This window comes from Lacerta agilis, chromosome 9, assembly GCF_009819535.1.
Source record: "Lacerta agilis isolate rLacAgi1 chromosome 9, rLacAgi1.pri, whole genome shotgun sequence".
NCBI lineage: Eukaryota > Metazoa > Chordata > Lepidosauria > Squamata > Lacertidae > Lacerta > Lacerta agilis.
This window is the reverse complement of record NC_046320.1, coordinates 37,854,119-37,998,297: the sequence shown is the minus strand read 5'-3', so window position 1 is coordinate 37,998,297 and position 144,179 is coordinate 37,854,119. Positions and strand designations below refer to the sequence as shown.

Here is a 144,179-nt window from a genome sequence, read left to right as displayed (position 1 = left end):
AGAGACAGAAACAGAAACGGATGAAATATTCCGCTGGGATTTAGAGTCTTTGGAAACCTTTCTGTTTAGATTTTTTTAAAAAAAAACAAACAAACAAACCCAGAAAAGTAAAATAATAAGTAAACACTAACATTGCAAGGAGACTTTTCTACTTCGATTTCCGGAAGAGAAAGGAAGAGGCCAGAGTTCATCAAGAGTGTCACACTGACACACACACACACACACACACAGATAGAGACTTTGACTGGAGAAGTAAATTGTCAAGTTGAGAAAGTTGGCAGCAGAAATAATTGGACTTGAAAGCTCAGACTTTTTGAGCAGGCATCAAAGACAGACTGATTGTGTGAAAGCAGATAAGAAATCTTTATAAAGGACCGAAGACGTATCAAGTAAGAGTTGTTTTTATTCTTAAAGACATTGTCTTTGTTCAGATGTAAGAGTATCCTTTGCAGCTATTTTTCAGGAAAAAATAATTAACCGATTAGAGAGACTGAAACTTTAATCTAGAGTTGAAACTTATACCATAAGAGAGGCGTCTCAAAAGTATTTTGATTTTTTTAAAGAATAAGATGGCAGGTTTTCTGCGATTACACTGCATATTATAAATATATATATATTTTTACTGTGGCTATTATCTGTTTCCTTCTCTTAAGTGACAGTGTGGAAGGAAAGCGCTGATCCTGCTGTGTTCACAGATCTTTTAAGAGCTATTATTAGATTACTGCCAAACAACCCCTTGTAAATTATTGATTTATCTCTCTAGTAACTTCATTTTGTGCTCATCCTAATTAATTGCACCTCTTTCATCAAAGTCTAGATAAAAAAAAGTTAAAAGGAAAAAAGTATGGTAGTGTAAATTCATTATTTTCCGTTGGTTGGTAGCGTTTACGAACTTTAAACTTTTTATTACTATTTAAAAAGGAGGAATCCTTTTGGCCATCTGTATATTTTCACCTGAATTGAAACTGTTTCTCCAGCAAATATTTGTAAGGCGTTCTCACTCTATAGTGGCTGTCCTGCGTTGTTTGTGTAGAATGACTCACTTGTCCAAGGAGGTATTTGTTGACTGCGTTACATATTTAATGGGGGGATTCCCCAGATCGTCCCCACCACACGCTGCTTAAAAAGACGCCCCTTGAGTAGGCGACAGGGTGGTGGGTTCTGTTGCTTTTAGATTTCCTTTCATCTAAGTAAGCTATCTGTTCTAGATTTCAACGCTATTTCTCGTCAGTGTTCGGGTCTCCTAGTTACCCTTTATTTCCTTTGATTGCTAGAGGGTGTTTTTCTCTCTCTTTTGCATTATTTTTGGAGGTTTTGTTTGTAGAAAAGCCAAAACGATATTAGGGAGAGAAAAGGAGAGCGGGAGAGATCGGGCGCGCAAGAGATAAAAGGGAGAATGCACTGTTTGTAAATTCACATTGTTCGGTACAACTCTTTTGAAACAAACCCTCCCCGAGGTACTTAGATTGTGGTACCGTTGTGTATTGTAAATAATTCATTCAGAATTGACGCACATACAGTTATATTCTTACAGATTCCGCTGCATTGCTGTTATGTTCGAAAGGCTCTTTGAAGTCCTACTTCTGTACATTATGACGATTTCTTTGGTTTTGTTAATAGAAAGTTTATTTATTATGGTAATGTATTGATTTATTTAAAATGTTGTTGAATTGTCTTTCATTAAAAAAAAAGATTTTAACGTTTTATTGACAAAAAAACTGTTTCCCGAGTTCCTTCCCCCCCTTTCCCCCCTCCTCATTTTAGATTGTGTTATTGAATTTGAACTCTTTCCAAAACGCTACAGAGACTTGTAGTTCGAACTCACTTCTTTGGAAACAGATTTCACTGGAATCAGTGGGACTTACTTTCAATTCATTGGGTTTAGGATCAGGTAGTCAAGGTATGAGTTATTTCTTTGAGTAGCCCTTACTATTGACCCAAAGTATTTCAAACTCCTGGCGTGTATTCAGACTAGGAGAGAACTGGATGATCCACAGATCTCTGTACTGGCATTTATTTTCTGGACCTTGCAAGGATTACGTTATTGCTTTCCTCCTGTGCATCTTATGTAAATCTATAGCATTTCCTTGATGGGCTTCTGTGTATTGTGGCTGTAGATAGCCAGATTGCAAAAACCCGGGGCATGGAAAATGACTATGGAGCTCAGGGACTTTGGAAGGGAGCTATTCAATTAGTCCGTCTTCGTAGATGGGCTCTGGGAATGATGACGAGGGCAGGTTGAGTCCCCAGAGCTCAGCGCCACCACCGCAGTGCCAAGCGCATAAGCAGCAAGATCAAGAGACAGACAGAACCGGGGAGGAGGAGAGGAGAGAGGGGGTGAAGAAGAAGAGAAAGGCTTGCCCGCTTATTTGTCCTCATTTCCTGTACTGCTTAAAGTGGTTCAAAGACATGGGGGGGGGGTGTCAGATGCAGCATCACAGGTAAATAAATCTAACCAATAGCAGAGTCAAGCTTCAAATGTAGGCTGCTGCAATCCTAAACAGACTTAATACGAAGTAGGCCTACTGAACACAGGCTACTTTCCGAATGAAAATGCACAGGGTTGGGCAGGTTAGGAGTGCAGAGGTTTCTACAAGATGTTTAGGTGGAGAACTTTTCATGTGCTCCTAACCTAGAACAAGACACACTTCTCTGGGAAGACCGAAAATCGCCCCAGGGAAAGATCTGAAAAAAGACAGCAGATTTTCTTTCCCTCACCCAACCACCCACAGACAAACCGCTACTGTAGCTCCCCTTGGGTTTGATAAGCCGCCACGAATTGCCCCGGATCAAGAGCTAAATTTAAATGATGCCATGCGATCAAAAGATCGCCCAGAAGGAGCTATATAAATACCCGACAGAACTATGCTGTCCTGGTAAAGAACTAGCAGCCCATAGAAAGCTTTGTATCTGGTGTGCTGTGTCTCCTTGGAATCAAACCGAGGTGTGCAAATTGGCAACCTTATTGCCTAAGGAGACACGTCTTTGATGTAGCGAGTTTGAATGGGGGCGGGAGGGGAGAGCTGTTTTCTGCTGGAATTTTAAGGCTCTGGTGAGCTTATCTACATCTCCCCTAAAATGGTGTTAGGGTGATAAAATGAAGTGTTCATGTCATTGCCATTCTGGAGCCCGGTCTGTGGCCTATGAGAGACTGGTCTGTCAGCAAATAAAGGTTCCAGTATTTTTTAAAAACCTTTTATTTATTTTTTACATACAAAAGTTAGCGAGTGGAAACAGCCTCACCACCCTTCCCTTTCCACACTTTCTTCCGCCCACCTTTGATTTTTCGGTGACAATGATGATATTGCCACTGCAGCCGATCTGCTCCCTGCCGCCAGTGCTTTCAGCACCAAGGACAGCTCCTCGGCGCTCTCTTGCTCTCAGTTCAATCTTGCCAGTTTGCCAGAGGCTGTCTCTTCCCTTTCACAGAGGGAGACAGCGAAGAAGAGAGAGGCAATGAGAGAGAGAGAAAGAGAGGGGGCGGCGGAGTGAGCTGGGAAGGAGGGGTGGGTGGAGGAAGGGAGATGAATGTGGCAGCTTTTTGCTACTGGGACTCAGCAAACTAAACGAAGTTTCATTTGATCTTAGAAAATACACTCACGTGCGAACCTACTGCAAATACGTTTAAGAAAACAAAATACCGAGAAAGGGGGAAAGATTTGCAACGGAGGCGCAAAATATTGGCAACGAAGCCACTTAATATTTTGAGCTGACACAAATCCATAGGCTTTGTACATAGGACAGAGAGAAGAATAGAGGACGCCACCCCCCACCGCCGACAGTACAAGAGTTGATATCTCGTTGCTGAAATGATGCATCATATTATAATGGTGTAATTTCACCATTAATCGATCAAATAAATCTTTCTCCGCGTTATGTTAATTCAGAGCCCTATGGTTCCAAGCACAAAGTATTTCTCTTTCATTTGTTTATTAGGTGTAATCAGGAAGGCATTGGAAGGAACTGTGTTTTCCTTGATCTCTTGTTTTTCTATGAATGCAGTTTCCTTCCCTGATAAACTGATACAGACAAAAACAACAGCCACCCTGATTTTGTAGGCTACAGTCTATTTCGATTTTCTAGAAAATATCGGCATCTGACGCTAAAAGGAAGAAGTTAGTAGGTTCTTTGTAACGCCGCCTTTTAAGATTCGCCTGTCGGTACCGAAATATTATTATTGATACACTTTGAACGGCTAAGAAGTGCTTCCTAGGAGCCTGATAGTCTTTCAATCAAAGCAGATGTCCCATATGCTGAGAGATATTTTTGACAACACTCAAAACGGCACAGCAGTTGCGGCTAGGGATAGTTGTTAAGACATGGAAATATGATCCTGGGGATGGAGTTGGCTGAGGTAGTGGACACAGAAAGTATAGATTGGAGTAGCGCGCACACACTTAAAAAAAAACAAAAACCAAACCAGTGCTTTGGACAAAGCGTTATGGAGTTTTCTCTTTATCGGCAGACAGCTCCTGTAATAGGATTCCATTTTTCTCCGTTTCCACATTAGGTCGATCAAAAAGGACACACACACACACACACACACTGTTGATGGGGGTGGGGATTGACAACAAAGAAGCAGAACTTCAGTGCGCATTCTCTCTGTCTTGAACTGAGTTTTACCTACACATTTCTGCTGCAGTTTATTATTTAAAACTGAAAGCTAAATCTGTGAGTTGATGTTGGTGATACTGACGATGAGCATTATGATTATTTTATTTTAATAAAAGTATCTCACGTCTTAATCTGGTGAGGATAGGAAAGGCAGCCTCAACATTAACTAGTAAATATTGTAGATTTTTTTTCAGGCATAGGGGAGCGTCAGCGTGTAACAAATGCATTTTGGCAAGAAAAGAATTCAGCAAAAGGCGCTGTCCAAAATATAGCTCTTTTAGTGATAATTTTTTGGTCCACAAGGGATGGATGAAATATTAGCAGACCCCCTTATTTTTCATTCTATGTGTAATGGGGGATCCTGTTCAGAAATCTTGCAACTCGGTTGAATCTGGAACTTGACCATAGCTTACAGTAAGGTAGAGCAAAGACGAGGAAGAAGAATGACGATTATACTGAAGAAGTGTGCATGCACACGAAAGCTCATACCAGGAACAAACTCAGTTGGTCTCTAAGGTGCTACTAGAAAGAATTTTCGATTTTGTTTTGACTATGGCAGACCAACACGGCTACCCACCTGTGACGATTATACTGTATAGCTCTGAAGACAGGACAAGCCCCGAAAAAGCACAAGCCCCAATGCCTAAGGACTGTAGAGGAGGGGGGTGGGTTGTCCAGAGTCCTGCGCAAGGCGAGACGAAGTCTTTGCACTTCCTCTTGGCCCTCTTAAATGAGCCATTCACTTAAAGGCTATTAATAAATTACACGGCGAATTATTAAATCCAGATAATTACAAGGAATAAGTAAGTAATCATTCGTTATCTCAGCTAATTACTGCGGGTCACAGTGAGTTGGAATGTGAAACTCTCCTCGGGAATTGAAATTAACTTCGCGCAGCGAGGCTTTGCTTGACATCCCTAGTCTGTAGGCGCGTGGCAGCTCCCCTGCGAGGCCGGCCTCGCTATTTAACTTGCAGGGAATGGAAATAAAATTAAGTGGCGATAATAGGAAGCTGCTTAGAAAGTCAAAACGCAGAGAGACAGAGACAGAGACAGAGAGATTGCCTCTTTTTTTTTAAAGCAATCTGGAAACATCAACCTTTCCAGTCCTATATTTTTATATCTATATTATATGCGAGCTAGGCCTGGAAGCCGAAAGTATCCTACGGTCACATCTTTAATCGCCTATTAAAGGCAGATGAAACCGAGGCGCCAAGATCGAGGGCGAAGGAGCATCCTCCCTCCTTTCATACTGCAAAAAAGGGGAAGGGCTCTTGAAACCAAGAGCGCTCAGGGAAGCAGCGTGCGCTTTGTTTTGAAGACAATAAAAGCCTTCATCTCGTAACTGCGAGAACCTAATGAGGGAGCAGTGTCGCCTCTTCTGTGGATCTTTCGCCAAATCTCGCCCAGAGCTAATGTCAGGATTCCCCACCATCACCTTATTCAACACGACCCCCGCCCCCCCCCTTAAAGCGTAAGTGTATTTTTGTAACGAGCAAATCTACAGTCCGCACTACTGGGTGATCACCTCCGTTCCTTTCTCTACATCGAATGTTTTAGCGCGCACACACACACGCTGGGGATGGGAAGAGCATGCTTTTAATCACATATTGGAGAAGAAACAGGAGAAAAATCTGAGGCTTTTTATCAGTTGTAATTAGGTGGACAGTCTTCCTCCCCTTTCCTTGCTGGAGCCTGGGATGATAATTAAAATTTAATGAAGCCTGGGACTGGAGGGAGCCTCGTCTGGGGACTCTGGCATGGAATATTTTAACTGTACATTTACACCCAATGTCTGGTTTCAAAGACGTGACTGCTTTTAATCTCGAATTAGAAAAACCACAGACCTGAAATGAAACATTAGACGCTTTTTCGGCTTCTTTCCCTTTCCTAGAGTCCTGTCACCAAAGTGTTTCCCTTTTTTGTCCAGTTTCTCTCTCTCTCTCTCTCTCTCTCTCTCTCTCTCTCTCTCACACACACACACACACACACACACAACCCTACCTCGCGTCTCCAATTACACGTGCGTTAATAATACATGGCTTTGATAGGGAACGGGATTCTGGTGTTTTTGGATTTTCTCGCTCTCTTTTTCTAAATGGGGTTAATGCAATATTAATCGGTTGCGGCTGTTCTAAGAATGCGCAGGGTTTTTCAGGAACAAATCGATGAAGGCTGGGGATGGCAAGAGCAAAGGCAACCTCTCTCCTTGCGGTGTAATCTCGCTTTCAAACGCTCCCAAAGCTTTGGGTGAGTAAGATTGTCAGTTCTGTTTGTGTTCCTTTGACGAGACGCCTTTCCACGCAGGTAGAGCGAGCGAGCGAGGGAGGCGAGGCAGCGGCCTGGCCTGTAGCTCGAGCGCTGAGAGGCGGGTGGGTTGGAGGGAGAAGGAAAGAAGGAAGGAGGGGACGCCTCTCCAGGCTTTGCTCTGATGCTGAACATTAATCACAGCAAACCTCCCCCCCCCAACAGCAAAGTCCCCACCGCTGGGAGAACCGCAGCCCCAGGACTGGGTAGAAGGCAGACCCAAAGCCTGTATAGCTTAGCTAACTGTCTTGCCGCCTTCGCCGTACTCTTTCCAACAAATGCCTCTCCACAAGAGTTCCCAAATCCTTAAGTTCCCAAATCAGTCACTCAGAATTAAGGGCTGTTTTAAGCCATTGCCTCTTAATAATCGCGGCCATTTGAATTCTAAGTTGGTCTCGCCATTTCCCTTCCAAGGAAATGCCCTGGAGAGCTCAATACATATATTATGCTTTTTTTTTTAAAAAAAAAAAGGACATGAAACTTGCATATTCTTGGGCGAGAAAAAAACATGACTTAATTTGCGCCCTGGTCCCAGTCGAGGTTAAGAACGGTCAGTTTTAGGTCCAGATTTGTCAACATGCTTCCGGAATTAAACGTGGTCTGCATGGTATCATTTACTGCTGCTATATTCCGCCTTTCCTTTAAGGAAGTCAAGGCGGCGAAAGTGCCCCCCCCCGCATTTCCTCACAACAACCTTGTGAAGTAGGTTGGACTGGAAAGTAGTGGCCCAAGGTCGCTCAATGACTTCATGGCTAAGAGAGGGGTTTGAACTTGGGTCTCCAGTCCGACACTTCAACCACACCACCATATAAGCATTCTTCTGGACTTTCCCTTGTTGCTGCGAGGTCTATTGAAACACGACATTTTCGAATGTGTATAGAGCTAAGATACTCTCTTCTTATTAGTTAACAGACACCTATCCAAGCTTCAGAGCCCTCTGAGATTATTCACTGTGAGTAATTTAACTGCAGCTTTCTGATTTTACCGTCGTGTAGCATACGGATGTGAAACCAACAAAATAGTCCTGGAGAGAGGACGTGACTACACGGTGACATCGAAAAGACAACTGTCTGGTGAGTTCATGGGCAACTTGTGAGAGCTGGCTGAAGAGAAGAGAACACTCCGTTCCTTTTCCCAAACGACACACTCCAAAGTCAAATGGAAAAAGAACTGTCTATGTGTGCGTCTGAAAGAATCCTGTAGGATTTGCACCCCCCAACGGTTAGTTGCTCTCTGTTTCTTAAACTTTGGTTGGACACTGCCTCGGATCTTTCCCTAATGCAGCAAGTTAATCCCGCCCTGCTGCATTTATTCCTGCCCGACAGAGGCTGGCTTTAAATTAAACCAATGAGCCCCAGGCGGGAGCAAAACGGCGGAGGCGTAGCTGAGAAGAACCGATGCAGAACCGCAGCCGGGGACAGCGCCATCCACTTTAATGAGAAAAGGAACCGGGCCTTGGGCATTAATAAGACAGAGATCACTGGTCACTCATTCATTCAAAGCTTGCGAGCCCTTCGGGGCAGAGCCTTTTAGCTCCCTCTCCCTTCAAAATAAATACTGTTCAGCACTACCATTGTCACCCCTCCCCCCCCCACAACGGCTGACATAATACCATGTGGGGTTTGTAGCTCGGTCCTGCTTCAAGTATTGCAGTTGCCCTAGCTGTACAGACTCGGGCCGCTGTGATACTCGTGTCTGTGGATGGATGTGTGTTTGTGTGTGCGCGCAACACCTTGTGCACCAATTCAGGTGAGAGTGAGTCCCTCTCAATGCCATTTGCTAGAATTACCGGAGAGGGGAAAGTAAAGGCCTTGATGAAAACAACCCAGGCCTCCCTCCCAACCCCCATTTTTATCAAATCTTGTCCTCTTAGAAAACAAAAAAACCCCACACGTTCTTTAAGAGACGGTTCCTTTTCTGTTCTCCATGTTAAATTGAGCACTACTCAGGTCAAGTAAAAGGCTGCAGAAAGGTGAAAGAAAGATGAAAGACTGTAATAAAGGGCAACCTTCAAATTCCTTACTCAGGAGAGAGTCAATTTAAGTCAGTAGGCTTACTTCAGAAGTAAATGTTTTGAGGTTAAGGGCACCCTGGCGAACTTTATCAGTTCTCCTTCTGTGCTACAGAAATGTCTCAGATAGAAGGCAAACAAAACAGCAAATTTAGCAGTGAAGCTATTGCCTATTGACTAAAGCTCAATCAATGAAAGTATCCTATTTTGGGGGGATGGGACACACGTCGTCCCTCTTTGATTGCCCCCCCTGCACTTTTTTGTAAAACTTAAATACGTCATACCAATAAGTTACTTGGGAGTAATTACCCATCGCAGAGATCTTTAAGCAGCTCCTTAACAGAGCACTGCACCCCTACAGGAAGCAAGGTCAAATAATTGGCACCCGAGTCCCTTCTTCACCTTTAAAAAGGATGGTGGTTGCTCATTTCAACGCTCCTTCGCCTGCGTCATATCATGAATAGAAGGGCACTATTTAATGGTTAACTAAGACAGCAATCTTCTGTCTGTAAAAACAGGTCATTATGTTGACCAAAACGATGGAGAAGGATGAATTTCTTTTGGCCTTAACAGCAAATTAACTCTGCAATCCTAAAGACCTTTGCCCGGCGGTGGAGGGAAGCCTGCTAGACTCAGGATTCCACATAAGCATATCTATCTCGGGTTCCTTTCAACTTAGTGACCTGGGCTCCTCTAAGGCAGCCAGGGTTGGCTGTAAAAATCAATTTTCTGAGCTCCAATCTTGCTTCCCTCTTTAGCACAGATATTATTGGACCTTCGCTACCCCTGGGAAATGAGAAAAAGTGAAGGGTATATTGAGGATGTGCACAAAGCAAGTGGGCGCTATTCTGGGTTTTGATCTCCTTTTGCCTCCCCTTGCAGCTTGTGGCTTGGCTGACTTGCTGGAGCTATCTTCTTTGGAAGCACGTGGGTGCCCTGAAGCTGTTCCTCACTGTACTTCTCGGAACCTGCAGTAAGTTCACATCGTCTGCGCTAGTGGGAAATGACTGGTTTGAATGGACGCTGGGCTTGAGTGTCTGGTTCCTCCCAACTCCATGTTCCCATGGGTCTGATTCATGCCCCAGAGGAGATATTCAGCCTCGGAACACTGTCACAGAAACAGTGCAGGTAGGGAAACCTTTGGCCCTCCGGATGTTAGAACTATAACTCTCCTCAGCTCTAGCATGCAAGGCCAGGGATGATGGGAATCGCCGTTCAGCAACACCTGGATGACCACAGGTTCCTCACGCCTGCCTTAGTGCAACAAGCTAAAAAATAAAAATTGTGTGCTTAGAAATGAGAGCATTGTTCCACCTCTGGCTCCATTCCGGCTTCACAGAACCTTACCAGGCAGGCAACAGACTGTGGGAAGGCCAAATAGAATCGCGGATCTATAAGTACAATTGATTCTGAGCACACATTTCAGAGCCCCCTCCTCGCGCGCCTCCTCTGGGGTTGCCTTGACCAGGAGGAATCAATCATCAGTTAGAATTACCACCGAGTGGGGGAGTTGTTCGGTGTTTCGTTTCAGACAGAGGATAACAAAGCAAACGCCCCTGTCCGTTTTTTTCTGAGGCTCTAATAAAGGCAAAAGTGCAGGTCCCAACAGAAGGAACCCATCCAGCAAAAGTTAAGCGCTTTGTTTCAAATTATTAACGCGTCTACTCGGTAGTAAACAGGATTCAGTTCAATAGGGTAAATGGCCATGGGGATTGTCAACTGTTTAGGGGTGTTTCTAAATAAACAGAAATGCTAGCCTGCAGTGAAGGATCCGTCACTGAGCAAGAAGACATGAACAAGAGGCAAGTTGCACTGGCTAAACATTTACCTCTCCCTTCCGCTAACCTTTATTTCTATTTCAGCTCCATCTTCGATAACGTCTATATACCATCAGCCCCTTGAGCTCCTGCAAAGCTAGAGGGAACGTATTCCACTTATTAAAATGTAAATGGCAGCTCATGTGGAATGAGTGTTTGGTGGCCTTTTCAACAAGGAACTAAACGCAGACTCTGTGCATTATAGTTAAGAGGAAAAGAACACACATGGAAATTTTTCAAGAAGAAGCATCACGTGGACGACTAGTTTTGATTTTAAATAGAATTAGGGCAGGATCTAGAAGCCAGGGCTGAGCACTATTAAAACCCTGTGATTTAAATGGAAGATGGCTTAACACTCTCGGTGAAAATAGTAGGGAGTCCAAGGTATTCCGGCTTGGAAGTAGGGCGCACTGAGGGACACAGCCGCAAGTAAGTTTGCACTGAGAATCGCCTCTTTGACTTTGGCTAGAACTCATCCTAAGGGACCTAGGAAGGGAAGCTGCCTTAAACTGAGTCCGACCACCCGTCAATCTAGCTCAGTCCTACACTGACTGGCAGCAGTTATTCCTCGGTTTCAGGGAAGGGAGTCTCTCTCAGGCCTGCTCGGAGATGCCCAGGATTGAAACAGTAGCTCTTCCCACTGAGCTACGGCACTTCCCCAAAGTGAAGTGACTCCTCGCGAACTTTTTGCCCATTCTTTCCAATGGAATAAAGAAAGCCAGTCCGCACCACACTTCTTCTAGTTTGGAGATCGTCGTCCTACTCTTCTCTATACACTTCAGACTTGTTGCACTATCCAGAGCGGATGCGCGTCTTTCTCTGCAGCAATCTCAAACATTTGTGTTCAAGCAGCTCTTAATTAATCCATTGCTTAGACCTCGCCCCGCGCGGAGGACGTGCGTCTTTGGATGTGCATAATTCCACTGACTTCCCGGTGTGCTCCTCTTTCCTGCAGGCGCTGCATCGCTAATATTTGAGAGCAATACCGCATGGAGGAGAGTCGCGAGGTATCGGAGCCCCATTTCATTAATCCAGCGAGAGGAAGCGTGTATGCCCTCCGGAAGAGGGTAAGTTGGCGACAGCATCTCTCGACTCATTAGCGCATTCCTGTTAACTTAAAAGAAGTGGCAGGCGGAGAGAACTGTCTAATTGAGAAAGAGAGCAGCGTTGTATTTATTATTATTAATAATAATGATCATGATGATTAGGGATTTATTATTATAATTAGCAAGGGATCTTAATTACCGCCTTCTGACTGTGCTTTATAATGTTCCAAAAGCAGGGCGTATTCTGTGAAGGTGGCAGATGCTTGCTTTTCTGTATCGGGTATTTAAAATAGTTAATTGATCAGAGGCAAACTTTATGAAACCTTTGCAAAATGCAGCCTCTCTTCCATATTCAGGAAAAAATGGATTAATCTTCAGCAACATTTTGAACACGTTGGAGCCAAAGCTAACCGGCCTTTAGTTCTTTCCTACCATAAATGTTTTTTTTTTGTCAGTTCCATCTCCTAGGTATTGTTGTTGTTCAGTCGTTCAGTCATGTCCGACTCTTCGTGACCCCATGGACCAGAGCACGCCAGGCACGCCTATCCTTCACCTCCTAGGTATAGCAAGGCTCAGATTTACGAAATTTGCCAGATGCCCAGCGAGAGCCAACGTGTTACCCTTCAAGTGTTGCTGGACTACAACTGCCATCAACCCCAGTCGTCAAGGGTTGATGGGAGTTGTAGTCCTGAAATATCTGGCGGCCACAGGTTCCCCATTTTTGCAATCGTCTCTAGGACAGAACTGATCGATACAATTCCAAGAAAATAAATGTGAAGCAATGATCGCCAGAACCGAACCGAACAGCTCTGGAATTGCTGAATAGGACTTAAAAGGGAATACTGAAAAAGCGCAGAGTGCCTTTGTCTCTCCACCGAGAAAACCACAGGCCAAATCTTAAACCTCTGGAATTAGACATCAGGTTCCAAGGAAAGGCTTCCAGCTGGAACCAATTCATCCGTGGCGTGAACCAAACGCTAAGGTCACAGCTGTCGCCTGTTCTCCAAGCCTGTACAGTATAAAGAGCAGGTTGCAGTTCCATCACCTCTCTTTCGCACCAAACACTTTTTCCTGACAATAACTCTAGAGATTTGTTCGTCCCTTGGGAATGTGGACAGGAACCTCCTGCAGAAGCAAGTCCTTGGAAGAGCTTGAGGGCGTGGCTTCCGGTGTCCCAAGATTCCAGAAAAGTTACCTCCCATGCTTATCCTCTGACTGCACGCGGGATCCAGAGAAATCCTCCCACAGAGATCTACCGGCTTCTGCGTTGGGGGCTTGCATCGCATGGGAGTGAAGGATCAACGACGGGACGGGAGGCCACCGGGGCAGTCTTTCTCGTCACCCCCCCCAACAATCCCACCACCACTCTGGAAACCACTGGGTCCTTCCAGTTTTCTAAATCCTTTCAAGTAGGAAGAGTAGGGAATCGAGAGCTGTAGAGCTACACACGCCCCCCCCACAAGGCTCCCAAGGAAGGACTCTAGCAGCAGGTAGGTTGGCGAAATCCAAGGCGTCAAGCAGGGCTTTCCAAGGCTGGCAGAGCTGCGGGTCTTGCACAAAGAAGTTCAAAGCGGGCAGGAACTCTGCGCGTGTGTGGATGCTTCCTCAAAGGCCTCGTGCGAACTTCAGCTGCAGCGGGGGTGGGGGGGGGGAGAGCGAATTACTCCTCGTGACCACTGTTTGGAACGTGGCCGGCTTGCTCAATTTCTTAACTGGAATTAGTACGGGAGAAATAAGCCGAGGCTGCACATCAGAGCATTTCCTGCGGATCAAAGGTGACCTCCCTGAAGAATGATCTGGTCCTGCATGAACTCAGGATTCCAGCTCATTGTTACAGCCCAAGAGCTACTTCGCAGGACACCTTTCCCCTTCTGTACTTCACTGTGTACATCTTTCCTGCTGTCACGTATATTTGCTGCCTGGGCACGTGCGGCTAAGCTAAGGAACAAGAAGCCGACGGAGACTGACTGGCCTACAGGGGGCGCCCGACCTTACCGGCGGATACAAAGGCTCAGGAACCAGGTGCCACCTCTACTTGAGCCGTTTGCCCTCTATATAGAAACAGGACAGAAGTATGAGAATAGTTAGACCAACAACCTTCTTCCTAGGAACCGTTAGGGGATAGGCTAGGTATTCTTTTTTAAAGTCACGACTCCCCGCCCCACCCCCCTTAATAATATACAAGCACATGCTTCCCACCAATAACTACAGACTGGATGAGTTACAACCCCGGGGCAGACAGGTAATGACAAGGGCATTGTATAAAGAAAACTGGTAGGGAGAGGTTCAGTACTTTGTGACAAGGGATGAACTCTTTCTTCAGAAGCACCTGTTATCAAACACTTGAGTGTTACAAATCTCTTTTCTTAAAACGTGTTTCTCTTTTTTTTTCAACAAAACACATATACTAATTAAAATAAGATATATAAATATTCAACCATATAGAACAGGGATGAAGAATCTGTGTCCCTCCGGATGTTGCTGGGTTACATCTTCCATAATCTCTGACCAATGATCATGCTGGCTGGTGCTGATAGGAGTCCAACAGCATTTGGAGGGCCACAGAACTCCTGGTCTAGAAAACACAAAAGTTTCAGGAAATAATTCATTCAGCCTAAGGGAACAAACAAGTTAGGATAGGTAAATTGGAGGAGGGGTTCTCTAACACACCTGACTTCAATAGGGAACAAAGAGATTTCCAGAGATGTAAGGATCCCCAGGACTCATCCTTTGAACTATGGACCTGGTAGGAAGGGGGTCAAGAGAGCAAGCGGGCAGTTTTCTTTCCCAGATAAGCCATTCACAGTCAGCTGAGAGGAGGCCCAGCAACTCTGTGTGCCTCCTCAGTGAGTCCATATGACATGGCATGGAGCTAGTTAAAGAAAGCCCAGAGAGCACTGGGATTAGATGTGTTGCTATTACGATGGCATCTGTTCTGGTAGGTGAGGTACCTCAATGGGTAAGAATCGGACGTCTTTGCAGAATGGAGGGTAGGAGTGTGCACATCACATGAGTACTGACTCCAAACGGGCAGGTACTGTAGATCCCCATGCATATGTAGCTTTTCTCTTTTAAACCTTGATGTGTTCACAACCTTCGGTTGTGGTGGAGAACTTGCTGTGAGGCTGTGTGAGGAACATCAAGAATACAGGCAACATGCTTTCAGAAGAATTTAACAACAAAGCCTTGCAACACCTTAAAGACTAACAAATGTGTCATGGCATAAGCTTTAGGATTCTGTTCCAGGAAAGTTGTTCCCATAATAAACGTGTTCTTCTTTAAGGTTCTACAATGTGTTCGTCTTTAAGGCTCTTGATGCAGGACATCTCACCCTCTAGAAATTGGGACAACTTCCAAGTGTCTTTAAAAAAGTAGAAAGTGGTAGGGAACAGTCTCTGGATTTCTTTGGGTGCAGCTTGGGTGCTTTCCAGCTCTCTCCACCCAGAATAATAGAATCTTAAGATTGCAGAGTTGGGAGGGACCATAAGGGTCATCTAGTTCAATGCCCTGCAATGCCAGAATCTCCATGACAGGTGAACACCCCAACCTCTGCTTCTCCAAGGAAGAAGAGTGCACCATCTCTCCTGGGAGTCCGTTCCACTGTCCAACAGCTCTTACTGTCAGAAAGTTCTTCCTGATGTGAAGTTGGAATCTCCTTTTTCTTCACGTGAAGCCATTGGAAAGAAACCACAGATGATCAGCCACTACATTGTTGGTGCTAAGGGAATAAGAGTTGTATCAGCGGCAGAAGAGAAGACCATTTCCCAGCTTACACGTGCTTGCTTTTTCTGCACTTCCCGGCCTACCAAAGGGTGTTTTGCTCACCACAAACCTGCTACAATGCTTAAGTCAGAGAGCTGGTGACTTGCCCACCACCATGGCCACGGCAGGTTCTGGATTGAAGCTTCAACTTTCCCAGCAGTGAAGTGGCTTTGAAGGGAAGCTGGACAGCCAGCCAACCAGCCCGCCCAATGGGTGTAGGGATGTGCACGATGAGAGGCTGTGAATGGGGCTGGAGGCCAGAAGGGGCAGCGCTGGAGCCCCCGTTGCTGCCGGGGTGTTTCCCTCCCCTCCCGTGGAGCAGCTCCCTGTCCTCCCATCTGTCGCGGCTGCTCGGCCTCTGCCTGCTTGGCTCAGCCTCCGGCCGCCCTCATTGTCTCCGCGTCGCCCGGCACAATATTTACTGCTCCACCCCCCGCGTGACTTTTAGCTGGAAATGCCACGCGTTGTCTGCCCAGTTCGGTTGCGGCTCTATTAATCATCTCCACAAGGATTGCCAACAGGCAGGGCTCTCTTGGCTTTCCAGTTTATACAGAACAGGATCATTTACATAAAGTCCTTAAGGCAAATAACTGTTGGGGCTCTAATTTATATCTGATCGAAAATTAGCCGTCATTATGCGCTCCATTAGCTGCGTCTTTAATGTGCTTCTAAGCACCATTTGTCAAGCGGCTTGTTAATATCCTTCAAGTCTTTAAAGTTGAGAGCTCATTAAAGAGTGCGCTCTGTTATTGATGTAATTTAGATGAGTTTGGAAGAGCAAGTGCGCCATGCCTTGAATGGACAACCTACAAGAACAAGGGGGCGCGCGGGGGGAGAGCGAGGCTGACTTGGTTACAAAGGAGGCGAGAGGATTGCTGGAAGAAAAATAGAGAGAGAAGGAAAACTCCAGAGCCTCCGACTCTGAAAGCTGCGCAGCAGGAGAAGTCCTGGGGCCTGCGGTGTTTGCAGGACTAACCGGACCAACGATGAGGAGCTGAGACGCTCCAAAAAAGGTGCTGCGTAATATACTAGTCCTCATTGACTGTACAGCCTGCGCTCCTTCTGTGTCCCTTGTAGAAACTCCTTCCTGCTCCGTGTGTGTGTGTGTTAAAGAGAGATGTCTCAACCGATTCCTCTAGTGAAAATATCTTTAAAACCTAAAAAAACCCCGCTCACTCAAGACAACAAGGGTCTGCATTCGTTAGTTGCCCCTTAATTTTAATCTTTTGGACACTGTCCTTCCTTATTCATTTTCAGCGCGGTTAAAGGGTGAATCCCCCTCCCGGGTGTTGCTGTTTTTCAGTAGCCAACAATGGGTACATATTCCAGACTTAAAGAACGTGGACTAAAGTAGGCATGAGTTTTTGTGTAGGTGTCCCGGTGTGGAAAGTGGCGATTTTAATCCGGGCCTATGATTGTCACAAGATTAGTTATGTATAGAGCGCCGCCCTTGTGGACACAAAGTGACAGTGCCCCAAGGAGTCTAAAAATAAAATAAACATCTAAAATTCTGCGCAGGGGAAACGACAGAGGAAGTGGAGGCAGGCAGGGACAAGACAAGGAAGCAGTACAATAGGGCAGGCACTCCCGAACCCTTGTGGCGCGACCACCGCCCCGCCCCCCGCCGGTAAAATTGCGAATCATCGCCTTTGGAAATCTCCAAGGGTCTGCCTCGTCCGCCTTAGGGTCTTCCCAAGTGAGCAGGGAGGGAGGATTCACCACCATGAATTCACCCGGAGTTTCTTGTAGCTGCTTGTAGCGGGTGGGGGAAAGCCCATCTCCAGCGCAGCTGAACCTAATTTGACGGAGGTACAGTAAGCCCTCTTAATTATGTACATATTATTACATTATCTATCAACCATTCCATCAGAAGAGCATCAAGGGCAATAAATTACCCCTGTTATTTATCTAAAAAGCCATACGTTCTGTCATCTTTTTTTTCCTGCAGGATATTATGTTAGTGGAAGATAATAAAGGGAAGCCCATTAGCCCCGGCATTAAATTGTCGCTGAGTGCAACAAGCATTTCACTAGCTCAGATAAATAAGGGAAATCTGCATACAGCCTCCGGGGCCCCCTCCGTGGCTCGCCATTAACTACGCCAGCCCTTCCTTCAGTTCAGGGGGTAGGAAGGGTTGAGACGAGGCAAGGAAAAACGAGGGGTTTTTTTTGGGGGGGGGAGGAGATGAAGGTCCTAGATCTGCTTAGAAGACGAGGGATGAGAGACATTGTGGATTTGAAGAGGGAATCAAAGGATTACAGGTCTTAAAAAGGATGTCTTGCTTTCGACCGATTAATCGAAAATGTATCCACCCCCTTCAGAAAGGTTACATTCAAAAATTCAGTATCAGGGCAATACCTTTGTTAGGCCAAGCGAAATGTCACAAGGTGGTGTACAAAACAAAGCACGTGGGGACCAAATCTCACCAAGAAAGTGAGCAGATTTGCTAAACTGGAGCCCTGGGCTCGGTTAGGCTCTTCTCCAATCCCTTCGACGTGAACGCTCCCTGCGTCCCGATCCTATTGCCCGTTTACTGGGAAATTTATCGGGCCCCGTGTTCCATGAAGCGGAAGCCTAGACCGAACCCGCGGCAGCTTTGTATCCAACATCTCCCAATCCAAAGCAATTTAATCTCTCTCTCTCTCTCTCTCTCCCCCCCCCCCCCGTTTTAAAATGGGAGACTGATGGCGTCGTAAAGCGGTCTGAGGAAATCGATCCGCGCTCCCCGTTCCCTCTCTACCTCTTGGCACGTTGATGCCCCTGACTGATGAAATCACCACAATTAGCTCAGGCAGTTCGCTGTCTCCTCCTGGAAGGAAGAGCGAAGGCAAATCTGCTGGAGAGCAGAAAGACCCGACGACGAAGAGGAGCGAACTTTTCTCGTTCTGTATTTTGTCTCTCCTCTCCACCAGACAGCCAGGCTGGATCCATCCTGTATGGTGAACGTGTGATAAAATCCCCCCAGCGCCCCACCGGTATACTTTTATGTTACCATGCCGGGGCCGGACTCTGCTCTGTGGCGCCCGGGAGAGGGAGGCCCCCGCAGGAATGAGCCCCATTTAAGGACATCTCGAGGTCACCAAGGCGCGCGACTCCTCCCCCTCGCGGGGCCTCCGAGGCAGCGGGAATCCGCGGGCGCCGTTTTATTGTTGGTCGGCGCCTCCTTCTCGGCTGCCTTTTCCGGGATTCCTCCGGGCGAAAGTAATAAAGCGAGTAATTAGAATGCTAAAGACAGATGTAAATAACAGGAATGAGAGCGCGCTGACAGATGAGCGGCTGGGTCAAGGCGAGGCAGGCAGGGAGCCCGCGTGGTGGCAATGACACGGTGCCAGTGGCCCGAGGCGCCGAGGAGGGGGACAGCCGGCCGGCCGGGAGGGAGGCAGGCAGGGAGGGAGGCAGGCCAGCCAGGAGGGAGAGCGCGAGCAAGCGAGCGAGGCAGCCGGCCCATTGTTAGCAGGCAGGCGAGGCACGCTCCTGAAGCGGAGTTTGCCAAAGGCGTGCCCAGAGCAGCAAGGAGAAATGGGAAGGTGCTGCCCTGTGTGTCATCTGCATGCTGTCCCCCTCTTGCCACCTGCAGAGGTGCCCCTTGGCTTCCTTCGCCTGAGGTGGCTGCCTCAGTCTGTCTCATGCACAGGTCAGCCCTGGAAGCACCACCCTTTTTGGAGCAGTACAGCTGCCACTGCTCCAGCCCACCTTCCCCCAAAAGGCCAGAACTCAACCCATCAAGGATGGGCTTACACCCCAATACTAATCACTGATAGGTCTATATTCCAAGACCCAATCCCTGTGCCCCAAATGGCAGCTCTTAAAGACTGGTTGCGTCAGGGCAACTTCACACAACTGAACTGGAGGGTGCTGTATCTGAGCTGAGTGAATCCATGCGACGTTTTGACTTGTGCTGAAAACAATCGAAGCCCTTGGTATTTAGTAGAGGGGTGTGGAGAGGAGGTTTGAATCACAGAGCATCCATTAGTACCCTTTTGTCCTGCTTCTGACCTGCAAGAATTCCTCAGAAAAACTGAAGAGACTTGATTTGGTGCAGCAGCACTCAGAGATAAAGAGTGGGTAAAACTAGAAGAAAGGGTATCACCATATTATGGTACACCGGACAACAAAACTGGGTTAAAAGCAATTAATCAAATACAAAACAACTTCAACTGTTGCAAGTAACTCAGCCGCTTTAGTCCCAGTTTAAAGGTAACTTCAGAAGCCATAGGCAGGTATGCCAACAGGATTTTCATGGCCTGGTATGCTGTATATGGATTTGACCCTCAAATACACTTGCAAACGATGACATAACTTTGCATAAAATTTGCATATGCTTTGTGTCATATGGACCCAGGTTCACGAACCTTTTTGTTCACATGGGTCCATTTATGAACAAGAAAAATTTGCCACAGACACCATATCCAAGCACACACCACAACCTAGCTTACTGACTACAAAGTAATGTTTCTTCCAAGCCTAATTCCAAGGTGGGGGAGGAGAGGGGACCTTGCAGGCACCAGGAAGGGTCCCTGTGGCTCATATGCACCCATAGCAGGGCCGGATTTAGGTTTGATTTGGTGAGGCCCTAAGCTACTGAAGGTAATGGGGCCCTTTATATGTCCAGCTGTCCTTTGTCAACAACAAATTGTCTCTGTTTTTGTGCTGAATATATGCTATATGGTAATTTATGGACTTGGGAGAGACGCAGTGGCTTGGGCATGTGCAGGCTCTGTGCTCCCCAAACAGCCCGCTTGCTGCCTCCTCCCCCCCCCCCGCTGTAGGGCAGCTGAGTGGGAGGAGGCAGGCAGACTCTGGAGGCCCCACAGTGTGCCCCGTCCCTATGGGTGGCTCCCCCCGCCCCAGCGGCTTCCTCACTTGCTGTGTGAGTGGTAGAAGAGAGAGCACTGAGCACAGTAGCCAAATATCTCCATCGTCTCCTGTGCTACTGTTGCTTTCCTGCACCGAATACCGGTTGAAGTTTTAACAGTGACAAAACCTTCTAAGTTGGAACTATTCACTACTCTCAAACCTTAAAAAGTATTTGCAGCTGCAAAGCAGCAGTGGCACAGAAATGCTTTCAGGGCTTGCCACTCAACAATGCCTTCTTCTAGAACGACCACCTGTTCTATTGAGCACTTTTCCAAAGTGATATACATTGTTAGGTGGAGGACAGCCCTGAAGAGGTGCCACACACACACCATCTAGGCTTGCCACACATCAATAAAATTCCTGACATGTCCTGGTTTTTGGGTGGTAAAAATGGCGTTGGGGGGGAATCGGCAAAATGTCAGGGAAAACCTGGATGTATGGCAACGTGATGGGAAAAGCAGTGGAAACAGCTCTAAAAGCTTAAAATCACTATTTAAGGGGGAGTTTTCCCAAAACAATTTGGGTTTGTTCCCAGTGGCTGTCAGGAATTTTACTTTTTGAAATATGGCAATCCTACCATATCAGAGTGGCAAACGCTAAAGAAAGGCAAGAAGGAAGAGGTCAGTGAGTGACAGGGAAGGATCAACATTGCCCAAGGCATCAGTCTATCTTGACACTGGCATTGAGTAGATTGGCAATTGTTTCTGACTCCCACTTGTTTAACCTTCTGTAACAACTTAAAAGCTTTTCCTTACCCCCAATTAGGACATTTGAGAATCTCTGCAGTAGCACAGATGTGTATGCGAGTCACCGCTGTGTATGGGAGCTGTACATAACTGGATCTGCCTGTGCTCCCATTTTGCACCTGGCTCTGCCCCCACAGGCAGAATTTTGCCCGACTCAGAGTAGTGGATTGAGGGTTCTAATAAAAAAAGAGCCCAAAGGAGTTCATGCAAATCTGAAGTATGTATTTGCTAGAAGGCCGACACTGGATTTCATTGTACACCCCAGAATTATCTGTCAAAATGGATATGTTATTGCAAGACTTATTAACTATAAAATAATATTTATATTCACTTCAGTACTCTCAGACTTTCCATAATCCACACTACTGGGGTAAAGTTTCAGTTAATGATCAGTGGGCATGTATGTTTTCAATGGGATGTACTCCCAGGTAAATTTGCAGGATTGCAGTCTTTGTTCATAAAATAGTCTGACTGTTTTAACCTGGGGCCTTTTGCATTGAAAGTGTGTTCTCAGCCACTGACCTCGCCACTCCTAATAATGTTAAAATTTCTCACATCTCTAATTCAAAGGACCCGAAGTAGCAGAGAAAGACCCCTGCCAGAGATCTAGGGCAGCCACTGCCAGTGGTTGTGTGTGTGTGGGGTGGGGGATGTCACAGAGGCCAGTTGATCTCAGGTGGCAGGTTTTATGACTTGGCTTCTGTGTGTGCATTCTTCGCCCCACACTTTTAAGAACTTTTGAGTATAATTATTAACAAATAAAATGGAAACCAAAACACTATTGAAAATATTCTAACAGTTTGTATCTCCTCAAATCTCTGTTTTTTCCTTAAATGATACATCCAACCCCACTTATTTTCATGCATTTCTCCTTTAAAGTAAGTTTTTAATGTGTGTCTTGAGTGTTCAGTTGCTGGTGTACCCATTAATTTCTTTTCTTCCATTTCTTTGCTGAATACCCAGGTTATTTCTCTGAAGAAATGATGAGCATCACAAACAACCATCCACTGTCTTTTATCTGGCTGTTCAACGTTGATAACCTGGGTCAATGTGCAGTGAACCATTCTGAGCATCTCTTCATACTGCAGTGGAAATGGGGAGAATAATCACTACTCAGTGCTCAGAAGGCATAAGTATAGGCCAGGTGGCAGGTGTCTGAGTAATGACAACATATAGTCAACAAGATGGAGAACTTTGTATCATGCTACAGCAGGCACCAGGTGGACAGATTTGTGCTGACATTGCACAGATACCCAAGAAGCACTACAAGTGTTAAATTAATCCACGATTGTTCCAGTGGCTCATTGATGGGTTTGTTCCTTCCATGCAGATGACAGAATTGTAATCACACCTGTTGTCATGCTGGTTGGTGTTGTGGATTTCATAGCATAGCCATTCATTGGGACACAGCCAGCTTATGGTGTAGTGCAAATCACTGAGGGCAGCTGAGGTGACAGTGGAATAACTTTTAACTGGGTGCAGAGCTAGTGGAAACTGATTATATACTTGGTCACCCAAGGAGTACCAAGTAGCAGGCAATTTGTTTCCTATTCAAACAAGGTAGCCAATATATGTACTTCGTTAATCTGCTTCAGAGCATATTGACTGCCTCAAATTACATATTTAAGTATTTTAATGCTGTCAAAGACTTCTGTAGTGTCTACGCAAATGTTTTGGGAGTCATAGCTCAGGGGCAGGGTGTATGTTTTGTGTGCAGAAGGTCACTGGTTTAATCTCCAGTATCTTTAGGTAGGGTTGGGATTAATTTTCTTGTCTGAAACTTGGAGAGCCTCTGTAGTGAGCTACATGGAGCTACTGGTCTGATTCAGTATAAGGCAGCTTCTTATGCTCAAAACAAGACATGCACAGAGAGGAAGTTAGTCATCAGGGTGCTAGGATAGCCATAGCTATTAGAGACCAGTGTAAGTTTTAGAACCTTTTTTGCAATAAATTTTGAAATTAGAAGAATAGTCACCCCAAAGCAAAGCCTACTTTGGTTAACTGGCAACAAAGGAATCACATGAACCCAAGCCAAGGCTAAGAGTAAATAGATAAAGCTAACAGACTTGGCCTAGAGAAGTTACTTCATCACATATGAATGAACCATTCAGGTTCAAGTCAAAAAGAATACTGCTGAGAAACTGCCCACCACAGGATATGTTTTTCCACTTCACACAATCCTCTTTCCATTTGCTCTGGCACCAGCAAATAGGTCAACATGAGAGCAGGCTTCTACAGCAGTGGCTCCCTGTTTGTGGAATGCTCTCCCCTGGGAGATGCACTTGGTGCCAGTTAAAACCTTTTTTTTAACCTGGTAAGGGACGCAGGTGGCACTGTGGTCTAAACCACTGAGCCTAGGGCTTACTGATCAGAAGGTTGGTGGTTTGAATCCCCGCAACGGGGTGAGCTCCCATTGCTCGGTCCCAGCTCCTGCCAACCTAGCAGTTCGAAAGCACGTCAAAGTGCAAGTAGATAAATAGGTACCACTCCGGCAGGAAGGTAAATGGCATTTCCGTGTGCTGCTCTGGTTCGCCAGAAGTGGCTTAGTCATGCTGGCCACATGACCCGGAAGCTGTACACCGGCTCCCTCGGCCAGTAAAGCGAGATGAGTGCCGCAACCCCAGAGTCATTCGTGACTGGACCTAATGGTCAGAGGTCCCTTTACCTTTGTTCCTTAATTTGAAGGGTTTCACATAGTTGTGGGGCAGGTTCTGTAAGACCTGTCTTTTATTTGTATAGATGTGTGTGTGTAGGGGGGTTGTTTTGTTTTTATTTGTTTGTGTGTTGTAATTGGTTTCACTGTTCATGCTGTGTTGTGTAAGTCACTTTGGGTCACTTTTGTGAGTAAAATGACATCACAGTGGTAGTAGTAGTAGTAGTAAAAATAAAAATAATGGCATGAACAGGACACACAGTAAAGAAGAGTTTGTTTTTATGTTTAATATTGCACATTTCATTGTAAAAGCTCCGGTATTACTTTTAAGAAAGTTTGAATGGCCTGCTTCTATTTTTGAGAATGAATAAATTAAGTTGTGATTATTTAAAAAAAATGTTTGCAAGGTGAGAACTTGAAAAAAAGTGAAACATTTATTTCTTATTAAAGAAGGAATTGGAATATTCATTTTGGTTTAACAAGCCTTTCTGCCAAACTGTTAAACTTCTTGGGTTTCAGGATGGATTAAATTCTTTAACCTCAGCTACTGACTTCCCTCAATTCTAACTGCATCCATATTTCAGTTCATTTTTCAATTCCCTGCACTTCTGAGAGTTTGATGATGTGATTTGTAGCCTGGTGCGCTTGTTCTGCAGGACCCTGCCACTGGGTATATAGAGCTGTCCAGGGTACTGGATTGGAGAAATACAAGTAAAGCTATTTCTGACTTGGACCTGAATTTTTGGCGGTCTGTTACACAACATCTTAACAAGTGTCAGTTAAAGTTATGCACAGAGAGAAAAGAAGAGAGTCAAGTACAGTCAAAATTAATTACTTACTGTGGTAAAGAATAAATGTGTGCTTAACTGGCTCACTGAAATGAATGGGACTTGAGTGTGTTTTAACTTTGACTGGGTGGTCACAAAAACACAAAAAGGAGGGTGGGCAGATTCACAGGTATACAATGTACATAGTTTCAGTTTATTTTCCAACAATCAGTGCTTTGCTTTGACCTTTGTTTAGAGCCATGGGTTTCTTCTGTGGTGCACAGGAAGACTAGCCCAAATAATCAATATGATTTTAAAAAACTCTGTTGCATTTGAGTGCATAGCCCACCAAGGGCAGCTCACAATATCATAAAAATACATGAAGCAGTTCAACTTATTTTCTTCACTCGTTGAAGCTTTTTACTTGTTATGACAATATAAACCATTTATTTGGAGTATTTATATGATCTGGAAGATCTATGATCTAAGGCACAGCAACCTTTATAACTGAAGGTTCATTGTGGACTTTTGCTTCACCCGAGACACACTGGCTGCCTTCTCATATTGTATGTTGTTCACACAAGTAAGACAACCTTGGTGAATTGATGCAAGTGAGCCAAAGGAGGATTGCAAGTAGCCTTAGATGAGGCGTGGTTTGTGGATGCTGAGTACTGAGATTTTTGATATAAAATATATGGAACTGCTAAAAGCAGGGGTGCACAACCTGTAGCCCTCCAGATATTGTTGGACTACACCTCCCATCATCCCTGATCACTGGCTATGCTCGCTGGTGCTTTTGGGAGTTGTAGTCCAATAAACATCTGGAGGGCAACAGGTTGTGCACCCCTGGCTAAAAGTAATGGAGCACAAAGGGGTGAGAATTAGCATTACTTAACAATATTGCTAAGGGATATTAGCTAAGGGATATTGCTAAGTAGGGACCCAGGTGGTGCTGTGGGTTAAACCACAGAGTCTAGGGCTTGCTGATCAGAAGGTTGGTGGTTTGAATCCCTGCCACGGGGTGAGCTCCTGTTGCTCAGTCCCAGCTCCTGCCCACCTAGCAGTTTGAAAGCACGTCAAAAGTGCAAGCGGGAAGGTAAACGGTGTTTCCGTGCACTGCTCTGGTTCGCCAGAAGCGGCTTTGTCATGCTGGCCACATAACCTGGAAGCTGTCTGCAGACAAACGCTGGCTCCCTCGGCCTATAGAGCGAGAAGAGCGCCGCAACCCCAGAGTCGGACATGACTGGACCTGATGGTCAGGGGTCCCTTTACCTTTAACAATATTGCAGATCTATACTTGATTTGGTGCAGCTGGCACAAATCTGAATCCTTTCCAATGTATTGTTTATTCCAGGAATGGGGGAGCCTTTCTTTAATTCTGAGAACTGCATTCCCTCATGGGCAACCTTCCAGGGTCACCAGGCCAGATGTGAATGGAGCCAGGTACAAAAGTGGATGAGGCAAAAACTGGGCAGAGCAATGAATGGGACTCATATGTCTACAGAAGACTACATTCCAGCTACACAAAAGGCAGAGATTTCTATACCCACACCTTTCCATCTAGGCAAGCAGGAGGCATTATTACAATTCCAGCCAGACCAAAGTACTCGAGAAGGCTACAGAGCAGGACCAGTGAGGGTGTGGTCTAGGGAATGTCCTGAGGACTAGGAAGAGTGTTCTGGAGCACCCCACTTGTTCTCTGGGACTGAGGCTTCCCACCCCTGGCGTAATATCAAAGGCATCGCCAAACTGGCTAAACTAAAACCTCATCAGGGTCTCTTACTTCTTATGCAGTGTATTGTATACAAGAAATATACATAGGTTACTATGATCTGATGGTTTTTATTTTGAAGAAAGGATGAAAGAAGGAAAGGTAGCTTATTTAACTGATCTTTTGTTCATAAAACAATTATAGATCTATTTGAACAATGGAGAGTGCTGGGGCAAAGATAGATGTTTCTCTAGAGATTCTTTCATACCGCTTTCCTGTAAAACATCTTTGACTCAAAGCAGTCTTTGCTACAGCTGTTCTAATTCTGTCTTCTTAAATGCAACTCGCAGCCATTTGATGCTCTTTTTGATGAAATGGAATCGGCTGGATGAAGAGAGACACTAAACACGGGTAGTCAGGTTTTACACAGAGCAGTTGATATCTCATTTTTGTAATAAAAATTGCCATGGCTCCCAGGATTATTTCATATTCATAAGAAGCCACCTTGTCAAAACAAATAAATAAAAAGAAATCTTTTGACTTGATAAGGCTTTATGCTCATTTACACCATATTGTCAATAGGGCTCATATATGTGAAAAGTTAGTCACATTAAATGCTAAAGAAGGAAAGCTAATAAACACTTGAACTAAACTTGCTTTCATGTGTCATATTTATCTCAAAGCAAAGTGGTTGTGGCAACTTCTAGTTATTTGTTGTGTTTATTTAAGCATCATTTGATATCATGGTGGTTGTCTGTCATGAAGGTCAGAAGGAAGCTACAGGAGATGAAGGTCATGTGTAGGTTGCTCTCTCTCTCTATATATTTTAGTAAAAAGCATGTCCTCCTAGGACGGTACCCATTCCAGAATGCTAGGAAACAGCATGACCAAATCCACATCAAAAGAACTCCTCTCCATTTGCAAGCTAGCAAGTTGGGAAGAGAAGTTCTAGCCTAGCCTTGTCTGTAATCTGCTGGCTTTCTGCGTGGATAGTTTGTTTGTTTTTAATGGAGGCGAGAATTCAAATACCAGATTCCTTTACATGCTTTTATTAATTTTAACATTTCAAAACTTTATTTATCTGGCCTTATTTATCCTTTCACTTAAATTTAAAAACAGGTTCCAAAACATTTTGGACCACACATCCAGTTGGCAAATAATCCAATTTAATCTCTTCTTTCCATGAGCATCCACATGTGAGCTAGCCTTTCTTCCCAGCAGTCATATTTTCTCTTATGCAATTTATTTTCTACATTTATACCCCACCTTTCCTCCAAGGAGCTCAAGGTGGCATATATGGTTCTCTGCCTTCGCATTTTATCCTCACCAGCTTGTGAGGTAGGTAAAGCCAAGAGATTGTGACTGGCCCAAGGTCACTGAAGGAACTTCATGGCTGAGTGGTGATTTGAAGTCGGGTCCCTCCAGTCCTAGCCTGGCACTCTAACCACTCTGATCTGAGCCCCAGCTGCTTATCACCTAATTCTGTCATTTGATCTTCACAATAATGATTTTTAAAAAATTGTTGTATTATATAATTGTATTGTGATTTTAAATTGTACACTGCTCTGAGTGGTGCCTGTGTACTGGAAGGTTGGGGGAGAATCCCCCCCCCCAGATGTCATGGGCTGGTTGGACACAGAGGAATGGTGGGAGGAACCAGCTGGAGAACCAGCTCAGAGCCCGGGGAGTGGTAGTGGGACAATGGTGAGTGGTTAGAGGGAGAAGAGGAAGACTGGGAGGAGGAGGTGTCGGAAGCTGAAGAGGCTGAAATAAGTCCAGACCCAGAGGCAGAAGCTGAAGCAGGAGAGGGGGGTGAGGGAGGCCAAGAGGCAGAGACGAGTCAGGCTGGTGCAGAGTCATGGGTGACCCACTGAACACAATGACTTACTTCTGCCCCACCCTCATTTCTGCTTCTTGAAAGAGGGGATGTGTGCAAAAGTCTCCAGGTGGGTGGGTGAGATACAGATAAAAACATTCTTCTCTAGGCTTGCTATTAAGAAACTTGGTTCTTGGGTGGGTGGTGGGTGGGTGGGAAGGAATAACTGCCATTTACCCTTCTTTTCCCTGACAAGCATTTTAGAAGAATCCTTTATGTGATGGAAGAAAAGGCTGTAGAATCAACCAACTTCAATAAGTAATGTAAACAACAGTACTTAACTGGCCAGCTAAGGCTATTGCCATAACAAGGGAACAGGTATGGCTGGTTTCCCATTATATACCCTCAGATACATAGCATACATAAGGACGCAGGTGGCGCTGTGGGTTAAACCACTGAGCCTAGGACTTGCTGATCAGAAGGTCGGCAGTTTGAATCCCCGCAATGGGATGAGCTCCTGTTGCTCGGTCCCAGCTCCTGCCCAGCTAGCAGTTCGAAAGCACATCAAAGCGCAAGTAGATAAATAGGTACCGCTCCGGCGGGAAGGTAAACGGCGTTTCTGTGCGCTGCTCTGGCTCACCAGAAGCGGCTTAGTCATGCTGGCCTCATGACCTGGAAGCTGTATGCCAGCTCCCTCGGCCAGTAACGCAAGATGAGCTCCGCAACCCCAGAGTCGGACACGACTGGACTTAATGGTCAGGGGTCCCTTTACCTTACATAGCATCACAAGTTTGGAAGAGACCCATAAATATCACCCAGACTCACCCCCCAACCCATAAGAATGCTTTATCTCACTGAGGATACACTGCTACTCCATTTTGATTTGGTCTTTCATGTAAAAACAGTGGGGAATATCCAGCTAAGTCATACACAGAGTGCACAAATTGAAATTAATATGTAGACTTTGGCTTCCAAACAGGTCTTGCTTTTTTGCTCCCCTTCCAGACCCCTCAAGGTTCTCAGGAAGATGTTTGCTGTGGAACACTCAGCCTGACATTCTAAGCTATCCCAGCAAGCTTCCAACATAGCAAGGTTGGCATATTTATTAGTCCACCATTGCAATGTTTTGGAAGTATTTGTCACAGTTAGGGATCTATTTACTGTTATTATGGAAATCTGCACAGTTTACAGACAAATGCTTAAACTTTATATGGAACCACAAAGGTACCAATTTTCCCTTGATAAGAGTTTGTCATTTATATTAACATTACTGAAAAATATGCATGAGCAAGTGTGTTTTGTACTTACATCCCTCTCAGAGCATTTAGTGTGTGTTAGCTCAGAGTTCTCAAAGAACCGCAACCTGACAGGAGTCATTTTTGAAGTCATAAATCTTGGCTCTCTTCTGCTTAGATATTATCACCTCAGGCATTTCTTCAGCCATCACCACCAAATGTATTGTTGGGTTTTGTATACACTGGCAATGTTCTTTTCTCACAATGGATCGTGGGAGAAGCAAGGTAAAAGCAAGAGGACCAGTTCATCAAAACCTGTAATTTCCACAAAGCGCTTGAGCCATGGCAGCTGAGGTCCGCTGGGGATAGTGGGGTGGAGGGCAGGGCCCCCCAGGGCAGCTAACAGTAGTCAGAGACAGATTTAGGCCTTGAAACATTGGGACCACAACAAGGAATTCTGCTGCAGGCAGGAGTAACCAGATTTGGCAACTGACTGAAACTGGATGGGCATGCAACTGAGCAAGATCATCTCAACCAATAACCCAAGACATTCACAGGCTTCTCAGTCTATCAAGAGGTATCACACACAAACATATATTAAATTATGGCTGTTCATCTGTCCTGACAACACATTCCAACACCTATTTACTCAGAACTAAGCCACTGTGTTCAGGAGTCTTCCTTGCGTATGTGGCATATGCATAACTCACTCTTCCATTTACACAAACAGGTCTCAGAAGTGCTTTACTCTGGCTGTTTCATGCCCTTTGTAATGTATTTATATCCTGTACTTTTTCATTGAGAAGCATCAACAAATGAATTATCTCATATTCTGCTTGAGGATGTACTTGGAAGGACCAGCTTCCACACAAAGAGCAGAGTGCAGGGTCCAAGAGTTGGCCATTTTGTCTGTTTTATGGGTCTCATGCACATCAGAGTAAACATTGCTCTGCCTAAAGCTACTTCATATTCCTTGTCTCCCCTCTCTTTCTCAATAGAAGAGAATAGAAGAATACATACACATGCGCACACACACTTTTCTCTTTTTCATTCCTCCTTCTCCCTGCAAAGCAGCAAACAGGTACAAGAGGCTTTACTTATTATCTTTCAGAATGGAAGATCATTCTTTGCCTTAAGGGCATGCAATGCAGAAGCTCCTAAGACCAGGACAAAGCAAACTCAGGGAAAGAAGACAGGGAAGACAAAATGTATGGGAGGAGGACAGGACTGGTTTTGATGCCCCCTGTCCTGAACCCCTGACCTACCTGTCAGTATGCCAAGTCCAAAGTCCGAGGGTCAAGTCCAAAGGTCAGGAAATACTGTCCAGGGTCAATCCAAGTAGCCATGTCTGAAGTCCAGCAGTCAGGATACATTCCAGAGTCAAACCCAAAGCACAGTCCCATAGAAGTCCAGGTGCATCCAAGTCAAGGTCCAACATGGGCAGTTGAGCAAATAAAGCACCTCAGCTCTGCTTCCCTTTTGCCCTTTCCACACTGATTGCAGCACCTGCGCTTGATGAGGCATGGGACCCTCACCTGTTCCAAGCCACCTGAGGAATCACATCTCTCCTCCCAGAGCTAGCAAGCTCCAGCTGGCCAGCTAGGGAGCTGAGCTGTGGGCCCTTGCCTGCCTCAGCCTCCTTGAGCTTGCCATGTTTATGGAGACAGGGACCGCTCTGGCTCTGGCTCCTGCTCCTCTGGTTCCTGTGCACTGACCCCCATCCCTTTGCCACCCTCTGTCAGCCTGCGAGTACTTCCGTTCTCAACCCCTGCTTGCTCTGGTGTGTCCCAGTCCTGGCCACACTCCTCCTTGGGATCCTCCACTCTACTCCCTTCCCATCTTCCTGCAACTTCATGACATGCCCACCCACCCACTTAAGTTGCCTGATGCAGCTCAGCTCCACTCCCAGCTCTCAAGTAATTAGAGAATTGCTTTTTCTTCAGGGATTGACCGCTGTTTTTTAGTACCAGGTCTGACTTAAAAACACACACACTTAAACCAAAGATCATCACAGCCAACCACAAATGAACAATCACACCCTACACCAATCTCGACCTCTCTCACCGCCAAAGAAACACAAGCGAACGGAGAACCTACACAATCAACGCTGCCACCAAACCCTACATATATTAAGGAAAATAGAAACATCGCCACCCCACCTCACCCATCCCCCCAACCCACCCACCTCTTTCTCCCTTCTCTCCCTAATGTCTCAATAACCAAAACCGATTTGTAAAAATGTTACATGGAAAAAATATGAGAGAGACATTGCACACACTTTTGTAAATCAAGAAAATATTCAAAAATAATAATTTAAAAAAACCACACACACTTCCCCCTTCCCCTTCTGCAATGAAACACATGCATACGCAAAATCAGCACAGAGACGTTGAGTGTTTTCCTTATTGGGACAATTTTTTTTTTTTGAATAGAGCAGTTTTGCCAGAAAGCAGAGCCCCCCCATCAAGTTAAACAATAGAAATACTTAACTAACTGGCCAATAACATTGATTCTGCCCCCCCTAACAAAAATTCTGGCTATGCCCATGAAGCAGAGGTGGGGAACCTCAGGCCTGGGAGCCAAATGTGGTGTTCCAGGCCTCTCTACTTGTCTCTTAAGACTCTCTCCAAGACACACTCCTCTTCAGGCACCTGCCTCTCCCACCAGTCTTGCTCCACATCCTTCTTGAGTGTTATTTGCCTTGCTGGGATGTGATTGCCCTTGTTTCCCTGGGTGGAGGATATAGAGAGGGGTATGTCTACTATAGAAACGTAAATTTTACATGTATTTCTCCATCCACTTTTGCTTCTGGCCCTGCTCACCAGTGGCATACGGCCCCTGGAAGATTGTCCAGAAGGAAATGCGGCCCTCAGTCTGAAAAATAACAACACCTCTACCCCTGCCAGGAAGTCTTGCAGTGCAGAAGCTCCAAGGAATGGGCCTGACCAAATGGGGGCGCTCTGAGAAAGAACAGGAAAGAAGAAATCAGGGGATAGATAAGATGGAAAGGGGAGGGGCTTCTCTACTTCCTTACCAATGACTGATCACACTGCTCACTCATTGTCTTTTTTGCACTAGGTCTAAATTTAAAACAAAAGCACAAGGAAGGTGCTGCTTTGCAATCCCGTCTGTGTTTGGAAATATGCTTGTTCCTTCCCATCCTCCTCTTATGGGCCTGATTGGCTGTGGTCATTCTACAGCAATGTCCTACAGAGCAGCCAAATGATGTGTTTTGAGGTGTTCTCACAGTGCAAGATGGGACAAAAGGCAGAGCACTGAGTCTGGACACCCTGCAATGGAGGCAATTTCCATAAGGTTTCTAAAGTCTGCAGCCACCCATGAGCATGTCACAGACACAGGGAAGATTTGTGTGCAGCAAAGCTTTCTTCTGTGCTGCTGAAGCAGAATCCAGCAGATCATTGTGAACTTGTGAAGTTCACTTGGTAAGTTCCGAGGCAGCACCAGCTTAGGGAGAGAAGGGGGAAAGAGGTGGGTGGGTGGGGGGTGGGTGAGGTGGGGTGACAATGTTTCCTTAATATATGTAGGGTTTGGTGTCAGCGTTGATTGTGTAGGTTCTCCATTGTTCCCTTGTGTTTCTTTGGTAGTGAGAGAGGTTGGGATTGGCGTATGGTGTGATTGTTCATTTGTGGTTGGCTGTGATGATCTTTGGTTTAAGTGTGTGTGTTTTTAAGGCAGACCTGGTACTAAAAAACAGACAAAATGCAAACCAGTTACTTGACACATGTACACCTGAGAATATATTTAGTGTTCTTTACAGTATCTAGTTGGACAAATCCATCACATTCATTCATTTTGATGGAAATGAAGGCACCAAGCAGTTAATTGGGGGTCACCTTGTAGAATAAGGTGACAGTTAGGCAATGAATAAAAAGTAATTTTCTTTTGTAATTCTTTTAATGTGCTGCTGTATGTTGACAATTGTGGATATGAAAGATAACACACATTAAAACATGTATCTGATTATACTTGCCATGGACTCCCCTATTAATGTTCCAAAATGAAATGCAAACTTTCATTGTGCTTCTCCTAATAAGTATCTTCTTAAACTCATTTATCAGTTTCAGAAGCTCTCCCATAGCTCTGCAGAATGGAAAACAAAGTGAAATGAAGTTAATTGATGTTCACATTTAGCTCTATTCACATCCCCTTTAATTCCTATACTGGACCACCTATCCTTCTGCCATACAGACAAATATGTACAATATAAACAATGGAAGGCAAATCTCTGAATTCCAAAGGCTCAGTATCCAATATTTACAAATTACTAATAAGCCAGGTTATGGTTTCTCCCAGGGCCTTAGGATATCCTGGGAGGGTCAGATTGATGAACATAAACGGGATCAAATTTGGATAAATGCTTCACTAAAAACTAAATCATATAGGATTCAATAATCCACTCTAAAAAATACTTAGGTTGTATTGGACTCCAGAACATCTTTTCAAAATCAATAAAATATCTCTCCACTATGCTGACAAGGCTGTAATACTATTGGAACTTATATGCATATGTGGTGGGAATGTGAAGTTTTATATAGTTTTTGGATAAAGGATTTTACCACTACCTCTCAAATAATAGATAAATCACTAACACCAGATCCAGTCTTGGCCTTGCTTTCACAGAAAGCAATGCAAATTCCAGAGAATCTTATAAGACATTGGTCTTTCTTTTATGAGCAGCAGCCAGAATGTAAATAGCAAGTCAATGGAAATCTTGTTCATCTCCCATGGTTGATTATTGGTTTGGTAGAGTCTCGGATATAGCTCTCCCCGAGTGTATCACCTATCAAAGAAAAGTAACTAGGGGAGACTTGAAATCAGATCATTTTTATGCTATTTGGCCTAATTTCTGATATATGTCAATAAAACAGAGATGGAGCATAGATCCCCCAGAGGTTAAATTACATTTGTGGAGATGATATATTTTAGAAGATTAGGATAAAGTGATTTCTCAGTGCCTTGGACTGTGATTATAAAATAAACATTGCATGAATCTTTCCTTTCCTTCTCCCCACTTCTAGATTTCCTCCTGCCTCCTTTGTATCGGTATGTTTGATGTTATTTGTATTTTGTCTTTATTTTAAAAATTAATAAAGTTTCTTTAAAAAAGTTAACTGGTTAACGTTGGATTATAAATGCAGTTCTAATATAGCTTTATTCATTCCATTAGGAATAAAGTATCTGGATAGGATAAAACAAAAATGCATAATAAAAACATATCCATGATTGGGTTAAAACTATTTTTGCTGACATCCATATAAGATGTAGAATCTACAGCATATACAAATGTGAACAGAATGGATATCTGGCATATAGTTTAAAAAAATTACCAGACAATGTCTGAAGCAGGAGTAGATCCAATTACACGTTCAGCATTTTCTTCTGTCTTGTGATCTGAAACACACACCAGTACTTGAGATGCTTCACTTGCTACAGAGATTACAGGCAGAAGTTTCACTTGCTGGAGCAGAGTGGGGAGTGGCTCTGCTTGAGACCTCTCCTAGTCCCAGGTCATCACTGCTTTCTACACATGCTACAAAGCCCTACTCAGGCATTGTTTCCTTGCAGATAAACAGTCACAGGAAGGTCAGTGGGGGCACAATGCCCAGCCATGCCTCATGTTATCCCTGGCCCCCTTACAGCCTTCCATGAGGATGGGGGTCTGAAGCAGAACCGCCTCCTAGATGTGAAGGCTCCCCACATGAAACACATGGGCACAATCAGTGTTCTAAGTCGTGTGGGGAGCGTCCAAGAGTAGAGGAGGCTCCTTGCTTCACACCCTCACTCTCAAATCCATGGAGGGCTGTATAGGGGCCCGAGGTGATGCACTAAAGGGGATCAGGCTTGGCAGCACATCTCCACTCTTCCTCATGAAAGCCTATGCATTTGAGAAAACAGAAAGCAGTAAAAGCGCTATTGTGACCAGTGTAGCCAAGGGAAGTGGGGACCAATTATTGTGCAAACTCCCCCCCCCCCCGGTTCATCGGGTGTTTCTGCTGCCACATGCAGATTTAATCAGTGATTGTATTTAATCAGCATGCCAGCATCACTTACTCCCAGTGATACCTACCGTGCTAACATTGCATGCTCTGGCATCAACCACTTCATTTATACACAATGCCAAGCATGTGAAACATTGCACAGGGTAACGGTTCTTTCAAAACCACTCCCAGCACTGTTTTTAAACTAGGGATAACATTTCATGTGAACTGCAGGCATTGTGGTCAAATATTCTGTGCATTTTTTGACACTAGGGTGGTTCATTAGCTGTAAAAAAAGCTTTAGGCAGTTAACACATCTACATTTTCATCAGTTAATTGATTCATTTATCATTTAGATACCAACAGATCTGTCTACCATCAGACTTCCACTAAGGTGACTTTAAGACATATTGAAGGAAACACAATATAACACTCCATTTAATAAACAATAAGTTTCTCCTAAGAAGGAAAGTCCTCTTAGATATTTTCCTTTTAATTCCCTACTATAACAGCACACCAGAACTTTATTAAAGTGTCTTAAAAAATAAGTAGGCATTCAGCTTTGCCAATTAAATTTTGTGCTCACTGATTAAATTTGGTCCCTACAATTTAACCAACCAAAGTTTTACTTGATTAATCCACCAACTAAAGCTTGCAGCTCTGTTTCATAAACATGCTTTGGAATTTCCCTGTAGTTTCTTCCTAAAAGTAAGATGTCAGTAATGACAATAGCTTCTTAAAACACACACAGTGAACTGCCTTTCTCTGCTGAGCTATATCTGTGCTGTGGGCTCCATTTGGAATGTAGAACTGACTGGTCTTCTTTCATCTTAGACATAGAGTTACAGTCTACCAACCCAACCAACCTATATAATACATTTTATTTAGACATAAGAAAGAAAAAGAAGCAGATATTCCAGGCAAGAAGTCTTCTACCACAACTGCATGGTTCAGAAGAACCCAGAGTTATTGAGACGACAGCCTTCTTAACAGAGAAATTGAGATATAAAAAAATGTAATTCCAAATGGACCACATTGTAGAGTGCCAGAGTTTGATTAGTGTTACAACTTTGATCTATGTACCACAGGAAGAAGTCTGATAGGCATTGCCATGGGACCTTAATTTTAGGACTAATCGAAATGTTGGGTATTCATTGTACACTCACCATAAACTGAAACTTTCTGTGTATTGAAAACAACTCAGAGCTGACTTTCTGTAGCAGCCCATTTTGCTGAAACATCTGAAGCCCATGCAACATGGAATTATGTGTTCAAGTTATGCTAACCACAGTATTTAATAATAATAATAATAATAAATTCTTATTTATACCCCGCCCTTCCCAGCCAAAAACCTGCTCAGGGCGGCTAATATGTTATTAATGGAGATGCACATACTATACACTAGTGTCCCCCAATTTGGTGTCCTCCAGATGTTTCAGACTACAACTCCCATCAGCATCAGATGTTATGGCTAGTGGTCAGGGATGATGGGACTTGTAGTCTGAAACATCTGGAGGGCACCAGGTTTAAGAAGTCTGCTAGAGGCCCCATCTACATAATACCGGTATCTAGTTTTAGCAAGGACCTCAATAGCAGCCCAGCAATTAGCTTGGAAATTTATATACCCTTGGCTAATCGATATCAGTATTAGAGAAGCATTGAACCTTTTGTATGGGAAGGGAAGTTATGCACAACTTCAGAATTAATTGTGACACCTTCCAAAAAAGTACGGGCAGAGCTCCTTTGAAGCCTGTGGAGAAGCAGTAATTTAAAAAGCAAGGAAGAAGTAATGTATAAAGCAGCCTTCCTTTCCCCATTAGTTTTCCATTACCCCCTCATTTTTGTGAGTGACTTCTGGTGCATGCAGATAGAGTAAATAGGCAATAACAAATGATGGGAGTTAATGTTACAGAGCTGAACTGTTTACATAAACTTAAGCAACAGTATTCAGTCAAACTGCTCCTTCCTGTACAATGCTGTAAAAATATGACCCTTCCTCTCTGCCTCCTCAGTCAAAACTGCTTCAAGTTCCAGTTAACTCCCATTTCCCTGGCTTTCTGATGCCACTCCTTGGTCTTCTCACTAGCTTTGTTCAAAATTCAGTCACCTTTTGTTACTCAGGCCATGTGGTCTCTGTTAAACCCATTCCCTGTGACCCTGACAACTGGATCTAGCATGACTTCCTCATTCCTACCTTCAAAGTCCTCCCTTGCTTTACTCCAACTTCTTATTCTGAGATAGCTGTGTCTGGGACCGTCTCTTTTCCATCCAAAGGTTTCCTGCTCCCTGAAATGCCAGTGTTTTCACTCTTGCTACTCCCATTTGCTTGGAACTCCCCCACAGAAACCTAGGATTGTCACCTCTCTCTTTTCCTGAAAACCCCTCCTAAAAAAAATGTATTTTCTGTGAGGCCTTTGACACATCCTCATCTTCTACTGAAACAAAGCATACGAGTAATGGGCACATGTTCTCCCCTGTTTCAGCCTTCATCTCCTGTTTCCTCTCTTCTCGTTACCTATAAAGTGCCATGATACAATCATAGACTCACAGAAACAAACAGTTGGAACAGACTACAAGGCTCATCTAGTCCAACCCTCTGCAATGCAAATATTTTGCCCATCACGGGGCTTGAACCCACAACTCTGAGATTAAGAGCATTATGCTCTACCAACTGAACTATCCCGGTTAACAATAGTATCTCTTTGACTTTGTTGGTTTATTGCTAATTAATGGTTGATCATTATGTTGTTTTAAGACAGGGGTAGCCAACATGGTGTCCTCCAGAGGTTGCTGAACTACAATGCCTTCATGGGCCATGCTAGCAGGGGCTGATGGGGGTTGTGGTTCAACATCAGGAGGGCACCATGTTGGCTATCCCATGCTTTAAGATAAACAGCAGTTGAACACTGAACTATCACTTCTTTCCCTCCCCTGCTTCTTTGCCCACTGTTTTTTTCCCCCAGGTCCAATATTTCAATCCACTAGACAAATATAAAAACTGAAAATTCAAGATCTTTGGAAAATTTAACCCATTATGTATTTATGGTACTTTGGATATTCAAAAAATTATATGCACAAGTTTCTCACACTGAAGCAGTTTCAAAGGAAATTAAACCAATAACTGAGCCAATTTTTATTTTGCTTGTTATGCTATATTTTAAATATTTGAGTATAGCACACATAAAACAAAACTCAGGTAGTATTGCTTAGACTTGCAAGATTTTCATGTTCATTTTCTGTAATTCCATTTGTTGCCGTCTGCACTATATTATTTGTTGACGTGTGAGTTATCACTTCAATAAGTGTTAAGTGTAAACCATATACATGCTATTTCTATAGTAACATACATTTGATAAAATCTGACCAGGATCTGACAGGATATGCAGTCTCTTCGGTTTGGCATATTTCAAATGACAAGAAACAATTCCTTATTCTGCTCTGAAGTTTATTTGAATTTTCAAACAGTCATGCTTTCGCATATTAGCAAAACAGAATAAAAATCACTGTGGGAAATTGCCATAATTAGACATGGGTATAACCTCTGAAGTTCTCCTAGCAGAGTAGGGTTTTTGCACAGTTTCCACGTCTTTCCATGGAGATGGTGTAGGAAAATCTCATGGAATAATCTTAATATCTATTTTTAACCAGTATTAACAGCACAGTTACTAATTGCTGCTGATTTTAACTATTATCAGAAGTAAAGGTCTGGAAACAGTGGCGGTTCTATCTGGTAGTTTTATTAAGATCCAGATGAATGAATATGTAAAATTTGGCTACGCAAACCATTTTTATCTAGCACATTCCATTAAAAGAGAGAGAGAGAGAGTATGCAGTAAACTGCATATAAGGGTTGTGTCAAAGTTTACAGAATAGGACCCTTGGTAGCTAGAATAACATTTCCACAACAAATCAAAGGTATTGTTCTCAACTTACATGAATATACAGTAGCCATTACCTTAAATTTAAGCCTCACAATGAGTGTCAAAACCACTGTGGAGATATGAAAGCCATATTGTATCAGTGCAGTCTGCAGATATTTTTTTTCTTGCAGCTTTGCTGTGCTGAGATATATGTTGCACTTGAAAGCTAAAGGGATTACTTTTGAATAGTCATCACAAAGGTTGATTATATTCGTATATCATTTAGCTAGACCCTGCAGGCTATTATTCCATTAACTGTGCTTGTCCACTCCTGCCCTGTCAAAAAGTTGATCATGTAACGTGAAAAGGCCAGACAGTGTGTTAAACTATGAGAAGTGCTTCAGAAAAGCACAAGAATACTCTATTTAAAAATAATTATAACCCTATTCAGGTGGCAGTCCTAAGTGTCTTTATTTAGAGACAAGCTACACGGAGTGACCGGGTTTGAGAGTCTAGCAAAGATAAGTACCAGGCAAAGTATGAAAGAAGGATTACATGAGACCAGGGCTTTTTTAAAAGCCAGAATTCACCAGAACTCAGTTCCGGCACCTCTCAGGTGGGCACCATTGCCATTATAAGAGAACAAAGGAGTTGTTCATGGTGAGTTCAAAGGAGTTGTTCATGGTGAGGTGTCGAGGGTCTACAGAACTGCCAGATTTTTTAATCACCCTGTCAGCATTCCAGAATAGAACAATTTTAAGTCAGACCTTAGCTTGCCTTGGAGGCTTAGTTAGGGCAGCAGGGCAGATTCAGTTTTGCACCTCTCATTGGCTTTGTGTCTGCTGCCTAACACAAGCAGGTAGATTCAGCCTTTGAGCATCCTGTCCTTTCACCATTTCTCTTAATCCCTTGCCCCCTGCTCCATTCTTCATTGTTCCCAAAGGTCCTGCCTTGGAGTTCAAACCATGTTGAATGCCAGGCAGTGGAAGGTGGTGGCACTTTGACTTGGTAGGGCTGCAATTTTTAACTTTGCTGTTTTCCTCACAATAGGACTTGTACAGCAAAGCAAAACAAGCCTCTCCAAGTAGGAAACACTTCCTGCTGCTTCTCTTGATGGAGAGGTGTGGCCATCAAGGAAACAGCTCTGAGCATCCTCAAAATAGATATTTATGATTCAGATAGGTCTACCAGGTGTGCCCTTGCAATTCCCCTTAGTAAGGAAATGCCCTCGTTTGCCCTAATGGACCAGCCTTCTCTGATGCCTAGAACTTGTCCCATGCATAAAAATGTCTAGGCACAGCTCTGATGTGGATCAGTAAACTAGATCTTGTAGAGTTTAACAGACAAGCAGTCCTGTGTTTGGTGGGTACAGGGAACAAATAAGGAAACAGAACAAATGGAACGGAACAGTAATATTAAATAATAAAAATAAATACCAGAAGGAAGCCATGCTAAATTTGTTGCAGCAAAAAAACCATAGTGTATTGTGGGCACCTTGAAGACAAAGGCTTGGATCATATGAGAATCTAACAAGGAAGTTCATGGAAGCAAAATTTCCTCTCCCCCTGTGTCCAGCTGCTTCCCACCTCATAAACCTCTCAGGACAGTTGAACAATGTGAGATATGTGGGATGTAATCCACTGGGAGCAGTCAAGTACAACATTACAGTACCTGTTTTGTTAGAGTGGTCATACAGGAGATGTTGGTCCAGTCAGTAGAACTTCCTGTTACACCTGGCTGGAGCATCATTCCTTGTATGTGACTAGTAGGTGGGTGTGACCTTTCCAGACCTGGTAAAAGGCCAGGTCTAGCAGACACCTCCCTCTTTTCGATCTTCTTTTTTGTCCTGTGAACTTCCTGATTCACAGCCATCAGCTCCCCCAGGTTATCTCCCATATGGGGTAAACCTGTTTGTACAGGTTTGTAACTTTAAGCTTAAAGCCTGCCTTCAGGGATCACACTGTGCTCTGCCTGATTGTGAGTAAAACTACTTTTTGTTACTTATGAGTAAGACTGTGGTGTCTTTATTCTTTTAGGAACATATCTCAATCTGGGCAAGCCAGATTGAATTGTCTATTGTCTTAAGAGGCTCACACAAGTCTGCAACCAGTTTTCTGCTGCGTAAAGAGGGAATGCACTCTGCTATATAAAGAAACTTGCTAGTGCGAGTTAGGAAGGATATTAATAATCAATATATTCTCTCCTGCCACCCTCAACATTCCCACAGGGTGCTGCTGGAGGAGGGAAATCACCCCCACATCCTCCCCTATATGGTTCAGAAGGACCACATGATCCTCCAGAGAGGCTTTTTTTCACAACATAGGAGGATACAGAGTATAGGAGGGACAGGAAAACTTCCTTCCATGAACCTCCTTAAGCCTTTCAGATTTATTGCTGCATAAACATTTTTCACTAGGGCCTACTGTCCGATGAGAAATTTCTAAAATAACCAACTACCACAGAGAATGATTCTTATCACCACCAGGTAGGTTAGGAGTCATCTGCAAATGAATACAAAACATATCTCTCATCTTCCATTCACTTTTATATCACATTTTATATTACAAATTGTAATTTTTGTGCTGAACTTTCTTTGCGCTTAAAGTCGGTGCTGATTAGTTGGCACAGGAGAAGACAAAACAACTGCATTATCTTAGCTCACTTGCTGTTCAGATAGTTCAGCCCAATCTAGATAAAATAAACTACTAAATAGAAGACTCAGTGCTTCTTCCAGAAGACTTAAGGCAGAGAATCCTCTGCTTTTATTATTCAAAGTTGTTTAATGTAGATTGTAAAGATGTTTTATTTGGGTCTCTTTGAAGCAATGTATTATACAGAGCCATGAACGAGTCTTTATGAGCACAAGTGGGAGTCCTAAATGAACAGCGTTTGGAATGTTTGACTTTGAATAGGTAGGTTTATATGAGCAGAAGACTTGATTGTTGGGGCCCAGTTTATGAATTAGGAGGAGGATTTATTTTATACACCTTGAAATGGGAAGTCAAATCTTTTGGGATCCCGGTAAGTACAATTTTTGAGCCGAGATAGAAAACCTAATGGAAATCTCTTCTTCTGCCACTATTACTATTTATTGAAAACAGTTTCATTCAAACTTCTTCATGAAACTATTGCGGCTGTCAGGGGCAACTCGACTTGAAGTTTGAACATCTTTCTGGCTCTGAAAAGTAAAAAGGCCTCAAAGGCTCCAGAATAGTGTATTCTTTTTAATTTGCGTAATGTGGTAAAATGTGTGCATGGATTTGTAACTAAGGAAGGAAGATGTCTTCACAAAATTCAGTTTAGGGCAAATTAAAAGGCAAAGCTCCCAGATAATCAAGACTTTTATCTGTTGGGAATGACGCTTGCTTGGAAACGGCAAAGTTCAAGACCTCTGAGAATCTCCCAGGAGGCCCTCTCTGGCTGGCATGCCCCTTCAGTCCAGAGTGCCTATATCTGTGACCCTTCTCTTATGAGAAGAGCACACAAGTCTTCTAGCATCACGCAGCAAGAAGAAGGAAACATCCATAGATCTAAACTACATTTATTTACAGTCTATATACACAGAATCCATTTCCGCGTCTGTGTTCTCCAAGCTCTGGCAAAACAAGAAGCAAACTGCAACACAGCAGAAGTGAAACTAACTTACAATACAATAACACACTCAGAGGGAAGAGATAAGACAGTTTTCCATTCCCACACTCTCTCTCAGACACTCGTGTGATTTCTACTAATCACAATAGCAAACTGAAGAAGCAGAGGCTACACAAAATCCTGAGTTATGTTTCTTAAGCAAAGATATGGAATGTATTTGCACCTGATGAAGAACCATGGCACAATGATATCCCTTTTCCAAGCAGAAGGTGTAGATTCAATCCCCAGCATCTTTACGTAAGACTGGGAATGTCCCATCTGAAACCCTGGAGAGCTGCTGCCAGGATCTGGACGGGCCAATGGATTGGCTTGGTGGGAGGCAGCTTCCTCTGTTCCTATTACAATTATTTATATCCCACCTTTTAGAATGTGAATCCTTCCAAGGCAGCTTACAAATAACATCAATGCTCATTTTAAAACAAAACAAAACAAAACAGTATCAACATATAGCAAGTCATAAGACTTCTTCCTCAGGTTAGCTGGTTGTAGTTGACTCAGCAGTGGGAGAAGTACAGGCCAACTGGAACAGGCTGTGGTGACTTAGGTTTTTATATTTAAAAATCCATGACAAATTTATGAAGAATAAGACTACTAGGCATGCTGACCGTGCACCATCTCCATCTGTCAGGGACTGGGCAGAGGAGGAATGGTGGAGACCGCCTCCCCAGCCTGACCCTTCCATAGAAGAAGAAGACAGCTCAGAATTACAACAGGGGTTTGAGAGAGATCACAGCTCAGAGGAAGATGAGGGGGAAAGTTGGGAAATAATGGGAGAGGAGGAGGAGGCAGAGCCAAAGCAGCTGGCTGACACATTGACTAGAAAGCATTCCAGACCCACCATCTCCCAGAACCCAGCGAGCCTTAAAAATAAGAGAGCAAAGGGCTCAGAAGCAAAAGGCCCTCAGTGCCAGCCGTTGAAGGGATGACGAATGAAGAAGTGGGAGACAAGGGGAGAGGAGAATTACTCGGAGCAATGCCATTATTCTGAGAGGTCACATTCCCAAGCCTCTCTCTGTGAATACTGAATAAAAGCCAATGGTAAGGACTTTCCCTTGTCTTGTCCATTCCTGCCAACCTGCTGTGGGTGTTGGTTCCTCTGCTGCCTGGCACTATCTCTCATATCCCAAGTGCAGGCTTCCCATAGGAATTTGGTTAGCAACTGTGAGAACAGGAAGCTGGACAAGATGGGCCTTTCGTCTGATCCAGCAGGGCTCTTCCTAGGTTCCTGATCTGCATATTAGCAGTAGTGGTTCTTTTTGTGTTGTGCAGATCAACAGATTTGTCTTTTCTGGAAATGTTTAAGGTTTATTCATTACAGAGGCTCTTCTCACATCTGTCTGCCTCAGAAAGCCTGTGTCTTCCTTTTCTAATCAACAGTAACAAAATATTAGTAAGAATGGACAGTGTCAGTCTGAAGCTAGAAACCTTTGTTTTGGCAACTCTGGCAATATTTTGCCTAGCTGCTTACAGACCGTGTGCCATCAGAGTTATTTAGAGATCACACCAAGTTTCCTCCTTGAAACTGGCTTTTCAAGATCTTAGCAAGAGGTATTTTATGAGGGTACTGAAACTGAAGCCAGCAAAGCAGAGAAAATCCAGGAATGCATCTGCAACAAAATGGGATGCCAGGGAGATTTTCTGTAAGGATAGAGTTTTGCTTTAAAGCTTTTAAGGAGCATTAGCCTTGAGTGCATCCCTTCAGGGTAAGGAAGTGTGGGAAAAGCAGGTTGAAGATTCTGATGCTTTCAGAGTACAGGTAGAGTTCCTGTCATTGAACCTTACAGAAGAGCTGGTTGGTTTTCCTGCAGGTAAACTCTTCAGGGAGAAAAAAAAGTCACCCTTTGAAGCCATCCAGTTGTTCCAGTGGTATCTGTGCATCTTTGCACAGGGTAGAATCATTTTCCTAGTAGTGGCAATTAGCTTCGTCTCTTAATATGGACAGGGAATATAAATGAATGTGCAAGCATCCATTTAGGGAGAGGAAAGCAAAAGCATTCCCTGCAAAACCTTTTCTTCTTCTTCTTCTTCTTCTTCTTCTTCTTCTTCTTCTTCTTCTTCTTCTTCTTCTTCTTCTTCTTCTTCTTCTTCTTCGCTTATTCTGCAAGGAAAATAATGTTTGAGATTTGTGGAATCAACTAGTATGGAAATGGAGGGCATATCAAGATATAAATTGGTGGCCCAGAGCTAGTCACTGGGTTCATGACCGTATCCTTAACCCATAGTGCCATTTCAGAAACTCAGTGCACAAGGGGAGAGCAGGGTCATGTCCTGCAGCAATTGAAGTTTTTCTTTTTCTTTTCAGACTGTAGACTTCAGTTTTGTAGTTACTCATTTCTGTAGTTACCCATTCACCTAGGAGGAAATAACAAGTCCTTCTGCATTAACAGTTTGCCACCCTCTCATTTCAAGCTGTTTTGCAACTCCCAGCATATACAGGTGAGTTATATATTTCTATATTTATTTACAAGACTGCTTTAATTCTCCAGGTTTGTGCCACCAACCTATTGGTCTATTCGATTTGCAATACCCAGACAGATAATCAGTGCAATATTACACATCAGAGGTAGACCTGAATACGTTCAATGGGACCTACTTCCAAATATGTGTGTACAGGATTGCAGCCAAGGGGTCCTACATAATGTACTGTGGTATACAGTGGTACCTTGGTTCTCAAACATAATCCATTCCGGAAGTCTGTTCGACTTCCAAAATGTTCGAAAACCAAGGAGCAGCTTCCGATTGGCACAGGTCAATAGCCAATAGTGAAACAATAGCCAACAGCCGCATTGGATGTTCAGCTTCCAAAAAACATTCGAAAACTGGAACACTTCCAGGTTTTTGGCGTCTGGGAGCCAAAATGTTCGAGTACCAAGGTGTTTGAGAACCAAGGTTCCACTGTACAGTGGTACCTCGGGTTAAGAACTTAATTTGTTCCGGAGGTCCATTCTTAACCTGAAACCGTTCTAAACCTGAGATACCACTTTAGCTATTGGGGCCTCCTGCTGCTGTTGCGCCACCGCTGCGTGATTTCTGTTCTCATCCTGAAGCAAAGTTCTTAACCTGAGGTACTATTTCTGAATTAGCGGAGTCTGTAACCTGAAGCATCTGTAACCTGAAGCGTCTGTAACCCAAGGTACCACTGTATATGTAAACTGTAGATGCAGTCTCTTACACCTTCATGTCAGTAACCATTTAGGTCCACTCTAGCCCACAATCAAAAGTGTGACGTCTGCTGTGAATGGTGTTTCCCAAACCAGACTGCTTGCAGCTCATATATCCTAAAAGGCTGACAAATAAATTTAGTCCTGGACCTATATTCAAGGCACTTAATTACCAGTGACACCAGCTAAACAGGTTGTTTTTGCAAACAACACCTGCACACTTAATATGCAGAGTGCTTCACTGCTCACAGATGTCCCTTTGCACTAAGTTCTGGTACCTGTTCAAGCTCACAACCAGACTTATGAGCCCTGCATTGTCTATAACATTTTCTTATACAAAGGCTATGCTTGGTAGGCATAAAGGAATATTATCTATACGTCATGCAAAACAGCTACAAGATGATAGCAAGCTAGCAAGCTAGAAAAGGATCATATGACCAAAATCTGGTCTGGTGTAGCGAACTGCTTGCTACTGTTCAGTTTAATTCTTAATCTTTGCTTCTCTATTTAATTTCTGCCTACTTTAGAGACCTGCTGTAATGCAGCAGTTAAAAAAAAATCCACATGTACTCATGAGCCTCCCCAAAGACCACTAACTTGACACGTAGGCCATGACAGCTAAGCTTCGACTAGCAGGAAACCTAATCCAGGGTTTCCATCATGTCAGTTGTTGCCTTTATTTCATTACACTTTGACTCAGCTCCTAATGGATTCAGCTTCATAAAGTCTGTAAAAAGAGGAAAAGAAAGCAATTTATTCATGTTTCACGAGAGCTCACTGAAGACCAGAAATTTCTCTAAAAATGCAAATCATTTTTGTGCCACGTAAGTGGGACTGGGCAGCTAAAGCTCTTGGAGGAAGGCTCTTTCCCAGGGCTAATGTTTTTATACTCAGTGATAGAATAAATCGATTCCTTTATTATACCATCTCCTTCGCGCTCTTTATTTCCTAAAAGAACGTAATCCAAGGTACTAAAGAAACATTCTTCACCACTTGTTAATTTTGTTATTAATCCCCAATATCTCAAAAAATAAACACCACAAATACATGTAGGAAAAAAGATCAATATGGATCCCTGCAACATCAGGTTAGCAAAGGGAGATTTACTAGGAATCCAAGATGTAAAATACTGACATTCAAAACTAAGCCCTTACTTATGTAATAGGACTGTATATACAAGCACAACATAAACCAGGAAGAAACTATTACAGGAGAGACACGTTATACTTGTATTGCTTTAAAAACAACCTTTCAAGTTCTTATTTACGGAGAAAGTTGAAATATTTAATGTCGGCCTATGAAGCATGTCAAAAGACCAGTCACCCTTGCTAACATGCCAGAGATAGGCTTTTAATAATACATGTAATAAAAATTACACTTATCAAGTATAAAGGTCATAAAAATAAAGCAACATTCATAAAAGCCAGAAAATTATAAAGTATTGTTATTACTTGTCCCTACTGCTCAAGGGAGGGCCGCTTGAAATAAAATTCACATCTAACAGCAGTCATGACCAAAATAGCTTGGATATTAGTTCTTGCCTAGTTAACACTCTCTTCCCCAGTTAACACACACACACACACACCAGCAAACTCAGGACTTTATGTGAAGTCTGCAACTTGGTCCTCACGTCCTTCACTTTGGAGTCTTTCAGAATATAAATGGAGTCACATGGATTGTTATCCGAACCTTTCCTGCCTTAACTTTCAGCCCCAAAGGTTATCCTAAAGAGGTAGGTTTTGCAGTGTTTCCGGGAGGTGCTTAGGCTTGGACTTGGGAGAGTCTGTAGTGGGAGGGAGTACTGTAAGTGAGCAACCAGTATAAACGCCCTTTTTGTGTCATTGCTTTCTAAACGTAGAAAAATAAGAAGTGCCTTGTTGGATCAGACAAAGACTTTGTCATTTTACCAGAGGACAACCAGAGATGCAACAGTAGGAGGCAGCAATGCTTCTACCAGTTTCTGGAAACTACAGGAGGGGAGAGTGCTCTTGTGCTCTATTCCTGCTTGCTGGTTGACCACTGTGGGAAAAGGATGCTGGACTAGATGGGACCCTGGCCTGATCCAGCAGGCTCTTCTTAAGTTCTTGTGAGAAGCCCACAAGCAAGGCATGAGTTCAGTAGCACTATCCTGTTCATGAGCCCCAACAACTTCCTCAAAGGCATCCTGAGACATGTGTTTCTTTTTGGGAAGGAATGGATGTTGTAGAATCATCTCATTAAACACTGTACAGAGATTTGGTCAGACAGGTATGCTTTGTGCATGCTCACGCCATTTATTCCTGACACTCATCATTTCTAATGATGACTATACATTTTCCTTCTCAGTAAGCCAACTGACAAGAGACTTGTCTTTACACTTTTTTTTTTAAGAGTCAGCCAACCACAAGATCTAGAGATCTGTTCTGCAGTATGAGGCTACTGCTTGGAGTTTCACACTTCTATTGCTTTTCAAATTTCAAGTGTGTGGTCTCCAGAACTGAGAGGATTACAAAAAGAAGAAGAACAGAAAGAGGTAGAGAAAAATAATAATATTGTTTGTGGCTTTACAAGGGCCAGTCTGTCACCTTCAGAATTGTATGGAGTACTTCTCATTCCACCCTGAAGTTTTGATGTATAAAATATTTGTTTACGTAACACCTGCATTAGAGACCTGAATTTTAATTCTACATTTGTTTCAGCTTTAACCAGGACATGTGATTTATATTTTATCATCAACATATTACATCCAAGTTAAGTTCCGAATAATGTTCTGAGGAAATCCAAATGAAAAAGATTACTCAGGTATATTGCACTGACCTTATCTTTCAAATATCCATCACGTAATTTTAAAAACTGGTTACTATTTCAGAAGTTATTTTCCCATTGAACAAATATATGCAAGTTATCTTCCAAAGCAGACTTTGCTCACTGCATGCATAATCAGTGCTGAAATAAGAGCAGCATGGAGTGTTCATAGATTATATTATTTGAGCATGGGGGTGGGTCAAAGCTGCCTTGTATTCCTTTGGGCTGGATCTGGGGACTGGACTGCAGGAGATTTTAGTTGAGTATTACCCCTAAACAGGGTTTTAAAAAATATGTTCATGTCTGTTGCTCCCCTTTCACTTACTCTAACTTTGGTGTAGTGTAGTATACATAATTTAAATAACCAGGGAATGTCTCTGGGCTTGAAACCACCTGCTGGCTTATATTAGCTAATTAATGGTGATTTATCTGAGTTACTAATTTGAGTAGAGCTGACTGCCTTCAGGATTTTTTGTGAACGTTCTAAGGGTTTTGATTATAAATATGCTTACTTGATGGGCACTCTACTTTTAATACTTTAAAGAATATTTGCCTGCCAGTAGAAAAGGGTTTTTTCATGCTAGTACAAATAAATTACCTTGCATTGTTTTCTATTTCAAATAATATATTCACGTGGTTTGTTTATGTTGGTACACAATTTTATCTCTGTCTGGTTCCCTTTCATTCTCTTTCTCATATTAGGGATTATTTGCCTAACTTCCAAACAGTGACCGTTTGAAAAATAGCACTGATCTCATACCCAGAAAGCTTAATCATTTTCACAAAAACTAATATAGCAGATTCATTTTAGCCAAACTTCTTTATCATGCTGGCCTGATTCCCATGGCCTTAAAGTGTGGATTTAATGGTGGTACAATCTCTGAGGTAGAAATATAATAGAACCCTCTCAGCCTATTGGATCTATGCAATTTCTCTTTTTCTCTTCTAGTCTCAGTGTCTCTTAAGGCAATCTGCTCTGAAGACAGCAAAGAAGGCTAGCCTTTCCTTTAACTGTGTTCCCATTGCTACTTATACTAAACAAAGAATCAAATCCCTAGATAAGTTATCCAGTAGACATCTGTTAAATACACAATCCTAGAGGGGAGTTTACTCTATTAACAGGTTTATTCTTTTGCTCCACAGTTAAGAGAATCTATTTCTGTGTTTTACATTGGTTTCTAGTACTGCACTGCATTAGAGTACATTGCTCATGCATTGATTACAGAATGTATTGGGGATGCTTAAAATTCTGGTATATATTTATAGTCAATGCCAAGTACATTAACAACAATAACAATAGCATCCTATATATTCCTAGCGCTGTTTGCATCAACTCATCAATCAAACAAGTGTGTGGAAGGAAGGATACAGTAGTGAAGAGAAATAGGTAAATGTAAAGGTAAGGCTAGAAAATGCGGAAGATGAATGAATAGGGTAAAGCATGCATATGCCACTTCATCAATACAGCAAATAGAAAGGCTGTGGCATGGCTTTCCACAGACAAAGTAAGCAATGAATTGTGCTGCTATGTATTGCACCTCTTCCATATACCCTTCTGCCATTTCTACTGATTCTCATTTCCACTCTCTCGAGAATGTGGTTCTCTCTCAGGTGTTTGATTTTCTAAACCTTCCAATATTCTTTGATGTGGCACCCTCTGATCTTTGTTCATTACTGCTATAGATCCCTATCCGACCTCTCACCTATCACAGTTCCAAATTCACCTTCCTTCTCTATGGGCAGTAGATGCTGTGCCAGAAATGTTATTTACTCTTCCTGGATTAGTTCATTAATGAGCTCCAGCTATTTCAACAGATTTTTATTGCAACCATGCAACTTCCATACACACTTCAATAAGTCACATGCACAGATGTCAGAATTGTTTTACAATTCTTTAAAGTTATACAAGTGAAAAATACTTTGGCATTCTTTATTATTTGAACCAAGGTGTAACCAATGTAAGCAATCCCTGCTGCTCACCAACCAAAACTCAAACTCAAACAAAAACCTTATGGAACTAACTTCATACTGATCATCGAAATCCAACTTGAACAGAATTGGTTACAGAAACCCATACAAAAAGTCAATATTTTCAAGATTATTTCAAGAGGAGGCAAATTCCCAACACTGGAGACTGGAAGACTGGAAGCTCTGGCCCTCCAGTTATTGTTGGGCAACAACTTCCATAATTCCTCAGCACCAGCCATATTTGCTGGAACTGATGGAAGCTGAAGTCCAACAACATGTGGAGGGCCACAGGTTGCCCATTCCTGCCTTAAAGGGACATAAAACCAAGAAAAGCTCACAGCCTTCTGCACAAAAACTTCATTATTCCTAATATTCTCAATGGGACATATTGGGGAAAAAGTCTACCCAAGTATTAGGACAGTGTATCAGAGGCTACATTTGGGAGCAGCGTGTTTAGGTATTTGAGCAAGAAGATAGCCTCTACTGCAGCAGCACAATACAGATGTGAGAAATAGATTTTTGGTGCAATTTTCTGCACTCAAAAAACCTGGCACTTTACAGAGTTGTCATCCAAAAGGAAAGCTCACTGAACTTAGCTGACTACTCCCTGAAGACCAGTTTGCATTTTATTTTAAGTAAAGAGTGCTATAAAAATAAACTGCAGTTTTTTGGGGGGGGGGAGGGGGGCGTAATTCAAGAGATTTGCTGCTTCTACTATGGTACCATGTTGTCCTAAATTTTCTCACTGACACACTAGTGAAACTCTGCAAATAATGATGGTGAAAATGCTTATAACCCAGTCAATTCTGGTTTTCAATAATTGTAAGATTTATACCATCTGATAATTCTAGGAGCAAGCAGGATTCTATTTGGTAGGATATATGTACGCTACTAAATTCAGCTTGCATTCTGCCAGAATATACTGTATGTATCATTGGCTACAGCTGCAAAGCCTTGCTTCTCCCGTCTGAGGTGACTTCAAGTGACTAAGTCACCAATGGGGTGGAGAAATAAAAAATAAACCAAGTACTTTCACAACACACAACCACTTTTTAATGACGGGGGCCTCCTTTGAAAGTCTTGGACTTGGGAATTCAGGAGAACAACTGAGCCCTACCCACGCTGCCCCACCATCCACTAAGATAATGCAAAATAATCATTACAACAATAGTAAGAATTAATACAGTACAAACATACCAATTACAACCACAACTGAATAAAAATCAGCAAAAGCTTGGGAGAATGGAAAAGTACTTCCTTGATGCCTGAAAGACAGAAGCACAGGTGCTAGGTAAACCCCTCTGGGTAGGGTATACAGATGCTACCACAGGAAAGGTCCTATACCCTATTCTACTGACAAAATCTCTAAAGGTAATGCTGGTGGAAGTGGGTAAACTAGAGCAGGGCCTCTTGGTAACGTGTGTGTGTACACACACACAAAATACAACATTGTTGTAAATGACAAAAGGGACAAAAATATATCTGAAAATACCAGGTTGCATCTAATTAGGTTGCCCCATTTGCTCAAGGACCAATTAGGTTGCTCCATTTGCTTCCACAGTGGATCTCCCTCTCTCTCTCCCACCCTCTCTCTCTCCCACCCCCTCATGCTTTCTAAATATTTTCTGGGGATTTCTCAACCCTTACATAACACTGAGATAAGATGGTAACTGAACTGGATTGGTTAATAAGAATGGATGGATTTCCTCCCCCCCCTTTTTTTAACACTGGAGCTTAGATATCACTTGCCTGCCAATGTGAATGGCATTGTTGTCAACTACAACACCTTTTGGTGCATAATAATGATTTAAAAAAAATGTATTGTCAGTTTCGAGTGCCTTGGTTTCTCCTACACTGCTGGAGGAAATGACGGGATCTTTACAGAAATTTGAGCTTCCGGTAGCTGTTTATAAATGTTAATTGAAATGTTGTAAATTAGATATTCAGGATCTTTGAAATGTGCGGAATAGGGAACTACAGCGTTCCATTCCACTCAATCTATGGAAAAACACTTTAGCACCTGTATCTAGTGTTTCTTTAGGCTAGAGACTAAGCAAAAACAGATGTTCCATGCATATCAGGACTCTACAGTGCCTATTTATAAAGAAATTGTGTGGGTGGTTCTGATGGATGCTGGTGATGTAATGCTGACAATGCCTCTTCGAGGCATATGAAGTGGGAGTGTCCTATAGTGTCTTCTTTCTGATTAGAAGCTGTATTAGCTATGTTTTGGAAAAATCATTGATATTTGTGGATGTTCACACACTTTTAAATTATGGAGATGAACAGATGGGCAATGAAAGTGGATCCTGTGAGCCCTTATGTTTGAAAGAGACTTCAAAGCTGGAAGGATAAGCACCCAACAACAAGATCTTACTGCCCTTTCTACAATTAAACACCTATCTTATATTTGTCAGTCTCGTGCAGATATCTATTTGGACATCTGGACTACTTATATTAATATATACATTTAAGTCAGGATTGATGTGGGGTTTTTTTTGTTAATGTGAGCTGACATTGTTCTTTTCTCTTCTATTTTATTTGCATTAAATAAAAAAAGGAATATATCAAGGCAAAGTGCACAAACAAAACTAAGAAGGTTTTATAATTTGAAGCAACAAACTACTTTAAAAAAAGATTCCAGGATGTATTCTGTGTAGAATGCTGTACAAGCAAAATTCCCAACGTGTTATTACAAACTGTGAGTAGATTTCATAAAACAGCAATAGCAAAACAAAGGAAAAGATAACGTTGGTTGGCTTTTCCTCCAGCACATCCAAGGAAGCTAAGCTATGAAACTGTGATGGAAATATTAGAGCTGTTATGCCTAGGAAAAAAAATGCAATGATCATTTCATTCTTCCTGTCTTTTAATGCTCTAGGGTTTAGGAGACGAATAGGAGCAATAAGTTCACTTTGCAGAATTAATGCTGTAATTCTTTATCATAAGAGCAAAGCATTACCTCAATCTGATTTTTCTACAAAATGGTTCAAAGTATTTTTAATGATGGCCCTAATTTGTTAACACCTCCTAAATTATTAATCCCCCTTTATATTCAAGTAGTTATTGCATGTCATAACAATGTATCTATGCAGGGAAATTTAATAGTATTTTCTGCATATCAAGAAAAGGCTTGTTCTGCAAAATGCTATTAAAATTGATAATGAGCTAAATATTTGCCATAGCAAAAGCTGAAATTACTGTATCAATCAACCTGGGTGCTCTTATTCAATAAACAAAAATTATCACATTAACCTCCCCCTAGTTTTAAGTCACAAAATGCTTCCCCCCGCATGCACACCTAAGGCCTCAGATTGGTTTTCTCAGGCAGCTTCCTTTTGCTGTTTTCAACTGGAGAGAATAATACAAGCTTTTCATCACCTTCCAAATTAATCTGTACTATGAGATGTCCAGTGGTTCCCCCCCCCCCGCACTGAGTTATGATGCTGTTTCTAAGAAGCCACAGAGATAAGCAACACTCTTGTAGATAACCTTTTTACTTTCAATCCAGAGAACACAACCAAAAATAAAAGCATGTACCTGAAAAATGCCTCACTCTATAGCTTTTTTCTTGATCCCCCCCCAATAACCTGACAAAGTGCATTCCAGGACCAGAGCACAAAATACAGAACTATAATCCACGGTACAGACTCTAGGTTGAATCAATAGCTTTCTTCAGCTTCCAAAAGAAAAACAAATTGGAAGGAAATCACTCCACAACTTCATTCTCTTTGTAGAATACAAAGATTCTGAAATGGATTATTGCTGAAAATGAGTATTTTCATGGCAATATTTTGTTGCTGCATTAAACTGATTACCCATGCCTCAGAATGTGGCCAAAAGGAATCAAGATAAAGCCTCAAAGGAAGAAATGCAACTGAAAAAGGGTCAATGCATGATGATCTGCTCAGCCAAATATAGTGGTACCTCGGTTTACAAACTTAATCCGTTCTGGAAGTCCATTTTTAAACCAAAGCCATTCTTAAACCAAGGCGCGCTTCCCCTAATGAGGCCTCCCGCTGCCGGTGCCCTTTCACCGTTCAGATTCCGTTCTTAGACCGAGGTAAAGTTCGCTAACTGGAACACTACTACTTCCGGTTTTGCAGCGTTTGTATACCAAATCGTTCATAAACAGGGCTGTTCTTAAACCGAGGTACCACTGTAATTGTGTGAAACCTATCCTAAATTTACTGCTATATTATTAGCAAACTCTACCCGAAAACCAGATCAAGACTGCATGTGCACCATGTGTGTGTAGACATAACAAGCAATATAGTAACTCATACTGACAGAACTAAATCTAGACCTGGAGGGTGTGGAGCAGCTAGAGATATTTCAATAAAGTGTTTTAACTGACCCATTAGGCAAAGCAGGAAAGCCAGAATCCTAGCATTTATATCAGTTCTTGTTCATCCAAAGGTTGCCTGCCAACTGCAGGAGCCAATGTTTCCTTTTGCACCTCGCTCTGAGACTTCAAGTACAATCCCAGCAGGCAGCTCACCAGGTTAGATTCTGGAGCAGAAATAGGGACTGTGCAGGCCTCCAACATTCTTCAGCTCCAGACAGCATGGCTGAGACTCCAGGATGAGAGAACTGTAGTCCAGCAATGTCTGAGGAGCCAGAGGTTCCTCATCCATGTTCTGAAAGGTTTCCTGGTTCAAGTCACAGCTTTCCTGCCAAGCATATTCCTATATTTAGTTATAGCACAGAAATGTGAACCTGTGACATGACTTTGGGTGTAAGCCATTTCAAGCTCACTTTTATGAATTCGAGAGAGAGACGATTGAAGATCTACCTTGCAACTACCCTGATTATTATTATTGCAAATGAGGCGGTGTTGACGAGGCAAGTTTGAAAGAAGGCAGCTTGTCTAAAGCCACCCAGTGAGCTCATCAGAGAGACAAGAGTGGCGTTTGAAATATAGGAGAAAAGGATAGCGTCTTTTAATGAAACCCACAACTCCCAGTCTTTGATTCTTTCCAATTTTAGCCAACATACTCACCCTGGATTTTCATACCTGGTTATGACTCAGAATTGCCATGTATATTGTCTAACAAACTGACAGAAAATGAGTGTGTTAATGACAGTGCCACAAAGAGGATAGCTCAGTCAGTAGAGCATGAGACTCTTAATCTCAGGGTTGTTAGGCAAAAAATTCCTACATTGCAGGGGTTGGACTAGATGACCCTTGGGATCCCTTCCAACTCTACAATTCTATGATTTTATGCGCTTATCTTGGATATACAGAATATTTAACCATGTTTCAGTAGGATCAAGAGTCAGAGCTCAGTCTACTTAATAGAACAAAAACCATAGCAAGAATTTGTGCACACCCAGTGCTTTAAAAAGCTTGTGCTATAGGTTGGTACATTGGTAAGTATTTCATTTCATTTTTAAAGCAGCGGTTCTTGAGATAATGCTAAAGAGCACTTCAGTATTCGATAAACAAAAAAGAGCTGTCTGAAAAGCAGTAAATTTATTTAAAAGCACATCATATTATTTTAGACCAGGGGTTGCAAACCATGTTGGCTCCACAAGTGGCCAAACTTCCATGTGTATGCAGTTTTGACTGACACACATATTTTCCCAAGCGTTTCACTTTAATATAATGCATTTTAATTCATTGTCACCAATATATTCATTTATATGCACACTCTGCCCTAATATATGCATTTTTGTAAACACTGTTTGACTGGAGAACTGCATCACAAAATTCAGAGATGTACACATTACGAAATATGTTTTTGTTTCAGTTTTAGTATTGTTTTGGAAAGTGTGAAATAGGTAGGATCAGCTTTAAATGCAAACTGAATCAAATTTCTATCCTATCCCTAGTCTGGTCCAAGACAAGAAGTGGCATGCAATAAAGCTTGATGAAAAGGAATAATAGAAGAACATGGGAAAGAAGAGAGATACAGGCAGGTTATGAGATGCTTTCTATTTATAAACCTTCAATTCGTGGCTTTGAAAAAAGAGAGAGCTGTGTGTGTGTGAAAGAAAATGCCTAAGAAGTCGAAGCATAATACTTCCTTTGAAAAAGTTCCTTCCTTCCATACCGATGCATTCTGGAATTCTGGAATTCAAAGGGAGGGGAAATCACAGCTTATGGCCAAAAGGGTTTCCACAATATCTTCACACGTGTTTTGGCACAGAGACTTTCTAAATCTGTAAACTGCAGTACAATTCCCATTGCTCTGGCTTCCATAACCAAGTGCAGTGTGATCCTAAGGATGTTTTCGCAGAAGTTGTTGCTACTGAATTCAAGGTAGCTTTTGTATCTAATTACATGGGGTTGCAGTCCTAGTTGGATGCAAGCCCTCTAATATCACTTGAATTTACTTCCATGTAAGTTTACTTACTTTGTTCAGAGTCACTTCATCTGCATATATTGTAAGTGCTTCACAACAAAGCATGGCAAAAACAACAAAACAATAACACACATGCACACACACACACACACAATAAATCATTATCCATTAGAGCTCCACACAAAGAACAACTCAAGAAAAAGTTTTATGCATTTGGTAGGAGTTACACTGAAGGGTAGATTAAGAGGCTATTGGCTTGGATCCTAATTTCTTGTGAATGGAACTTGGCTTATGGAACACTCCTGCTGGTGAGAAAGGAGAGGGAGGCAATCCCCTCCCCGCCCTGCAGCCCCCTTATGCCCTCTAAAAAACAGCTCCAGAGGATTTCAGTAGCAGCATGGGAGGCAGGGCCGTCTTTAGCATGTGCGCTGCCGGGGTGCAAAGATCTGCCCAGCGCCCACAAATTTAGTTTAGCCCCCAAACAATATGTAACATGATATTTTGATGTAAGAGTTAATTTTGTGTGCATGGCACCATTGAGAATGACAAGCGCCGTCGTTGAGTCTGACAAGCGCCGCCATTGTTAATGACAAGTGCCGCCGCCAGCGCGTCTTTGGTAAATGAGCGCACAAAGTTGAAAGTCCTTTAGTGAAACAGTAGGTATACATTTCGGTAATACCTAGGTATATATGTATTTTGTTTTCTAGCTTGATCAAAATTATTTATTATTTCACAATAGGTAGATAGTTAAGAGCTTAGGCAGTTTCAGCAGTGGGTGCCCCCCAGAATTCGGCGCCCGGGTGCACTGCACCCCCTGCACCCCCAGTAAAGAGGGCCCTGATGGGAGGTAGCACTGGGAGCTGTTGGGGGGGGGGAATCATTGAAAATAGCTTTCCCCGCTGATCCCAGTATTAGCCTCCACTGGATCAGAGCTTCCTCCATTATTGTGGGGAGGTAAGGAGGAGAAGATGAATTCAGGATTACTTTCCCTCATATTCAAAGAAATGTGATACAAACAATTGCTACCAATTATGATTTTTTTTTAAAAAAATAGGAGCTGTAAGGACAACTAAGAATCCAACTCCATGTTATTATCACATCAACCTGATGGTTTAAAGTTTTTGTCACATGTTGACTACATAGTAGTCATCATTGGGACGAAAGGTCCATATGATGGGTTTGCCACTTCATGAATGGTTTTTTAATAGGTCCTCTGTTTCTACTTTGAATCACTTGCAAATAAAAGATCAATCTGCCATTAAATAATGCTTGAAACTGCAAAAGGCTTGCTGTTTATGTAAACTTATATCAATATATTTCTATCGAAAAGAGAAACGAGAAACAGAAAATAGAAATTGTCCCAGTCTTAAAATGCAAAAGTTAAAATATATTAATCACTGTCTTTTTTCATTTGCCCATTTCAGACATCTGTCAATAGGAAGATCTGATTTCTTTATCCAAGCTTCACAAATATAATATTAGTATCTTCAGAGAAAGATCTTGTCTGTGAGAGCTCCAATTTCATTGCCCCAACTCAATTACTGCATTCTTGAACTGAAATGTATTCATTTGTGGGCACTGAGGCAGCCAGTGGGAGGGTATTGATTGGAGTATAATGTCATGTGAAGCAGTAATGTCATGTGAAGAGTAAGATGAAAAAGTGTTTTCTGCTTAATGGGTTGGTATTAAGTAGGTGGGAACGGCTTCTAATTAGCCAACAATTGCTGTGTTTCCCAGTTTTCCTCCTTCCCCTCCTCCTGTCGGTCACCAGCTGCCAATCTCCCTCTCCCTTTTTGTGTGTGTGGAGTTCATTGCTCACTGCAGTGAAAGCCTTTGTTTAAAAAAAGAGGGCTCCCAGGGTCTCAGCTGCTGGGGTACAGCTTGCTGCCTGCGATGAGTAGCAACTGTCAGTTTATTTTATCTCAGCCTTTTCATCATTCTGCTGAAACTGGTCGAGTGAAACCACCTGAGAGACCTGAGGATTCAGTACCTACAAGTCATTAGCCAGGACTGCTCAGCCTCTCCCCACACAGCAAGTCAACTGAATACAGCCTAAAATACAGTCCACTTTAACCCCATGTTTTCCTATGGACATATGAGACTTCCACTTGTATCTTTTTGCCAAAGAGATAATTTCTTTAATGCTCCCATAATAAAATTAGTATGTAAAGTATTTTCTAACACTGCATGGTACCTCATAATACCAGGGCTCAATGCCTGAGGGTGTTAAACATAATGCAGTGGACATACGAGATTTATCCCAATCTCTTTCATCCGAAATGGTTTCCGGTGTCTAGATTATGTCCCAGAGCACACATTTCACCATCAATAATATCCCCATAATTCACTGTCCCATTTACCTAAATATTTTTTGTTCTACATTCTGTTTTCTTTTGGGGGGGGGTTTGAGGCACATGTAATTTAGAATGTAATTATAAATGGGATTTCCTGTGTATCAACATGCCTATTCAATTTCACAGTCACAGAGAGCAAAATCAAGCTTAATTTGTATCATATTTCTGTTTTCTTCCTTCTTTTGTATAAGTATCTTTTTATTTGTCATGATTATCATTTCATCAAATTAGGTATGCATTTACAGCAAATGTGTACTGTGCAAGCAATAAATGCATAATTTCCCTTTCTCAAACCTATGTTTCTGACTGTTGTTAAGAATCACAAATAGGAAAATTTAAAATTATCATCAGGAAAAAACCTTTGCAGTAGACGATGAACAACCTGTTGATTTGAGTACTAGTTTTGGTAACTCTATGGGGATTAGTTGCTTGGTGATTCCCATGTGCTGACAATATGACATTAATAGCTTTCCTGCCATATCCTCTGTGGTTTAACATAACAATATAGGTAAATAAAAGTATCTAGCCTGTTGCTTAGCCTGCGTTTTAAGATAAAATTAATCATAGTACCTGCAATTTTAAATGAATGCTACACATTGTAAGTATGCATTTTATTATAAAAGTCAATAAATTAGGGAACGGGGTGATTTTAAGACATCCCAGACATATTCTGGCCCAGGTGACTTTACTATTGAAAATAATAATATCCAAACAATTTACATTTGCTTAACAAGGCCTTTGGGGAGATCACACTTTAGATAACCAGCTCAGTTGTTTTGGTTCATCCAATATAATTTATATATAGTAAAAGAGGCATAAATAATATATATGTGTGTGTGTACATTGTGCATTCACTCCAACACAGTTATCATTAAATATTAAACATCACCCAGTATGCTCTGGGGCTGAAATACCAGGATGAAACCAGTACAAGGTTTGGATGTGGGCAGTAGCAGAATATTCATTATTTCATTCTTGTAAGGTGATAGTCAGCTTCTAGGAAAGCACAGTTGAAAATGCTGCCTTATTCAGAGTTCAGTTTGACCCTGGCTGATCTGACATCATTAGTTGTTGGCTATGGTTTCTTGTTCCAATACCTTCTAACCTGGAACTTTCCCCGAGTAAAAAGCAACAGAAATTAAAGAGCCAGGAAACTGGAAATGGTGGGTGCCAGTCACTTCCCTGTATTCAATTATCAGCTCAGTGTTTCTCAAGCCTGGGTCCCCAAGCTGTTGTTGGACTACAACTCCCATCATGTCTAGTCAGCAGCATCAGTGGTCAGGGATGATGGGAGTTGCACTTCAACAACAGCTAGAGACCCAAGATTGAAAAACACTGGTGTAAAAACTATGGACCAATATAGAGCCTACACACAAGACCAGCACACAGTGGGATCATGAGTGCATTTGTACAGTCGTACCTTGGTTCTCAAATGCCTTCATACTCGTACATTTTGGCTCCCGAATGCTGCAAACCCATAAATAAGTGTTCTGGTATGTGAATGTTTTTGGAAGCTGAACGTCCAACACAGCTTCCGCTTGACTGCAGGAAGCTCCTGCAGCCAATTGGAAGCTGTGCCTTGGTTTCGAACGGTTTTGGGAGTTGAACAGACTTCCAGAATGGATTATGTTCAAGTATCAAGGTACCACTGTACCATGTATTGGTGCCATCAGATATTCATTGTTGTATACAACATTTGAAATAATGACTACAGGCATGCTCAGAGGATGACCTCCAAACCATCCTAAATATCTTTGCAGAAGCTTATGAAAAGCTTGACTATCACTCAACATCCAAAAAAAACAAAGTGCTGCACCAAGTACAAATTAACCCCTCTACAGTGCTGCAAATCCAACTCAATGGTGTAATGTTGGAAAATGTCAATCACTTCTCCTACCTAGGCAGTTATCTTTCCACAAGGGCCAACATTGATGCTGAAATTCAGCACTGCCCGAGCTCTACGAGTGTGGCTTTCTTTCGATTGAAGTGCAGAGTGTTTGAGGACCGGGACATTTGCAAGGAAACAAAAATGCTTGTTTATAAAGCTATTGTACTACCAACCTTACTATATGCTTGTGAAACATGGATCACTTATAAACGCAATCTCCAACTCCTCAAAAGATTCCATCAACAGTGTCTCCAAAAATTTGTACACATCACTTGGGAAGACAGGTGAACTAATATCAGTGTACCGGAAGAAGCAAAGATCACCAGTGTTGAAGCAATGATTCTTCAACATTGACTTCGTTGGACTGGTCATGTTGTGTGGATGCCTGATGATCGTCTTCCAAAGCAACTACTCTAATCTGAACTTAAAAATGGAAAGCGTAATGCTGGTGGTCAACAAAAGAGGTTTAAAGACTGTCTCAAGGCAAATCTTTAAAAATGTAGTATAAACACTGACAACTGGGAAACACTGGCCTGCGAGCGCTCCAGTTGGAGAACAGCCTTTACCAAAGGTGTCATGGGCTTTGAAGACACTCAAACTCAGGACGCAAAGGAGAAATGTGCTATGAGGAAGGCACGCTTGGCAAATCCACACCATGATCAACTCCCGCCCTGAAACCAATCTCCCCACTGTGGAAGGACATGTGGATCCAGAATTGGCCCACACAGTCACTTACGGACTCATTGTTAAAACCGTGTTTATGGAAGACAATCTTACTCGGCTACGAGTGATCGCCAAAGAAGAAGAAGACAGGCTCAATGACTATAGACCTGATCAGTGTGGCTGTTAATTCTCCTTTCAGGAAATGACTTTACTCAACTCTACATGTGGCAACTCTAAGCAAATGTTACATCCAAGGTGTGGAAATATAGTGAGCCCAAAAGATGAACTAAGGGTCTCACTCATGTGGACAGAATCCCGCTAGTGTTCCATGCACAATTAGAACTACTTCAAAACTAGCCTATTTTTCTTATGAATTTTGTCAGATCTTACAATGTTGCCTTCAGTACTTTCAGCACAATCATTATGTCTATAAGGCATAATTTTGGGGGTAAATTTCAAGCTTTGTAATTTTATTTTTAGGATTTCATGGATACATTGGTTGCCAAAATACAGTTTAGTCTTCAGAGCAATAGGACATGTGAGCCAAGGGTGTCATTCAAAAACATCTGTAACAGGCACTCACTCCTATTTTTCTTTCTTGAGCAGAAGAAGCTAGGTGCTCTGTGTTTACTTACACATGTGTAGCATTGTCATTGCAACATTTTAATATTTTAGTCTGAACTTGTGCAATACAAACTTATTAAAGGGAAAATTGCCAACTCTTCTGGCAATTGCATAGCATTATGCAAACAGTCAGTCAGCATGAGTGAGACCCTTCAACTAATAATAATAATAATAATAATAATAATAATAATAATAATACTCCATGCCTCTTTCCCTGACTTGGGCTGGCAGCAGCTGCGGCATACAGATCAGCCCAAGTCCAAGTTGCTTGAACCACACCTCCCTCCCCCAGCCCCAACATTTCCTTTAAAATGTAAAAATCTGCACAGGTGGACATGTTATCCCCCCCCCCCAAAGGACATGTCTGGGTTCCCCCAGACATATGGCAACTCTACTTCAAGCATCTGCCTTCATTTAAACAGCCTTTTCATTTCAACTAGCCATCTTGGTATGATTGGGTAGAAGGTTGTTAATGTGATGCTGAATTTTGGTATTGTAGACAGTTGTAACTGTGAAGAATCTTACTACTGTGGCCTTTGTTCAACTAACAGTTGTGCTGTATTTTGGAACTTGCATGAAAGAAAAGCTTTCAAGTCCTTCCCCCTCTCAAAAAAACCCCCAAAAACCAACTAGCAGCAAATCAGTAATCAGAGAGAAGTTTAAAAATAATAATACTGATCTTCTAATTTCCTCTTTTTATGTGCTGTGCCTATAAGTTCAGAGGGCATCAAACTGTTCAAGAAATATACTAATGATCTACCATGTAAAGACAAAGTTATAAATGAAGTATAAAAAAGATGAAAGAAACTTTAAAAATGTATGCTGAACTAAAGAGACAAAGTATTTAATTGAAAAGTATAAAGTAAGTATAGGTGATGTTTTAATGCTCATATGGAAAATAGCGAAGGGGCAATAAATTGCAATTAGGACAAAAATGAGGGTAAATCTTAGCACTTTTTTGTATAATGGAATAATAAAAATGCCAGATATGCTGGGAACACTTAACTATACAACTGGTTATTAATTAAACAGAAGATGAAATAACAGAGTGCAAGAAATGAGTTTGAATTAAAATCATTCTTTATCCCCGTAACACTGCTGGAATACCAGGAATTTCTCCCCCACGCCAACAACTGCAAATCCCCTTCCTTTTCTGAATAAGTAAAATGCATTTTGGTCTGAAGCAGAAATTTCTTATTTGTTTTCTTGCTATTGGCATCCAAACTGATCTATTGGTATTTTCCTAACACTCCCTCTTCCTGTCTTGTAGGCTTGAATAGTTAATATGTCACCTCAGCAGCCCACATACTTCAGATTCTTTCTTCTTGGCTTCACTTTTAGTTGGCTGGCCTTTGCCTCAGTTTCTAAAGTTTCCATGGCTAGCACCTTAAGCCTCAGTTTCTCTTCCTATGGCCTCAGATGCCTAGTGAGCTGTCTCTGTTAAAGCTACAAAGCTTGTAGTGTTGTTTCTGCAATGTGAAGCTTACGACTCTCTTGGATTCCCATTTAAACGGAAAAGTTCCTCAGGGTTCATGGAGAACAGCTTTCAGTTTAGTTTCAAGCAATGAAACTACCTGCAAACGAGGTGCCCTTTCAGAAGGCATCACACCTCAAGGAAATCAGCTCCATCTACCAACTCCATCTGGTACGCAGGCTGAGACTCTACCTGCCCGCAGACTGTCTCACCAGAGTGGAGCATGCTCTGGTTATCTCTCACTTGGACTACTGCAAAGTGCTCTACGTGGGGCTACCTTTGAAGGTGACCTGGAAACTACAGCTAATCCAGAATGCGGAAGCTAGACTGGTGACTGGGAGCGGCCACCAAGACCACATAACCCCGGTTCTGAAAGACCTACATTGGCTTCCAGTATGTTTCTGAGCACAATTCAAAGTGTTGGTGCTGACCTTTAAAGCTCTAAATGGCCTCAGCCCAGTATACCTGAAGGAGCGTCTTCACCCCTATCGTTCTGCCCAGACACTGAGGTCCAGCACCAAAGGCCTTCTGTCAGTTCCCTCAATGCGAGAAGTGAATTTACAGGGAACCAGGGAAAGGGCCTTCTTGGTAGTGGCGCCCGCCCTGTGGAACACCCTCACATCAGATGTCAAAGAAATAAACAACTATCTGACTTTTAGAAGACATTTGAAGGCAGGCCTGTTTAGGGAAGTTTTTAATGTTTGATCTTTTATTGTGTTTTTAATATCCTGTTTGAAGCTGCCCAGAGTGGCTGGGGAAACCCAGCCAGATGGGCAGGGTATAAATAACAAATTATTATTATTATTATTATTATTATTATTATTATTATTATTATTATTATTATTATTAGTGGGATTTCTAATGGAAGTGATACTACGTGTTAGGGACAGACACCAGCCACAAGATGCAATTGGGACTCTGATTTGGTGCTTCAGGAAATAACTGACTCAGAAAAGTGACACAGGCTATCCAATTCGGCTTCTGAAGCCAAATCCTGATCAGAAAATAAGAACAGTTAGAACAGAGGGGGAAATCATTAAAAAGGATTAAGCATTGATAGAATTAAAATTTTACATGCACACACATATATTGTTACACGCTACCCCAATTTCCAAGCAGTGCAAAATTCCAGGGGTTCCAGGCACATAATCAGGTTCATGTTTCCTCAGAATGAGACAGCAAGACTATGGTGCCTTTATGATATATGGTTGTATATGTGTGTAAATAAACCATGGAGGGAATCACAGCAGGTGGGTCTTGCTTCTCCCAAAGCAGCAGCCTTGGATTCCAGCATGAATCAATCATGGTTCTATCTCCCAGCCTGCAGCCTTGCTTCTACCTTCTAGCTCTCATAACTCAACTCTTCTCTTTGTCTTTCTAAGGGGAGTTTTCTGGCACAGAGCCACTTCCTTTGTTATCTTAATGGCCCATATTTAGAGGGCCATTACCTCAACATAAATATTCTATTAAAAATTATAGACAAATAGGTCCAGGATTTTTGTGCTGAGAACTTAAAAAAATTAATTTTTGCAAAAAAGAATCTGCCTAACTTTATTATTTTTTGGAAGAATTTGATGAAATTATCAGGCATGGTGGATTGAGGAGATGATTTCTTCTTAGATAGATAGTTGCAGTATTTCCCTGCAATGGCTATCCTTACAATTTTGGGTAGTTAAAATGGATTTTAACAATCTTCCCTATTGTTTTATTGACTATTTGCATGAAAATAACATACATTGCAAAGGTACCCCTAGGTAAGAAGCATGCTAAATTACAGGTAAATAAGTTCACTTTTTGTGCTAGGCATCTTTAAATATGATTTCTTTTTTTGAAAAAGGATTTGCTTTCTTCCCTGCGGTTCTGTGGGCAATGGTTTTGTTATAAAAACAACAAGCATCCCTGGGAAAAGTAACCTGCAAAATTTCAGAAGAATGGTGCAAAGGCGTGTGTTTTGCTCACTTTCTGTGACTTTAGGTGTGAATTAAGTGGAAAGCTAATTTGAGAGGACTTGATGTGGGAACAGGTGGCAATGTGGCTGAAGGAGCTGAATATTCAGCATTTTCTGAGCAAGCACTACTAGCAGAACTAGAAAAGAGCACAGAACAAACATTAACAAGGGAATACATCACTTCAACATCCCTAGGAGAGATTGGATTGGAAAGCCTTCATAAAATAATTCCCTTCAAATTAGAAGCTAGACTTGTCAGTCACTAAAGGGCTCTCCCTCCTACTTTCCCTTACCCTGGTGTTTCTTTTATAGGGCAGGAGAGAAATGTTTGTTTCGGCAGACACATTCTCTACAGCCGTTTAAAACAGTCAGATCTCTGCAGCACCCCAAATCAGTCCAGTACAGCTTAGACAAACTGTGTCTGAAGCCTCCTGCTGTGGTTCACGATTCATCCAAATCTGATTCCTGCTTCTGCTGTGTATGCTTTTGAATGGAAAATGAAGCAGTGGCGGACCTTGGGGCCTCACATGTCAGCGGTGCTCTGTGCGATGCCCAAATTCACTGCTCCTATGGCTCTTGTGCTCTACTCTCAGTGCTGGCCTTTGCCTCAGTTGCGCTCCCCTAAATCTGCCTCTGAATGAACTGTTTAGATGCAGCATGTGAATAACTAAATATTTCTATACATTATCCTAAAAGGACACATTGGCCGCTACAGAGTCATCTATAATGATAGGGCCTTGCAGATTCCAGCCGACAAGGTAAAATAAGAGGGCAGACCCCTTTTTCATCCTTACGAGATGCCATGGAAATGACTTTGGTGAAGGCTACTATATGCACTCCCACACATATGCACACAAAGAGTTTTAGAGTTCTTTACCACTGCACGTTTTCCACTGTATATTTCCAGCACTTACATAAAAGTCATTCCATAGCCCTGCTTCCATATCAAAGAGATAAATATCTAAGGGTTCTACCCGACCTTCTGCAGTGGGAGTTGGGAATTGCTTCAAACTAGGCAGAGGAATTCCTGTGTCAGATTTCAGGCGATTTCATGCTCCCACCCCTGCTGCCTGCACAATCTGCAATGATTGGTAGGCCCTTACTACCCTCTGGAAAGGCTTTTTGGGGCAGAGGGAGCTGCAGGCAGATGAGGGAAAGGAAGAGAGACATTGCATAGGTTTGTCTTCTGCTCCTGCACTGCTGGTTACAACTGCTACAGTTTAACTGAGATTCACATGAGAAATAATACACTGCTGTTACATTCCTGTGAGAATGTGGCCTGGTTAATGTATCAAGGAAAGAAATTATTTTACCAATGTTTTCAAAGCTTGAAATGGTGATAATTTCAAAAACAATGTCAGTGAGCTCTTGCAAAGATAGCCATTGTACTTGATTGTCTGTGTTTGTATAGACCTATTTAATAATTTTTTTAAAAAAAATCTCATGCAAACTCAAGTCTTACCTCCACCCAGGGCAAAGTTAGTCCAATAGGATTAAACTCAGCAAGTAATTTAATAAAACTATACAAGAAAAATGACTTAACCATAAGGACAATGCAGCACTAATGCGTTTCATAACTAGTGTCTTACCAACTGGAAAAGGGTCAGTGAACATGTCACTTCGGTTCTCCTTCCAGGCCACCAGGTACTTGATGTTGGCGTAATCTGCAGCTTCTGTATGCCTGTTATATTTCAGCATCATGTTATGAGCTTTCCCAATGCCACAATATACCTTTGCCTCGTTCACTAGAGCCCAGTCCGAAAGAGTATTTGCTGTATCAAATGCCTGATCAAAATACTCGCAGGCCTTGGGGTAGTTACCCTAATAAAAGAAAAGACAGGTACATTCCAGTTTTCAAATACTTCAGCATTTCTAATTTTCCCCACTTGCAGCCTTTAAGAGGTTGCATACTGAACCAACAAAGTGGGTAATTGTCATAGATACCCTTGGATTTACAGCTTTACATTATTGACTCCATTTTGTACCATTTAAAATGGAAAGAACATTAAATAGCAGACCAATATTGGAAGTACTGTAACTAAAAGGATAATTATATCCCTGTAATGACCTTCCTCATCTGATGAAAAAGGGGGAGGGAAAATGCTATTGACTCTACTCTTTACCTTTTGCAAAAGCAGGAGTCCTATTCTCCCAATGCAAGCAAGGAACATGAAGGAGGCACTTAAATTTTTGGTTTGGATCATCATTGCTAAACCCTGAATTACTGCCACTGTCACTTTCCCCCATAATCTTACTCTCTACTGTCACTTTCCCCCATAATCTTACTCTCTCCCCCATAATCTTACTCTCTACAACCTTTAAGATCAGATGGGAAGGCTCCCTTAAACATACTCAATATATAGCAAATATGTACCAAGTCAGAATAATTAGAATATGGTTACCAGCTCCAAGTCATTGACATGCAATAGATTATAAGCCAAAACAAACAAACAAATAAAATGCCTGCAAATAAAAGTGTGCCATAAAGGTATACTTGAAATCTAGAAAGGCAATAATAATGAAGCAGTTCTCTTCTTCTGTACCACAGGCAGAATGGGCATGCTAAATGGATAAGCACCTCCATGTTAGGTGAAAAATAGTATAAACATTAAATAAGATACTCAGGTCCTTATTCAACCCTGAAATTCAACCCCACACAATTTGTTTAGAAAATAGCCTGAAGATATATGATACAGTATATATGCCGTTAGGTGTTGCTGAATTCACTTTATCAAGCATTTATCTGGGGTGTTGTGATGACAGTGCTAGACAAGGACTGGCGAGATCATGATTCACATCACTACACAGCTAAAAAGGTTACTAGGTGACCTTAGGCCACTCATACACTCTCTGCTTAGCTTACCTCACAGGGTGTGGGGTGAAATAAATATGTGTACTGCCCTGAGTTCCTTGGAGGAAGATTGAAACCAAAAGGAAGAGTGGAACAAATACAACTATTTTTGTGATAGCCTTCCACTTTTATTCTAAATTTATAAAAAGTAACATTAATATAGCACATGTCTATGCCACCCTTCAACCAAATAGTTCTCAAACACAGTTAATGTAGAGCAAAATACAAACAACAAAAGCTATTCCCAATAATTGGGCAATCCTCTAAAATGATGTGGGGTGTGCAGCTGGGGACTGCAGCAAGACTGGCAGAAACTAGGGACGATCCTATACATCCAGTCATTAATCTGTAACACATTCATAAAAGTTACTTTCTGCATATAGTGAAACATTAAAACACATGTGTGGAACTAATTCATAGTTATTACTAAATAGATATTCCAGGGACTATGGACTGTCTAGGCTTCTCCATGTTACTTGTTCATGTGAGAAACACATGCATAATGAAAAAAGTTAGTTGATAGGAATTAATGTTCTAACTCTCCTGTTTTTCTTTTTTTAAATTGTGCATGTCCAATTGGGCAGTTGGCCAGGGCTTTTTTTCAGCCAGAACTCACCGGAACTGAGTTCCAACACCTCTTTGGTGTGTTCCAGTACCTCTCTGTAGTGTACCGGCAGCTGTATAGCAGCATGGTGCCCAGAGCTGTGTGCCAGAGGCTTCAGGCTTCATGCCGCTCATGGCTTTATGTCTGTAGCGCGTCCGAGTTGATGTAATGCGGCTGCAGCAATGCTGGCTTGGGGCGATCAGGCAGAGAAGCGTTCCCCCCAAAAAACTGGTTCCCCCCCCAAGAATGCTCCACATCTTTGGCTCCCCCTAAAAACAAAAGCTCAACAACTTTGGGTTGTCCATCAAAAAAAGGTGGGAGTTAGACACCAAGGGGGTGGAAATAAAAGGCAGAACCTATAAATTAGGACTTTTTGCAGACGACCTAATGGTCACGACAACAGATCCCTTAAACACAGCATCCTCCCTAATCAGAGAACTCAACACATTTGCAATGGTGTCGGGCCTACAAGTAAATTTTGCAAAATCGGAAGCCATGTGCTTCAACACCACCCCTCAAACCCAAAGAGAACTTGCTAACACCACCAAGATAAAACTGTCACACCAAGTTCAGATATCTAGGGGTACAAATAACCAAAAACCTCAACAAATTATACCTCTACAACTACAAACCCCTATGGCAACAAATAAACAAAGACTTAAAGAGATGGAACAACATGAATTCCACCCTCTCAGACAAAATAGCCATGACCAAAATGATCACCCTTCCAAATCTGACCTACCTGTTCCAAACCCTCCCAATCTGGATTCCCCCAATCCAACTCCGTAAATGGCAGAGAAAACTACTCTCTTTTATTTTCTTACACAAAAAACCAAGAATAAGCACCAAATACCTGCACCTCCCCACCTCAGAAGGAGGATGGGGAATCCCCCACATAGAAGCATATTACAATGCCAACCAAATACGTCATATAATCCCATATATACTAGAACAGGGGTGGCCAACTTCCAAGAGATTGTGATCTACTCACAGAGTTAAAAACTGGCAGTGATCTACCCCCTTTTTTTGGGGGGGGGTTCATGTAAAAGTTGTTGAGTTTCTTTGGGGAAGAGGAAAGCGACATTGAGCTTTTCTTTTTAGGAAGGAAAGCCCTATTTTTGGTGGTTCAGGTCATTTTAGGGAGGGCAAAAATATTGAGCTTTTTTTAGGGGAGCCAAAGTTTTTTTAGCTTCTTTGGGGGCAGCCACTGATCTACCAGTGATCTACTGGTAGATAACGATCTACCTGTTGGACATGCCTGTACTAGAAGACGAAACAAGTCAATGGATACACCTAGAAAGGGACACAATCGAAAATATCTGCACCACAGCATACCCACTCCTCCCAAACAAACTAAGAAAAATCCCCACAACACTTAACAGATACACACAAACCATGTTCAAAGCATGGAAAACAGAAACAGGCAAATTATCCCCAACCCCATCCCCACTAATTCCCCTGGCCTACCACCCATTATTCCACCATGCAGCACAAAACCTCCAAATAAAAACCTGGCAAACCAAAGGCCTGTATCGCCTAACAGACTTTTATAAAAAATAACAAACCTTGGACAACACAGGAAATGCAAGACAAACTAGAAGACACCCAAATGCCCTGGTTAGCACAACATCAATTACATGCCCTCTTAAACAAACCAGCAGTAAAATCAGCAGCAACTAGACCCCTGACAGCCTTCGAAAACCTCATCCTAATGACAAAGGGATACGGCAGAGGAATGGTATCCGCAATATAGAAAATACTACTCAAAAATCCCACAAACCCCCTAGACACAATCAAAAAACAATGGGAGGAGGACATAGGATATGAAATCAACCCCACCCAATGGAGTAGAATGTGGTCTAAACCCCCCTTTAAATCCATATCAATGAAAAGAAAAGAACTTGCCCTGAAACTAACCCACAGGTGGTACCTAACATCAAGAAAATTAGTGCTAATACGCCCAGGAACCTCACCTAACTGCTGGAGAGGGTGCACCTCCATAGGCACTTACCTCCACATGTGGTGGGAGTGCCCCAAAATCCAACGATTCTGGACAACAATCATACGAGAAACAGGTAAGATAACCAAGCAAGTGCTCGAAACCACCCCAGAATTGGTCTCACTAAACATCTTCCAAGACAACAATGCCCACTTACAACACAAAGAACTTATAACCCACTTACTCTCAGCAGCCAGAAACATCATAACCAGACACTGGAGAGACCGGTCAGGAGTAAACATGGACCAATGGTACTAAATAGTATGGGAAACAGCCCTACTAGAAAAACTAACCAGTAAGCTGCAACTGACACGGAGACAAATAGAAGAAGACGCCTTCCTGTAGCCTTCACCCCAGTATGGTTCCCCTTCATCACACACACAGCCGAAAAAGACAATGACAAAAACCTACCGGCAGCATACAAATCAATATGGCTAACCTGACCAAAAACACCCACCCACCCCACTCACACAAGAAACCAAAGACCACCACAGCCAACCACAAATGAACAATCACACCCTACGCCAACCCCGACCTCTCTCACCACCAAAGGAGCACAAGTGAACAACAGAGAACCAGCACAAACGACGCTGACACCAAACCCTACATATATTAAGTAAAGTAGAAACATCCCCACCCCACCCCACCCATCTCCCCATCCCACCCACCTCTCTCCCCCTTTTCTCCCTAATGTCTCAAAAAACAAAACTGATGTGTATAAATGTTACATGGAAAAATACGAGAGACACATTGCATATACCTTTGTAAAACAAGAAAATCCTTAATAAAAAAACCCCAAACATACCAACAAGGCTACTGCTCTGGAAAAAAAAATGGTGGGAGTTCCTGCACCTCTTTTTCTAGAAAAAAGCACTGATGTTGGGGCAGATCTAAAGAATCTGAAATCTCAATGAAGGAGTTGAGTCAAATCAAACTTGAATGAAAAGCATTAGAACATGAGCTATTCTCTAAAAAACTCTTTTGAACAGGTATTAAAAAAATAACCTAAAGTGGGATTTCAGCTCCTGATTCAGAAAAAGGGCTTGATTAAACAAGCCAATGAACAGAAAATCTGACATTGTGTAGACTTTGGCACCAATCAAAGTGAATCATGAGCACCTAAGGTTTGCATCTGACACCGCCCAGTATTCCATATTTTACCCTCTTCAAAAGCTGGGAAGCAGTAAGCAGCACAGATGCCTGTCATTTTAAGGCTGTAGTTTACTGTAATAGCCTAGTGCAGAAATCAGCTTTCCTGCTCACTGAAGAATGGAATCACATTGGGGGAGTTTCAGTCACAGCTGAAGCTGCATCAGAATAGAACAATAAGATTAAATGTTTGACTAGCTAGCCACGGTTCAGATGTCCAACCAGTTTCTGAAAGATATGCACTGTTACCATACAACCAGGATAATGCCGTCTTTTGTTGGTATGCAGGCCAATACCTCTATACTATTCAATAAATTGCTAGATTGAAAAGGTTTGGATCTTAACTACCTAAGTCAACAGCAGCTCTTCCAAATGTGTACTGTGCATTTGCAGCTATGTTAGACTGTGCATTAAGTCATCATCTGAAAGTTAAAAATGCTAAAATCACTGGGAGGAATTCAACATCATGCTAAGGCGATCATTTCATCAGTGCAAATATTTTGGCATACCAGATGAAATGACCCTCAACCCCACCCTGAGATTTGTTGTGCAAGTAGAAATCCTTTTGCAGGGCTTCTGCTGACGGGACTCATTTGTTGAATCCCACCCATTTCATTTTAGGGATATCTAAAGCAAGTACTCCCAAGATTTGCTACTGTTGGGATACTGCACAAAAATAGCTAGGAAACATTATTTTCAGCAACGTTTCATTCTTTCATGCATGCATTAAAGTATTTATGACCCACACTTTCATACAAGCACATAAGACATTCCAAGTTATATTAAAGTCATCAAAAGCATCCATAACAAACATTAATAAAAATAAACAAACAAACCATGTCGCAACTGCACATATATACTTATATTTAATAATCAGATCATATGAATCCACTGGTGATTTTATCCTTAATCTATGATAGAACTTCTCAAACTAATACTTACTTTTTGGTTGTAAATATTTCCAAGGAATGTACATGCATCCACTAGACTTGGGCCAAGATTGACTTTGTTGGTAATAGCCATAAACTTTTCCATGTAGTTGATAGCTTCCTCCACTTCTCCCAGACTAAGAAACAAACCAACAAATAAACATTTAATGAGCAAATTCATCAAAGGAGCAAATTCATCATACCGTGACTGATTATAGTTGAAGCTTTGCTGAGCAATCAGTGCACTGAAATTTGTAAGGCAAAATTTTGTAGCTTGAAATTATTAGTGTTATTTGTGGAAGAGTTGTAGGCCACAGCAGCTACATCACAGTTTGAAGGCTGGAGCTCATAAACACCATGGCCTCCTTCAAGATGTAATTGCTGCTCTTTATCTGGGTAAGCCAAGGGTTGCTGGAGTCATACTACCTACCACATTTGCAGTAGATTGCAGGTGTTACCTCTAATTCCCAATTCAATATACACAACCTGAGGTCATTCCCAAACCTAAGCTGAATATTGGCAAATGTACATTGATAAGACATTTGCACATTTTTTAATAAAGCAAGCTATATTAACAACAAAGCATTTCCACACTGCCATTACAACACACAGCCAGATGCTAAAGTTTGTTTGTGGGTGAAACATCACACAGTTCCTCTTTCTGAGTCTGTGTCATAGCTGGTGACCTTAATATTAGCTGTGAACCTGAGTGTCTAATGTGGCAGTGCAGAAAACTAAATGTCATGCCACCAGTGAGCCAAAACCTCCAGTCCTAATATAGAAATGTGTAGAAACTAAAGTTTATAGGTAATGACAAAGGGAATTGTTCTCTTATTGTTTTAAAGAAGAAGTTTCAAGTTAATTTTATGAAGCAAAAGCCTGAGCTTTAAGAAATAAAAATATACCAACATAGTATGATATCTATGTACCAAAATATGAATGGTGGTGTTCTCTAACCTCACATAAAAACAGAAGACAATACCTAAAATAGTAACAATGTCATGATGCCTCCACATGATTAAGTGGATCTAACTAATGTAACAAACTGATAAAGTGCTTAACAGTGAAATCCTACATGTGTCTACTGAGACATAAGTCTAATTGAGTTTAGTCTTAGGACTACAGTCCAAAATTTCCATGAGGTTAAAAATAGTCTAACATTTAACATTTTATCATCCATAGAAAGTGTTTATTTTATTACAATCAGGAGAAGGCGGCAAGCAAACATTCCTGGAATGCAAAATGTATTGCAAACATTTGCCATATGTCAAAAGGTTTCTAAAGTTTAAAATCAGAGTCACATTTTGATGGCTATTTTTCTTTCAAAGGGGAGAGAATCAAACATTTCCACCCAGAAGAACTGAACTGATTTATATAAGTTAAAGGACAAGGTTAAAATGTTAGACAAATATTAATTCCAGTTTTTCTAGTTTTCTATATGCAGTGCACAGGTGCAACTCGAACAGCATATTATATGGTATAATCATTAAATTCATTCAACCAGACCTTAGAGAGTTAAAAACATATATTCTGAGGGAAAGTACTCCTTGGTCCAAAGAATGAGAATGAAACTGTGCAGAATATTTGTGTATCAAGGTGATTCCAGTTTCCAACTGGGAAAACAGGACTGTTAACACCCACATCCCCTGACAACTGTCCAATTATGTATATCACACTTGGCCTACTGTTTGCAGTAGAAGTAATCAATAAAGGATGTGGTTGAGTGAACATAGATTTTGGTTGAACCAATGCATGAAATCTTAATCATTTACTCAGAGTGAAGAAATCAAATAGAGCAGAGATGAAACAGCCACTGAGGGTTTTGTTGATTGTGCCACCACGTTTGTGGGTTAGAAGCTGAAAGTAATAAGTCAAATGGAATCAGTGACAGGAGAAAATGTAAAAAGGTTTTCTTAATGTAATGAATTAATAGAAATGTTTTTGATGTATTTTTGATCTTTTTTGATATAGCATTACATGAACCTATATTCCATTTACAAAAAATAAATACCATTTATCTAAATAAATAAAGAAGAACTAATTTGTTCTATAATCAAAAGGCAATATGTCAACGCAAAGCTTTATTTCTGCAATGAGAATAAAACTCTGCTACAAGATTAAAACAGGATTGAAACAAGTCTGCCAAATGATTATGCAGGGAACAAACTCTAAACAAGCATTACTATCAGATTAACATCTGTTTAGTTGAACTAAACTTTTCTTAATTATTTCATTTCATTATATATCTTATTCATACAGAATGTGCCTCTTGAAGCTTCAACAGACAGAAGTGACTGTTATCTATGTCTTGTTTTCCAGATAGAGCTAAAAATTTCAATTGAATTTCATCATATTAGTAAATAGTGCCTTACACTTTCTCACACATGCCTTCTCTGATACTGGTGCAATCTGATGCTTTAAAAATTACATTTACTCCTTGGTAACAGAAAACATCACACTATGTGATATAAGCTACAAACACTGGAGGTAAAAACAGTTTTTTTAAAAAAATAATAATGAAACATATGTTTAGGCTCTGTTAGAAAATACAATTCATACCTCTGCAATAGATGAATGTTCCCTAGGAAGGTTTCATGTGTTGATTCCTACAGATCATTGAACTTACATTTACATGAGACCTGTGATTTATGTTAGAAGGAGGATAAGGCATTTTGATGAAGAATTAATTATTCCCAAATTACTGAAACAGTTAATAATCTGTTTATTAGATTATTTAATAATCTGAGACCTGATGATTCTAATGAGGACACACTTCACTTCCTGAAGCTTTCAACTCCTTTATCTTCAATACTTCTTCAGTGAATGAACAAACTATTTAAGGGTGGATGTAATCTCCTTTCTTAAGGTAAAGGTAAAGGGAATCTTGACGATCAGGTCCAGTCGTGTCCGACTCTGGGGTTGCGGCGCTCATCTCGCTCTATAGGCCGAGGGAGCCGGCGTTTGTCCTCAGACAGCTTCCGGGTCATGTGGCCAGCATGACAAAGCCGCTTCTGGCGAACCAGAGCAGTGCACGGAAACGCCGTTTACCTTCCCGCTGGAGCGGTCCCTATTTATCTACTTTCACTTTGACATGCTTTCGAACTGCTAGGTGGGCAGGAGCTGGAACCGAGCAATGGGAGCTCACCCCGTGGCAGTGATTCGAACCACTGACCTTCTGATCAGCAAGCCCTAGACTCTGTGGTTTAACCCACAGCGCCACCTGGGTCCTTTCTTAAATCTTCTTTCTTAAAGGTGTTCAAAAAAGATAAAGGTAAAGGGACCCCTGACCACAAACAATGTGGCCATCAAGGAGAAATAAAAGTCACAAACCAAATTATGGCAAGTTGGTATGATCTCAATGAATGCCATCCATTTCCTGTCTGCACACAGTTTTTTCCATTTTTTTACTGGAACCAAGTGCACAGATCTAAGCACTGGTAGTAGGTATAATCCTCCTAGTACTGTGCTGTATCTTCTTCATTTATTTAAATGGGGTTTGAGCGGGGCTCTCCTATAAATAATTTTGAGCTGAATCAAGACTTACAGAATCAGCAGTTGCTAGCAAACACACAATTAAATTAGCAGGGAAGCAGGTGATCATTCAAAGTAATATCTTTTAGCAAAAAAATACCTAGCCCTTCAGTAGTTTAAATGGCTACTTTGAAGACTCATTTTGTTGAGACTATGGTGCTAGGTTGGGCACATATCAACATCAACAGTAAATAACAGGAATTACTAAACTCTGTGCCATGAAAGGACTTTAAGTAAGCAATTAAACCTTAATTAATAATTACAGGATCTTGGGAACTGTACATGCTCACTTCCAAAGGAGTCACTGTATGATTTGCTGCTTTAGACTTGCATTCTTCTAAGTCTCTTTTGGAAAGTTGGCAATACTGCCGCATCTCTGCACTGGATGTGAATTAATAATTCAGTTATTCCCAGTGTAGAGATCCAGGTGAATTGCTACTCATAGGTGGAGGCTTCTCACTGCAACTCTGCAGAAAGCACTCCCAAAATATGAAACACAGGTTGTGTAAACTCTGCTGAAGGTGAGTAATTTCTCTTACACACTTTATAAGTAAATCTGTTCAGGTGCCAAATATGCCTCAGCTATTTAAAGGTATGGAAACACCAGTGTATATTAATCTGAAAACAAGATGACTGTATAGTTTTCTGTTCAAATTTCAAAAAACTACTTGTCATTAAAGAACGTTATTTCTGTTTTCAAGAGCACTAGTTTCAGAGAGCAGTTCAATCCCTGTCCAAAGATCAGACTTTTGCAATTCATCTTGGGCTATGATATCTGCCAGATGGTCCCTTAACAATTTCAATAAAAAGAAAAGGATGCTTACTATAACAACACTATCTGCCTGCCATATACTCATCTTTGGTTTATCACCTGATTTCACAACCTCTAGAAGCAAAAGGATGGACAGGCTATCAGTAGTTTAGTTTTTGGAAAATAGTGAGGGAAGAAATCAGCAGTCTTTGTAAGTAGTCATGTATTTACAGCCATGCGCATACAAATATGTAGCTTGTTCTTCAGCCTCTGAATTCCATTATATTGTAAATCTTATTACATATTTCTTGCTGCTGAGAGTAGTCCTAAATGTAAAATTAGTGGTGGTGGGGAAAGGATTGATCAAAGTACACTTAGCATTGCCATTATTGTTTTTTATGATGGAGCTCCAGTGACAATAAAGGAAATCTTGGAAGCATGTTCAAAAATCTATTTAGGTTTGTTTGCTTAAGTGTGTTGATATGCATCTCAATATCTTCCAAGAAAGGAAAAATAAGGACATTTTGGCCAGCAACACATTAAACAATCTGTTTTTGGAAGAACCTCAACTTTTCTGCATCTCATATTCAGGACATTCATGTTGAAAAATAGCAATATCTATAGTGATTATTGTAATTTTGTACACTGCCCTGAAAACATGCTGAAAAGTAGTACATAATCTTAAAAACAAAAGATTAATAAAATAGCCTGCTCTGAACACTAATTGTTAACAAACCAAGGAGATGCAATACATACACTTAGCTCTTCACAACCAAAAGCATCTCCATGCATTTTAATGGAGGGAGCTGATCTCCCCATGCATTCCTTTGCATCTGTAGTTTGCGTCCTTTTACTGAAACAAATGGGGGCTGCTGTGCATTCATGACCTCTGTAAGCACGTTAGAGAATACGCTCAACTCTGTGCTGGGATGACTGCACAGGATTCACTGACAAAAACATTAGTTTGTATAAATGATTTCCCACTAAGTTCCAGGTGTTTCAATTTCCCCTCATAATCCACACTTTCATGGCACATAATAATAATTTGGGGTGATAGAAATTGAATTGTATTTACAAGAAATTTTACTCATGTGCTAAAAGCTGGAAAAAGTGAGATAGAGATAAATAAATAACAACTTCTAAAGAAGAATTCTGGAAAGGTTACACTGTGGCATGCCTATTGAAGCATGTTATAGTTTTCTGTGGTTTCTGCTTTTTAGCCTGTAAGATGTGACAGGATGTTTGTTTTTCAGCCATGCCTTACCCTTTCTGAAAGGCAAAAATAAACAATACAACTTCCAATCCTGCTTAATACCCTCAAGTAATATTATCATGCACAAAGAAATGCTTTGATACCTGATAAGGTATCTTAAATTGTTGTTGTTCAGTCGTTCAGTCGTGTCCGACTCTTCGTGACCCCATGGACCAGAGCACGCCAGGCACGCCTATCCTTCACTGCCTCTCGCAGTTTGGCCAAACTCATGCTAGTAGCTTCAAGAACACTGTCCAACCATCTCATCCTCTGTCGTCCCCTTCTCCTTGTGCCCTCCATCTTTCCCAACATCAGGGTCTTTTCTAGGGATTCTTCTCTTCTCATGAGGTGGCCAAAGTACTGGAGCCTCAACTTCAGGATCTGTCCTTCTAGTGAGTACTCAGGGCTGATTTCTTTGAGAATGGATAGGTTTGATCTTCTTGCAGTCCATGGGACTCTCAAGAGTCTCCTCCAGCACCATAATTCAAAAGCATCAATTCTACGGCGATCAGCCTTCTTGATGGTCCAGCTCTCACTTCCGTACATTACTACTGGGAAAACCATAGCTTTAACTATACGGACCTTTGTCGGCAAGGTGATGTCTTTGCTTTTTAAGATGCTGTCTAGGTTTGTCATTGCTTTTCTCCCAAGAAGCAGGCGTCTTCTAATTTCGTGACTGCTGTCACCATCTGCAGTGATCATGGAACCCAAGAAAGTAAAATCTCTCACTGCCTCCATTTCTTCCCCTTCTATTTGCCAGGAGGTGATGGGACCAGTGGCCATGATCTTAGTTTTCTTGATGTTGAGCTTCAGACCATATTTTGCGCTCTCTTCTTTCACCCTCATTAAAAGGTTCTTTAATTCTTCCTCACTTTCTGCCATCAAGGTAGTATCATCAGCATATCTGAGGTTGTTGATATTTTTTCCGGCAATCTTAATTCCGGTTGGAGATTCATCCAGTCCAGCCTTTCGCATGATGAACTCTGCATATAAGTTAAATAAGCAGGGAGACAATATACAGCCTTGTCGTACTCCTTTCCCAATTTTGAACCAATCAGTTGTTCCATATCCAGTTCTAACTGTAGCTTCTTGTCCCACATAGAGATTTCTCAGGAGGCAAATGAGGTGATCCGGCACTCCCATTTCTTTAAGAACTTGCCATAGTTTGCTGTGGTCGACACAGTCAAATGCTTTTGCATAATCAATGAAGCAGAAGTAGATGTTTTTCTGGAACTCTCTGGCTTTCTCCATAATCCAGCGCATGTTTGCAATTTGGTCTCTGGTTCCTCTGCCCCTTCGAAATCCAGCTTGCACTTCTGGGAGTTCTCGGTCCACATACTGCTTAAGCCTGCCTTGTAGAATTTTAAGCATAACCTTGCTAGCGTGTGAAATGAGTGCAATTGTGCGGTAGTTGGAACATTCTTTGGCACTGCCCTTCTTTGGGATTGGGATGTAGACTGATCTTCTCCAATCCTCTGGCCACTGCTGAGTTTTCCAAACTTGCTGGCATATTGAGTGCAGCACCTTAACAGCATCCTCTTTTAAAATTTTAAATAGTTCAGCTGGAATATCATCACTTCCACTGGCCTTGTTGTTAGCAAGGCTTTCTAAGGCCCATTTGACTTCACTCTCCAGGATGTCTGGCTCAAGGTCAGCAACCACATTACCTGGGGTGTATGAGACCTCCATATCTTTCTCGTATAATTCCTCTGTGTATTCTTGCCACCTCTTCTTGATGTCTTCTGCTTCTGTTAGGTCCTTTCCACTTTTGTCCTTAATTGTGGTAATCTTTGTACGAAATGTTCCTTTCATATCTCCAATTTTCTTGAATAAATCTCTGGTTTTTCCCATTCTGTTATTTTCCTCTATTTCTTTGCATTGCTCGTTTAGAAAGGCCCTCTTGTCTCTCCTTGCTATTCTTTGGAAATCTGCATTCAATTTCCTGTATCTTTCACGATCTCCTTCGCATTTTGCTTGTCTTCTCTCCCCCGCTATTTGTAAGGCCTCATTGGACAGCCACTTTGCTTTCTTGCATTTCTTTTTCATTGGGATGGTTTTCGTTGCTGTCTCCTGTATAATGTTACGAGCCTCCATCCACAGTTCTTCAGGTACTCTATCCACCAAATCTAAATCCTTGAACCTGTTCTTCACTTCAACTGTATATTCATAAGGAATTTGATTTAGATTGAATCTTACTGGCCCAGTGGTTTTTCCTACTTTCTTCAGTTTAAGCTGGAATTTTGCTATAAGAAGCTGGTGATCTGAGCCACAGTCAGCTCCAGGTCTTGTTTTTGCTGAGTGTATAGAGCTTCTCCATCTTTGGCTGCAGAGAATATAATCAATCTGATTTCGATGTTGCCCATCTGGTGATGTCCATGTGTAGAGTCGTCTCTTGTGTTGTTGGAAAAGAGTGTTTGTGATGACCAGCTTGTTCTCTTGACAGAACTCTATTAGCCTTTGCCCTGCTTCATTTTGATCTCCAAGGCCAAACTTGCCAGTTGTTCCTTTTATCTCTTGACTCCCTACTTTAGCATTCCAATCCCCTATAATGAGAAGAACATCCTTCTTTGGTGTCATTTCTATAAGGTGTTGTAAGTCTTCATAGAATTGGTCAATTTCGGTTTCTTCAGCACTGGTAGTTGGTGCATAAACTTGGATTACTGTGATGTTAAAAGGACTGCCTTGGATTTGTATCGAGATCATTCTATCATTTTTGAAATTGCATCCCAGTACAGCTTTCGCCACTCTTTTGTTGACTATGAGGGCCACTCCATTTCTTTTATGGGATTCCTGCCCACAGTAGTAGATATGATAGTCATCCGAACTGAATTCGCCCATTCCTGTCCATTTTAGTTCACTGATGCCTAGGATGTCAATGTTTATTCTTGCCATCTCATTTTTTACCACATCCAGCTTACCAAGGTTCATGGTTCTTACATTCCAGGTTCCTATGCAATACTTTTCTTTACAGCATTGGACTTTCCTTTCGCTTCCAGGCATATCCGCAACTGAGCGTCCTTTTGGCTTTGGCCCAGCCGCTTCATCAGCTCTGGATCTACTTGTACTTGTCCTCCGCTCTTCCCCAGTAGCAAGTTGGACGCCTTCCGACCTGAGGGGCTCATCTTCCAGCGTCATATCTTTTATATGCCTGTTGTCTTTGTCCATGGAGTTTTCTTGGCAGGGATACTGGAGCGGCTTGCCAGTTCCTTCTCCAGGTGGATCACGTTTGGTCCAAACTCTCTGCTATGACCTGTCCATCTTGACCTGTCCATAGCTTTCCTGAGTAATTCAAGCCCCTTCGCCACGACAAGGCAGTGATCCATGAAGGGGCATCTTAAATTAAGTAACTCCAAATTGAAAAGCCGTATGTGGAAAAGCAGGCCATTGCTTAAAATTTAAGCAGTCAGTAATGGCAAGCAACAGACATCCAACAATTTAGGTTTTCACAGCTGAATGAATTTACAGTGACAGTAAGACAAGGAGGCACTAACCTACCTTACCAGGACCTGAGCTATAGCTTGATATGCTCTCCCTAAACCAGCAAAATCTCCCAGTAGTTTGGATATTTCCAGATAAGTATTTAGCTTCTGTGAGACAAAAAAAGAAGATATAAACACTATTAGCAATTTATGCTTTGAAACCTTTTGTCCACATTGTGGGACAAAAATGGACAGCATTTATGTGAAAGCATTTGCATAAGGGATTTTTGTATAATTGTTTCACATCTCTGTAAACATTACACATACACACAAACTGTCTGATTTAATGAAAATGTATCACTATTCTAGCCTAATAAGAAGCTAAATACATGAATTTCAGTTAACAAAGCAATTTATACAATTTACCAGTTGTGCATACATGCTTGGCAATTATGAGATAACATCCTTAAATTCCATTAGCTGTACCCAGATTTGGCATCAATCATTCAAATGCACAATCTCCTTGTAATAGTTACTATGTATTTGTTTGGTTTATAATAGTCCAAAGGAATCCTTTATAATAGATTGTATAGAATTTATAAGGGTAAACTCGAAAACAAGCTGTTGTATACAAATTTATTGTATGTGCTTCTAATAATCTTTGCACAAAAGTGATTTGTTAATATTCATTTGGAATGTAGTCTATTAATGTGACCTCTTCTGTAAACAAAGGATTACAGCTGCCACAGTGAAACATATGAAGTTAATTTAATTTAAACACTCACATAATCTGTATTGCATAATTTCTTTTCCCATTTTTTCAATGAGTCGCAGGAAAGCATGTATATATAATGAAATCTCATTCTTTCCTCCCTACCTCTTAGTACCTTGACCCAATCTATTACACACATGAGGACACAAGAACTCTCCAAAGACTATCTATGGAAATCCTTTTTGCACATTTTCAAGAAAGGATTAGTGAATGTCATTTACGAGGTTTAATGGGGGGATGGGAAGTGAATAGGAAATCTATGCAAACCATGCTGGATAAATCTATGCAAACCATAAGGCTTTACTAATGTTTAGATGTACCTTAAGTGGAGCGAGCACATGCAGCCCAGTCCAAAAGTGTTGGATAAAGTAGAGGTAAAGATCTAACTTCTGTGACCACAGCATTACATAACTCTAGAAGCAGTTTATTGAACAAATTATCTGTTTTCTTGCAGTCTTTCAGAGTTCATAATGAAATTTCTGCCACTATCGTATTCAACTGCCACAACCTTGCTTCCTTGCTTAAGTGTGGTCATGTTAGAATCCTGTTCCTCTTTTTGGAATATCTATATTATATTATATTCAATAAATATTCATCTTTCCGCAGGGCCTGCAAGACGGAGCTGTTCCACCTAGCCTTTGGGTTGGTTTCAGTTTAACCCTGATGTTTTGTTCTTTTGGGGTGATCGGTGGGCTACTTAAAAATGAGGCTGAAGTTTAGATTTAGTTTTAAATTGTATTTTAATCTGTATTTTAATGAACTGTTTTATGTTTTTGTTGTGATTTTATTGGTGTTAGCCGCCCTGAGCCCGTTTTCGCGGGGAAGGGCGGGGTATAAATAAAATTTTATTTTTATTATTATTATTAAATAGGTAGCAGCATCTTTCTCATTCTTTACATATAGCAGATTTCTTCCCTGTGCCCTATAGTTAGTGTGGATTGGAACTATGGATAATGCAGGGCACCAGAAGGAAAATGGATAATGCTAAAATACAGATACATATAAAACCAATCCTAACATTCTGAAAAGTTACTTGCTTAACACTGTAAAAGGAGAGTGGGTTAGATCAAGAGCCAGTCATATTTAGAGAAGACTCTAATCTAAGTCCTACTGATTTCAGTGAATCATCTCCAAGTATGACCAATGTCTGGATCTAATCTTATGTATTAAAAATGAATTTATTTTATTTCAGAATATAGCTTTTAACCTTAATTGTGTTAGCAAACAATACATATCACAAATACGACTAATTTCAACTCTGGGTAACAAGCATTTCTCTAGGTTTGTACAATGTCTTTAAAATGAACATATATAGTATGTATAATATTTACACATATTATACATGTATAAGATATAACAATATACATTATTATATAATAAACATTATATAATGGTGAAAATGTGGGCACATTCCACATTTGTCTATTCCCCCCTATCCTGGCATAGAGAAGCTATGTTTCACAAGGCTTAATAATGGTATGTTGGATAGAAATACACATTCCAATGCATAGGCATAAACCACTGCCTGTAGCAAAAGCAATTCTAGAGTGGAAATATGTTAGCAGTATCAAGAAGTCACAGCAAATGTTGAAACAGAGCATTCCAGCTGAATGAAATAAAACAAAGTAAAAAAAACCAACCCCGATGTACAGACAGGAGTGGTATAAAATGAGGTCTGAAATAATCTGTTTTAGAAGAAATGTTTGGAATACTCAAAGCCAGCAGTAGGCTTAAATTATATTTATGTTGTCTTAGCATTAAATATGTATTTCCAAAGGTCAGACTTCAAGATGGAGGTCAGCTTCAACCCAACATTCGAGCTGTGGGCATTGTCTTACAGCAAAGAAGGGAAACACTCTTCCTTACCACTATCCATAAATCTGTCTTCATCATCCTTGAACATTCTAGTGTATTTTATAAGAGCCGGTGTACAAATCTGCCAAGCTCAACTACATATTTTTTTCTAATGTACTATTTGTCTTCTGCTTCAAAGTATCTCTTGCTGAAGTCTTCATGACTACTACAATTATTTTGGTTACCCTAAAACATCATTTCCATCTTTCTCATTCAATTGCTTTCATTCCTCAACATAACATTGCAACCCCCTCATCTCTTGCATTTCAAACTTCTTGTTACTAGGTGCTTTATAGACATTACTCCAGGCAACATTTCCCGCCACTGTCAAGTATCTGTAGATATATAAAATATACTACTATGTTTAATACCTAGATATATCCAGTGCTGACATTTCATACAATTGTATATACACCAATGCACAATAATGTATATTTCAGCTTTCAAATATTAGAATATTTGATTTGTTCTTCACATTCATTCTCCCTCCAATTTTCACAGAAGTATGCAATAATACAAGAATAAACTTTTATGTTATGAAGTACACTAATATTAGTTTGATATTAGGAAACTAAAAGCCAGTTCAAGAGTTATTCTTAGAAGCATTCCATAGGAAAACTAGAATTTTTCCAGGAAAATTGAGGATGAAATGAATGAGAGGAAGTAGATTTCGCTGATGGAGGTGAAGTGGTACCAGAAGGCAAAAATTGGGTGCTGAGTTGCATTGCTTCTTTATAGAAAGGGATGGGGAGGTTGTCTGGGGAATAAGGAATGTGTGGGTACTGATTTTGTGGGAGTCTGGGAAATGTTTTAGGGCAAGAATTCTAATAAAGCAATTGGAAGAGTTTGGGACATGGCAAGGGGAATAAAGACACAAGATCTCTCAAAGAAAAAAGAGAAATGATGGGGCTTGAAAGCACAAGGTAGTGGAAGGGGAGAGATAAGAGTCTGGCCAGCTGATGGGCTTGCTGGAGAGGAAGTGGTGTTAATACCTGTCCTTGTTCTGTGATGCTGGGATTTGGTGTGTTGGAAGTAAGAGCACCTCTTCAGCAACAAAAGGAATGGAGGAGGGAATCCACAGGAAAGTTTCTAGGCAGAGGGGTGAGGTTTCCTGGGTTTCTGAAAGATTCCTAGATAATATGGTGAAAAGCATCATCTCTTATGCTTGAGTTAGGCTACAAAATTACCAAAGATGACAGTGAAGGGGTGTAAAAAGCAAAATGATGTCAGCCAGGAAGAGTTTATGTTTAAATACATGTTTGCAAAATTGTTTCTATATTCTGCTGTCCAGGTAAAATGGGGAAAAGAGATTAACATCTTTTGGGCACTTCTGGCAAGAGCCCCTCAGGCTATTGGAACTTCTTGATTAGTAAATGTGAGAGTTGTGGGGAGGAAGGCATAACATTTGGGTGACCCCATCTTGGTTTAACGCTCCTATGAGTCTGATGCTCTTTTGCTTGGTTCTAAATTTACAAATGATGAGGGAGGAATGGCAGAGGTTACTGTGAAAGGAGACAATGAATTTACCACCTCTCTTGCAGCTCACCTTGTTTGGAGCAAGCTTGGCTTTCTGTTATGGAGTCTGCCTTGAAGCTTCTCCAGGTCAAAACTGAAACTTCTTTTTGAGGTGTTGGCTATCATGGCAAAAGCTGGATTTCTTTAGGTGTGCTTCAAAACACTTGCTAGATAATTTTAGTATCAGATCAAGCTGTGGCTAACCAAACATAGAATCAAAAGCTTCCCAACTCCTTCTCCCAGCTATATAGGAGGAGAGAAGGTGGAAAGTTTGCTTTAGCTACTTAGCAGGACACGTGAACATGGATATTGTGTTTCTCATGTTCTTCTGTCATCACGTTTACATCTATTCTTTTTGTCATAACTGGCTATAACTTCCTTCAATAAGTAGCAGAAATGAATAGGCTACATAATATGGCACTTAAAATGAACTACGGGCACTTCTGAACTATATTTTTTGTTTATTTTGTCGCCTTTACTACACTGATTCTCTGATTATTTTTATGTATCAGCATGTACATTAATACCGATAAAATCTAAGCTATTTCAACAACATATATTTATCTTTGTAGTAATTACTTACAAATTTCAGTAACTTTGTACATTAGATTAATACAGATAGCTCGGAATCTACTTAAATTCAAATCCTGAATAACATAGGCTTCATTTCTTTAAACAAAATTAAAGCTTAGCATAATTTTCCCTTAGAAACCGGAACCTAGTATTTTCAGCCAGCAAATGTGGTGAATATTTAAGTATAAATGCTGTGACAGTCTGAAGAGGCTTCGTCTGTTACCCTGCAGAGGTGATATAAGAGGCAAAAGCAATTTATGTATGCTTTCTGTCCTGACAGCTGTGACAATGGCTCAAAATGCTATGCCTGCCAAGAGCTTTTATCAAGTATGTTATAACAACTAGTAATAAGTGTAAATAATAAATGCTAAGATCTTATGGGAAACAGTGGCAATAGTAAACAATTTTTGGTGCTTGCTGATGGGGAATCTGCTGGTCTTGGAATTCCCTGGCTTCCCAGTAGAGTTTTGGCCTGACAATAAACAACAGTTTAATACTTTATCTAATCCCAGCCAGGAGGTGAATTCAGCAGCAAGCTTTTGCAGATGTTCACATCCAATAATCTATCCATAATTGATGAAACAGGGAGGTCAGATGTAATGGTTGCTACTACTCCAGCAACAAATAAATGGTTATTGACAAAACAAGCCAGTGTGGCGCTGAGTACTGAGCAGTGACAAGCCTGAAAACAGTGCAGAGACGGAAGCAGGGATGAGGCTACCATCCTTCACCTTGAGGATTCTTCAATATGATGGGCAGCATAAGGGCCACCAGGACACACACACACCAGCAGATGGAGAGGATTTCTGAAAGGGGGAGATTCTTCAAAGATAGTGAAGAAAACAATTAGCTAGATGCAAGATGCCTGAAGATTTGGGTAAGTAAAAATGCATGCTCTTGTACAGCAGCACTGTGATCCTGATGTCTGAATTGCTTTTATCACACTAATATGCCTGCACTTATATACCTGGCTGTCAGGATGATGTTGCTTTGTTGATACCATGGTGTGTGTTTTAATTGGTGGGAATATAAACATAAGCTTTGGACTATTGAAGCCAATCAGCAATTGAAGGTTTCACAGATATTTGCTGATTTACTTCAATACTCTAAAATTAATGTTGTCATTTCCAGCAGTGAATATCCATAAAATAATAATATACCAGTTTTCCCTAAGACAAGGGGATAAAACAATGTAGACAGAAGCATTTCTAAGTAAAAAACAACAATGTGATTTGGATAATCACTTTCTTTTTTCAAAACTACTGACGTTGAAGGAAAAGTTCTCAATCAATAAAAGCTTGCATTTGCAAAGGTTAAGTCCACAGAATTGCAAGAAATTCACTGTACTATTGACTGAATAAAAATTAGACCTTTACATGCAAATAAAAACTGAAATCTTGGGCACATTTAAATGATAAAATACAATACTTTTATGATGTTTAGTAGCTGATATCATAGTGTATAAAACAGTGGAGTGCAGTAGCATTATTGCTACATGCAATCATAAAAAGATTTCAGACAATAATAGTTTAAATATTGATATTACACAGAGTGGAATGGTCGGTTCATTTATTTTACTGTTTACTATCAACATTTCTGATTAGAACTGAAATTATGAAATACATGTCTGTTTAAAATAAAGTGACAGAATGAGCAGGCTTAACTAATACTTCAGGTTTTATTGTGAAAGGGATGCCCAACTATAATTCATAAGTAAAATTTATACATATTTAAAAGTTGAGATCAGATGAACTCCAGCAGAACAGAATGAGGAAACACTCCCACTTTTTGAACATAAACATAATTTGAGCTCAAGTATTTCCAAAATTTTATTAAATGATTTATATATATCTTCTTTTAAAAGTCACTGACAAAGTGTTTGCAAGTAAAGCGAGAATATGAAACAAATCTATTTAATTTTACATTGGTACACATTATATACCAGCCATGTAAATAAGCCCACAAAAGTTACTAGCCTGTATTTTTTCTACAATCCTGTTAAGTGGCTAGCAGACTGCATTTTCACACTAGTCATGGAGGAAATGATTTTCCTTCCTCCATGGTTAGCATGGAAAGTATATAGATCAGCAGAAGAGGGACAGAGTAGTCTGACCCTCCTCAATCAGCTGGGTATTGTGATGTTAGCTGTATAAGCACAAGGTCAGAAGGTGGTGCTGTGCAAGGAGGCTAGAGATTGCAAGTAGGAAAGTAAAGCTAGTTGTGTTTTACCACTCCCAACATGGTATCCTGGCTCTCTGTTAACCCTACTTTGTGTAAGCAGGGAGATGACAAATTGTTAAATTTAAGTTGGTTCTACACCATGTATTACATTTTCTCTACGTGAAGAACAGCCATGCAGGGTGGGGAAAAAAGTATGTCATAGGGCAGAGAGCTGCGGATAGAGATCAAGAGAAAGTTGGCAGTGGTAACATGGTGAATTCCTGTGCATCATTTGAAGCTACTGGTAGCCCTCTAGCACTTGATTCCTCCCTCCCCTAGTAAGGCTTTTTAAGGCAATTAATTTGGCAGGACAGAAGGAAGCAAGAGAAAGCCAGCATATCTATAATGGAAAGCAAGGAGAGGGTTAATAATATAATAAATTATCTTATTAATGTTTATATACTGTCTTTGCTCCCAAAGGGACTCAGGGCAGTACACAGCAGTATAAAAATATGACCGTTTACACACATTACTTAAAATATCTAAAATTGAAAAACTAAAAACATTGTCATAACATAACACACCCTATATCAGCAGTGAAGGATCCAAAAAGCCCATGTTTTCCTCCTAATAAAGAAAGGTGGGTCTTTTTCGTAGTCATGGGCTGTGAACCTTTTAAAAAAGGATGTTGCACAGCATCTACAGCTTGTTTTATAATCACAGGATGTACACAAGTGGACTTAGATGGGCAACTGATGCAGGGAGAACAAGAGGATTGCTTGAATCAGCCTGTGTATGAATTTTAATTGTACAACTAGCTCATTTGGAATGCAGTAGTAAATAAATATGACAAGGCAGAAGTTCAACAGATACAACTTTTCAAATCACCTGCTTACATACACAGCTACCGGTGTTGGAGTTTGAAAATTAATATGCAATAACTTAAAAGCCACAAGGAGACAGGAAATATAATATAATATTAATGACGGGATAATAAATATAATGAGCAAAGCAACAATAACAAAAAGAATAGTAGGTAAAGAAGATCACGCATGGGTGGAGGGAAGCACTGGGGGTGGGGGAGTGAGATGAAGGTATTAATTGAACTTGTCAAAGATTTGGACAGGATTTAGGATCTTTATCTTTGAATGTGTACTGTATTGTTTTCAATTGCTGTTTGCTTTGGAAAATTCAAATAAAATATTTGACAAAAACAACAACAACAAATACATACACAACTATCTTTATTTGTCTGATGCATCTGAAAGAAACAATACTCTACCTTCAATGCCACACATAACAAACGTCAAGTCAGAGAGTCAAGTCAGTTTTCTGAATGACTTGCTAGTAATGCAAAAAATGCTTTGTTCATCTAAGGTGTATGTCTACTACATGTAGAAGCTCCTTGCTTCCAGGTGCAACCATCTACATGGCATCAGACAACTGCAGGTTATTCTAACAAAATTCAGATTATAATTGCGTCATAGGCAAAACCAAAGTATTTTAAAGCATGCAAATGACTTTAGCTTCTGCCAGGTGCAACTTTGGTGGTTTTATATACTGTACAGTACAGTAGACAATCAGGGAGGTCAGAGTTGCAAAAGAGTGGCTTTCTTCAGTCTTTCAATGCATGCCTCTCTCAGGAGAATCATTTCTAATGTGTACTAGTGATTAACTCATGTCAGCATGGGGAAGGTGGAGAGAAAGTGGCACAAATGAGAACAAGCTTGAACTTTACTGATTACCGCTTTAATGCCAATTTACAACAGCCACCTTGGTGAGGAGCGGCTAGGGGGACAACCCCAGCAATAGCAACAGAATAAGACCAGGTCTGGTGACAAGTATCTGTTCCCTTTGGACTTTCTGTGATCAAAAGGAAATGTAGTATAAAGTGAGAAGTGCATGTAAGGAAGAGGAGTTTGTAGATTTAAGAGCAGCAAATCTCAAGTATTAAGGGGGGGAGCCATAAGGGATATCAGTGCTCCCCAAAATAATCTGAATTGAGCTACACTGTTACCAGATAAACTGCTACATTCTGCATTAGCTGAAGTTTTTGAGTAATCTTCCAAGGCATCCCGATAGAGTGCATTATATGTACCCATGGCTATCCTAGCTGCAGGGTTGATACCTGATTATATTTTCCTAGTGCATTATAGACCCCTGTCTCTGAAACCCACTTCTAATACAATTTCACCTAGTACCAACCAGCTGGGGAGGCAGATGTCAGAACACCAGGATCCACTACCCTCTTGAATAAGAAACAGACTATAATCTTTTCAAAGTTCAGTCATTCCTAAATGCCATTAGGCCCTATATTTCAACTTGCTCGAAACACACAAGCCTATTTCTATTCATATTTGAGTAAAGCATGCTTTAATACATGTGCTTAATGGACATGTTTTGATGAAGCTGACAGCAGCCCATGATCCATGTGCTGTGGCCTGTCCAGTGTTTAACCACTTCCTTGTTCTTGAGGTTCCAGACAAGCAGCAGAAACAGGAGAAGAATGGAGGAAGATACCTGTTGGATCAGACCAAAAGCTTATATAGTCTGGCATCCAGTTCTCACAGTGGCAAGCCAGATGCCTCTGGGAAGCATGCAAGCATGACACAAGAGCAACAGCACTCTTCCTACTTGTGCTCCCTGGCAACTATTATTCAGAGGCACACTCCCTCCTGTGACAGAGACAACTTAAATTGCATTTGTTAAAGTATCCACTTAAAGTCAGTTTTGCTGTAATGAATCCAAATCATTCAATCATTAAGCACCTCAAGGGAGACAATCCAGTTCCATTCTTTAGACAAGGTGGGCACATAATTGCACTTAAGTAAGACAATATAATATTGTCAACTTTTAAAACTCTTGTTTCAGGTGGATTACCTTGAACCTATGTTTTCTGTACTGTTTGCATTGTGGAAGGAGAATAATAGTAAAATGGCAAAAGGAACCAAAGACAGGCAACAATTGGAGGCAACAGCATCTGAAAAAACCGTGCCTTTTAGATTCTCCCAGAAAGAGGCTGCTTGAGGTGGCCCACAGAACAAAGGGATAAAGAAGATGAAAACTCTGATGCAAAGCAGGAAAATAACTGTTGAGACCCCTGAGTGTATACCTGAATAGTCCCATGCTGTGTGGCAAGACCCTTTTAGCATGCTACAGAAGCTGGTGATGAACTACACATTACCATGTGGCAAACTGGCTTCCAGCAGTATTGTCTGCATGTTACAAGTAATGATAACCAGTAGTCCTCTGGGAGCAGAACTGCAATGATTTCATCTCTGTAAGCATCTGAGCTCCCCTTGGATAAAGGGACCATTAAACTGAGAACAGAAGGGTAAATTTTAAGCCAATGATTTCTAATTGGATAGTAAAGCTCACATGTGCTCAATGGAATTGAAAACAGCAGATATTTTACCACTGTATATATATTGATCACTGTTGAGGATTAAAGGCTTCTATAAAACATTTTTTATTCCTCACTGTGCACTTTTTCTTAGTAAGAATTGCACTTTATTTTTATGATTCTGTAAATTTCTTCTGTGGGGATATTATAATTAAATGGTATAGCACATTCAGTATTACATATATTATATAACTTATGTATGACATGACAAACAACAACAACAACAATGGGGACTAACTTTGTCTTTAACTTCCTGTGTATTATAATTCTGGTTCTTACATTGTTTACAGTAAAAAGTATTCTAACTAGAAATACTAGCTATTTTAATCAAAGTTTGTATGTTCAACATATTGTACTGAAAAAGGAGTGTTAAACTGCTAATCCCATGAAGTGAAAAACTAGACTGTGCTTAACCTTTAAGCAACAGCAATGTTCTTTTGGGTTCACTGAAGCTACTCAAGGTTGATTTTGACCCTAACAATGTGGGAAATCCTGCTTATGTTTTGAAAAAGTATGTTTACACCTGGGGAAAATGCCCAAATACATTTTAGCTCTGTTTCTGTGAATGCTTGTTTTCATTTATTTATCCTAATTCCGCTTTGTGGCCATCAGGAAAACTGTATTAAAACAGCAGGAAGCAAAGTTTATAAGCTGTTATAAGGTATATCTGAAAATTCAGGGTTTGACTTAAGGAGTCTTTTGCAGTACTATTATTTTGGAACGTTAGAGAAAAAATACAATTGAGAATTTCTTCAATCATTCTTAGAAGCCAGTTCCTATGCTTGTATTTAATTATCTTAGGTTGCCTGTATATAAAATGAGCTGTCTGAAAACTAAGAATTGACATAGAATTAAGTTACCCAGCTAATAGTTTTATCTCTTCTCAGAAGTCAATCCATTAAGAGAACAATATATACAACTAAACCCATCACAGATATGATAGCTTAAATAGTAAGTTCAAAAATGTATATCAGGTAATGAATCAACACTTAAAAAACTTACTTCTATTGCTGTCTTTTCTTCTCCAACTGTATGATATGCTAGACCCAAACAGTAGGCAGCTTCTCCTTCCATCTTTTTGTTCTCCGCTAAATAAGAGGTATCAAGGCAGTAATTATCATTAAGATTAATTATCACGAAGCTTAAAAACTAATGTGGCACCTTGATAAGCATTTTTAAATACCATGTTTTTACATTAATACTTTATTATTACTTATTTCCTCAACCTGTATAATCAGTTGTGAACACCAGTCGTGGTGGGATGGTGGTGCTCACTTGACCTCCTGAGTAGCTGCTGCTTACCAGGAGAGTGGGAAGGAAGAGGCAGAAAGGAGGATGGCATGGGGCTCCTGCCAGTGTGTCCATGCTGCATGGACCTCCCCACTGCCTCATTCTTCTGGGAAGCAGTAGCAACACAGCTGCTGGAAGGTTACATGAATGCTACTGTCCCGCCACACTACTGATATAAACATTTTCTGAGGATGTAAGTTATCTTTTAAAATGTTTCATTTTACTTTCAGCCAAAAATATCAGCAAGCAATGCCATAACAAAGCAGCCTTTTCCTGTTTTAGTCAATGGCGAGCATTGATCAGGTAGGTTAAGTGAGAACTGTAGTGTCAGGAGCATACAAGGTATGCTCCAGCAGAAGCTGGGAGCAAGCTGCTTTATTAATCTCTGTGTATCCAGAAGGGAGGGTTCCTCCATATGCAAGTGGGAAAACTAATAGAAGGGATTCTAGCGGGCCAGGGCATCTCAGGTCTCTAGAGCCAGCCCTGATTGCGTGTTCAGACTCACGAGACCTCCCCCCTAAATAAAAACACAGTTGACTCAAATTTTAGTTTTGATTTTTGGCAGAATTTAGGCCACAACTTTATTGATTACAGAAAGTGAGTGGTTGCATAGGCTCTGGTTTGACTACCTCCCTGCACCCTTGCAGGTAGTGCTGACCCAGAGCTCTATCATAGGTCAGCCAAGGGTGAACACCTGAGGTAGGTTAAAAACCTGGGAACAGACTATGTCCACTCCCCAGATGCTCCCCTGGATGCAGGCACAGGCACAACCCCCTCTCAGGGGTTGACCAAACCAAGTTGAGTCCCTGGATTCCTTTAACGGAATACTCTTCACATAGGGATGGCGAGACCGTTCTCCCATCCCTCTCACCTGAACCACTGCCTATCCGCAACCTTACAAGTTGTGACGGTTTGCTATGCGGCAGGTGAAACCCAAATGGCAACAGTCAATCAGCCAAGTGGGGAAATTCCTGCCGTGCCCCTGTCCCAATGACAGACGACACACAACGGCATAGCAAGGTCAATCGCAAAATGCCTTAAATATAGGGAGAGGTGGGCAGGTGTTCCGATGCATGAGCCAAAAGAGGAAGCTCTGTGTCACGTGCATGGGTATAAATAGGTCCCTCGGCCCATTTAGACTGCGCCCCATTGGCCAGATTTCACCCAGCAACGAGGGACGCACCAATCGGGTGTTGTGGCTGACCAATATACCCACCCACAACCAGGAGGTCAGTCTCCAGGTCTCACCGCAACACGTGCCCTCTTTTAGGGAGGACACACTTTCCAGACATATAAGTGGTAGTTCAATTAAGGATAAAGTTTTTGGATTGTATCCAATTAGGTTCTTCTCAGAGTAAACCCACTGAAATTGATGGGCCTAAGTTAATCATGGTCATTAATTTTAATGGGTCTAGAACTAGCATTGGATACACTCTGCTGCTTCCATGCATATTACAACAAAGGTAGCCATTTAAACATGCCTGCGAAATGTACAATTACTAGTTAACTGTTGAGTCCCTGCACAAACCAACAATTAGTAGCATAGCCCCTAATATTTACACACTCCTGAAATGAATAAATAACACACAACTACATAACTATACAACTAAGAAGGGGGGGGGAAGATAAGATTTGCGGCCTAATGAATGTTTCTGCAGAAGGAAGAAATGTCAGCATTCAGACCAATGATCTCCAGAACAAATCTTTTTGTTAAAAGCATGCTGAAGAACAATCTTTAAAGAAAGGTTGACAAAAAAAGGTAAGCACTGTTTTTTAAAAAATAATCTGCAATCATAAACAGACTGAGTGCAACGTTCCTCCCATGTCAAGGAGACAACCGAAGTTTGAATACCAAGTACTGGTGAGATGTGAAAGTCAGAGCAGTATTCTGATTAGTTAAGATCTTCTTGATAGTAGGTATTTATCCATAAGCTGGGGGCAATGTGTGCAGTATGGAGCTCACTCTTCTTCTCTCAGAATCTTTTCAGCTGAAATGGTACAATTGCTTATCACCAAAGGGTTTCCACAATTTACACTATCTCCAATATTTGGCTGCTGACTAGAAGCAGGCTGAGCAGACCCTGCTTCAGTAGAAGGCAGACCAACCAAGTGGGAAAGATCTATGTAAATGGCCACACCTTTGATAGTTGTTCTACTTCAGCATAAGCAACAGTGAGCACCACAGCAAAGCAGTCCCCATGCAGCTGAGTTTGTGCATGAAGGAAGTTAAGACTACATAGTATCTGTTGGAGATTCATTCCCCATTTCTGCAATCATGGGATTGTTGTCTATCACATGATGGTGTATGTTTTCATTCCACAGAGTGGGAAGTGACAGAGACAGGATGTTTGTGTTACTGGGCATGTTTCTCTGTCAGGGTCCTACACAAGAGTAGGATGCTCCTGTTAACAGTATCTAACTTATCTCTTGAGGAAGTACTCTAATAATTTTGATATTCTGTAAGTTAAAGTGTATGCATGCATGTATGTGAGACATAGAAACACAATTCTTCTAATGGGCAAATCTTGGTGTGACAAGATACATCCTTTTGCCCAGGCTTTGTTTGCTATTTAAATTGGTTTTAATTATTGGCTTACTGATAAGCACTGTCTGACATTATTTGCTTATTTAGCTGCATGCAACCTATGCTGGGACTGCTTACTGAAGGGCAAGCTATAAATGCATGTAATAAATAATTACAGTTGGTACTAAAACAAACCAACAAACCAACAAATAAACAAACAGAAGTGCTCTAAACTTTCCAAGTTTCCTGAAACCCTTACCACAGGCAGCACAAAACCCTTTCCCCAATAATTAAGCTTTTATCTTAGTGGTCACTTTTCACTAAGGTGAAAAAGCTTATCAGCTCTGATACAAACAAATGATCTTATTTTCATAATTAGCTGACAGTCCAATAAGCAAGGCCAGCCAAGTAACAGTGAATAATCAGTGAACAACCGCAACCAGCAGTGCTGCCAGTGACCTTACTTCCGATTATGGACTCATTGTTTTACAAAAGTACTCTCAGGAGACTGCATTTTTGGTGTTAAAAGCTTTCAAGAAATAAATGGATTCCTACTTGTCAGCAAGTAGGTACTTCTGTTTTACAACAAGATTTAGAAATATATTGATAGCATTTGTCTTGAATTTCATAGAAAATAATCACCAAACACTTGATGTTTTTTACTTTACTCCTGGGAAAGAACAGGCCTGCACATTAAAGAGAGAAATGCAGGAGTCTTATTTTCTACCCACCTTCTTTTGCCATTTCAAGTGCTTTTATTAGAGTTCTGATGGCCTGTTGGTGTTCTTTATTTCCTAGCATTTTCTCTGCTAGTAATGTGTAAATTCTCCAGAGATGTTCACAGGCTAGTGAAGTGAGAGTCTTGCCTGTATCATCTTTCCATATCCGTCCCACTGTCAGTTGATAGAATGCTTCATAATGTTCTACGGCTTTCAGGAACTGACCTGAAGAATGTAAGTCCGTCATAACGATAAGACACCTACGTAGTTTACAAAATATTCTTGAAGAACTCTCATCATTAGCTATTCCCAATAGGATATTGCTTACTGATTAAAGGCATAATATTTGATAATAACATTATGATAAACGGACAATATTTTGATATGCCAGTTCAAAGACATAAATATGGGGTGTGTCCATAGCAATATTGGAAGAATAGACATGCAGCTCCCCATTTACGCATGTTCAAAATCCATGCGAACATGTGCATTGCGCCAAACCTGGAAGTGACCGGAAACATCATAAAGATGTCATTGAAGCACCACTAAAAGGGAGGAACGGGAGCAGAGTGGGGTGGGGCATTTGCAGGCTTTTTCAATTGTACATGATTTCACCGACATTCGTGGTGCCTCAAAATGTAGCCCCCATGTAAAAGGGGAGCTGCTTGTAATAGAGCACGACATATTTATTTGTACATAGATATGCTGGCAGCAATAGTTAGGACCAGTATACAATATAAAGTAATTAGATGTTTATTTTGTTTGTTATTAGTTTCAGTTTGCAAAGCAAATAAAAATGATTTATAGACAAACACAGCCTTCAGAAGATTGTCTCTACAGGTACACTTTGAACTGTGTGTTCCTCTTAATTTTGACTTCACTGGAAATAAAAGACAACAGTAGATCATTAATCATCAGTACTTATTGATGAATTTAAATACTTTTAAAGCTATTGTTCTTGAAAAGACTGCACTATTGCTCCAACCCAGCAGCTTAGTGGGCTCTTGTGCACATGATTCTCTAGGATGAAAGGCTCTGACATCTTGTCAGAATCTTTAAGGCTATCCACACACATCTGCCCCTGAACTGAACTTTGCTTGATGAAACAAACAGCAGCTCCACATGTATCTAGGGGTAAATTCATTCCAACATGCATAGGCACTCACTAGCTGGATTGAAACATATGACTCAACCTGCTATCTATAGTTTCATTATAAAATTGCAGCTAACAACAGGGAAATATTTTTTAAAGTATTTATATTCTGTTATCGAGCATATAATTTTTGGTGTTTGTTCCACTGCCTTTGATCTTGCTTGTAAAATATAGTCTTTTTGAGGCTGACATTGTCCATGTCCATGCCTTGTAAAGTCAGCTGTAAATCTTGGAGAGAAACAGATTATTTCCACAAATGATATTATCCCCAGAAATATGCTTTTAGACATACTCTTCAAAAATATGCCCTCAGAAGTTCAATGGTGAAATATCCAAGTGATTACTTTGGACAACTATGTCAACATCATAGCCACAAGCAAGTAGCCACTAATAAAAGAAGTTGGAAAATATAATTTCCCACCCCAAGGCTAGTATTGGTTGGGAGATGTAAGGAGTAAAATCAGTTCAGTGCAACAATATGAATTTATCACATATCAATAAAAGAAAATGTGATCCAGTGGCTCAGATCGATGATCTGAGTCCTGGGAGAGAAGCACTGGCAAAAGTGAGTTCTCAGATGTTGAATATACATTTTTATGGAGATCATCCCATCACTGAGGTCTCTTCCATATAGAGGTGGAAGGTCTTGGCCTTTCTAGACAATTCCTCAAAGCAAACTCTGGCATTCTGATTCATGCATATTTAGCTCGTCAATCTACCCACTGGAGTTTTGAAAGAAAGACTGGAAATTGAAATAAAAATTAAAAGACTATGAGGGGGGAAATGCTACTAAATGCCACACAAGAGTCACATATATAAAGCATCTGTGTCTACACTTTTTCTGCTAAGGGCCTACTGTAAGAAATATAGTTGCAGAAAGCTTTCCAATATATCGTGACTTTTTGACTGCAATTGGGCATAAAGTGGAGAAACCAGGAATATCAATAATCCCATTCTCTCTCAATCTGGTTTTTAGTTTAGATGATTAAAGGAACACATTTAGAAACTTAATCCTTATGGTCAGAATTGTGATGAGCTAAAAGAGAACAAATCACAAATAATTAAACTATAGGGCCTTTCTAGTAGAATTCTGCTACACTAGTTGATAACAGGATCAAATATAGATGAAAACATCAATGTCTTCAAAACTACAAAATATAGGATTAGGATAAGAAAGTCAGCTGTGGACAAAATCCAATACATCAGTTATGCCAGCTGAGAGGCTATAAAATATGGTGGAAGCCATATGCTGGCACAATACTCCTGATATTCTGTCCATCAACCCAGCCATTCCACTGCTGAAGATGTATTGGTAAAGGTGTGGACAGCCAGAGGATGAACACACTTATACCAGATCCTAAACCTCTTCAAGCCCTGCCCTGAACCTGGCACAGGAAATTTCCCTTCTATTGACTTCAGTGGGATGGGAGGGAGAATTTTAAAAAATAGCTGTCTCTGTATCAATGTTCATTCTGCCCACCTCACCAAGACCAAGCTTAGGATGTGATGTAATTCAGCACGCAATCAACATTTTCTACCACCTGCATACAAACCTCACAAGGAGACCATAACTCAGGTGATTGGGCACATAGTATGAACCAATGCTTAGAGCTCATAAAGTGGGACTTTGCTGAGAGGAAACTATGGAGAAAAGGCACTTTTCACACCAGGGGAGCACTTTCACAAAACAGCCTGCTCTCACAACACACATGGCCCATGGGAACTTGAGCACACTGTTAACACTAGGGCCCTAACAGGTAGTGTGCCTTGGCCTCTGGACTGAACACCTAACACCAAAATCCACTCCAACAAGTAAGAGTGCCAGGACAGTGCACCTCACACAGGTAAGCAAGGGAACGGGGAACAGTTCCCATATTGTATAGAAGAGTTTGGATTTGATATCCCGCTTTTCACTACCCGAAGGAGTCTCAAAGCGGCTAACATTCTCCTTTCCCTTCCTCCCCCACAACAAACACTCTGTGAGGTGAGTGGGGCTGAGAGACTTCAGAGAAGTGTGACTAGCCCAAGGTCACCCAGCAGCTGCATGTGGAGGAGTGGAGACGCGAACCCGGTTCCCCAGATAACGAGTCTACTGCCCTTAACCACTACACCACACTGGCTCTGTGATGGTCATATGTGACTGATCAGTTATAATTTTGATTACGCTCATTTAGGAAACTGCAGCTGCAGACAATCCCAGAATTAACCATAGGTATGGTAAGGGTGGTGCTGTGGGTTAAACTGATCAGAAGGTTGGCGGTTTGAATCCCCACCTAGCAGTTTGAAAGCATGTTGAAGTGCAAGTAGATAAATAGGTACTGCTCCGACGGGAAGGTAAACGGCGTTTCCGTGCACTGCTCTGGTTTGCCAGAAGCGGCTTAGTCATGCTGGCCACATGACCTGGAAGCTGTACACTGGCTCCCTCAGCCAATAAAGCGAGATGAGCGCTGCAACTCCAGAGTTGTCCATGACTGGACCTAATGGTCAGGGGTCCCTTTACCCTTACCTTTATGTTAGGGGCTTATATCATTGTTATTTTGTAAGAAAGCTGGTGTTTTAAAAGTTGAACACAGTCACTTGTGGAGGCAATATGAGTGAAGGAAAAAAGGAAAAAGAGAAAAAAGAAAAGAAAACATTATATGTTCATTCAGCAGGAATTAAGATTAGTCCCAAATATACTCACTACAAACTAGTGAAGAAGAAGAAGAAGAAGAAGAAGAAGAAGAAGAAGAAGAAGAAGAAGAAAGAAGAAGAGTATGGATTTGATACCCCGCTTTATCACTACCCTAAGGAGTCTCAAAGCGGCTCACAACCTCCTTTCCCTTCCTCCCCACAACAAACACTCTGTGAGGTGAGTGAGGCTGAGAGACTTCAAAGAAGTGTGACTAGCCCAAGGTCACCCAGCAGCTGCATGTGGAGGAGTGGGGAAGCGAACCCGGTTCACCTGATTACGAGTCCACCACTCTTAACCACTACACCACACTGGCTCTCAGTTAGAAGAGTTAGGCATGCTTGAGAATTTTTTATTTCACTGCTCTCCCCTCCTCTGTTTAAAGAAAATCTGTAGAAAATATTCCAAACACCTTGAAGAGAAATGCAATTCCATTTAAAAGGAGCTGTCTAGCTTACCTGAGCAATATCACCCTAAACTGTATGAACATAGGTAAAGGTAAAGGACCCCTGGGTGGTTAAGTCCAGTCAAAGGTGTTTAGGGTGCAGTGCTCATCTTGCTTTCAGGCCGAGGGAGCCCCGGTGCTTGTCCACAGGCAGCTTTCTGGGCCAGCATGACTAAACGGCTTCTGGCACAATGGAACACCATGACGGAAACCAGAGCGCATGGAAACCCTGTTTACCTTCCCAAAGCAGTGGTACCTCTTTATCTACTTGCACTCGTATGCTTTTGAACTGCTAGGTTGGCAGGAACTGGGACAGAGCAATGGGAGCTCACCCTGTTGTGCAGATTTGAACCGCCTACCTCCTGATCAACACAAACATATCATACGCTTGTAATGGAAAGCACAGCACTTTTACATACCATTACACGAATCACTAACAGAAATTAAAGCTTTGCTAAAAATGCTTATAATTTAAGAGGCCCCCAGGATACAGCATCAAATCAATCAGTTAATCTTTGTTTTTTAATAGCTGAAATGACACTGTATAACTGCAAGCTTCTTTCAATAGGGGGTCCCATTCTAAACTATTATACTAATGGAAAGACAATACTCATATATTAAAATGAATTAAATATAGTAAATAATTCATTTTTCATAGAAACTAGAAATGTGAGTGCAAAAGATTTCTGGCTTTTAAAAAAAGTTTACATTTTGAATAATCTGGCATCTGGGCTACACTTAAACTGCAATGTATCCTTCCTGATTTTGGGAGGGTGGCAGGTATAGCTCCCCCCCCCCAACTATATAATGGAAATGGAAATGCATATCCACATACATCTCTATGGTTTCTGGATACAATTCTTCTCTATAGTTTCTGAATACTATTCTTCTTTACACTTATTCTTCTATATAACTGCAAAAGTGTAAATTTTTATTAGGAAAGAATTATCTTAGGCAAATATGAATGAAAAAGGATATATGTGATCTTTATCATTCTGCACTATTTTTGAGCAGAAAGATTGACTAGATATTAACACAAATGGGTTTAAATGTGAAGCTGCCATAAAAGCAGGCACATAAATGTAATTCTCCCAGACGCTATTTTGATGCACATTTTTGATTCCATGAATATTTTATGAAATGGCCCAAACTAAAGCCATATAACATTCCTGCATTACTGATGCCTGCGCCCGTAAGCTACAAACATTAGAGGCATGATTGAATGCATTAAAATGAACTCATTCAGCAGCACATTGATTACTTGAAGGCAGGAGAAGAAAAAGAAGAGTTACCCCACTTAAGAAAACAGTACACAAATTTGAAGTTTACAATACAGAAAAATAAAGATGGATGATTGGAAGAATGTGATATTTAATAAGTAAATAAATGCAAATCTCTCTTAGGTCTGTATGTAACATACTGACATTAATTAGGTCCAAAGATTGCTTCAAGTATTATTCAGGTAATTCAAAACGTCGCAATCTGCAAGATGCATTGACTGACCTGTTCTAGCTCCATGTTTCAGCAATATCGAGAGAAACTAATTATTTCCTTTTCTGCTAGACTTTACATTTTGCAATGAAAATAACCCAGTTGAAAACAATGGTGTAAAAATAATCTGACATGTCTATGTGGCACATTTGTTCAGCAGCATTATGATAGAAAGCACATTTAATTTTATATTGTCCACATTGTACTGGAAACTTTAAAAGAAGCTAAAATTGAGAGAGAGAGCCAATAACATTTTATTACAATTTTAATCTATATTTGGGGGAATAAGCTACTATACGGTATGTAACAGCTCTAAAATCTGTATCTGGTGGAATAAGCTGTTATACAGTACAGGTACTGACGACACACCTCTTTATGCTGGCTTTTGACACCTGAGGTGTATATTTTTAGAACCCACTTTATTTCTTGTGATTGTAAGTTACTTTAAATAGTTCTTAACACTGTGTTTTAATCTGTTGTAAAGCATCCAGGGACCTTAGTGTGAAGAGCGGATAATAAATTATAATAATTATAATAATACAACACAGTTCTAAAATCTGTTAGCAGTGAGAGTTACTAGCAGCCTTGTGTTTAAGCACTCACCTGGTAGCCATAGGCAAGGAGGAATTGCATGCTGGCGTCCGCCAAAGGGCAAAGTTTTTTTTTAATGAATTCATAACACAATGAACATAGAAATGAGGTGAAGGCTAAATATTATATTAAATAGCTAAAAAGAAAACTACAAAGCATTACAATTACGCTTACATCCTTGAGGTTGCCAGCAACCCTATCAGCTACGGACATGACTCCTGAAGCTGGAGTTCGGCCAGTACACCACACTTTCTGCTTTCTATGGCATATGCTGATTATTATAAATCTTTAAAATCCTAGCAGAGGTGGTCTAGAGGCTTATGTACTGTTAGGGTGTTTGGGAGACTGCCAACATAGATAACTTCTAAGACTAGCATATACTGTCAATTCCAGGTGCTAGCATGGGATCAGCAGAAACCTATCATAGAGATTAAGATTCCCACATGGTTCCATCTCAACATATAACTTAGCTGTGAGAAACTTAACATTTTATAAAAGAAATAGAATTAACCCTTTAAAGCCCCCTGGCCCTCAGGTTTTGCAGGCATGAAAGCAGCATTGCCATATACCATAGAAATCGCCTCAAAATCACAATAATATTCCATGATTTGACAGCACAGCAAGTAGGTTGGGTATTCTATCCTTCCTCTCTGCTTAGCTTCCTCCTCCAGCCCAAGCACAGAGATACAGTAGGTTTGCTGGGGGAGAATACAGATTCTCCTATACCATCCCCTGCAGGCTAGTAACTTATGTGAGCTTATTTACAAGTAGGAACCAACAGTGAACGATATTATCCTGATTCAAATTTAATGCAAGGGCTTGAACTCAGTTTAAGTGCTTGAGATATTTACATTCTATTTGGCCTCTTAAATTAATTTAGTATAGTTAGTGGCACCAAACGTCCTTACGTACATGTTTTTAAAAGTGGATGGGATTTTAGAAAGCACAAAGAAAGTATATTGCCCATTTCTTCCTATGGTTAATAGTAAGCAAGTCCTACTACCAAATGCATTGGCCTTCATTTTGCCAACACTAGGTATTAATAGTTTCATATTGAACTAGCAGCCCAAATCATGAGCAAAAATAATCAGAAACTCAATAATGTCAAGTGTATACTGCCTAGGCTCATGCAATAGAAGCATACTACAAGATTTGCAAGAGAGACTGTTAATTAATATGTTGCCAGACAAGAAATTCTAATCAGGAATTTTGCCATTAGAAAAGGGAGAGTTGCCTGCCTGACATCTACTCCAATGCCATTTAGACACGACAAGGCAAAGCTATTTATTTTCCCAGGCCTTTTAATTCAATTTGATCTGTTTTATCTTGGTCAGTTTTGTTATTTGTTATATTTATTTGAGTTTACTGCGTTTACTATATTTTATTGGCCTGGCTTACACATCATGCTAAGCCAGACCACAGCTTAGAGGAAACACATGAGCATGCAGGTTTAGCTGTGCTGAACAAACCACAAGCTGTAAATCATTGGTCAAAACTTAGTTACAGCTCATGGTTATTGTGGAGAAAACTAAACAATGAACCTGGATTTGGACAACATGCCAAGACAATGTGGTCCAGCAACAAAAAGATGGGGCAGGGGCAAAGCACCTGCTCTTCTCCAGGATCTTGCACATTTGCACTAAGTCTTGGTTTGGCTTAGTGCCACATGCAAAACAGGATAATATATGTTTTTAATTTGTTTTATTGTGTTTTTAATTTTTTGTATGTTGCCCTGCAAATTTTATTGAACTGTGGGTTATATTTCCTTAAATTAAACAAGTGCATTTTATGTCAGGGCTGGTTGTGTGGACAAAAGACCAGTTTATTCTGGATTTTATTCTGATCCTGATCTGATTTTAGGATGTATTTTAATTGATTGCCAGATTTTATGTTAATGTGTTATACATTTGATGTTAGCCGCTCTGAGCCTGGTTTTGGCTGGGGAGGGTGGGGTATTAATAGTAGTAGTAGTAATAATAATAATAATAATAATAATAATTGCTTTGAATTACACAGGCAAGCAAGGTAAAGCAGAGCAAACAAGGGACAAGTATGTATATGTACTATACCAACCCAGCCTTTTCTGACTGCAAAGCTGCTCAGACTGGAGAACTGGCTAGATAATTTGATGCTTTATATGGTCAGGAGAAATCCTATTGGCCCCTTATGTCACTTGACAGTTGTAGCTCAGCAAGTAATACAGTACTCAGCTGCCTTGGTGATACTCAAACACTTCCGATAGCAGGGCAGTAGCTCCCTCTCCTGGTGATCTGCCATACGTTCAAGAGAGTAAGGCATTTGGGGTCTCACTAGCAGAGTATCTGTTTCAGATACCATTTGACTACTTTATTTCAGATACGCTATCAGATCCGGCCATTGTAAAATGTAAGAATTTAGCCATACATTCCAGCCATCAATAAGTAATATTAAATCCATTTTAATGAACCAGGGGGAACTTTAAGGCTTAATTCTATTAAAATCAGTGTGACTGCAAACATTTGGCTGGATTGTTTCCAAGATTACACTTTAATAATGTATGTGTGTGTGTGTGTGTGTGTGTGTGTGTGTATATATATATATATATATATATATATATATATATATATATATACAAACAAGAATCCTAGCTACACATTAATTCACCCACAATTATTCTACAGACAATCATTTATTCCCTAGACAATGATTCCATAGCTCCAATGGAAAGGGAATCTCTAAAACAAAGGTCTCCTCTGCAAAGAACTAACAGTAACTTTGCCTCTCCAAAAGTTTGCTCTGTTTAACAAGAACATTAGGATCTAATGCTGCGTTCCAATGCCTTGCGAAGCTTTGAAGCAAAAAAAGTTTTGGGGGTGAAAGCAGCTTTGAATGAAGCTTCATCTCAGTACTACTCATTAAACAATAAATAATTAAAATACCACAGAAACAGACAGGTAAAATACAAGCAGCGGTGTCAGTAACAGACTTAAAAGAGAAATGTAGAAAAATGAATTTTAAAAAAGCAATGAAATAATTCATTTGAAGTTTTAATAAATTTCAATTGCAGCCTTGTTTAAAGATATATTAGACTTTAGGGATGGGACCTAATTATGATCCAAATGGGCACCTGAATTTTTTAAACAGTGTTTCCTTTTCAGAAGCTGTTCCTTCAGACCCACAGACCGCTTTTAAAATTCCCTTGACTTCAGAAAGAGGTGTGGGCGTATTGCACAAGAGCAATTCATGGGGAAGCAGCCCGTGGGGCCCACATGAAATCCCCCCCCCCCCAGGTTTCCTTTTGAATTCAGTGGACTTGAATTCAGTGGACTTCATGCTTTGGACGTTCTGCAGAGCAAACTTCAGACCAAAAAACTCAGCAAAAGTAAAGAGAAAAGAGCATGCTGTGTCTATACTTTTTCAACCACAAGACCTTGAACTTTGGTGCCTAAGACCAAACATACATTTATGATGAATGATAGAAGATTTATTTTCATTTCTAATATTATGTATGCATTGACCTGTATGTATATAGCAGACAAGAAAGCTAACATAACGGTACCCTAATAATCAGCTCAATCACGATCATTTGATATTGGTATTGTATTATACCTATGACAATGAGGAGTCTTCATGACAGGGAATATTCAGGAAGGAAGAGGCTGTGTTACAATGCAGGACAGCTAGACAGCAGGCCCATTTAGAGTATATTATCTTTTCCTATGGTACTGGAGGAGACTCTTGAGAGTCCCATGGACTGCAAGAAGATCAAACTTATCCATTCTTAAGGAAATCGGCCCTACCTAAGTGCTCACTGGAAAGACAGATCCTGAAGCTGAGGCTCCAATACTTCGGCCACATCATGAGAAGAGACCCTGATGTTGGGAAAGATTGTCCCTGGAAAAGACCCTGATGTTGGGAAAGATTGAGGGCACAAGGAGAAGGGGGCGACAGAGGATGAGATGGTTGGACAGTGTTCTCGAAGCTACCAACATGAGTCTGACCAAACTGCAGGAGGCAGTGCAAGACAGGAGAGCCTGGCGTGCTCTGATCCATGGGGTCACGAAGAGTCGGACATGACTAAACGACTAAACAACAATCTTTTCCTATCTGCAGTGCTTAGTGATTACATTTCAGCAACTTGTACCATGTATAAGTTGATGGCCAGTGAGAAAACTAGGCTGAAGGAAATGCTCATGTATGAGGTAAGTGCAGAAGAAGCTCTGGAACACCAGCATCAATGGAGCTGGTGAACACAAGGCAAACTTTTGAGATTGTGGGCTAGGGAATCCAAAGTGGTGATCAGAGGATGATAGGGTTCATGTATCAATTAGAACTAATTAGAAATGTAAACAACTACTATCAGCAGTATTCTTATTCTCATTATTTTTGTGTGTGTAATGGCTACTTGTTAAACACAATTAATCGAACTGACCTCATTAGCTAAACCTTTGACTGCATGTCACCTGTCTAAGATATTAAACTTAAAATGATAGAAGGTGTAATAAAAAAGCTTAATCATTAAAACTGCTACAGTTTTCCTATATTTCTAGGATTTTTGGCAGTAAGTTAAAAATTATGAAAACAAAAATAATTACAAAATACTACAATTACAATATACTACTAAAAATGTGTGTTAGCCAGAATGCTGAAAAGGCATTCATACAGGGCTAATTCAGCTATACTTGCTTGCATCTAAATTATTTGTTTAACAAATGTTTACACAAAGTCTTATAAAAAGGGAGATTTGTTCTTGTTTTTTTCCTCCTTAATATTAAAACATAAATATATTTTTGTAACAAAAATCCAAACAGTAGTATAAGTAAATGCAGCATGACAAATCCTTTCAATTTGTTCCAATTTCCACTATAGTTCAGCTGCATGCATGTAGGCCTATGCATTTTTACCATAGTTAACAACAATATGACTTTTGTTCATCAGCATACATATCATTTTGTCACACAGGCCTATTTGTAGATTTCATCATCCTATTCATTTAAATTGAAGATACAAATAATCAATGTGGAATCAATTCAAGCTAATAACTGTCAGTTCAATACCTATAGCAATATATTATTTAAGTGTAATAAGATTACAGTCTTCGTATGGGAGGCAAAACCCTGTGCTTTCATAGAGATGAACTGAATTATCCAATAAGTATTTCTATCAGTCTGCTTTTCAGACTTGTCATTTTGGATTTATGGGTGCTTCCCTCTGGTCATGGAATGGCAGGGAATTGCACCGGTCTGCAAAGACATTCCACATTAACATACTGCAGGAACTCTCACACTGACCTCTCAAGTCAAACTTCATAGGCTAATGAAAATGGTTTTAACTTTTAATGCAACTAGAACTATGAAACTATTACTGACCTGGTTTGCACATAACACTAAGCTAAACCGTGGCTTAGCTCGTATGTGCGAGCGCATGGACTCCCAGAGAAGAAATCATGCCTGCTTTGCTCTTCCTCTGGTCCAGCTACTGCTGTGACACTGTGAGCTAAACTGTGATTTGGCCTAGGCCAGGCTTCCTCAACCTCAGCCCTCCAGATGTTTTGAGACTACAACTCCCATCATCCCTGACTTCTGGTCCTGCTAGCTAGGGATCACGGGAGTTGTAGGCCAAAAACATCTGGAGGGCCGAGGTTGAGGAAGCCTGGCCTAGGGTATTATCTGAACCCGGTGTCAGGGTAGAGTTAGAAAAAGAGTTAGAATGTTCACAGAGGCAAGGGTTAAGTTATAACTCCAACTCAGGGGAGGGGAGGTAAAGCCAGTCCTCACTAGGAGGTTAGAAAAAGAGCGGGAAAAGCCTTTTGAGAGTTGCTGGTCAGGGGAGAAGCAGAGCTCAGAAGGTATCTGAACTGAATGACTCTGTAGAGTGATAGTTGAAGTTAAGAACTATTTATTAATACTGTTTGTGAATTCTTAATAAAAATTATAAAAGACCAAGAGACGTTTGTGTGGTAATGTGAAGAGGAATAGACCAGCCCTGACACCCGGGCTCGTGGTTTGACTCACAATAGACAAACCCCAAGCTGTGGCCAAGGTTTGTTCTATTGCTAACTATTCATGCTTTGCCCACAGTGAAACAAATCAGGAGCCCAGGTTTTGGTGATGCACCCAGTCAACCCATTTCTTTGCTCACAGCAATGCAGCAGCATGCCTCAGAAGCAGCAAAACAGCTGCAGTCTTCCCTCTGGGAGCTCACATGTTCATGCTGAGCCATGGTTCAGCTCAGTGTTACGCATGAATTGGGTCACTACATTTTGGTGGAAGACTGGTCAAAACTTTCCAAAGTGAAAATGTAATTCTAAAATAGGCTTCAATGAGGGGTTGCCGCCCGAATGTACCTAACCGCAAAATCCTATGCCTATTTGTAAGTTCCACTGAGTTCAGTGGGACTTCCTACCACACAAGCGTATACAGAATTAAAACATTTAAAACATTGTCAGAATATAAATTGGCACACAATACTTCTCTACAAAATATTACAGTAATTTCTTCGCTGCCAATAGGTACTTTGCTGTCAATAGGTGAATTAATTGAAGACTATTCCAAACAAGACAGAGTAGCATGACTGATATGAGAATACAAAGTCTGGATGGAATTGCAGTCCTCTTTAAGACTCTGGTTTGTAATTTTGACTCAGACTCGAGACTTATGTTTAGGTGCCAGTTGAGACTAGGTTGAAGGGCTAGCTATACTCATTAGAGATGTTAAATTTGGCCATGGTGACCCATGTCTTAGTTACACATCCTGACCAGACTAATGCAATGTACTGTGCTGTAAATATGAGGATACCTCTGAAATGTGTCCAGAAACTATAGCTGGAGCAGAATAAGGATTTTCATTAAGATCACACACACACACTTGTTAAAATAGCTACCATTGACTTCTGGTTTGTTTCTGGGCTCAATCCAAAGACACCCTAAATGGCTTAGTAAGAGATAATTACAAGACTGCTTGTATCCATATAAATCTGCCCAATCATTAATTTTTCTGAATAGGCTACATTTTTTAGTTGAGGTTAACAGGAATGAGAAAGGAAGCCTTTCCTGTGGCCATCCCTAGACTGTGAAATTCTCTCCCTAGAGATGCTTGCCTCACTCCTCATTTCTGGCTTTTCACTGCTGTGTGAAGTATCTGGCCTGCAATATTATTTGTTTTAAAGTGCTGCTGCTATTTATGTTGTTAATATACTATATGTTCTTTTGGCATTTTTATTCTGTGAAAGGGCACTAACATCTAAAGGAATTCCATGCTGAAATAAACAGATCTCACTGTTATGTAGACTACTGCAAAGAAAAGTGTACTGAAAGGAGTAATCTATATGGAATGCAATAATTCACATTCCTTCAATCATTCCCTACAGTTAAGTCTTGTAGCTGAATTCCTTTAGCTTTTATTAAATGAAGGAATCCTACAGATGCTGCAGCCACAAATTACTCCCTCAGAGCAAATCAGAATTCTCCTACTTCTATTTCACAATGCTTCACTTTCCTGTGAAAATAAAATGTTATTAAAAACAGGTTTGGTGCTTCTTCCAATCAGAACAGGCTGAACACCTTTGCTATTTTTCAGTAAAAGGGAGGTGTCTGAAAACCTCTGTAGCCTTCTTCTGAACAAGGTTTCATTATGACCTTTGGAGTGTTTCATTTTTTAGTATATCATGCAATGTTGCCATATATTTAAAAATGAAATTATCTTTCTCATACCATGCATTAAACAGAGCTTGGCCAGTGGGTTAATAAGGGTAGAGAGTCCCACTTAGCAAGTCTTTGAAGGTATTAATTTTTATATAATTTTCTGAAAGTAACTTCATTTTTTATCTCTGAAAGGTGAAACAGTTTAAAAATGAAACCAACGAAAATCAAGTCTGGATCGGCTTTTGCCATTATAAAGAATTCTTTAGCCATAACTCAACAGAAATATGTGCAATATTGCCACACACTAATCAATACAAGAAAATGTGAACTCTGGATTTGCTTAAAGGGCAATGCTACTTAGTAATTGCATCTGTAGATTCCACAGCTGTTAAGAACAAAATTTAGAAACAAAAGGAATTGGTTACAGGTAGGTCTGCCATAGTCAAAACATAATAAAAAATAAAAAAATTCCTTCCAGTAGTACCTTAGAGACCAACTAAGTTTGTTCTTGGTATCACCTTTCGTGTGCATGCACACTTTTTACCAAACAGTTCATTGAATCATCTGTACACAGTCCTAACTATTGGTCACTAGAATTTATCCTTTTTTTGCTATTTATGTCACTTCAGCAAAGATAATCAAGTTTTCATGCTCCCTCAGAAAGCATATGAAAACAAATATACCCAAACTGCTAGATGCCACAACTTATACTTTACAACCTTATTGCTTACATACAGATTTTATAGGGACCTTGCCAAAAAAATTCGATGCAATCAATTATATTCTCTGTTACCTACCTTGCTCCTCATAAACAAGGCCCATATTTGAATGTGCTTCAGCTTCTCTCCTTCCTCCATCTATTTTAATCAGCTGAGCAGTTTTGTAGCATTGTTCATAGAAGTAATTCCTTAGCCATCTGTCTTCTGGTTTGTTGAAGCAATAGGCCAAATTCAGCTGGTTAATATACACCTCATCATAGAATTCTTCAGTGAAAAGAAAGTAAATAAATCTTAAGATATGATAAAATAAAATATACTCTATGCTTACTTTCTTAATGTTCAGTTTAAAAATAAATATGCAAGATTCAAGACTTTGAATTTCTTTCTATGGATCTCATTGGCCTCTATCCCTTCAGGGCAGTTCTTACGTAGATCATATGCTTGTTAAGAGTTCACACATACCCCTGAGCTAGACGGAGGTGGGCCAAAACCTCTCTCCCCAAGACAAAGGTCAGGAAGCTGGTGAAGTTCAAAGCTTAACATATAGGGGAAAATATAAGTATCACACTGGCACACACAATTGCAACTGGAGCCAGATCTCCTTTCCAGGGTCATTCAGCCTCCCGTCAAGATCAACCCCACAGAGAGGCATAGTGTTTCTCTTATGTTCAGAATACACAGTCTGTTCCAACCGTACTGGATCAATTTCAAATATTTCTGCCTGATGATATAGAGAAGCTGTGGAATGCCCTCTATACACAGGTGTGTCTGACACCTTCACCATTTGGCTTTCAGAAGATGTTGGAAATGCACCTCTTTACCCTGGCCTTTGACATCTGAGATGTGGGTTTTCAGGACCCACCTCATTCCTGCTACTGTACAAGCAACAACAGTTTTGCACACATTCAGTATGTGTGTGACAACATGCATGCACATCACTGCAACCCGGAAGGAGCTGGAAAAGGGAATTGGACAGGGGTGGGAGCGTAATAGAGCACAACAGGGTGCAGCAGGCTTATGCAAACCCAACCAACCTGCATGGGGGTCAGAAACATAACCCCTGAGTAAAACGGTCATTGCCTGTAATTCGTTTTAACTGTTTGTAATGCTGAAGTTTAAATTGCTGCAACCTGCTCTGGGACCTGCTGGTGAAAGGCAGGTAATAATAATAATAATAATAATAATAATAATAATAATAATAATAGTCAAATGTTATCAAATAGATGTGCATTTGAAATAGAAACAGAAGAAATGAATTTGTTCTGAAAGACCAATTTCAACATAATCTCTTCTACACTTTGGCTAGACTGTTTCCTTGTCATCAACCTAATATACTTTGATAGCAACATGAATTTATGTGGCACAATGAAGTGAATTTCTGTAGTATAGCCCACCCGCCACACAGCGTTTGAAACTCCCATTGTTCTAGGCGCATTTTGCGACAGGGAATTTCGTGAATGCGAGCAGTTTCTGAGCTCTGGGAGCAGTAGTATGCCTAAGATGTCAGATTAAAACTGCCCCTTCTGGAACAAAAGGAGGACCTTTTTCTGCCTCCCCACTTCAAGACACTCTCTGAGGACTGGAGAAGGGACCCTCTTAAGAATATTAGGGGGGTGGGCAGGGGAAGTATGGCCTTGTTTTTTGCAGTCTTTAGATGAGAACTAGACCATGTGAAAAATGAATATAAGATTTTAGCTGCAGTTCATTCATTTTCATCTGTGTATTCTTGTTATAAAAAAGAGTGCCTAGACATTCTGTTGCAGCACCCATAATCTAGGTTTAAGGTGACATTTAGCTTCTAGCTTTCATATCTCAGTTTCCCTTATACTTCACCTTGCACACACCTTTAAGGTGTGCATATAAATAATCATATTGTAGCTCAGTATATTTTGTGCAGGAATATCTGGCAGTATCATGAGAAAATCATACTGCTCTGGCAGAATGTTATTGTTTACAGTACTTATTGGAGCAAATCTCCCCCATTCAAATGCACCTTTTCATTCACACTCAGGACTCAATCTTCACTTGGCTGATCCCCTTGCCTCTCTTGGTCAAGCTTATTGTGGTCTTCCTTTACTAGGTGAATGGAATGGTCTGCAGCAGCTATTTTTTGCCTTCCCAGAGGCCCTCCTGAAGTAATGCAAGTTTCCCATCTACCTTAGTGCCACTGCTTGGAAGAGTGCTTATTCTCTGAAACTAGTTTGAGAAAATCTAATGAAATTACATGCGCATGCTGTCTCCTTGAGAAGTACTGTATGCGGGAGAAAAGAGCAAAAGGGCAAGGAGGCTATTGTCTTCTTCTAGCTCTTCTAGCTCTAAAGACAAGCCTGCCATGCAAATATTAAATCAAATGGTGCCACCATGTCCACTTCGGAGGCAGTGCAACACAGACACACAGACACACACACACACACGTGTTACATTCAATATTGCATTCCCAGTCCTCAGAGTTACTCAGCTGCATTTTAATGTGATGTGTCAGCAGATACTAATGCAAGTAGCAATAAACCTATTAAATGGTATCATAAAGTACATCACATGTAAACAGATCAAAAAGAGCAAAGAAAAAAATGGAGTGACTGCTAATTGGAATAAAGTAATACATACGACAGGATAGCTTTAACTGCTCTTTGTTACTGAATATCAAAGCTGCAGAGTTCTGTAAAATTATGCAAATAACTTGAGGTAAGTACCCTACAATTCTCAAGAGATGGAAGTGACCTGAGGCTGACTATTGTTACTGTTGCAGCCCTGATTGAATGAACTTTAATGTGACCCTCAAGTGTCTATCCTTTCAGTGAATAAGAATAAGTCGTGCACAAAGACAACCGTTTCAGTATAATTGTTTTGGACACAAACTGGCCAAATGTGCTGGAGTCATATGAATAAAGCAGAGCAATTTTTTTCTTTTAGCCTGTCTCCTTACATTGTTTAGACTACTGCACAGACAGGTATAAAAAAGAGACAGTACTGCTCTCACAGATAATTGCCCACATTATATTTCAGCATGCTTTGGGTTCAAAACAAAATTTTGTCGACCACAGTAAGCTATTGGCATGGGTTAGTCCACTTTCTAGAAAACAAAAGTTTTTGTCTTCCACATAGCCAGTCTTCAACATGTGATGAACGTTTTTATAAGCACAATCTAAAATTGTTCATTTTTCTGCAAATTTTCTAAGCTGTCATTTTAATTTCTGTCCGTCCGTTTCAGAATTAAACCTCAAGCTAACAACAGAAAGCTTGAAACTGAAACATTACAGAAGTGATGAAACTTGTGAGTAAAATGAAGGCTTCTAATAAGGTAGACAGATTAAAGAGTTCACAGTTCAGCAGTTGTATAGTTTAGGCCATATTGGGTAAACCAGGTTGTACCTGGGAATAACCAGCAACTCGTAGGCTTGTGGAAAGGGTGCGTGATGGAGGAAAAGGTGGTCGTTACTTTACGGATTAGGCCTAGACTGGCCTGCAAACCAGTCCTAGCTCCCAACATGACAGACTGAGCCATTAAAATAATACAGTCAGCATCTTCCTAACCATTTGGAGAAAATCATATATAGGGATATCAAACTAGGAATTCAATATTGTGTAAAATAATATTGAACTCTGCATTCAGGAAGATGACTGAGGATGACTGTGTATGAACTAGCCCTGTTTGTATGTCTACTAAGCACATCAGAGGAGTACATGGCAAACAAGTTGCTTGCAAGCTTTTTTTTAATAAAGAATTTATTGGCTTTTGCAACACAAAGAACAACATAACACATACCCCAACACAAACCCAAACCCAAACCCAACAATCAAACCATAATAAAAACAAATACAAATCACACCAATAATTCTTTTTCTTGTTTGCACAAAAAAAAACTTTTCTTGTTCGAATCAATACTAGGTGACTTCCCCCGTTTTCTCTCCTTTGGTTCCAATTCTAATTTTACTTTAGTAACTTCTCATCTCTAAAATAAATCATTCAAAAATCAAAACTAAACATACTTCTTAAAATCTAGTTTTTACTCCAAAATAATCTATCACTTCTTAGCTTGAATCAAATCTATTCCAAATATAACTTCATAATAATTAATAATATAACTACATAACACAACATATTACTTTTTGTATCAGATCATACATCTTCTTTTTTCACTTAGACTGCTGCTAATAAAAAGAATTCAAATATCTCTTCTCTAGTTCAAAAACTTAAAATCTTAACACACCGGCTTCAGGGTACCATAATAAACCATCCTAATTTTTCCTTAATGTATTTCACCCTATCCCTTTTCTAACCATTTTCTTTCGCCATCTCGGGGTCTCCCCCCCAGACATTTCTCCATCTTACACCAAAACCATTTTTCAGAATGTCCTCTTTTCTTATAAGTCCACAGTTCCAGACACAGTCTATAACAGTCCTTGCAGGGAGCATCAGGGTACACAGATCATCACCTTCCAGCATCTCCGCTTCAAAATTCCGTTCATCTTCTAATTGTAGATATATAAATCTTTTCCCCATCATTCCTGGGCTCTCACCCCAGAAATTGGATATAAATTGTCTTCTAATCCTGGGTCTCTCACCCCAGCAGGATTTTTCATCTTCTCGGAGTTGCAAAAGCATTGTACTTTGTACTTCAATAATTCCCTTAAGCTCCCTGCCAATGTTTTCTTCCATTTTAACAATGTTCTGAATAGTCTTTCTTGTGGGATATAAATTGTCATCCTGATTCAGCAAAGTTAATTTCTGGTTCAGCAATTCTAAGTTCAAAAAAATAATCCTTTGTTCGTGAGTCAGTCCAGAGTCTAAAACCAGCTTGAAAACGAAACCCAACATGGTAGAAGTGGGCATAGGGTATCAGGTTTCAGTATTTTTCCATCTTAGTCGCAGTATTTTTCCATCTTAGACACAAGTCTCCGCAGCCATTTTCCCTGGAGTCAGGGCAAAAAGATTACATTCTATCCACTTCAAGAAGAAATATTTCCACCAACTTAGGTCCCCCAAAAGGGGTCTAACCAGTCTCACTTGTCAAAACAGTTACTTTCTCTCCACCAAAGGGAAAAGAACGGGCTTCCTTTCCATCGTAGCTCCCGGAGCGCCAAATGTCAAAAATAAGTCCAATTGTTAACGTACTCACGGCCAACGGGCTTCTTCTGTTTTTCTTCTGACAGGTAGAACGATCTCGCTCATCGCGAGCGGCGGCCGCCGCTTCGCTGGTCCGGTTGGGGCATGCCTCCACAGCCCGGCTCCGTGGTCCCTTTACAGGGGGAACGGGAGAAGGGCTCGGAGCCATAGCGGGCTCGCTGGAGAGCCCATGCCGCGGGACGCTCGACCCGCGGTTTAACGGAGCCCCGCTTTGCGGTAGCGGGGCTCCTACCCCCGGGCCGGCCTGAGTCGCTTCGCTGCCGAAGCGACCCACGACCGCCCGCGATGGCGTCCTCGCCGGGAGTCCCGTTGCTTGCAAGCTTTTTGCTGGCATACACTGCACTACAATATCCAAAACTTGATAGCATATCCTATGAAATGTAGTATTAAATGCTCCCCTTCACTCTGATTCATACCAGCCTTTTCTTGCTGCTGCAATTTTGCCTGTTTCCACACTATCTAAATGTACTACAGTCCCTATTCTTATACACAGTGTGCCCAGAATTCTCCATTAATCAATATGGAAAACTCTTTGTGACCCCATACCATATTTATGTCCTGCCTCTTCCTTCAACCTCCTTTCCACCTGCAGTCTGGGTATAAGATCACCATTCCATCCATTCCAAAACAGCCAGTCCTGTTGCACCCTGACCCCATCAGATGCAAAGTCCTTTCCTCTCCTACCTACTAATGTCCTTGATGCATGTCCTGAGGCCTTTTCTCAGAAATCTATGTCTTATGTCTGCAACACTTCACCACTAACACAGTGAAATTACTTTCACAATGAAATTGGTGTGTTAAATGGATGCAAGACTGCAGCCTAGAAGGACCAAATTCAATACAACAATTTCAATTAGAGGAATTCAACAAGTGATGCATGGATACATTCTTTATCAAATAATATTAACAGTCACGGTCCCATTCTTAAACACAAAGAAAAGAACATTGGCCTGGAATTTGTAGGAAAATATCATGCACAGAACAGTCTGGGTCTTCCATTTTAGACCAAACTAATTGCTAGATAAAAACATATAATACAATAGCATGTACTTAATTGTAAAAATTATACATAAAACTAAACAGTAGGGGAAACACCAGACTGATTGCAATTGAGATGTTAGTTAAATCTATCAATGAGATCCTGGTGACATCTTTACACACACAGACACATAGACACACACACACACACACACACACACAGAAAGACTCCTCATTTTGTCACCTGAGTATTTAACTGTAAATCTGATAATTCAGTGTTACCCACAATTTATTCTATAAATACAGTTGACTAAGGCTGAAATGTGCTAAAGCCCAGTAATGTTTCAAATTCATACATGAAACAATTTGGACTCTTCCCTCAGGCACACATTGCTGCTCCATTACCCAGAATTCCTCTATTTACCTGATCGTAGGGCTGCCTCAGCCCTGGTCAGGAAGTGGTGAAGCTGATCCAGCTTATCAGGCTGTTCCGCTAGGGACTTCTCCAGCCATATGGCTGACCCAGGCCCTGCAGCCTCCCTCAAGGCATTCCAGTGCTCTATCAGAGTAAAGAGCTCGGCGAAAGACTTGTGATAACCCTGTCGCAGCATGTCTATGCAGATGTTCTTCTTGTATGAATTCCGGTAACTGGGAATTTAAAAAAGGCCAGTTTTAATTCTTTAAATGTGAATTATATACTTCCACTGAAAGAGATCTAGGTACACACACAGATATTACTTACTTACTTACTTACACACACACACACACACACACACACAGAGAGAGAGAGAGAGAGAGAGAGAGAGATAATACACCACTGATTAAAATGTGACAAGTGTTCCTTTCACCAACTCATTTTTTTCTTGGTAAATGCTCACGCATCTTCAACAGAGGAAAGCCACAGTAGGTGTTTAATACTATTTCTACTAGAACTGCATTATAAATATAAGAGTGTTCTGCAATTGAAATCAGCCATGAAGGTCAACTGAGTTAACCTACGGGGGGGGGGGAGGAACTTACCCAAACGTTGCGGCATTTGTTCACTAGAACACAAGCTCAGATTTACTTAAAACAGGGAGCAGCGGGGAAAACTAAGCATATACTGCATGTCAAAACAATGTATATGTTAAATAGTTTTGCTGGAGGTTATGGTGGTTTGGTTTAAAATGTCTGACATAGTATTTGTTAGAACTAGACTCCCTACATATTATTTGCCTGTGTTCAATATCCATCTTCAGCTGGGACTCATTTAGTAACACAGAAGTTTCATAATTTCCACCTAATTTTAAAACCAAATGACATATCCACAGAGATACAATGAAGAATGTATATCAAAGTTATTCTAATAATAAACATGGAACAGATATTCATATTAAAACATGTATAATTAAACACTATCAAGAGATGGTACATATTTCAAGGCATATTCTGCTATAGTAAGGCCATTTCCATGTTACATCAAACCAACTGTAGAATATTAATTGTTGATTTTTTGATTGAAAGTGCAGTTAATTCCAATTTTACAGAAGGTGTTGCCCTTCAATATTGTATAGTTAAAATACACTTGAACATAAGAAACATGCATTTTTACTTGTTCCTGTTATTGAAACATGCATGGAAACAGATTTTGCTTAAAAGCATGGCTCTGATCATATTTTAATATAAGCAGTAGAACTTGATAACAGTCCCTAATGGTTAGTATATGGCTTTATATACAAAGTAAATTTCAGAACAGAGCACTGCTATTTACTAACTAGTAATGTTGTTAAAGAAAGCAAGAAGATCTTTGCATCGCTTTATAAACAAGTTCTTCAAGGGCAATGGTAACTGCATTTTTACTATTGAAACCAGAAGCCTATAACAACAAATATTAGTGAAGCACATTTAAAAAGCACTGTACAATAAATAAAGTTGAAGACAAGCCCTGTCTGCAAAAGTTTATAGTCTACTGGACACAGAGACAGAGGAAAAGAGTAGGAACCTGCAGAAAACTAAAGAAAAGACCTAGCAGAATAAAACACATCACAACAGTTTAAAGGAAAACTGATGTAATATCATGCAAAAAGACACAGGGTTGGCCCAAGGCATTTGATGCTTCTTCCCCTTTCACACACACAAGCCAGCTAGGTCGGCAGCTGAATCTCACTTACTGGTGACCGGGCACCATCCTTCACTACATCTGACAGCAAGCTAGCTTAGGGACACAGAGCAAGCCATATGGCTGGCAAACGTCTGTCTTCCAATACCATCTTGCTCCTTAGCATCAGCTGACTAAGGCAGCTACCTCACTCTACCTAACCTGTAGAGCACACTGTCAGCAGCTAAGAAATAAGTAAATTAAAAAGAGACAAATAAGAGAAAACATATGACATTCTGGCTTGATCAAGTTACAGGTAGGTAGCCGTGTTGGTCTGCCATAGTCCAAACAAAACAAAAAATTAAAAAATTCCTTCCAGTAGCACCTTAGAGACCAACTAAGTTTGTTCTTGGTATGAGCACGAAAGCTCATACCAAGAACAAACTTAGTTGGTCTCTAAGGTGCTACTGGAAGGAATTTTTAAATTTTTTGTTTTGTTTTGGCTTGATCAAGTGTGCTCTCCTAGCAGTGGTGACATGGCCAAATTCCAGAAGGTGGAAGCAAGTTGTCCAATACATGCAGTCCCAGCCATTCATGGGTTACAGAGCATGCATGGTAGAAAGGCAACAGTGCGGATTTTATAATTTAAATATGTCAAGACCGGAGGCACTACACTGAGAATAGGAGACAGAACAAGACTAAGAAGGCCAGAATGCGGGCTCCATCACTGGTCTGCAGTTTACTGAAGACGGAAATATTATTGAAGGTGTATGTCTTAGGCTCTTCCGTGGATCAACATTTACTTAAAAGGGTCCGCTGAAGGTTCATGTTGCAGAAGTAGAGCGTGACCCTTTTAAGTGAGCATTGATCTAAATAGAGCTTAGACCAGAAACCTCCTTACAAGTCCTTTGTGGCCTCTAGGGTTGGTATAGTAGTGAAGATGGAGCCCCCATAGATAAGAGAGCCTCTGGAGAGGTGTATCTGAGGACATAGACAATAAATATTATTGGGAACAGGAGACTGAGGAAAAATGGTTCCTCAGGGTTCTTCCTCTTCTTGACCAGTAGAAATCACTACAGATGCAAAACTAAGAGTTCACTTTTGGATAAATTAAAAAAGACAATATTAATGAAGAAAATAATAAAACAGCCACAGATTAGCTAAACAAAGAAAAATGGAAGATGTAATATATAGTTGTAGCTCAGTAGCATAAAACTCTCTCTATATATATGTGTGTGTGTTAAAAGAACAAACAAGGGAAGTCAAATTAACACTTAAGAAAGACCTAAGAGCCTCATGGAACTCCAAAGAGGAAGGGATTTTAAAAGTACTATTAACAGAAACAATTGAAAAAGAAAAGACTGAAATCTAGCAAAATCTAAAGCAAGGAAAAGAGTACAATATTAGTAGTACAGTATCAAAAAAATCAGACAAGGAGGACAGAATAACCTAATATTTAGCTAAGAGAAGGTTATTGGAAATTAGGGTGCTTCAACACAGAGGTGTTATTGTGGAAAGGGGCAGTTCAGGTTAGATTTTTCTCTGACACATTTGATATACAAATGTCCATGCGCACCTGTTTTTTCCACTCATTATATTCATTTCTATTCCATCACTTCCCATTCACACCAGAGGAGGAGAGCTTGATGAAAAATATTCTGGGTGCAGGGTTTTTTGTTCCTTCCCTCAATTACTCCTGCCCTGCTCTATCTTTTTATGTTGTGGATATGCACACAGGTATGTCTCAGAAAATGCATAACAACAAATATTACCAGCACATGTCACAATTGGCAAAATAGAAACTTTTATATTTCAGGGGCAGAGGTGATTCCATAGAACATGCCTGCTATTTCCATGATGAAAACAGATGCCACCGAAAGACCCCTATTGAATCTGTCACCAGAAAGACAGCCTGTTTGTTTACGTTCCCCCTTCCCAGACATACTATCTATTCTCAGCAATGGATTAGTACACAAAGGCTTTCTGCATAGCCCATGATGTTACCCAGGCATGTTGCTGATTTGTAATGCATTTTGAGGATGATGACATCATGTGGACAGTGTGAAAAACTTGGAAGCATGATCAGCACCAAGTCCATAATAAACAGCTGGGCAGAAGCATTTTCAGAGAACAATTTCAGCAGGATGATGTGAGGAGAAACCAGGCTGGAAGGAAGTAAAAGAGGGTTCTGAAGGAAAAAAAGGCAGACACTGAAAAAAGACCAGGTGTTCAAAAATCTTAGAATAAAAGGAAAGGGAATATAAGCTGCTCTTTGTTTTATCATTTTATTTTATTTTGCATTATGGGGACAAATGCTACTCAGTGCCAGTTCTCCCTCTGGATGATCTCTCTCTTCTTTCTGAGTGGGCAATAAAACATAAGCCAATTTCCTGATGGAGCAATTGATCAGCCAATTAATGGGTAGCTCAGAACATGAGATTAAAAACAAACAAACGTGTGTTGTCTCTAATTTGACAATTTAATAAAATAAATTATCCCCATGGTTTTTATTGATAGGAATTAACCAAAACTAACAATGATCCTGTATTATATACCATGAAAGTAGATAGAAGGGAAATTACTCATATATAGCCCAAAAATCTATTTATACTTGGGATGTTCTTCCTTTTACAGTGAGGAAGTACAGATAGCCACCAAATGCAAAGAAACCTATTGACATATGTATTTACAAGTGAAATTATTACTTCTAAAACCTAGTTTTGAACATCTGTCTTATTTCTTATGCTGCTTACCAGAGCTGATTTTGAAAATATTTTGTTATAACCATGCTGTTTGTTCCAATTAGAAAATTCTAATCAGCATTACATTGTTCTATGAAGAAATGAAATTCAAAGGTATTGGTGTTTAAAAACACTGTTTCAATAGGTAGAATGGCCTCTGGGGGCATCTGCTGGAAATTTAGCAATATTGCAGTTAAATCTGGTTATTCAAGTAATACCCAGCACAATATAGTATTGTTGAACAAAAGTAAATACAAAGTGCATTGGGCGGGATTCACATTCAGAGCATCAATGAGAGTTTTCCCACTGATCTCAACGTGAACACAAGTTTATGAAGTGACTGTTTGCTGAAACTATGTGACACTGTATTGATCAATACTCCCAAAATAATAACATAAGAACTCTTTAACCATTTCTAAATTAGGACACTGCAGTGAGACCTTGTAATACAAATTCATATAATTTTTATAGCCTAATGTGGAGTTTTGACTCCACAGGATGATTTTAAACTACTACTAAAAGCTTGTCATTTGAAGCATATCTACATATTTGTTCTTCCCTATTTAGCTAGCTATAGTTTTCTGCATAACATTTATTATTATGCAGAAAGACTAGCTTTTGAGTAAAGGTTTCAGGGAAATATTTCTGGGGACCCAAAGACGATTCTTCTTCTTTTTTCATTACTTACCACAAGGCCAGAGGATTATGCAATGCTGCCTGATTGTGACCCTCAAAACTACCCAAATTGATGATGGAAAGAAGAGCTCAGACCTAACTGTGGCCAAGGAGTAATTTTCAGCTGATGTGCCTCCCTATTCTAAAAGGCAGAAAGCCATACCCATGCAAGAGCTCTGCACATTTCAGATATCGTTCTCCACCAAATAGACCACTTTGGGGCTAGAAGGCGGAACCTGGGGCTTCAAAAGGCTGGCCCCCCAAAATGAAGGAGGAAGCTAGCAGTAGGGGATACAAGTGAGGCTACTAGAAGATGAATTGATCTCTGCCATTTGCCTCTCCCTTGAAAACTGATGTGCTCCAGCATGCAAGTTTCTAATTCCTGATAAAGCGGACCTTTCCTTCTTCCAGCAGGTGCTTTTAATTGCAGTCTGTGAGGTATCTGCTTGAATAAGCTATTGCAGTGTTTTTCAACCTTTTTTGGGCAAAGGCACACTTGTTTCATGAAAAAAATCACGAGGCACACCACCATTAGAAAATGTTAAAAAATTTAACTCTGTGCCTATATTGACTATATATAAAGTAATTCTCTTGAATAGGAATCAAATAAACACAAAGAAAGTATTTTATAATTACTTTATTATGAAATAGTAAGTAAACAGAAATATGAAAAATTATAAAATACTTTATTCAGTGCGCAACCTGGGTCTGTTTGGCTGAACACAAAGCTGATTTCCATTTTTCCCACGGCACACCAGGCAACATCTCGCGGCACACTAGTGTGCCGCGGAACAGTGGTTGAAAAACACTGAGCTATTGAGTAGGGTCTTTCGAATCAACCATCTTGGGTCCTGAATAAGTTATCTTACGAGACCCTGACAACTGTGACTAAATGACAGAAGACGAAACCAAGATCAAGTTGTTAAAAAGGGAGGATCCCTTCTTTGTAAGAGCAAAATAAAATACTTATGACTTCTTGTTGTTTCCTTCAGTGGCTGTTTACTGGAGAAAACTGGATATGTTTTTAGCCCCAGAACTCTCATAAAAATATAGCTCTTGTTGCTGCAACCTGCACTTCTACCTCAAGCAGTCCCCAGGTAACTGTAACGGGCACCTGCAAGCTTCAGGTAGAGATCTCTTTAAGTGGCCTCAAGGTCTTAGTGATGTCTGTGATTTCCGAAATAAATTTAATAAAAACCAAATAACCAATGAGAAATTGCAAGCTTTATTTATAGCACTACAATATACTTTGGTTTTTTATATTGCTTAATTTCTTTTACAAAAGACTGTTCAATAAACTTAGAAGGTTTTATAGTGAGTATATACAATCTTTTGACAACGTTGTTTTAACTTCCAAACACTGTTGGATATTTTCATAATAGAACAATTAAAGAGAGAGAGATTTTTTGAATATGAGCATCCAGTTTCAGTCTCATAAATCTTATGCCACTTTTAGTAGGTCATGCAGTTCAGCCACACTTCAAGGGACATTATTGTAAAAAAGCTGTACATTATTGGATTAAAAAGAAATTAAGTAATTATAAATAGCATAATTCCAACTGTTTTTGTTGTGATTCTGAATATTTTACTATATAACAAATTCTGATCCTTTTACATTGCTTTACCCTTGTTCTTCTAATTTGTTTTTTAAAAAAATAAATTCCCCTATACAGGAGAAGGAGAATGATATTTTTACTAAATTAACCATTTGGATGTCAGGAATATGTCTGAAGATGTATATGTCAGTAAAATGTCTTTAATCTGTAAATAAATGTATCCCAATTTAGTAATGCAGGACAAGAAGAACCAATCAACTGTAACCATCCTAAATAGTACCTTAATTGTTTGCAGGGGTGTAGCAAGGTAAATTGTTACCAGGGGGCAAAAAATGTTTGTCACCCCCCACAGAGGCGTAGGAAGGTCAGGTGGCACGCGGTGCGGAAAATTTCTTGTCACCCCCCTGGTTTTACGTTATTTCATATTTTTTTACAAAGAAATAATAACAAGTAATAATAATAATAATAATAAAACTTTTATTTATATCCCGCCCTCCCCGGCCGAAGTCGGGCTCAGGGTGGCTAACATCAGATAAATAACATTGGTATAAAATCAAACAATAATTAAATTACCTCCTAAAAATATCTTACAATCAAATTAAAGTTTAATTAGATGGCTTTCCACAGGGTTAGGGTAGGGAACAGTAAGTGCTCCACTGAACTGGAATTTCAGCCTTCACGACATAGGAAAACACCCAAGTAAACAGCTATTTTGGTGGAGGAGGGTCAAGATATTAACTGATATGCATGAAATTTCATATATAGCTATATAATCCCTAGTATAGTAAGAGAAGACCTTTGGAGCAGGCATTTTTTTAAAAAGTTTTTTTTTTATGAACCGCCCTAGTAGGGCAGTAATTGTTCCTTGATAATTTGTCACCCGCTCCATTATGGAACATGGGTCGGTCCGCTCCTACATGGGTCGCTACGCCCCCGATTGTTTGCACCATTGTTTCATTGGCTGAGTTTAGATGAAATGACAAACCATGTATTGTTGTTCACAGTACAAGCCTGCACCAGCATTGGCTTGCATACCCCTTAGCATGCAAGGAAAAAACACACTGAAAGCTTTCACTTTTTAACACTCAAAATAGTTCTCCATCAAGTCCAAACTCAACAAACTGATTTATCTTAACAACTCTTTTCATACATAGAGGGAGGGAGGAGAGGGGGAGCATAAAAGCCCAAGGCTTATGCATGCTAATTTTCATAACCATAGTTTTTCTTTACTTCTGAACAAGACCATTGTCTTTCAAACCGGGACATTACTAGACTCCCTCTGCTTCATAACGGGAACATTGAAAGAAATAAGTTAGGCAATACATATGCAGCACATCAAAGTTATAATTCATGTTTGGTTTTCAGTGTTCTCTCTCTCTGTGTGTGTACTTAGTCACACACACACACACACACACACACACTTAGTTAATTGTGGGATATGTGTGTATGTGAGAGAGAGAGAGCGCGAAAGAGTGAGCCTGAAGGAGTTCAGAAAGAAGCTTCACTATAAATTCTAGGACAATGAAATTCCCACTTGTCATTTTGTATCATTTTACATTCTGAATATTTTCATAGTATCTCTGTTCACATCACAAATAAAACACAGTTGTTTACTTTTGTCCTATATTTCCTATTAAATATTGTTGAACTATTGATAAAAGAAAGGTTTAGAAAACAATAGGACTAAACTCAGCAAAAACAAGTTACACAAAGTTAACTTCAGTTCACAGCGTTCTTCTCTATTAAATAATGTCTTGTATTTTATCTTTGCAAGAATCTGATGAGTTTTTGCAAGTAAAATTCTGTTTCCTCTACACTTGCTAATAGTCATGAGAATCTGTAGTTTGCACCTTCCCATTAAAAATGTATTGTATTTTTTGAAATTATTCACCCCGCCTTTTATCCAGATCATGTCTTTGAAAGGAGGAAGTAGATAATAAATGGAATTATTCATGATTTCCCATTAAATATGAAACTTTCTTTTGCAGAGTTTAGAAAATGGAACTTCTACATAATGTACAGAAGTTGATTAGAACTTTTTAACCTTTCCAAGAAAACTCTTCCAAATGTGTAGGGCAGCTTTTTCATGAACAGTAAACTATTCATTTCCCTTGCATTCCTATTATTTCGTCTTTCTCTAGTTATACCATATATATCAGATCCAATCAAAGTGTGGAGAGACCACTGATTTGAATAAAAGACTCACTTCCCTCCTCTTTTTTGAAGAGAATATAATTCTAAGAGAGTATTGCTTCATAAAAACATAAATTTTTGGTCACAACATAGAAGATTATTAGGAATTATTTAGACAAAAGAGGAACACACATTGAAACAAAATTAAAAATGTCAGTGTTATTAAAAAACATCAAATCTGTGTCTTATAATACTGTCTATAACATGTATTATTTTTTCTCTTGGACAGCATCATATCAGTGGGGAGTTTAGAAGGTAAACAAGTTTTAATTTTGAATTCACTATATACTGATAGTGAATACATTATCCAACTGTGGAGCCTTATGTAGCCAAAATGGAACCCCCACCAAACTTCCACAAGAAGGAAGCATCAGCAGGCTTAGGATAAGTATGTTTGCATAAGTACTTTTTTTTTTACAGAGAGAGAGAAATCCCAATACAGTTGAATGAGAACCAAGCATACTCAGTTACAAGCTTGGTGGCTCAGGAGAATGATGTGGACATACTGTATCTTGATTTCAGTAAGGCTTTTGACATAATCCCCTATGATATTTTTGTAGAGAAGCTGGTAAAATGTGAACAGGATGAGATAATTGTTAGGTGGGTTTGTAGCTGGTTGACTGACTAAACCCAAAGAGTGCTCACTAATGGTTCCTGGTCATCCTGGGGGAAAGTAGCAAGTGGGGTGCTGCAGGGTTCTGCCCTGGTCTTGTTGTTGTTCAACATCTTTATAAATGGCATGGATGAAGCTATTGAGGGGATGCTCATCAAGTTTTCAGATGACACCAAAGTGGGAGGGGTAACCAATGCTGCTGAAGACAGAATCAAGATTTAAGAGGACCTGAACAGATTGGAGAACTGAGCCCAGACTAACAAAACGACTTTCAACAGGGACAAATGTAAGGTTCTACACTTAGGCAGGAAGAACCAGCTGCACAAATATAAGATGGGAGCACCTTGCTTGCCACTAGTACATGAAAAATGGATCTAGGGGTTTTAGAAGACCACAAGCTTAACATCAGACAATAATTTGATGCAGCCTAGAAAGGCTAGGGCTTTTCTAGGCTGCATTTACCAAAGTCTAGTGTCCTGATCAAGGGAAGTTATAGTACTGCTCTATTCTGCCTTGGTCAGACCATACCTAGAGTACTGTGCCCAGTTCTGGGCTCCACAATTTAAGAAGGATATTGACAAGCTGGAATGTGTACAGAGGAGAGGGCGACTAAGATGATCAAGGGTCTGGAAACCAAGTCTTATGAGGAATGGTTGTAGGAATTAGGTATGTTTAGTCTGGTAAAGAGGAGACTGAGAGGAGATTTGATAGCATTGTTCACATATTTATTTTTTACATTAGGAAAAAATATTCTATCAACTCAAATAAAATGCTAATAGGCTAGTCATTCTCAAGCAGCAAGATTTTAAAGTACATCAAGAAAAAGTTATATTAGATCTTCCAGCAACTGCTTTACATACAAAGGTTATTAATTTCTAGGGCTTCATACGTATATATAAACAAGAGTGATGACAAAGATGAGTTGAAACTGATTATTCATAGCTCCATTTTGGGATCTTCAGGGCTTTTAAATAAGCTTTTCATAAATGCTTTAAAAGTTGTCTGGTGTCTAGCACAGATATTAAAGAAGGTACAATACAGTACAATCCTGTGAATGTTTACTTAATAGTAAGTTTCAGTGTATTCAGTTGTAACAACAACAACAATTTATTATTTATACCCCGCCCATCTGGCTGGGTTTCCCCAGCCACTCTGGGTGGCTTCTAACAAACATTAAAATACAATAATTCATCAGATATTAAAAGCTTCCCTAAACAGGGCTGCCTTCAGATGTCTTCTAAAAGTCAGATAGTTGTTAATTTCTTTGACATCTGATGGGAGGGTGTTCCACAGGGCAGGCGCAACTACCGAGAAGGCCCTCTGCCTGGTTCCCTGTAACTTCACTTCTCACAGTGAAGGAACTGCCAGAAGGCCCTCGGCACTAGACCTCAGTGTCCGGGCAGAAAGATGGGGGTGAGGATGCTCCTTCAGGTATACAGGACAGAGGCCGTTTAGGTCTTTAAAGGTCAGTACCAACACTTTGAATTGTGCTTGGAAAGGTACTGGGAGCCAATGTAGGTCTTTCAGGACCAGTGTTATGTGGTCTCGGCGGCTGCTCCCAGTCAGCAGTCTAGCTGCCGCATTCTGGGTTAGTTGTAGTTTCCGGGTCACCTTCAAAGGTAGCCCCACATATAGAGCATTTCAGTAGTCCAAGCGGGAGATAACTAGTGCATGCGCCACTCTGGCGGACAGTCTGTGGGCAGATAGGGTCTCAGCCTGTGTACCAGATGGAGCTGGTAGACAGCTGCCCTGGACACAGCAAGTATTCCCTTGTAAGTATTCCCTTGTGTTTTTTATGATTGTACCTGTAGTGACAATACTACATCCCCAAAAGTATGGGACAGGGGTGGGCCAACATAAGCGTTTATGTATATTCTTTTCTTTCCTAGAACTCTGATGTCTACCAACTAGAACCAGGTGGAAAAACAAAACAAAACTAAAACTCAGTTGGACTTTTGAGCACTTACTCAGCCAAGCAAACAAGTTAAATCCACTTCAGGTTTTCCCCAATGTTCTTTTTCAGCCACCGATTATTTTTTAGGGGGAGTGGACAATGTTAGTTGCTGCTATTGTTAGCCAACTGACAGTCAGAAACCCTTGCTGAACTACTGGAAGATCACCCCAAACACAGATTTATCTTCTGCCATCCCTAACATGATGCACCTGTACAGACACACTGGTAAGATGTGCAGGTAATGGAAAGAAAGCAAAGGTGGAGTGAAGTAATGTCATTTACACTAATCTTATGGACACAGTCGGCAGAATTTAGTATCCCTGAAATTACATTTTACAGTGGTACCTTGGGTTAAGAACTTAATTTGTTCTGGAGGTCTGTTCTTAACCTGAAACTGTTCTTAACCTGAAGCACCACTTTAGCTAATGGGGCAATTTCTGTTCTTATCCTGAAGCAAAGTTCTTAACCTGAAGCGTTATTTCTGGGTTAGCGGAGTCTGCAACCTGAAGCGTATGTAACCCGAGGTACCACTGTATTTCATTAAGGGCTCCTGTCTCTGTCTGTCGTACTCTGGTATCAATTTGCCTTATATGTTTCTATACCTGTACTGCATTTTGTAAATTGTGAAATATTTAAAGTTTTCAGAATGTCAGTAAGGGTTTTCAATAGGCATCTAAAGCTAAACAGAGTGAGCACCAATGGTATTTGTGGTGGGAAATGCTATTTCTTTCCTTTATTGCAACTAGAGGGACAATGCTCTGGCCTGTTGCTTTTAGGATAATTTATCAGCACTTCTTAATCTACTTTAATACTCTACATTTAATCTTTATTTGGGTTAGATTTAAATGAACAGCACAACTGTGCACAAGGAGACTTTGGGTGTGTTTTTCAAGCAGTACTCTCTAACATCGTATTTCAACTCTTCTCTCCAAAAGCAATATTTGAACAGTGCCTGCTGTTAATTTTTTTGAATTTGCAATAGCACATAATACCTCATTTTTGAATTTGCAATAGCACATAATAATGTAAAGGGACAGGAAGAATGTTACTGTGCAGTCCAGAATTTAGTCTTGCACTTTGGTACCATTTGCAGTGCAATTGCAGCTTTAGTGATTTATCAACCCATGTTTTAAAGCAATTACTTTTCCAAATTATGGAGATTCTCTGTCCTGTGCCCTCCAATCTGAAGCATGACCAAAGTGAATAATGTGCCAGCGCTTCAGAGGTTTCCTCACCAGAAAAGGGACAGGAGAGAGAAAAGGGGCCAGAGTGCCACACTTGCAGATGGACTCAGGGAAGCTGGCATCTGCAAAAAACACAGAGGCATGAATTCAGGTTGTTAAACTGGATTTCACAGAAATCCTAAACAGATCCCAGCAGCAAGGAATCAAAAATTGAATGGGCCTTCAGCATGAAGTCGTATGACGGGCTGCTCCAAGCAAGTATTTTTAAATAGTTCTCTCGCTTTCAAATGTTAATCTTTTAATGAGAAAGCTACTGATGGGGATACCTATGGTGAATGAGCTTGCACAATAAGAAGGAAGGGTACTGTTACATGAAATAAAGAATATTCAGGAGAGGGAGAATGGAGACGATCAGACAGTAACTCCTCCAGGTGTGTACACTTGAAAAAAGAATCACATTTAGACTTCAATAAAATGCTCTTTCTCAAGTCAAAGGCAAACGCTGCCTGCAACTACAATACTGAACCCTAAGGTAGCAATTCTGGAATTACGACACTAATTTCAGGGTCACCAACAAAACAAGGGCAAAACTTGGGATAATGTCCAACACCAAAATGCTGCTATGCATACAACTGTTTTTAAACACTATGTAGTAGAAACAGCATTGATTCTGCTGTGTAAACTTTGTGGGAAACTGTACTTCTCCCCAGGCTGATTTTGGACAGTGGGTTTTAGAGAACCAGGGAACATTATAGAGTTAGTACTGCAAATCACAATAGTATATTTCAGAAAGTAAAACTTCAGCCTTATGTGAGAGGCTTTACAAAAATCAAGGAAGAAAAATAGGTTTTAATTACTGACAAACAATTAAATGCTGCAAATCTACTTTGGTAAATCAGTGAATTAACACAAGCATTGAACTGAATGCTTTGATATATGCAAGATAAGTAGCAGTGAAACATAATTATTTAATATCAATTTTAATTTTTAAATGCCATGTTCCTCAGAAAATTGCCTGAGGAACTTTAGATTTCAATGAATAAGACTAGAAACAAAGAAAACAATAAACTTTCAGTATAAAAATGCCTCAGAAAGACCTTACTTACGCAGCAGCCTCTTGTTTTGACAATCCTTTGATATGCACGGCCAAATAACGATCTATGGCATCTTTGCCTTTGATCAAATGCATCCTAAATTTAAATTAAAAAATTAAAAAACAGTGAGGTGACTTAACATCAAAATCTGCTACATGTATTATGTATTAACCATTGCCAAGCAAAGACAGATAAATATTAAAATATTGACAAAGTATTTTATCAAACACATACTATCAACTTGTACAAGTAACACTTTACCTTTTTGGTCTGTAGCTAATTCAAACCTTTATTTTGTAGAAAAGTACACTTGGGTTTAGCGAAATGCTCCTTTTATTCATGGCTTTCACTTTTAATACATAAATAATAAACCTTGTTGGACTCTATGTTTTGCAATGATTGGGAAGTAAATGTGCATCTTCTCTCTAAAGTGCAATGACCACAATGAGCATTATTTGTGTTGCGCAAGATACATTTAGACTGAAATCTTAATCCCTATTTACCAGGGAGTAATCCTCACTGAATTCAACGGAATTTCCTTTTGAAGAGGATTTCACTGTTATTTTTTTGAAAATCAGGTTTAATCACAAATGTTTTGAAATATTAGCACTATATTTGCATCTAACCCATGCAAAAAAGTCAGGGCATAACCCAGTAATGAACTGCTTCAGATCAAGCCAACTGATGGCAGTTCACAAAATCCTAGCAACATTTTGATAAGATGTAAGATATGAGCACAACTGAGACCCAATGCATTCAAATGTAGCTTCCAATACAAATATAGTGAATTGGTAAGAAACGTTAGAGACTGTGGGTGGTATCCAGTGCTGTCCCCTCCACTGGTGGATGGCATCTGTCAACCTAAAGCGGAGGAAGACTGGTTTTGGTGATTTCCTCTCTCAGGGATCAGCAAACTTTTTCAGCAGGGGGCCGGTCCACTGTCCCTCAGACCTTGTGGGGGGCCAGACTATATTTTGAAAATAATAATAATGAACGAATCCCTATGCCCCACAAATAACCCAGAGATGAATTTTAAATAAAAGCACACATTCTACTCATGTAAAAACACGCTGATTCCCGGACTGTCTGCCGGCCGGATTGAGAAGGCGATTGGGCTGGATCTGGCCCCCAGGCCTTAAGTTGCCTACCCATGTCCTCTCTCCTCCAGCCCCCTGTGCCCTCACCTATCCCCCCCCCCAAACAGGCTCTTAGGGAGGTGCTGGCAGAAGGAGAAATAGTCCATAGAAAGGGGGGGGGGTTTGGATATGCATGACTAGTTAGAAGCAGGTTCCACTGTATTCAATAAAGCTTACTCCCAGGTATGTATACGATTGCGGCCTAAAAGCATCCATATTTACAAAACCACTTCTAATTTTAAAGTTGAGAATGGCAATTTAGATGTCATAATTGTTTGCTAAAACAAAAACAAGTAAGCCCCCACAACCATTCTGTATTTCCTCCTGCCTGTTATGCAATATGCATGCTATTTTTGCTAAAATAAAATATTATTCTCTTAAATACACATCTGTTTAAATAATATTACAAAACTAAATAAAGTAACACAGTACCTTAGCAGAACAATAACAAATCTTATGATAAAATAACAAAATGTGGTGATGTACTTGTAAAGTTCAAATCCTGACTCAGCTATGACACTCACTGGGTGACTTGCACCCAGTCACCATCTCTCAGTCTAACGGGTTGTCCTCACAGGGTTGTTGTGAGGACAAAATAAAAGGGAGGAAGAACAATAAGCTCCTTAGAGGAAAGGTAGAATATAAATGTAATAAACAAACAAAGAAAGAAACCCAATTCACAAATCACAATTTGAACGGATGGACAATTTTATTACTATAAATAATGGGGTGGGGTATCTCAGGTTGTAGGTGTCTGATCTGCATTTGCTTTACAACAGTGTACAGATCACTAACCAGTCGGTAATTAAACATCCAGTACATGTAATGCAGTACATTAATACAATTTAATAATATTGTAATTAAAAATAATATTGACGTGTAAGTTTGCATGAAGTTTCAAAACTTTCATTGATCTCACACTATTTGGCTGCACGGTGTCCCTCACAAAACTTGTTAGCAACCAGCCCCAATGAAATACAAAGAAAGAAAGAAAGAAAGAAAGAAAGAAAGAAAGAAAGGGTTTTAGACTTAGTGCATCTCCCCACCTGCTTAGTAACCACCCTGATATACAGAAAATGCAAACTAGCCCCTGAGAACCTGGGTTTCTGCATTTTTTTATATCTAGCCCACCTGTCCACCTATTTACAAAATCAGCTGCCATTGTGAATCCAGAAATATTAAAAATGCCTCTCTATCTTAATTTCGGCTCCACTATTTAGTACTTTTATCACAAAGCACACAGTTCAAATTTTATTGTGACTTGGGCATCAGCAGAAAGGGGAGGAGACGTAAAGTTTTAAAACAATGTAATTACACATTAATTGACTGCATACAGTCCCTCTCAAAATCAATTAGTGCACAGGTCTGGCTCTTTTTCATAGCTGGCCTGTACCGCAATGTGCTCCTTTAGTACTTTAGCTTTAAAGAGTGGTACACTCAACTGAGAAATAATAAACAAACAAATACAAGAAACACACACCTTGCAAGTTCTGGTGATGGGCATCTCATCTCTTCCTTACTTGGATGCGCTTTGGGGGTTCGCACTGGCACAGGAAGGAATATATTCATCTTGAACTAAATAAATGAATACAGAATATTATCAGAAATTCATGTCACATAGTTTTCACTTTTCTTAGACGTTCGTTACAGGTGTGCCGTTCAGTGTAAACCATACTAGTTGTTCAAAGGTTCCGCAGCACAGAGATATCAGCAGAGCTTTCAGTCACTGTGAAATTGACTCATTAGATACCCATCATAATAAACGGAGACCCCTCATAGCACACACCAATTTGAAATTAACTTGGAGTAAGAGCGGCAATGAAGAGATGTTATTCCATAATCATATTTTAACTAGGCATGCAAAACTTCCAATAATATTGGGAGCACATAAAAGTAACAATGAAAGCACAGAGAAGTTTTTTTGTTTTTGTTTTTAATACAAAAGCAGAAATTTCAAGAACATTCTAAGTATTTGTAGATTGAAATACAGTATTAGACTTGGTTATATTCACTGTCCCAGAAACAGTGCTTGTAATAGAGCTGCTCTCTGATCATCATGTAGGCATGAGACAAATCTATGTTTTATAATGGAGCAGGTGGGAAATTAATATATATAATCAGAATATTGTGATCATACTACTAGACCTCATGTTGAACAGGGAAAACATAAACATAGCTATTTTTGTAACAATGATAGTACAAGTTGCCTACAAATATCTCAACTTAGCATTTCCCAGCATTTAACTGTAGCATTAAGTTTTACTGTTTTTCCTTTTTAACTGAACATTTGCAACAAATTTCCTACTCCTGTATATTAAAATGAAACCCCAATTTTAAATAATGACCCAACAAGTACTTATTTTAACAGCCTTACATTTCAATAGCTATAAGAACATTGCTCATGGAACACTAGCATGTTATAATGACAACATAATGATAGTAACTTAATACCACAATTAGTCTTATATGAGCACAAGCTTTATTTCTTTTAGGCAGAACAACAACAAAAAGCCATTAGACAGAGCAGTCTAGCTTGTCATTTTGAAGTTCATAAATGCTAATAGGACTTTTTTGTCACATAGAGCACTGTGTTCTTTTCCCCACGTACTCAGCTTACACTTCCCACCATTAAAGTTACAGCTGCCAGTTCCTTCATTTTGCAAGTCTATGATCTGAGAATGTTAGCAGCAGGAGCACCCTTACTCTTAAATTTGGTTTAATATAGATATTGTAAGCCCTGCTGGCAGGCCTCAAGGCACAAACTTTTAATGGAGCCAGAAACACAGCATTGTAAAAATGGAGAGAAGGTTCTCCAATTGTTAGAGATATGTTATTCCAAGGAAATTTAGTTTGCTTTGCAAGTACAGAATAGCTGATAGTGGTTTAAAAGTAAAAATAAGTTACAGAGCACTAATGAACCTCTGCTGTTGTTAGATCAAGACTAATGATAATCCCCAGTTCAGAACTGCAGAGTCTTTTGAATGCAAACTTCTTCCATTTGGAACTTATGAATAAATTACAAATGAAGGACAAACATATCTAGAGACTGGATTCAGTTCATAATTAACCCAATTTTGCCCCTAGCACCAGCCCTTCCCACAACCAAAGCCACACACTTCCCTTGTTTTGCTGAAACCTATCTGGGACTTTATTAGGCCATGTAACAGCACTGTGTGTCTCAAGATTCCTGGAAAATTGCAGGTTCCACTATAATCCCAGTGATCTTGGCAACCGTGATGTGATTGCTGGAGTGTTCCAGGATTTAATCAAGGCAGCAGCAGCAACTGCATCAGGAACGGACTTTGGTCTTTCAAATTTCAGTGGTGACCTATGTGAAGCCAAAATCCCCCCCCCCACCTCTCGCTTTCCATTCTGCTCAATTCACTACATCGTAGTTGGGATGCCCTGTGACTCTCTAGGCTTGGTGCCCAGTGTGGCAGAACCAGTTGCACTGCCCTAAAACCACCTCTGATTGCATGCTACCTCCCAGAAAGATTTGGAAAAAGTGAAAGAGGCAGCAGTGAATGGCAATCACTATGAGACTGGGTGCATAGAGGCCTCCAAGCCTCATTGTGTTCCTAGTTATATCACCAAGTGTGTGATTAGACCTAAAACTTAAATGGGCTGATATGAATTGAGTCCATTCCCAAGTAAGTGAAAGAAAGCTTGCCCATTACTAATCAAGACACAGAATAATGTATATAAATCAGGCCTTTCTCTTAAGGAAAACTCCATTTGACAGGATAATTGCCATGAGAATGTGCAAACAAAGTAAATAAAAAACTTCTTAGGGGATGTATTCAGGTTCAGCTTAAAATGCAGATTGACAGGCCAGCAGCAGGTGAAGAAGAGTGACAGTACATTGTCACTGAAAAGTTGAACAGTGCTTAATGAAGCCAAATAAAATCTCATTTACTTATTTAAGAGATTTATATGCTGCCATTCAGGCTTACAAAGGCAGCTTACAAAACAAACTGAATAATAGATGTTGACAGGTTTTCATCTGTTTACTGTTAATTTTTACTGATAATTTTAATATTTCTTGTAAATCACTTAGAGATTTTATTATATACATTTCATTAAAGAAAAAAACATATAAAATACACAAAGTTGTAATATGAGGAAGTATTACCCAGAATACCACTCACAACCATTTTACTGCAAAATAAAAATAACAGCAATTTATTTCTGAACATTAGTAAGACTGAGAATACTATGACCAACAAGTACGCAATGCCATCTTTAGATGTATCAGTGGTTCGTGGCCAGAATACCTTTTTTTGAAATTATAATAAAACTGAAAGCAGAGTATTTTCATTAATGACATCAGAAGCAAGGCTATGGGGTGGTTACCACACAGTGTTCACTTTAATTCACTCCATACGGCAACATATACTGAAACATTTGTGTCTGTCAGCTCACCATGGTTTTTTTTACTCATGGCACTGTGAATGTCAAAACTAGAAATTTGCCGTGACTTGTGAACACTTCCCCATCCACCTAATAAGCAACTGCATACGAGCAGTTTGCCACATAACCAAGAGCCATGGGCATAGCCACGATTTTTGTGGGGAAGAGAACCTCAGTTAACTATGTATTTTTATTGATTTTTATTGATGGGGGGGGGGGGTAGCTGCCCCTCCTTGCCCCCCTGGCTATGCCCATGCCAAGAGCTGCTACTTGAGTGCCATAAACATCTTAGAAATTAGAACAGAGATTATTCAAACTGTATAAATAATGAACCAAAGATGATAAACTCTTACAGCTTAATGATGTGCAGTACTGTGCTTGTTAGTTTCGGATACCTAAAAAAAGAAAAAAATGCACTTTAAGCACATATCAGACAAAGAAATTGATAAATTGTTAAATGTTAGCAAAGTGTCCCTCATGGCAGGCATCACGGGGGGGGGGGGGATTATACACTGCAAGTCTACCAGGGGGCTGCAGGGTGTCTTTGCTTATTCTGTGCATACACTACACTCCCTGCCACAATCGCTGTCATTGAGGGCTAAGAGCAGGTTTGCCCTCACTACAGCACACCCAAGTGCAGCACTTTATCTGACCCCACAGGATTGGCTGGGAATTGAATATTCAATATGTCAGGAAAAGTAAAGTAGTACACCACAGGGCCAGGAGCTAAACTACTCAAACCGCTTCTGCCCCTAGCAATTGTGAATCAAATTGCATCTAGGTTGTTTCTTGGTCACATGTGACAGTTCTTGGGAACTAGTTTAGACAGATAAGTAGATAGAAAGATACCGTAAGACTCTTGTGATGTAATAAATTTGTTAAAGCTTTTTCGGTGTATGCTGCAAACCTGGACCACCACTTCTGCTCCATTTGGATCGAGTCACCCAACTTTCATAAACTATGCTAATTTTAAAATGAGTGGCAAATTCCAGAAAGAACTACCAAATGTTCAGAATGCTAAAATTATTTATGAAAAATAACCACCTAATTTATATATTCCTGAAAAATAACCATCTTATCTATTCACAATCTGAATAAATCCCCTCCTACAAGACAATGAAACATATCTTATCCCCCAAAAAGTTGGCAAACCTCTTCCTTGTGGGTAGCCACTACACATTACCACATACACAGTGTTGCTTTTGTCACCCAAATTGTTACAAAAGAAGCACATTTTCCATCTTAATTCCAACAGAAGAGTTGCAGGGATTAGCAGGGCAGAATGGTTATTTATTTATTTATTTATTTATTAAATTTCAATGCTGTCCTTCACCCAAGGATTACAAGGCAGCTTACAATATAAAAACACAAAAATACAGACCACAGCAACAAACAAAAACAACAACACCCCCCAGTTAAAAAAGCCAAAGATTGGCTTTAAAAAGATTGTTTAATTAGCCAAAGTCCTAATTTAATCACCCAATCATTCTTCTATGCCTTCAGGCAGCTTTTTGCCCCCACACTAGGCTCTGCAACAAAGTTAGTCACCCCGGGGAAAGAAAAAGTATGAGGGTATGTGCAGTGGATTATAAATGGGTATGGGAGGAGATAAACACCCCATCCCACTGCCAACTCTCTCTCAGCCCTGCTATCTTGGCAAATGTGGGGCTAGGATTGCAAATGTGTTAGCATAACATCTAGTTTGGCCCCGTCTGTTGCTGAAGGCCTTTTCAAATGTACCTGCAGCAAACTCACAAAAACTGATGCTTGAGCTATAATTCCACTACCACAATCCAGTTCTTGAATAGCTACAAGCAGTGGCTTATATAATAGATGTGACAGGGATAGTGTGCAACAGCAAGCAAAAAATACCTGCAGGGAAATGTTAATACAATCATCTTGAAAGAAAAAAAATAGTCCAGGAGTTCACTATGAAATGCAGAAAACCTACACCTCATCAAGTAATAAACTGTATCTACTTAAAGTTATCGTGTAAAAAGCTGAGGATCTACATGAATATATCTTGCCATAATTTAACGGTCTGAAGCAGGGAGAATCCTTCTAGAACTGTAAGGTTACTACATAAAATCAACAGAATGTCATTTTAACAAAGGACTAGCCACTTTAAAAAACCCTTCTTTTAGAGGTTTGGGGTGAATTGTCCAAACTGGCCTAATTAGAGAAGAATTCCTACATCAAAAGCAATTTCACAGTGTTCTTAATCAGCTAAAGATATTACACTACTGTATTGCTCTTGAAAGGATTAGGATTGGGTGGCAAGGCATGCCACCCAAAAGAAGCAATTTCAAAGGGACGGTTCTTGCTTTCTGTGATGATTTTGATTGCCTGGGATCCTTTCCCTTGCCTATACTTGGAAAGGTTCAAGACAAGCTTTTTCATGATTGGCAAAGGGTTGACAAGACTGTGTTCCTAAAATCTCTTATTGACATTTATAATTTTCCTTTGCTACTATTCAGTAAAACCTTAAATACTATCTATATCCTCCCGCAAAAGTATCAGATATACCCCCACCCATTTTTTTGTGTAACATTTGTATATCCCAATTTAAAATATGGAAGTAACTTATACTTATGCCTAAATCCACCACAGAGCTAGGCATGTTCAAGCACGTTCATTTCAGTTGGCATAAGTCAGTTTCAATGTTGGCTGTGGGCTTGTACGCTTATTTTGGCCCTTAAATAAATATTGAATTAGAAGTTTCCCTGCCTATTGACTTACTTAAGGCAAATCCTTTTTAATTAACCACATGTCAAATAGCTTCAGACTACTGTGGCAGCAAAATAACTACCCCACCTCTAACCAGCATGGTGAATACAGAAATGCAGCCTTGGAGAGAGTTCTGAAATATTGCATTCGCTTGCTTTTAAAAAGACTGGACAGCTACAAGAACCTGATGAGGGTCTTGCTGTCCAGTTAGCGAGAGAAACTGCGTTTCCACTGCGTCCTCTCCGCCTCCCCCCCCCCACCGCTTCCAAGGTTTTTTGCAAGGCGTCCGAGATCTTGCGCTGCTGCTGTGTTGTACATTTTAGAGGGTCAACACCTATTAAAGTGAAGCATTATTGACAACTGCAAAATGATTCTTCCAGAGCTAAAATGTGCCCGATTACATTTATATATATTCTCCGCTGCGCTTCCACGCGCCAGCAGTTTTAGCTCTGGAGCTTCTGAAAGCGCCTTTTGCTTTCTACCTTTGCGCTTCTCAGTTACCAAATCCCAAGGTTGCAACTAATTGTTATCAGGGATCAGGAGCTATTTATTTGAACACCGGGCAGCACAGCAGAGTCTCTGCACGCACAGCCCGCAATGGGGGGGGGGGGAGAGAGAAGACCCCATTGATCTCGGATTTTCGTAGCCCCCCTCGCCATCTTCCCCACTATTATTCCCCTTTGCCTATCACCTCCAACTTCGCCCCACTCGCCTCAACCAGGAACTGAAGGAGAAAGTCCACCAGCAGGGACAAACGTGGGCTGACTCTTCGCTAGAAATTAAGTCTACTACTGTATGGGATCCAGACACAAACGCGCGCCCACCCCCACCCCCCGAAGAAAAAGCCCCGCACAGGTAGGGAAAGGGAGAGGCGCCTCTGTGCGCGGGCACGTTCAGCCCAATTCTATGCACGTGTGAAAGAAGCCCCCAGTAGCCGGGCACACACAGAGAGGAGGACAGCCCCTCTCTCTGCCCTCCGCTGGGTGCGAGAGGGAGGGATCAGCACCTGCAGCTGCAGTTAGAGCCGCGCTATACAAAGGCTGGGAGCGGGGGGAAGACGGCGCTCTCCCCACCACCAGCTCAACCTGTTGCTTTTCTTTTTCTTTTTCTTTCCATCTCTCTCTCTCTCTCTCCCCGCCTGCCCTCCCAGCATGAATAACGGCGTTCAACCCAGCCCCGGGGAAGGGAAAGTGAAGACCGGGTCTACTCCCACGTCCGCACCGCTTACTTGTAGGCCTTACGGACTCGGGCAGGGAAAGACGCCTCGCCGTCACCGTGGCAACGGGGCGGCGCCAGGGAAAGCGCTCCTCCCCCGCCTCCCAGGCGCGCCCTCCCGCCCTCGGCCTGGCTTGGGGGAAGAGGAAGGATCCGGCTTCCTGCTAGTGGCCGGCTAGCGTCTTGCAATGGCTTCTTTCTTTCTTTCTTTCTTTCTTTCTTTCTTTCTTTCTTTCTTTCTTTCTTTCTTTCAAACTGGCTTTAATTGAAAGATTTCATTGCGCTACAAAACAAACAAATAAACAAACGGTGTGTGTGTGTCTTTCGTCTCCACTTTGGATTCATGGAGACTTTTTCATGGAGAGTGGCTGGGGAAACCCAGCCAGATGGGCAGGGTATAAATACATTATTTTTATTCAGTTTGCCCTTTGCTATTCTGTCGGTCGCCGCAAAAGTTGAAATAGCTGCCAGTCTGTTATGGGTGTGTGAGTGAAAAATCCTGTTGGGTTACTTATTACAGCATCCCAATCCAGCTGCTGGAAGGTACTGCCAGTTACATTTTCTTGGTAAGCGGGCAACCTCCACCTGCAGCTAGATGATGCCTTTTGCACATGGTGTGCGGGGCCTAATTTGGAACACATGCAGGATTTCACAAAGAGATTGTGTGTTAGGCACAACGGGAGGTGGTGGCAGAGGTGGAGGCAGCCTGGCAGGCCTGGCAGTGGCCGCAGGAGGTGGCAGAAGTGGAAGTGGCCTGGCAGGTCTTGCTGCTGTGGTGGGAGGTAGTGGCAGAAGCAATGGTCTGGCTGGCAGGCTTCGCTGAGGTGGCAGGAGGTATTGACAGGCTGCAGCTGTTTCTGCCACTGCCCTCTACTGCTGTGATGAGGACTGGCAGACCACCAACGCTTTTGCCGCTGCCACTTCCCAGCAGAGAAGCGAGGCCTGCCAGGCTGCTGCTGCCGCCACTGCTTTCTGCCACCTCCTCCCACCGTTGTGGCAAGGCCTGGCAGGCCACTGCCATTTCTGCCACTGCCCAGCTCAAATATTATGAAACAATTATCATGATATGAACTTCAAACCGGTTTGGGGCAATATATTGATATATTGCCCAGCCCTATTCCAGAAGCAAACTTCTGGCACTGGCTTCTTCCAGAAGTACATCAACGTTGGTGGCCCAGCAGGCCTGCCGGCAGCCTGGCACTCCTACCATTGGTAGCATGGCATGCCTTGTAGCAGCCTGTGAGTTTGGCAGCAGCAGCAGCACCCTGGCAGGCCTTGCGTTGGTGGTGACACTCGTATGATAAAGTCAATCTCACTGAGCTCAACAGGATTTCCTTTTGAGTAAATATGCTTCAGATTCAGCTGCCCATGTGAATGAATCATAGGTTGTGTGGTATGAGCTGTCTGTTTTTAGTTCATAAAAGAACTCTAGAAATCTTTTAACATATAACTTCCTTTCTTTTCTAGAAATAATGTTAATATGATATTGCAATCATGGGCATCTTTCAGTTTATCATATCATCTAGTTCCCAAGCAATCTTTTTTCCTTCCAAATTTCAGAATGTGTTTTGTAGCTGCAAAGTGATTGGATCTAGTACCACAGGAAGAAGGCTAGTATTTTGACTGACATATGGAGAGCTGTTGCTCTGTGCCCACATGGGCAAGTTAAGGAAAACAGCATTGACTGTAGCCTTCTCCTTTTTGCACAGTTGTGTGTATGCCAAGGTTCTAGGTTTCTCAGTGGCCTTCTTAAATGACCACTGAAGAACCAAGCATTTGTCCCAACTCTTTCCTCAACGTATTTTTTCCCTCTCTGATATTTCCGTCTCACCCCACTCTGCTACATATCTCTAGGAGCATACTAACTTTAGGAACCCCTATATAACAATGTTTAATCTCCTATGATTTCCTTAAAAGTTATGAAGATAGAGATTTCAATCAAACACTTCCCCCCAACTAAACATGCTGGTTTTCTTGGTTTTCTTTTGACTGATTACCAAGACAGCCTGTTTACATTTGTATAAACAACACCCTGCCTACTAAAGTAATCTGTCTCTTCTTTCTAATGATAGACATAGTTTCTATAGAACCATCGTCAGCATTGTCTCTGTGTCATGTGTTTCTTTTGTTTAACTCTGTTTGAGAAACGTGATGGAGACAGTGGGTGCCAATGAAGATCAAACAGACTTTCTATAAAGAAATCACTAAAGGAATCTCCAGTCTTGCTTTTCATTAATATGGGTTAGCATCATGTTTCTTGTCATTAAAGGCTAAAAAGCCAAAACTTTTATTTCATTTAGTATTTCTTTAGAAAGGAAGGATGGGGTCACCTGTGGTCCTCCAGAAGATGTTGGACTACAGCTGTCTCCATCTCTAACCATTGACAGTGCCAGCTAGGTCTGATGGGAGTTGGAGTCCATCAACAGCTGGAGGGCCATCCCCTGTTGTCCTAAAACATATTTACTAGAGCTTAAGCTCCTCTAAACATA

General features: G+C 40.7%; 2 protein-coding genes and 1 long non-coding RNA gene across 3 annotated transcripts in view; 2 read left to right on the top strand and 1 right to left on the bottom strand.

Annotated features, from left to right (window-relative positions):
• Window positions 1-221, top strand: part of POU4F2 (POU class 4 homeobox 2) — a 1,998-nt gene extending 1,777 nt beyond the window's left edge. The window contains exon 2 of the mRNA XM_033161044.1: window positions 1-221. This exon is cut by the window's left edge and continues 895 nt beyond it. Within this exon, the coding sequence (XP_033016935.1) occupies window positions 1-44 (44 nt within the window). The 3' untranslated portion in view covers window positions 45-221.
• Window positions 222-9,577: 9,356 nt separating this feature from the next.
• LOC117052956 lies at window positions 9,578-23,119 on the top strand. Its single transcript, XR_004427333.1, has 3 exons — window positions 9,578-9,904; window positions 11,704-11,815; window positions 22,123-23,119. It is a non-coding gene; the product is annotated as an uncharacterized LOC117052956 (long non-coding RNA).
• Window positions 23,120-46,638: 23,519 nt separating this feature from the next.
• TTC29 (tetratricopeptide repeat domain 29) lies at window positions 46,639-141,734 on the bottom strand. The gene is made up of 12 exons (XM_033160929.1): window positions 141,704-141,734; window positions 138,102-138,143; window positions 134,819-134,913; window positions 132,215-132,298; window positions 118,540-118,763; window positions 112,088-112,273; window positions 97,331-97,543; window positions 93,788-93,873; window positions 82,585-82,676; window positions 73,569-73,692; window positions 67,613-67,844; window positions 46,639-46,739 (listed from the first exon to the last, which is right to left on the bottom strand). The coding sequence occupies exons 3-12, from the start codon at window positions 134,905-134,907 to the stop codon at window positions 46,654-46,656; spliced, it is 1,416 nt and encodes a 471-aa protein (XP_033016820.1). The 5' UTR covers window positions 134,908-134,913; window positions 138,102-138,143; window positions 141,704-141,734; the 3' UTR covers window positions 46,639-46,653.
• Between the last annotated feature and the right edge of the window lie 2,445 nt (window positions 141,735-144,179).

Coding starts and splice junctions, on each gene's coding strand:
- TTC29 (XM_033160929.1), bottom strand. CDS start 134,907: ATGAATATATTCCTTCCTGTGCCAGTGCGAACCCCCAAAGCGCATCCA. Junction 82,677..93,787: donor AAGAAAAGACAGCAATAGAA/GTAAGTTTTTTA, acceptor TTTGTCTCACAG/AAGCTAAATACTTATCTGGA. Junction 73,693..82,584: donor ATAGCTCAGGTCCTGGTAAG/GTAGGTTAGTGC, acceptor TTTGTTTCTTAG/TCTGGGAGAAGTGGAGGAAG.